Source organism: Sciurus carolinensis, chromosome 14 (genome assembly GCF_902686445.1).
Source record: "Sciurus carolinensis chromosome 14, mSciCar1.2, whole genome shotgun sequence".
Taxonomy (NCBI): domain Eukaryota; kingdom Metazoa; phylum Chordata; class Mammalia; order Rodentia; family Sciuridae; genus Sciurus; species Sciurus carolinensis.
In genome coordinates this window covers 36259056-36403234 of record NC_062226.1, presented here as the reverse complement: position 1 = coordinate 36403234, position 144179 = coordinate 36259056, and the positions used below count along the sequence as shown (strand labels likewise).

The 144179-nt window shown below is 38.0% G+C and overlaps 1 protein-coding gene across 8 annotated transcripts; it reads right to left on the bottom strand.

The window, feature by feature from the left end:
* Window positions 1-23248: 23248 nt before the first annotated feature.
* On the bottom strand, window positions 23249-142858 carry Rnf38 (ring finger protein 38). 8 transcript variants are annotated; one of them, XM_047524938.1, is made up of 13 exons: window positions 142509-142858; window positions 87242-87312; window positions 58493-58642; window positions 49906-50099; window positions 45070-45283; window positions 40068-40235; window positions 38334-38504; window positions 34742-34903; window positions 34182-34288; window positions 32488-32572; window positions 30660-30781; window positions 27645-27744; window positions 23249-26778 (listed from the first exon to the last, which is right to left on the bottom strand). In XM_047524938.1, the coding sequence occupies exons 1-13, from the start codon at window positions 142762-142764 to the stop codon at window positions 26716-26718; spliced, it is 1863 nt and encodes a 620-aa protein (XP_047380894.1). In that variant the 5' UTR covers window positions 142765-142858; the 3' UTR covers window positions 23249-26715. The 8 variants fall into 8 exon arrangements, with proteins under 8 accessions (XP_047380894.1, XP_047380895.1, XP_047380896.1 ...); XM_047524939.1 differs by having other exon boundaries at window positions 58580-58642; window positions 142509-142854; XM_047524940.1 differs by having other exon boundaries at window positions 58595-58642; window positions 142509-142854.
* Between the last annotated feature and the right edge of the window lie 1321 nt (window positions 142859-144179).

The following is a 144179-nucleotide window of genomic DNA, read 5'->3' as shown; positions in this document are numbered from 1 at the left end:
GTTCAAGGCCAGCCTCAGCAACTTAGCAAGGCCCTGTCTCAAAATCATAAAAAGGACTAGGGGTATAGCTCAGTGGTAAAGTGCCCCTGAGTTCAAGGGGTTGACCCTGGGCCTAAATAAATAATAAACAAATCCCTAGCACCAAAATAAATAAATAAAAATTTTAAAACATTGAAAATCAAACAAAAAAAATCCAAAATTGTTTGAAATAATGTTTTCCAGCATAATCCCTAGGGAAAACCATTTATTGTTGTGTGTACATTGAATGTACTTTCTTTTCTTTTTTGGGGGGGGAGATTAATATATGAACATGTTAATATAATTCTATCATTTTTTTAACCAATTTTCATCCACGGGCATTCAATTGTTCCAGTATGCCCATGAGTGTGCACTTCTGTGAGGTTATAGCCAATGCCTCAGGCATGCTTTTAATTTAGCTGTGGATTCTTGTCACTTTTGTCCTCCTAGACCATCTAACCAGTCCTTGCTAAGTTGCTGAGGCTGGCCTCAAACTTGTGATCTTCCTATCTCAGCCTCCCAAGTCTCTCAGATTACAGGAATGCACCACCATGCACAACTTGGATTAATGGATTGATGGGTTCATAGCATAGTGGTTAGAGCCTCCTTTCTGCCTCATAACATGGCTGAGGACATCTCACAGTGACATGGGGCAAGCATGCTAGCTTGGGGCTCTCTTCCTCTTCTTATATGCCATCACAGGGGTCAGGAGAGAGTCCCATTCTTATGACCTCTTTTAAACCAAATTTCCTTCCAAAGGCCTCACCTCCAAATGCTACTAACATGTGATTTTGGGGATTAAGTTTCCAACACATGAATTCTCAGAGGCAAACATTCCAACTACAGCAGATGGCACTTCCAAGACTAGGTCATAAAGTCACTAGATAATGAAGGTCTTGAGTTCTTTTTTTTTTTTTATAATCAGTGATAGAGAAAATATATCATCAGAGATAGTAACATTATTATATAAAAGTATCATGTTGGAGATGGGGTACCCTGAGGTCAAGGAGGGCCTCGAGGGAGAAATGACCCCTGAATTGAGTCTCAGGGGATAAGTTGAAGTTTTCCTGTTAAAGAAGGTTGAAAGAGCATTCAAGGAGAGGGGAAAACATGAGGAAAAAACTTGGACCACAAAGCAGCATGGAGTGTGTGTAGAGGAATCACAAAGAATTTCCATCTTTAGAACAACAAATGCAAAATTAAGACTAGCACAATGGCAGGGGCGTCGGGGGGGCGCTGGGCACGGTGGTGCACACCTGTAATCCCAGTGGCTTGGGAGGCTGAGGCAGGAGGATTGTAAGTCCAAAGCCAGCCTCAGCAACTTAGTGAGGCCTTAAGCAACCTAGTGATACCCTGTCTCTAAATAAAAAGTAAAAAGGGCTGGGAATGTGGCTCAGATTGTGGCTCAGTGGTAGAGCACTTGCCTAGCATGTGTGAGGCACTGGGTTCTCAGCACCACATGTAAATAAATGAATAAAAGAAAGATCTATCAACATCTAAAAAAGTGAAACAGGAGGCATCACAATACCAGATCTTAAACTATACTACAAAGCAATAGTAACAGAAAATGGCATGGTATTGGCACCAAAATAGACATGTAGACCAATGGTACAAAATAGAAGACAGAGACAAACCCACATAAATACAGTTATCTCATACTAGACAAAGGTGCCAAAAAATATACATTGGAGAAAAGATAGCCTCTTCAACAAATGGTGCTGGGAAAACTGGAAATCCATATGTAACAAAAAGAAATTAAACCCCTATCTCTCACCCTGCACAAAAGTCAACTCAAAGTGGATCAAAGACTTAGGCACTAGAACAGAGAGCCTGGTGCCTAATAAAAGAAAATGTAGGCCCAAATCTTCATCATGTCAGTTTAGAACTTGACTTCCTTAACAAGACTTCTAAAGCACAAGAAGTAAAATTAAGAATCAATAAATGGGATAGATTCAAACTAAAAAGCTTCTTTACAACAAAGGAAACCATCAATAACGTAAAGAGAAAGCCTACAGATCAGGAGAAAATCTTTACCACACGCATCTCAGAGCACTAATATCTGAACTCAAAAAACTTAACACCAAAAATACCAGCCCAATTGATAATGGGCTAAGGGAACTGAATAGATACTTCACAGAAGAAATATAATCAATCAACAAACATGGAAAAATGTCCATCATCTCTTACAATTAGAGAAATGCAAATCAAAACTACTCTAAGATTTTATCTCACTCTAGTCAGAATGGCAATTATCAAGAATACAAGCAATAAGTGTTGGCGAGGATGTGAGGGAAAGGTACACTCATACATTGTTGGTGGGACTGCAGATTGGTGCAACCACTATGGGAAGCAGTATGGAGATTCCTCAGAAAACTTGGAATGGAACCACCATTTGACCCAGCTATCCCACTCCTTGGTTTATACCCAAAGGACTTAAAATCAGCATATTAGAGTGACATCAATGTTTATAGCAGCTCAATTCACAATAGCTAAACTATGGAACCATCCTAGATGCCCTTCAACAGATGAATGGATAAAGAAAATGTGGTATATATACACAATGGAATATTAGTCTTAAAGAAGAATGAAATTATGGCATTTGCAGGTAAATGGATGGAACTAGAGAATATCATGCTAAATGAAATAAGCCAATCCTCAAAAACCAAAGGTCAAAGGTTTTCTCTGATAAGTGAATGCTGATCCATACTTGAGGGTGGGCAGGGAAGAATGAAGGAACTTTGGATTATGCAGCAGGGAGTGAGGGGAGGGGTGGGGCAGTGAGGATGGGAAGGATGACAGAATGAGGCAGACATTATTGCCCTCTATACACATGTGATCACACTACTGGTGTGACTCAGCACCATTTACAGCCAGAGGAATGTAGAAAGTATGTTCCATTTGTATACAGTGCATCAAAATGCATTGTACTGTCATGTATAACCAATTAGAACAAATTAAAAAAATAAAAAATAAATAAATAAAATCATCTTCTAAAGTCTATTTCCTGATGAGTGGGAATGCTCCCATGCTATGTCCGGTGTTTCCTGCCTTTTCACCTAACATGGGGGTAGGGGGTATGTGGCAAGATCCCAGTTTTCTATTAAAAGGCTGTCAGAAAAGCAATCAGTAAGACTCAATAGATTAATGATTAGGACAGAAAGGAAGAGGGCCTAAACTAGGTTGTGCTAAAAAGGATAGAGAAGGGGGCAGAACAGAGAGAGGAGGTCAAATTGTTAAGACTTGGTGACTGGGCTGGGGCTGTAGCTCAGTGGTGGAGCATTTGCCTACCATGTGTGAGGCACTGGGCTCAATATTTAGCACCAAGTAAAAATAAATAAAGTAGAGGAATAAAAAAGAAGACTTGGTGACTAAGGGCAGGCATGGGTGAGGAGGTGGGAGGCCCTGGGATGTGTTTGCCTTGGTCGTCTTGGGAGTAGTTTGGATGATGATGGAGCCACTGAATGAATCTGAGAGCACAGGAGACCGGGAAGCTTGGGAGCAAGAGTGCGGGTTTGGAGGTGTTAACTTCTGAAGCACCTGCGGGCAGCTGGTTACATCTGGGAGTTATTGACCTAACACAATATCTAAAACCAGATGACTGGACGAGTTGCCTTGGGGGAAGGTCTGCAGTTGAGAGCTCCAGTGATTAGGGGAAGATTTGAATAAATGGTCCCTCATCTCAAATACTATTGTCGCTCTGGTTAAGCACATGGTGCCGTTTAAACAAATGGCCGTTACATATGAAATTATGAGCCCCAGAAGACATTTGCCCCCAAAAAGGTCTGCATGGTTATATCAGTTAATGACAGTGTATTGTGTCGGTTAAGGAAAAAACCAAATCGACCAGAAAGGAACTTTGTGGCACACAGAGCCAGAATGTGGAGTTTGGGATTTCTCAACGCAGCACACCAACAATGTGTGGACTTGTTTCTTTCCAGTTTTCATGCACCTTCATGGGGTCAGGGTCATCCCTAAGCAAATGCCCTTCATAAAGGATGGCTATCAATAGCCATCAGGGATGCACACTTTCACGTTTACATGCTGGAAATTTGGGTCAGCCTTCAAAGTCAGACTCAGAAGATTCTTCTTAATGTGCCCTACTTAGGTCACATCACCTCCTTGAAGCCCTGACAGGGCCCAGGGAATGGTAAGTGCCACTGGCTTTTACCACCAGAGACCCACTCTCATGCTAAGACTGGAGTCAATTTCCTTCTCAACAGTGGTGCAGAGCATGAGGGGGTTAGGAAGTTTGAGGAAGAGGGAGGGAGAAAATGGAGGAGTAGGCAAGAAAAATGTTCATCAGACCAAATGTTCAGCTCTGCAAACACAAGAACCCAAACCAGAGAAGAAGGTTGCATCTTCAATTTTAGAAGAAAAAACTGAGTGCTGTAGTCCTTTTTCTTTTCTCTTGTTCTCTCTCCTCCCTCTCTTTGTACTACGCATTAAAACCAGGGGCACTTTGTCACTGAGTTACATCCCAAACCTCCCCCACTTTTGAGATAGGGTCTTGCTAATTTGTCCAGGATGGCCTCCAACTTGTGATCCTCCTGCCTCAGTCTCTGAGTCACTGGAATTGCAGGCATTTGCCACCACACCCGGCTCTGGTCCTCTTTTGAAGGGCAAAAGAATTGATTTTTCATTCCAGACTGGGTTTCACCATCTATATCAATATGTGAATGATTCCAGAACCTTTTCTCCATCCTTTAGGGGGCGCCTCTGGTCTCTTAGGGAGGGTGTTAAAGAATAGGCATCAGTCAGAGTCTGCCATTTGGGTGGTCCTACGTTAGCACTTTCACTGACACTAAATAATTGAATTCAGTTCCTTTGATCCTTGTGAACAATCTTGTTATCTCAACCTGATAAGATGGTGGAAATGATGCCCAAAGAAGCTAAGCAAATTACACAACAGCATGTAGCTGAATTATGGCATCTCTCCCACATTAACTAGGATTCTGGGTGAGTGGGAGTTAAGTTAGCTGAGTCAACACATGGGAAACGTGGCTGAGGAACCCAGGGTGTCTCACAGAGCTGGGGGTTGAGATGCAGGGGAGACAAGAATTAGGAACTGAGAGGTCTCAGGGTCCTCTCCTTTTATCTCCATTCCTCTCATTCCCACTACATTCTTCTTCCTACAGACTTTCCTGATTCTCCAGGCCTTGTGGCAGAAAAAAGTGGCCACTAAAGTCCCTGTTCTTTTCCTTCCCTCTCAGTTCAAAATCCTGGAGAAGGCATACCCATTGACCCAGGGGGACTCTTGTTTTTCAGAATGGCTGCTGCCCTGGGCCCACTCATGGTCACTGGGATATTTGTTCTACAGCCCAGTCGCAGGGTACAAATCTCTGAGAGCCCAGTCAAGGACTTGCAGCAAGGGGGCTCATGAAAAGGACACCAAAGAAGGCAGCTTTTGACTCAGTGATGGTAGAAACAAAATTGAGTTCAGTGAGTGTGAATTTACAGTAAAGGTTTTAGCTGGGGCTGGGGGGTTGGACTTTAGCTGAAGGGAGACTTCTCTAGGGAGGAACCAGGCTGCTGCCAAAGGGAAACACAGGCCTTTGTTGGTACGATGAAGTGGGCTAGTCTGGTAACTTTTCATTGGCCAGGGGCATGTTCCAAAAGATGTTTTTCCTTGTGGTGACTCAATACCTAGTGGTCATGGTCAACTTGTCCTGCAATTTTGCCTTGCAGCTGGTGTCATCATCCCATGCAAACCTCCTGTCCTTGTATCTCAATCTGAGCCTTAGGACAGGGCTGGAGGACTTGAGTGCGTGAGCTGCTAGAGCTGCCAAACATGCACAAGGGTAAAATAGAAGAAAACACATACCAGCTCCCATGAGCAATCACACTGCCTACGTGCAGAGCTGAGTAGAATCTGATCCAAAAGTTAAGGCATCAAAGGAGACTTAATAAGAAGACAGAGACCCCGCCCTAGTCCCCCTTCGGACACCTGCAGGCCCAAGTGAAGAATCAATGTTTTCAGCAAAAAGCGGCTTTCAAGACCCTGAAAGAAAACCTAAGCAACTGTAATCATCATAACCCATATGTGAGAGGCATTATCGACAGCGAAGTTAATAGAAAACTAATAATGAATTGCCCAGTTGCATGACTTCCAAAATTAGGAATTTTTTTTTTTTTTTTTTTTTTGGTACTGAGAATTGCTTTACCACTTAGATACATCTTCAGCCCTTTTTGAGACAGGGTTCCTCTGAGTTGCTCAGGGCCCCGCTGTATTGCTGAAACTGACCTTGGACTTATGATCCTTCTGCTTCCGCCTCCAGAGTCTCTCACAGGATTACAGCAGGACTGCAGGTGTGTGCCACTGCACCCAGCCCTAAAATTAGTGATTTTTAAGTGGACTAGGAGTAATTGAAGTTGGAGTGTTTATTTAGGTTTTTTTCCGGGTAACAATTTCACCTTATGCAAACATCCTGCTTCTGTGGATTTATGTCTCAGGACGGGTCTTGCTAAGCAGAGCACAGGGGGAGGAAGCAACGTTCATGGTGATAGTTCATTGTACCCAAAGGGTTTATGTCATTGTCCCAACCTTTTTTCCCCACCATGGTGGTTCCTGATGGTCTCAAAGGAGCTGTGAGGCTACAGCTTCTGCTGTTCTTTCCTCCTCCAAGGACATTTATCCCATCAGCCCTGCAGTTGTTTGCTGTGCAATTCACGAAGGTCAATGTGGACGTTAAGGAAATAGCTGCCTGGACCTCGCTCCCCTCCACGTCTTTGGGAGATGAAATTCTTGGGCATTTATTGCAGCACAATATTTGGTTCCAGGTGGGGTTTGAGGTAGTGAATTCCCGGAATAAGTCATGACGACCCAGCTCCTGTGGGACAGAACAGGCCTCTCTGGACAGTGGCCCCCACTGGAGCCCAGGCAGCCAAGCAGCCCGTGGCATTTGCGCTCCCTGCACAGGCTGGACTTGTTCCTGACTGTGATCACTTCCTGCATGGCCCGAGGTCATGGGTGCGGCTCCCACCCTGCCTAGGTTACTGCTGACCTGAACCTAACCCAATCGAGACACAAATCCGGGAAAGGCAGTTTGCCCAGAACTGGGAGAGCCAAGGCAGCTGCGACAGCCTCTCTCCGCACATCTCAGCAGAGGAGGGTGTGTTTACTTTCTGCCGGGCCTTGCGTCATTCCGAGCCACACTGAAGCCTTGTCCACATCAGCATGCTCCTATTCCTGAAGAAGGTGGGGTTGCCCACCCCCTACCCCAGCCAGCACTCCTGCTCTCTAGAGGCAGCTGCAGCCCTGAGGCTTCTGGGAAGAAGCTTTCACCTGGGATCCACCTGGAGAGAGGACTGGTGGTGTTGCTGTCCTACAAAGATGTCCCTCTAGGCCTCCTGAGTCAGCCTGCTGCAGCTGCCACAGTGAAATATTGCTAACACTCAGTGGGCCAGGCTTGGAGAGCTGGACCCAGTCATCCAAACTGTCCATTGAACATTTGCCCTGCCTGTACCCCAGGAACACCAGATGTTCCTGTCATTCACACACTCTCCTGTCCCCTCCTCACTCTTTAAGACCTGCCCCTCTTTCAATATTCCCCCGGGTGATTATGTCCTCAGTCACCTAAGCACTCAAGCCCAGGAGTTTTTCACTCCTTCATTCAAGAAACGTCTATTCAACTCGTCTTGGGCCAGGCCCTGTGCTGGGCCCTGGAGGTAGAGACAGGCACAGGAGGCTCACAGGTAGGTGGAAAATGCACACGCACACGTGTTTCACAGATGAAGAGAGAGAGGCGAAGAGCTTAACAAGATTCAGGAAGGTTTCCTGGAAATGGCGACACAGAGTTGAGCCATGAGAGGAAGGGCAGAGGCGGCCCTGGGGCAGAGGGTATCTGGGGCTCTGTGTCAGGGGATTGTAAGCAGGCCAAGGCTGCGGGTGTCAAAGGCATCTTGAGTTGAGGCTGCAGCCACCAATAGGGGCGGGTTAAGATTTTTTTTTTTTTTTTTTTTTTTTTTTTTTTTTTTAGGGAGGGAGCATCCACTATTATAGAGGACTTCGTCCTATAGGTGTGGAGAGCCATTTAAGGGTTCAGGGGTACGGGTGGGAATGCTGGTAAAGAGAGCCTTAGATTTGTGTTCAAATGACTCCTTTTGGAGGCTGTACAGAGGTTTGACTATGAAAGTGGGGAGAAGGAAGTTGAAGTAAGATCATGAAAACACATATGATGGAACCTGAGCTAGGGCTAGGAAGGAAGGGAAAACAAAAGGATCATTCACTATTCACTGAGGATTGAAAAAAGAAGATGGAAGAGCCCAGGCTGACTTCCTTGTTTCCAGCTGGGGCGCTGGGCACATGGTAGGTCTGCGATGGAGCTGAAGAACACAGAAGAAACAAGTTTAGGGGAAATTTGATGAGTACATATGTGGTAGAGTGACTTCACCTACAGGATGTTCAGGAGGGGAAATTCAGGAAGAGGTGTTCAGGAAAAAAGGCAGACTCTCTGAGGGAAAAGTTGGGACTGCATCTAGGACTCTGAGAATCATGAGGCTTGAGAAGAGAGTTGAATTGGTAGGAGTCATGTAGTCAGTCCAGCAAGGGAGGGAGGAATGGGAAAACAGGGTTGGGGACACATCTTACAGGGGTGGTCCAAGGAAAAGAAATGCAGACAGAGAGAAGGAGCTCCAAGACACACAAGGAGGCTAGAGTAAGAAAATCAAAAAACCCAAGCAGTTTTAAGAAATGAGCATCAAGAAATGAGGGGCTGGGTGTGGTGTAATCCTAGCGACTCTGGAGGCTGAGGCAGGAGGATCACAAGTCTGAAGTCAGTCTCAGCAACTAAGTTAGGACCTAAGCAACTTTGTGAGAACCTGTCTCAAAATAAAAAGGGTTAAGGATGTAGCTCAGCAGTAGAGGGCTCCTGGGTTCAATCCCCAGTACTGAGGGGGGGAAAAAAAAAAAGAAAGAAAGAAAAAAATGAGCAGTATCATCCATCACAGAGAAGTCCAGCAAGACAAAGACTGGAAACTGTTCATTAGACTTGACATTTTAGGGAGCCACTGGTGACCTGTGATTGGCAAGGAGCTGGTCTTGGCAGATACAGTAGCCCTGATCTCCCTGCAGTTAGGTATGTGTGGAAGGGAGAATGGGAGTTGAGTTTGTATGCAGGAATCAGTTGTGTTCAGTTTAGAGGGGGCCTGATTTTAAAGCTAAACAAAGTTGCATTTGAGAATTCAACTTTAAAAAGTAAAGTTAAACACCATTTAAAATACCATTTAAACTTTCAGAAGTCCCCCTCTTTAGGAAATAAAGACAAAGGTGCTCAAAAAGGAATGAGTCTCTGAGTTGAGTGATCTGGTACACAGATCTATCTGTACTGCGTGCTTTCTGTGAATGAAAACAACAGAGCCCATTTTAGATATTTATAACCAAATTGATGACTTGTGCATTAAAGGGTTTGTATTTGGCACTGGTTTTGTACAACAGTGCCCCCTGGTGTACATTTTATGCATAAACACCTTGAGCACAGGGGCAGAACTATAGAAATACTGCTACTGCTCTGATATTTTTTAACTTAAAAAGCAAGTTCAGAACATGTTTTGGATGGGGGAAATGTTTGATTTGGGGATCCTGTTTAAGTTTTAAAATTAAAACATTAGGGACAACAACACTATTTGTTTTGGATTGCTTATATATTTATTTTACTTTGGGGGAAAGTGCTGGGAGTTAGCCAGATGTGCTCTACCACTGAGCTGCATCTCCCAGTCATTTTAATTTTTTATTTTGAGATGATCTTACTAAGTTGCAAGGCTGGCATTGAGGTTATAAGTCTCCCGTCTCAGTCTTCTGAGTAGCTGAACATTTAGTTTTAAAATAAAGTTCATAAAACTTTATACTAAAAATGGAACAAAACGTGAGTATAATGAATTTCTCCAAATTTAACCACTTGTGTAACCAAGCACATAGATCAACAAACAGAAAACTACCAACAGTCTAGATGCGGTCCTCTGCTCTCTACTACTGGTAGTCACTACTGAGTCCTGTCAAGGATAACCAGTATTGTGTCTTCTCATGTTACAGACGAATTTCGCTTGGTTTTGAACCTTTTTTTTTTCAGGACTGGGGATTAAACCCAGGGTGCTCTACCACTGAGCTACATTCCCAGCTTTTTTTAAATTTTTGAGACAGGGTCTCAGTGAGTTGCTGAGGCTGGCCTCAAACTTGCAATTCTTCTCCCTCAGCCTCCTGAGTCACTGGAACCACAGACATGATTCATTATACCCAACGTCATTTCTTTCACTTAACATCAATTTTTCACTGTTCCTCAGATTTTGACTCAACAAAGGAATCTTCCATCTATGGATTGTAAGGAATCTGGCCTCCCAACCACCCGTCAATCTGTGTTATGCCCACCTCTCCCATTAACAGGAACCCGGCCTCCCAACCACCCGTCAATCTGCCTTACGCCTGCCTCTCCCGTTACAGGAATTTCTGGCTTACGTTGCCTTAACCTTCCTGCCTCCCACATTACGTTATAATATGTCATTGGTCCATCAGTCAGTCTGTAATAATTCTCTTCCGCAATTGGTTCCTCCCAGCCTGCGAAATTCCCATAACTGAGGAGAAACCCTGCGCCATCTTCTTCTTTTCCTTTCCCCTTTCCCCCTAGCGGGCATGATTCGTCCGCATAAAATAAAAAGTTCCTCGTTTGGGACCTGTGTCTGCAGAGCGTTTTCTGGGAGTTATCGACGAACCAAAACTGCCCCTAACATCTGGCCTAACATCTGGTCTAACATGGATCAGATTTTACACTTGGGACATAGATAGCAGGTTTGTTCCTATTTATTCATTCCCTTTTTAAAAACATTGCTATTGGCTCACTTACTAGTGGACACATGAAGACCCATGTGATCATGGATCAGGCATGTGAGTTACTTGTCTACAAGCCAACCATATTGCTTTCACCGACCACAGAAATCAGGATTTAGTTTGCACTGTCAGAATCTATCTCGGCACAGGTTTGGAGAACTCTTTATCAGAAGTCAATCACTACCAGAAGGGATAATATAAAAATTACTCTTAGCAAGACATAAAATGAGACAATGGAAGAGGGAAGTTGTTACGTGGCAAACCTTTAATTTTACAACTAAGGAGAGGCTGTGGGGGGATTCCAAAACTGATGAAGGCTAAGAAAGCAACAGATTGGCATGTTTTCTGTGTACACTGCTAGTGACAGACTGCTAAGTGTGGGGCTGTAGGTTATTATCCAGCCACCATACAAAATTGTGTTTCCATGTGTAAGATTAAGAACCAGATGTCTGAAGGAAATGTGGGTTACTTTCTTCCCAACAATTCACTTCCTCTCCACAGTGGGGAAATATCTGTACTGATTCTGCAGCATATTTCCAGACTGTAAGGTAACATTCAGCATTTCTGGTGTTTTTGTCAGCTTTTTCACCCCTGTGACCAAAAGACCCGAGAAGAACAATTAGAGGAGGAAAAGTTTATTTGGGGGGCTCATGGTTCCAGTGGTCTCAGCGGTCTCTGTCACCCAAGGTGTGATAGAACATCATGGCAGAAGAGTGTGGTAGGGGAAAACAGCTCAGAAAATGGCCACCAGGAAGGAAGGAGGGAGGGAGAGAGGGAGGAGAGAGAGACAGAGAGAGAGAGAGACAGAAAGAGAGAGAGAGACAGAGAGAAAGAGAGAGAGAAATATGAATCTAAACTCCAGGGACAAAATATGTGCCCAAAGGCATCTCCAGGAGTTCACCCCAGCCACACCTTGCCTGCCTACAGTTACCACCTAATTAATTCCTATCAGAGGAATAAAGTGCTAATTAGGTTAAGAGTCTTATAACCCAATCATTTTACCTCTAAACATCCTTGCATTGTCTGACACATTAACTTGTGGGGGAATACCTCATATGTAAGCCATAACACCTGGCTGTCACTGTATTTTTTTTTCCCCCTTCCTTCAGACTTTCTTATTCCATTTGGGGAGGCAGAGAGCCATATACAATGTTAAGGGCATATGCACTGTAGCGCTATCTCAATTAGGAATCCACTCTATAAGTGGGTTGAAAGTTTCCTACCTGCAAATTTTCAGAATGCCAAATTTTGATTATTATTATTATTATTATTATTATGGTTCTAGGGATTGAATCCAGAGAAGCCTTACCACTACCACTAAGCTTTATTTCCACCCCTTTTGATTTTCTTTTTTAAATTTAGAGAGAGTCTTGCTAAATTGCCTAGTGTGGCCTTGAACTTATTTATCATCCTCCTGCCTTAGCCTCCAGAATAACTGGGACTACAGGCATGCACCACATTAAACGCCAAGTTATTTTAAATAGCTGTGAATCCCAAAGGTGTTAAGCAATAATTTTGGAATCTACTAACATTATAAACTCTTCTTTTTTGTGTTTTTTTAAATTTTAATTTATTTTCATTATAAACAAATGGGATACATGTTGTTTCCGTTTGTACATGGAGTAACAGCATACCATTTTTGTAATCATACATTTACATAGGGTAATGATGTTTGATTCATTCTGTTATTTTTTCCTTCCCTCCCACCCCTCCCACCCCTTTTCCCTCTATACAGTCCCTCCTTCCTCCATTCTTGCCCCTCTCTCACTCCCCATTATGTGTCATCATCCGCTTATCAGTGAGATCATTCGTCCTTTGGTTTTTTGAGATTGGCTTATCTCACTTAGCATGATATTCTCCAATTTCATCCATTTGACTGCAAATGCCATAATTTTATTATTCTTTATAGCTGAGTAATATTCCATTGTATATATATATATATATATATATATCACAGTTTCTTTATCCATTCATCAATTGAAGGACATCTAGGCTGGTTCCACAATCTGGCTATTGTGAATTGAGAAGCTATGAACATTGATGTGGCTGTATCTCTGTTGTATGCTGATTTTAAGTCCTCTGGGTATAGACCGAGGAATGGGATAGCTGGGTCAAATGGTGGGTCCATTCCAAGTTTTCTAAGGAATCTCCACACTGCTTTCCAGAGTGGCTGCACTAATTTGCAGCCCCACCAGCAATGTATGAGTGTACCTTTCTCCCCACATCCTCTCCAACACCTATTGTTGCTTGTGTTCTTGATAATCGCCATTCTAATTGGGGTGAGATGGAATCTTAGTGTAGTTTTGATTTGCATTTCTCTTATTACTAAAGATGGTGAACATTTTTTCATGTTTGTTGATTGCTTGTAGATCTTCTGTGAAGTGTCTGTTCATATCCTTAGGCCATTTGTTGATTGGGTTATTTGTATTCTTGGTGTAGAGTGTTTTGAGTTCTTTATATATTCTGGAAATTAGTGCTTTATCTGAAGTATGAGTGGCAAAGATTTTCTCCCACTCTGTAGGCTCTCTCTTCGCATTGCTGATAGTTTCCTTTGCTGAGAGAAAGCTATTTAGTTTGAATCTATCCCAATTATTGATTCTTGCTTTTATTTCTTGTGCTATGGGAGTCCTGTTAAGGAAGTCTGATCCTAAGTCAACAAATTGAAGATTTGGACCTATTTTTTCTTCTATAAGATGCAGGGTCTCTGGTCTGATTCCAAGGTCCTTGATCCATTGTGAGTTGATTTTTGTGCAGGGTGAGAGATAGGGGTTTAGTTTCATTCTGTTGCATATGGATTTCCAGTTTCCCCAGTACCATTTGTTGAAGAGGCTATCTTTTCTCCACTGCATATTTTTGGCCCCTTTGTCTAGTATGAGAAAATTGTATTTATTTGGGTTTGTGTCCATGTCCTCTATTGTGTACCATTGATCTACCTGTTTATTTTGGTGCCAATACCATGTCGTTTTTGTTACTATTGCTTTGTAGTATAGTTGAAGTTCTGGTATTGCGATACCCCCTGCTTCATTCTTCCTGCTAAGGATTGCTTTACTATTCTGGGTTTCTTATTCTTCCAGATGAATTTCATAATTACTTGCTCTATTTCTGTAAGGTACATCATTGGGATTTTAACTGGAATTGCATTGAATCTGTATAGCACTTTTGGTAGTATGGCCATTTTGACAATATTAATTCTGCCTATCCAAGAACATGGGAGATCTTTCCATCTTCTAAGGTCTTCCTCAATTTCTTTCTTCAATGTTTTGTAGTTTTCACTGTAGAGATCTTTTATCTCTTTGGTTAGATTGATTCCCAAGTACTTTTTTTGAGGCTATGGCGAATGTAGTTGCTTTCCTCATTTCCCTTTCAGAGTTTCATCACTTGCATATAAAAATGCTTTCGATTTATGCGTGTTGATTTTATAGCCTGCTATTTTGCTGAATTCATTGATGAGGTCTAGAAGTTTTCTGGAGGAGTTTTTTGGATCCTCTAAATAGAGAATCATGTCATCAGCAAATAGTGACGGCTTGAGTTCCTCTTTTCCTATTCGTATCCCTTTAATTTCTTTAGTCTTGCTCTGGCGAGCATTTCAAGGACAATGTTGAATAGAAGTGGTGAAAGAGGGCATCCCTGTCTTGTTCCCATTTTTAAAGGGAATGCTTTCAGTTTTTCTCCATTAAGAATGTTGTTGGCTGTGGGCTTAGCATAAATAGCCTTTACAACATTCAGGTATGTTCCTACTATTCTTTTTTTTTTCTAGTGTTTTAAGCATGTAGGGGTGCTGTATTTTGTTGAACAATTTTTCTGTGTCAATTGAAATAACCATATGATTCTTATCCTTAAGTCTATTCACATGATGGATTATGTTTATTGATTTACGGATGTTAAACCATCCTTGCATTCCAGGGATGAACCCCACTTGATCGTGGTGCACAATTTTCTTAATATGTTTTTGGATACGGTTTGCCAGTATTTTGTTAAGGATCTTTGCATCTGTATTCATCAAGGATATTGGTCTAAAATTTTCTTTCCTTGATGTGTTTGCCTGGTTCAGGTATGAGGGTGATATTAGCTTCATAGAATGAGTTTGGTAGGATTCCCTCCTTTTCTATTTCCTAGAATACTTTGAGAAGTATTGGAATGAGTTCTTCTTTGAAGGTCTTTTAGAACTTGGCTGAGAATCGATCTGGTCCTGGGTTTTTCTTGGATGGTAGGTTTTTGATGGCTTCTTCTATTTCATTGCTTGATATTGATCTGTTTAAATTGTGTGTGTCCTCCTGGTTCAGTTTAGGAGGAGCATATGTCTCCAGAAATTTGTCAATGTCTTCAGTAGTTTCTATTTTGTTGAAATACAGATTTTTGAAGTAGCTTCTCATTATGTATCTCAGTGGTGTCTGTTATGATATTTCCTTTTTCATCATGAATTTTAATAATTTGAGTCTTCTCTCTCCTTCTCTTTGTTAGTGTGGCTAAGGGTTTGTCTATTTTGTTTTCTTTCTCAAAGAACCAACTTTTTGTTTTGTCAACTTTTTGAATTGTTTCTTTTGTTTCAATTTCATTGATTTCAGCTCTGATTTTAATGATTTCCTGTCTTCTACTACTTTTGCTGTTATTCTGTTCTTCTTTTTCTAGGGCTTTGAGCTGTAATGTTAGGTCGTTTAGTTGTTGACTTTTCATTCTTTTCTGGAATGCACTCCATGCAATGAATTTTCCTCTTAGTACTGCTTTCATAGTGTCCCAGAGATTTTGATATGTTGTATCATCATTCTCATTGACCTCTTAAGAATTTTTTTATCTCCTTCCTGATGTTTTCTGTTATCCATGTTTCATTTAATAGCATATTATTTAGTCTCCAGGTGTTGGAGTAATTTCTGTTTTTATTTTGTCATTGATTTCTATTCTCAGTCCATTATGATCTGATAGAACACAAGGCAGTATCTCTATTTTTTTTATATTTCCTAAGGGCTGCTTTGTGGCATAACATATGGTCTATTTTCAAGAAGGTTCCATGTGCTGCTAAGAAAGTGAATCCGCTCGTTGATGGATGGAATATTCTATATGTCTTTTAAGTCTAGGTTATTGATTGTGTTATTGAGTTCTATGGTTTCTTTGTTTGGTTTTTGTTTGGAAGATCTATCTAGTGGTGACAGTGGTGCATTAAAGTCACCCAGAATTATTGTGTTGTGGGCTATTTGATTCCTGAAATTGAGAAGGATTTGTTTGATGTACAGGGATGCACCATTGTTTGGGGTATAAATATTTACTATTTTATGTCTTCCTGATTTATGGTTCCCTTAAGCAGTATGAAATGTCCTCCTTTATCCCTTCTGACTAACTTTGGCTTGAAGTTCACTTTATCTGATATAAGGATGGAAACCCCCACTTTTTTACTAAGTCCATGTGTGTGGTAGGTTTTTTCCCATCCTTTCACCTTTAGTCTGTGGATGTCTTTTTCTATGAGATGAGTCTCTTGTAGGCAGCATATTGTTGGGTCTTTCTTTTTAATCCATTCTGCCAGTCTATGTCTTTTGATTGATGAGTTTAGGCCATTAATGTTAAGGGTTATTATTGAGATATGATTCATATTCCCAGTCATATGGACTTATTTTTGGTTTTGAAGTTGACTTGGTTTCTCCTTTGAGTGGTTTTTCTCTAAGGTAGTTCCTCCCTTTGCTGACCTACGTTGTTGTTTTTCATTTCCTCCTCATGGAATATTTTGTTGAGAACATTCTGTAGTGCAGGCTTTCTATTTGTAAATTCTTTTAACTTTTGTTTATCATTGAAGGATTTTATTTCATCTGAAGGTTAGTTTTGCTGGTTATAGAATTCTTGGTTGGCAACCATGTTCTTTCAGAGCTTGAAATATGTTGTTCTAGGCCCTTCTAGCTTTTAGAGTCTGGGTTGAGAAGTTGGTTGTTATCCATACTGGTCTCCCCCTATATGTAATCTGATGCTTTTCTCTTGCGGCCTTCAAAATCCTATCTTTATTTTGAATGTTAGGCATTTTCATTATAATGTGCCTTGGTGTGGATCTGTTGAGATTTTGTGCATTTGGTGTTCTGTAAGCCTCTTGTATTTGATTTTCCATTTCATTCTTGAGGTTTGGGAAATTTTCTGATATTATTTCATTGAATAGGTTGTTCATTCCTTTGGTTTCTATCTCTGTGCCTTCCTCAATCCTGATAATTCTTAAATTTGGTCTCTTCATGATGTCCCATAGTTCTTGGAGATTCTGTCCATGATTTCTTACCATCTTCTCTGTTTGGGCAACTTAATTTTCAAGATTAAATATTTTGTCTTCATTGTCTGAGGTTCTGTCTTTCAAGTGGTCTAGTCTTTCAGTGATGCTTTCCATTGAGTTTTTTATTTGGTTTATTGTTTCCCTCATTTCAAGGATTTCCATTTGGTTTTTTTTTTGAAAATCTCTCTCTCTCTGTTGAAATGATCTTTTGCTTCCTGCAGTTGCTCTTTCAGCTTATTGGTATGATCATTCATTGCCTGCGTTTACTCTCTTATGTCATCCTTTGCTTCACGAATCATCTTAATCATGTATAATCTGAAGTCCTTTTCTGATATTTCTTCTAACATACTGTCATTGGATTCTATTAATATAGAATCTAGATTTGTTTGGATCATTTTCCTCCCTTGTTTTTTCATGTTTTTCATGTATCTTCCCCTCTAGCCGTGCAGATCTGGGGTATTGCAGATTTCCCCCTATAGGCTTATAGTGGCCCTATAGGTTTCCAAAACCTTTTAAGGGGAGATCAATATTAGCAGGGCCCAATTCAGACACTATGCAATCCTAGACCAAATAGCCCCCATGAGGACAATAACAAAATTGTCATAATAAACAGAATGAGTTCAAATATTATCTTCAGTAAAACAAACAGATTTGCAATAAGGTCTGCAGTTTCTAATGGAGGACAAAGAGGATGCAGAGGGATGTAGAATGTAGCTGTTAATGGGATAAGAAAAGAATATACAGAAGTTCTAGATAATAGGGTGAGAGTGTAATCAAAAGAAATTGGATGTTAGCATACAAAAGAGGGAGAAAGAGACTCTGAGGGAACAGGTAAACAAAAGGAAAAGAGCAAGAAAAGTAAAGAAATAAAAACAAAATTTTTCAATAAGGAGAAAAAAGAAAATCTACACTATAACAGTCATATAGTATTCAAACCTCCCAGTCTTCAGTAGCCTGATGCATGAGAGGTACCTGACAATGAGCTTCAAGCCTCCAGCAGGCATCTCAGGATGGGTTTTGTCCCACCTAAAGATTGGCTTCCAGGATTATCCAAGATGGCCGCTCTGACTTCAAAATGTGTTAGCAAATGGGGAGCTGCAGCTCAGGGTGTGGACGTGGTCAGCTGGAGGTCCTGGAGGTGGGGTGCGGTTGGTCAGGCAGGGGTCCTGGAGGTCGGGTGTGTTTGGTGTGGTTGTGGGATCCTGGAGGCCAGGTGCAATCAGTCGGTCTGGGGTCCTAGTGATAGGGTGCAGTCAGTTGGTCTGGGGGCCCTGGCGGCAGGGAGCAGTCAGTTGATGTGAGGGCCCCAGAGGCAGGGAGTGATCGGTTGGGCTGAGGGATCCTGGAGACAGGGCTCAGTCAGTCCGGCCAGGGGTCCTATGGGGTCTGGCTATTGTCTCAAAATGGCGGCAGCCACGTGTAATCAAACTTGCAGGTACTTTAACAGTGAACTTCCAGGCAGCAGCAGGCAGCTGGTGCTCCAATGGCGGTCAGCAATCAGTTTGCTGACTGTTGTCAGACGATCGGGAGGTGAACCTCGTGCGTTGGGTGATGGATAGGTGTAAGGCAGGCGATGGATAGGCGAGAGGCAGGCAATGGTGGATGATAGACGCCTGACAGCAATCTACACTCAAAACAGGCATTGATATGCTGGCAGACTGCAGGTGATCACAGCAGACAAATGGGGTAAACAGCAGGAGATTGATAAGCAGCAAAAACTGCCTCACCAAGAATCAGATATCCTCTGCTTGAAACTGGAGTTACGGAGTTATGGAGTGACAAGGAACGCAGCCTCCCTCTAGTCCGCCATCTTGGATCTTATAAACTCTGCTTTAAAAAAATTTTTTTTGTAGTTGTAGACAAAATGCCTTTAATTTTATGTGGTGGTATGGATGGAACCCAGTGCCTCATATGATAGGCAAGCGCTCTGTCACTGAGCTACAGCCCCATCCCATAAACACTCTGAATTTTATCTAGGACAGCATAAGGAAGTTCACACCAATTCTTTTTATCCCCTCTCCCCCCAGTACTGGGGATTGAATCCAGGGGCGCTTAACTCCTGAGCCATACCACCAACCTTTTCTATTAGAGCCGGTCTTACAGAGTTTAGTGTCTCACTAAATCGCTGAGGCTGGCTTTGAACTTGCAATCCTTCTGCCTCAGCCTCCTGAGTCACTGGGATTACAGGCCTGGGACACTGCACCCAACTTGTCTGCTTTTTAAGTATGTATCATTGCAATAAATTATACTCAGTTATACTATACACTCAGTAAAATGCTTTTTAGTCATAATGTAGTGTTAAGGCATGTAATAATTAAGAAATCTTATGGTTCTTTAGGAACCAGATAACTTGGCACAGTTCTGGTCTACTTCTATGTCACCCAACAGGTGGTTACCATTCACATGGCTAATAAGCATTTAAAAGGTAGCCTGTTCAAATTGAGACATGCTTTAAGTGTACATACATGATTTCAGACTTGGATTAATTCTTTACACTGGTTATATATCAAAATGTTTTCTGAACATTAAAGAAAAATAATTTCAACTGTTTTTACTTTTGTGTCTATGATACTGGTGATTGAACCTAGGTCCTAATACATACTACTAGACAAGGATTCTACCACTTAACACTTTTCTCTGGCTTTGAACTCATGATCCTTCTGCCTCAGCCTTTGGAGTCGCTGGGATTATAGGTGTGTGCCACCACACCCAGACACTGAACACTTTTTTGGGATAGGGTGCACCCCTGTAATCCCAGAGAGTTGGGAGACCTAGACAAGAGGAACGTGAATTCAATGCCAGTCTCAATCTTGGGAAAAAAGACCCTGTCTCAAAATAAAATATAAAAGGGCAGGGGATGTAGCTCTGTGCTCTTTGGTAGACTGCCTCTGGGTTCAATTCCAATGTTAAAAAAACAAAAACAAAAACCTGTGACCCTCATTTCAGCTCCCAAGTAGTTGGGATTACAAGAATATGCCACCATGTCTGGCTTCCAACTTTTTAACCCATATTGTCCTACATTTTCAGATGTATAATACCTATAAAAACAGCACATAATTATATATAATTAGAATAAAATCAGAATTATGTAATATTAACACAATAGGTTCTAAATTATTTCCAACCTATTTTAATGCACCTGTGTAAATTTCATTATAATATAGATTTGAAAACTTGGTACATAATGGGTTAGTGTGGCTAATCACACTATTATCAGACACCATTATTTATCTAATTCAATTAGTATGAAGTGCACAAAACTGAAATTGGCTTGATCACATTCATAAGAATTTTATCCCTAAGTGCTCTTCTGCCTCATCTTGGGCCCAGAGCAATGACCATGAATTGGCTGACCATGGACTGAACCTCTAAAACCATGAGCTAAAATAAACCATCTCTCCTCCAAGTTGTTCTTGTCAGGTGTTTTGGTCACAGTGATGAAAAATCTGACTAAAACAATTAGTGACATTGAGCATATTTGTATGTGTTTCTTGACTATTTGTGAATCCTTTTTGGAGAAATATCTTTAGTCCATTTTCTAATTGGGCCATCTGTGGGTGGCTGGTTTGTCAGTACTGGGAATTGAATCCAAGGGCACTTAACCAGTCACATTCCCAGTCATTATTTATTGTTATTTTTGGTACTAGGGATTGAACCCAAGAGTGATTAACACTGAGCCATATCCCCATCCCAAGTATTTTTTGAATTTTTAAAATTGTCTTTCATGGCTTCTTTACTACTTTCATGGCTTCCTACTTCGGTAGTTATACCATCAAATTTTGGAAATAAATTCAATCTTACAGAAAAATTGCAAGAATGTAAATAACATTTATATACTGTTTGTTCAGAATCACCTACCTTCTACTGATGTTTCACTCCATTTGCTTTATAATTTTGTATTCTCTCCACAATGTTTTTTGAGATTTTTGAATGTAAGTTGTATGTATAAAGGCCCCTTACCCCTAACACTATAGTATGTATTTTCTAAGAATATTCTTTTGAAGACCTACAGTGCAGTGAGATTAATAATTTGATCACTTTGATGGTCTATTACAAATGTCTGTTGAATCAATAATATCCTTGATAGTTTTTCACAATGCCAGTACAAAATTCAATCTAGAGGTTCTGCACAGAAACCTGTCTTTGAACTTGCTCCATTGTTTGAGGAACTGACAAAGGTTGTGTAAATTTCTTAACCTGACAGAGGTTTTGATGTGTGCCTTGTCTTCATTGTAACGTTATCAGTATCTGTAATCTTCAGACCATTAATAATGCTTTTATTCCTGTGCTCAAGAAAAGGTCCCTTTTCCCACCTTATTCTAACTAAACCTTTTATTTATAGACAGATCAACTGTTAGATCTTTTCTTATTGATATTTAGGAGTACCAAGGAAATGGTTGTCTGTCAGTTCCCAATTAGTCTAGCCACCAGATGAACTGTGTTCTAGTCAATGAATTAGAATCAAAAAGGTACACTCACCACTTGAGCCATTACGCACTCCCTACTGTACAATACTCCCAAGCCTGCAAGAATGCAAGACCCTTTTCATGATTAATGACTTATTAGTATCAAAAGTATAGAATGGTATTATGAAAAATTTTTATCCCTTGGTGTAAACAGGAGATTATGATCTATTTAATAATTGTAGTGAATAATACTTAGCAGTATATTTGGAATGCTTGTTGCTTAGTATTATTCAAAGCCTACTTAGAGCAAAATTTTCAATGACTTGTAAAAGAGAGAAATAAATTGGCAAGGATGAAATAGTGATATATTAGTGTCCACAGTTCAAATTATTTTTTGGTACCACGGGTGTTTACCCACCATGCCACATCCTGTCCTTTTTTATTTTTTAAATTTTGAGACAGGGCTTTGCTAAATTGCCAAGGTTGGCTTTGAACTTGTGCTCTTCCTCCTCAGCCTCCTGAGTCACTGGGATTACAGAGTCAAATACTAATGTACCTGGTTATTTTAATTTTTTATTTTTTTTTTTGTACTGGAAACTGAACCAAGGGACACTTGAGCAACAGCAATACCCAGTTCTTTTTTAAAATCTTCAGATAGTTCTTTCTAAATTACTGATGTTGACCTGAAATTTGCAATCCTCCTGCCTCAGCCTTGTGAGTCTCTGGGATTACAGGCATGAGCCTCCTGAAATGTGCCAGCACATCTTTTTTTTTTTTTTTTTTTTTTTTTTTTTTTAGTGGGGATGAACCCAGGGCTTTGTGCCTATAGGCAAACACTCTAGTACTGAGCTATATCCGCAGATCTTACTAAGTCACTTGAGGTTGACCTTCAACATCTATTTTTCCTGCAGTAGCCTCCTAGGTAGTCAAGTTTAGAGAACTGTGCCTATTTAAAGGCTTCTAATTTTTGCCTTCAGAAATATGTGCTGAGGGTTGGTGGTTTTCTAGGGCAGCTCTTTTCCAGGGCTGCCATTATCACAACCAAGAGAAAGATTGTTGGCTTGTAAATGCTCTCACATGACGAGGTCATAATAATCTATGCTTTCAAGTCACATGGCCCTCCCTCAGAGAGTAAAGTAAATGCCTTTGCCATAAGAGCACAAGTGTAGTGTTGGAGACACTGAAAATCTGACACAAATACTCTTCTGTGTAGTGAAAATGAGGGAAAAATCAGGAGTTCAATGTTCCTGTCAGTTGAATACTGGACCCCGTTACCTTCTCAAGTAACACAAATGGGCATATGAATAGGTGTTATCTTCGTTCTTTTTTAGCCTATATATTTTCTATACAAACATGTATAGAAAATGACAAGCAAAGGCTCTTCCCTGATGTTGACAGTAAACTGGATATAAACTGGAGCTAATGTGGACACATCTGCTCAATTACCTATTGTAATCTTTTCACCTGCACCTATGGTTACCTACTTATGTATTTCTACTATTCAATATGCAGGGAGCACATCTGTGGCTACACTTTCCGCTATCATCTTGGCTTTTTAAAAGACATAAATATTTACCATATATTATATGCCAGGCATTCTTGTGTTTCTAAGTTGTTTACACCAACACTGAAACACCTGAAATACTGTTTAAAAATTAAATCTGGCAGCTAGTAGCTCAACTCACTTCCACCAGCTGGAAGCCCATATACTATTCATTCTCTCTGCATACCCAACTTTTCCCTACCCTAACAGAGTAACATGAAACAAGAAATGTTTTAAGTGTACATCATACATTTATTACCAACAACCCTCTCAACTCCAAAATTGGGCACAGGGATTAAAAATAAAAATTCATTGCACTACTTAGTAAAGCATTACTAGTAACTTTCATAAAAAATGTACAAACTTTGTTAAAAATTTATCAAGCCTTCAAATGATTTGGTTACAGATATTTATAATACGTACATTTAAAACTATATGTTAACTGATACAATGGAATATGATTTGAGGAAATGACTCAGCAAATGATTCCAACAGACACCCCTGTAAGCTTTCATAATCTGAAACAAATAGCAAAATGAGGTAACCAAATGTACCAACAGGGGGAAAATAGTTCGCTAATGAAGGTCTAAAGATATCTGTGAAAAATATCACAAGTGAGTTGGTAGATCTCATTTAAATTATTACAAGAGGTCCAAATTTAAGAATCTTAAATCACATTTCAGAGAGTATATAAAATCTAAATATATTTTCACATTTTCCAGATTTTGCTTAAAAAAAAAAAAAAAAATTTTTTTTTTTTTTTTTAAGGACAAAAAAATCCTAATATGAGATCTTGATCCATGGAGGCCTTGAGTTAGTGTTTTTTTTTTGTTTTTTTTTGTTTTTGTTTTTGTTTTGTTTTGTTTTTGTTTTTCAGGGTGGGGGTTAAAAATAATACCAAACATGACAATTCATACCAAAAAAAAAACCAAAAAACCCCAAACCCACAGCTGAGTTAAGATGGTAAAGTCAATGTTGTTTTAGGAGGAAAGAGGACGAAGGCAACAAACCAACATCTGCCTGCAATCTGGTGGTAACAGCTGGGCAAGAAATCAACTGTTCTTTCTCATATGCTAGCCACAGAGTCGCTCACTGTGGCTAGTCTGAGAAGGTCAGAACACACACATGTGTGCTCCTAATATGCACTAACCACTTAGTAAGCAAATCTGGACACATCTCTAAGAGCTCCATACAAAGACAAGACATTCCTCAAGAGATCAGCCACAACAGTGCAACAATTAAACTTATTAGGATTTTATCATAATAGACCCTGCTGCCTCCTAAATTGCCAACTGCCTCTCAAAAATTTATTGGGAAAAGGAGACGTTATGACAAGAATTCATAGAGGAAGGGGAAAAAAAAGTTACTTCTCCTAGTCATTAGTACAATGTGCCTTGTTAATTAGGTTTCTCTATATAAATTACAAAAAGTGCTTTACTTGCATGCTTCAGTAAAATGAATACTGAGTGTAGTAGTGTTAATGTTAGATCTGTACAGATATAAATTTTTGCAGCTATACAAAAGAGTCTACAAGATGGGCTTTTGCCATTTTAAACATGATTTTTTAATAAAAAAAATAAAAAGATAAAACTATACGTGATTTGTATGCAGCTGATTATTATATGCCAATAATTTTGGTCTTTAACATACTTTTTATTCTTCAGGAACAGGAAGGGGATTATCCTAAATGATTTAATATTAACATGTGCATTTTACCACTGTTTAGGTGTATTTCTGATGCACTGACAAATCTAGGGACAAAGTATGCAAAATCCTATTTGTATGACTAGATAGAGGCAACAGTGTCTGGAAGAGGACAAAATTGTGCTTCTGTGTGAATTGACTTTACGGAACTCTAGGCTGTGATGAGCTTATAGAGGTTTCAAAGGAAGGCAAGCAGCATGGCAGTAACAAGTAGTTAACACTGTCTGAGCACAAAACTGACCCAGAGCCAACTGAGAGTTGAGTGAGGCTGGCAGCAAGTTCTCACAGTCCTGACTAGAATAATGCAGCATGTGCTACTGCAAACAAAGCAATGACATCAACTGCAGGAGGAGGCAGACAATGCTGAATACACCAAAAGGATGAGAAAGAAATCTAAATGTTGCTGGAAAAATGACTTTAAACAATCTGAATTACACTCAATGAACCTATTAAAAAAATACAGCTATGTATTATTTTAGATCAACTAAATGAGGGACAATTCCTGTTTGACAGCATTATTTTATACAAAAATCAAATCTTCATTTATACTGCAAGTATTTTGGATATCTGTTGTATTAAACTTTTCTTATTCAAACAAAAATTAAAAGGAAAAGCAGCAAGACATCAAAGCAAATCAGGTCTAAGGAACACAAGCTGTCATAGCACTTGATCCATCCTGAAACAAGGGCTTCAAAAAGAAGCACATTTACTGAAGAAAGAACTAAGACAACTTTCAGAATTGGAGCTTGGCAAGTGAATTAATATGAACAGAAAACAGTTTTCTTGAAATAATTTAGTTGCCTATGGGAGCTTGAACAAAGAACACATTGGTGGAAATCAAGCTGAAATAACAGATTTTGTTCTGGTGGAAGTCAAAGAGGCAAGACTTCATGGGACCAGTGGTATTCTTAAAAATATATTACTCATATATCTTCAGAATAGACTACAAATCTAAATACACACACACACTCACACACCAAAAATAAAAAATAAAAAAAAAAATCATCACAGGTACTTTCTGTAGGAAGCTTACTGAAAATGTAAAGGAAATACAAAGTATCGACATTCAAATCCTTGATTGAAATGCTAATATTGCTAACAGATGATGTATGATATTGCACCTTCTTTTTGGAAACAGCAAGTTGGAGATTTAAAATTTTCTTTCCACAACAGAATCAAAACTCAGGTTCATGGAGTGAGAATCTGTTACACTTTTTTTCTTAAGTGACCCACTTAGGACCACCAATGAAGAGAAGGTGACAGCTGCCTGAAGCAAAGGAAGAAGGCTTTTCTCATTCCATTCACTGGGAAGAAAGGGGATGGAGTATTCAATGCTTATAATTGATGCACCCTTAGCAATCAGTGTGCAACAGCAAACACAAGGGGAAAAACCAGTGTACAGTACTAGTGCTGTTTAAATAACACACCAGATTATACATTGCAGCATAATTAAAACTACACACACATTCTTGGTACATGCTGGTATATAGGATCTCATACACACATAAGCTACCATGCCCTCTCACAAGTAGTTGCACACTCTCTCTCTCACACACAGATACATTTATCAACAGTCATACACTGCATTCATTTCCACTCACAGTTTCTGAAGGCTCTATATAAGGTAGATTGCTATATCATCTGGAGCTACCACTTTTTATAAAAGCACATGCTAAAAGATCACGTCCACTGTAATCTTGCAGCAACACTCGGAATGATCACACAAAAACCAGGGAATGTTAGTGCACACACAAAATTAAGCTAAAGAAAAATTCTTTGGAGTTCCAATCACACGGTTAGTATAACAATCCCATAATTGTGAAGACTAATTGTAAGCTTTTATAGTTGATTAAGTCACACAGTGCAAAGAAAGGTCCATTGACCCTTTTGGTAAAGGGAGGGCTGGAAGCCACACAGATTAAGTTCAATGGATAGTCCGTATATACATGTGATGAGGAACACCCAAACTAAATTTGTGCTCTTAAGTTGGTCATTCTGAATCCCGATGCACTTCTGAAGCATCAGCTCGGCAAATTGGGCAAGTACGATTTGCCTAAAAAACAAGAGAGAAAACTTGTTTGCATTGTGACTCATATAATTAAATTTAATAAAAACAACAGAACTGCTTTCACTTCCAATACAGGTTTTACACACTTCGTTCCTTTAAAGAGGCACAAAATAATCATGTGCTTTAAAATGACAAAAAAAAGAAAAACTCACAAAACTCAAAGATTTAATATCCCATAAATGGCCTTTTTTTTTTTTTTTTTTTTTTTGGTAGCACTTGGGGCTTTAACCCTGGGGGACTTTATCACTGAGCTACATCCCCAGTTCACTCCTAACCCTTTTGAATTTTGAGACAGGGTCTTGCTAAATTGCCCAGGCTGGACTTGAACTTGCCATCCTTCTGCCTCAGCTTCTTGCCATAAATGATTTTTTAATATGTCTGTTCAAACACAAAAACAAGATTACCCAGTTCCAGTTTAGACATATTTAACAACTAACTTAAAAGTAAAGGGAGCTCTAGTAAGCTACCTTTCTAAACTCAGAGATCTGGCCTAACAAGTTCAGGTCTTGTCCCTATGTACCACAAGAAAATTAAAGAAAATTAGGATTATCAAGGGCAGATTTTAGGTTTTACATAATCAGTCTCATGTTGATCACCGCAGCAACCCCACCCTCCTTGTGCTGGGAATGGAACTCAGGACCTCATTCATGTTCTACCACTGAACTATAGCCCCAACCCCTAACTTTCACTGGCCTTTTCTCTTCATCTGAAGAAATTGTACTCTGAAAGCAATATTTCAATTTTGTCTCTTATACCCATACTCTACTAAACCATGGACTCACTCTAATGAACCTATGGTCAATAAAACAGAAAATTCAGTGTTATTTCCTTTATAGATACCATCATTTTACCTTAAGCCATTTGTCAACACACTTGGCATGGAACTCGTGGTTACAGGGTAAGACTCTAAGTAGCTGCCTTGACTCAAAATCACACATGCATACTACACACCTAAAAGAAGCAAAAAGATCAATTAAACATAAAATTGGGTGGTTTTCTATTTTGAAATGATTGTGGAAGTCTATAAAACCACTTATCATTCTCAGTTTTATCACTTAAATTTGTAGACAAAATAATCTATCAACCTGAAAAACAATGATATTAAGGCATTTAGTAAGAGTGCTCTGCTTTACTGAAGGATGACTGAAAATCTCTGGCTAACATCCAAATGAAGTCTTAAAACCAAAAATACTTTAACATTATAAAAAAAATATAAATACACATGAAAAAGAAGGCAGGCAGATGTCCCTTAACCTCACACTATATATAAATATTAACTTAAAAAGAAAGATTCAAAGCCAGTATTGTAAGAGTTAAACTCTTAAAACACAGTTAAGTCTTTGTGATCTTGGATCAGGCAAAAGATAACCATGTATCAGGTCATCTGAGAGATAATATCAAAAGAACAAGAAACAACAACAACAAAAAACTCAGGAGGTTGAGGCAAGAGGATTCCAAATTCAAAGCCAACCTCAGCAATTTAGCAAGGCCCTAAGCAACTCAGCAAGATCCTGTCTCAAAAAATAAAAAGGGTTGGGTCCAAGTGTGGTGGTGCACACCTGTAATCCCAGTGACTCAGGAGGCTGAGGTAGAAGGGCAAGATCAAAACCAGCCTCAGCAACTTATTAAGGCCCTAAGTAAGTTAATAAGACCCCCATCTCAAAGTAAAAACATAAAGGGGGTGGGATGCGGGGCTGGGGATGTGGTTCAGAGGTTAAGCACACCCAGGTTTAATCCTCAGTACCAAACAAAAAAAAAGAAAAAAGAAATTTAAAAATGCTCAAAAGTAAGAGCTACCAGGGAAAGGAAAATTAAAATGTCAGTGTGATACCACTTCAAAGCCACTAGGACAATCAATAAATGGGATGGATTCAAACTAAAAAGCTGCTGCCTTTTTTTTTTTTTTTTTGCGGTGCTGGGGATTAAACCCAGGGCCTCATGCTTGCAAGGCAAGCACTCTACCAACTGAGCTATCTCCCCAGCCCCTAAAAAGCTTCTTTACAACAAAGGAAACCATCAATAACATGAAGAGAGAGCCTACAGATTGGGAGAAAATCTTTACCACACACATCTCAGAGCACTAATATCCAGGATATATAAAGAACTCAAAAAACTTAACACCAAAAAAACTAGCCCAATCAATAAATGGGCTAAGGGAACTGAACAGATACTTCACAGAAGAAATATAATCAATCAACAAACATGGAAAAATGTCCACCATCTCTTACAATTAGAGAAATGCAAATCAAAACTAAGATATTTCATCTCACTCCAGTCAGAATGGCAATTATCAAGAATACAAGCAATAAGTGTTGGCAAGGATGTGAGGGACAAGGTACACTCATACATTGTTGGTGGGACTGTAGATTGGTGCCACCACTATGGGAAGCAGTATGGAGATTCCTCAGAAAACCTGGAATGGAACCATCATTTGACCCAGCTATCCCACTCCTTGGTTTATACCCAAAGGACTTAAAATCAACATTCTACAGTGATGCAGCCACATCAATGTTTATAGCAGCTCAATTTACAATAGCTAAACTATGGAACCAACCTAGATGCCCTTCAACAGATGAATGGATAAAGAAAATGTGGCACATTTACACAATGGAATATTAGTCTTGAAGAAGAATGAAATTATGGCATTTGCAGGTAAATGGATGGAACTAGAGAATATCATACTAAGTGAAATAAGCCAATCCCTAAAAACCAAAGGTCGAATGTTTTCTCTGATAAGCAGATGCTGATCCATAGTTGGAGGTGGGTAGGGAAGAATGAAGGAACTTTGGATTATGTAGAGGGGAGAGATGGGGTGATGGGGATGGGATAATTTTTTTTTTTTTTAAAGCACTAGGACAATATAATAAAGACAAGACAATAACAAATGCTGGCAAAAACATAGTGAGATTGAAACCTTTTTGTACAGTGCAGGTAGAAACAGAAAATGGTGTAACCGTTTTGCAAATATTGGCAGGTCTCAAAAAGTTAAACAGAAGTGATACCCAGCAATTCATTTCCAGGTGTATATTCCAAAAAAATTAAAACATACATTCACAGAAAACCTATACACATATGTTCAAAGTATTATTCATAATATCCAAAAAGTAGAAACAACAAAAATGTACATAAACTGATGAAAGGATAAACAATATATAATGTATCCACAGAATGGAATATTATTTGGCCATGAAAATAAATGACTTACTGATATAAGCTACAACATAAATGTACTTTGAAAAGTTAAGTTAAATTAAAGAAGCCAGACACAAAAAGACCACATATTATATAATCTCATTTATGTGAAAGCTATGGAGGCATAAAGCAGGTAAAGGGTTAGAGTGTGTGTCAAGTTGGACAGGGTTGGGGAGGTAAGGGGAGTGTCTACAAGTGAGTGAGGGATTTCTTCTGCAGGCGATAAAAAAGGGTCTAAATTTGTGGTGATGGATGTACAACTCTATGAATTCTGTTATCTATTTATTTGAAAGTACTCTAGTTTAGCCCAGGGCCTCACATATGCTAGGTAAGTACTATATCCCCATTCCTTTTTAAAATTTTACTTTCAGACAGGGCCTAAATTGCCCAAGGCTGGCTCTGAACTTGTGAACCTCCTGCCTCAGCCTCTTAGTAGTTCGGATTACAGGTGTGTGTGTACTACCACACGCAGCAAGAAATTTAACTGTTAATTTCACTGAATTTAAACAGTTACACAATTAGCCCATACCTTATTGGTCAGCAAAGACCCAGAGTATGAAACAGAGGTAACTTATCTCTTTATATCAAGTTCTGAGTCTTAAGCTTTTATTTCATGATATTTTCCTTTAAATTAAAGGAAATTTAACACTTGTGTCAGAAAAAAATATACTTACAAAGTCTGTTCTGACTGGTGATTGTTAGGATTAAACCGATAAGAAGGAAGTTGTTCAATATCTGCTTTAGTCAGTCCTCGAGGTTTAGCCTCTCCCAGTCGCTCTGCCAGGTTTAAAAGGGCCTACAGAGGAAAAAAAGGCATTTTCATCTTTCTTTAAATTTCCTATTCCATTAATTTTAAAGATTTTATTTTACATAGAAAAATTCACATACAAAAAGTAAAAACAAAACGAAAATAAAAAACAGTGCAATGAACAGAATATACCCATTACCCAAGCTCAATAATTCATGGCTAATTTTATTTCATCCATCGCTATTTACCCTAAACTCCAGATTATTTTGACCAAAAACTATGATAGTATGATTTCATAGGTAAAGATAGTTCTGCATATATTTGTTAAAAAAGTTTACCAAAGTCAAACATCCCCTGAGGGACAAAACTGTGCGTAAGACTTTCACTCACAAATCTGTACCAGGAAGCATATAATCTTTAAAATATACTGTTTTTCACAGGTAATTTAAGGATAGTATTATTATTTGATCCTAGAATCAAAGACGACATATAAATGCTTCAGTTTGGGGGCATACAATAACATCAAAATGACTGCCTAATTAGGCAGAGCAAAGAAATTCAAAAGCAGTTTCTTTTTCCTTTGCCAATTCGTCTGCAGCAAGATCCATCTTTCTCAATAAAATTACGGCATTTGCTGGTAAATAAATGGAGTTGGAGACTATCAAGCTAAGTGAGATAAACCAAGCCCCCCAAAAAATCAAAGGTCGAATGTTTTCTCTGTTAAGTGAGTGATGGGGGGGGGGTGTCGCAGGAGGAGAATGGAGGAATTTTGGATGGTGTAGAGGAAAATGGGGTAGGGGAAGGAAAGATAGTGGACTGAGACAGACATTATTACCCTATGTACATGTATGATTACATGAATGGTGTGAATCTACATTGTGTACAACCATATAAATGAAAAGTTGTACCCCATTTGTGTACAATGAATCAAAATGCAGTCTGTAAAAATAAAAATTTTTAAAAAATGTTTTATAACATCTTTAAAAAAAATGATTTCTCTTTTCATGAGAAATCATTAATAAGGAGACCTTCAACAAACTTCCAGGACCTATTCTTGATGACAATAGGGAATGAACAGAGACTATGTTAACACCATGGGTACTGTCACCATGGAAAACAACCATGGACACAGACTTCCTTTGGGTTTCAAACCTGTTGTTTCTGATGTGGTCAGAGATGGCTTTTGTAACAGACAGTATACAGGATGGTCTTTCAGTCTCAATGATAGAATACCATGCTGCTACATGGAAATGAAGAATTTTCCCTTGAGCCAGTTTCACAAATACCAACTTCCTTTCCTTACAGTAATTTCACGTTGGCATAGCTGACATTTGGATAGTGAGCTGAGGATTAGTTTCTTCAGATAATGACACTTTATGAACAGTAAGTAGTCATATCCAGTTTTAGAGCAATATGAGATTTAGCTTGGTTGTGATCCAGAGTCAAGTCTCCTTGGGGATAGGAGGAGTTAACTTGGAGTCACTCAAGCAGTTGATATTGGCTGGGTTTCCTAGAATGATAACCTTAACTGAGATCTTGTCCTATTTCTCAGAAGCGGCATCCTGCCTTTTGAATAATTTCACTTTTACACTTGGTACATTTTTCATCTCATGCTCTCCCTTCTTGGCCTCTTTGAAGGTAATCTTTTTTATTTGCTGCAACGACATCTTTTTTAATATTTAATTAGATGGTGATTAGAATAATACTTTCATGACATAATACCCTGCAAATTAATTCACAGTTCATCTACTGACCTCATAATTTTCTACTTCTCCATCTTCCACATCCAATTCAAAGCTGAAAGTTGGGCCCACTGCAGGTGGCACTGGAAGCATTGACCTGCAGTGAAAACAACAATGCTAGCATTGATAAGTCAGTACACTCATTCAATGACAAGACGGGAAGGACAAAGGCCAGTGCAACCCTTACAAAGATTAACTTTACTACCAACAAAAAATTAAAAGTTAGACGGGCACGGTGGCACATGCCTGAAATCCAGCAGCTTTAGGCTGAAACAGGAGAACTGCAAGTTCAAAGCCAGCCTCAGCAACTCAGCAACATGCTAAGCAACTCAGAGAGACCCTTTGTCTAAATAAAATAAATAAATAAAACTGGGATGGGGATGTGGCTCAGTAGTTGAGTGCCTCTGAGTTCAATTCCCAATACCCGCAACCAAAAATTACAAGTTGATATTAAAAACACATCATTTATAATAGCATTAAAAAACATAAATGAAGGGATAAATTTCATAAAACATACTAGACTGTGCAATAACAACTGCATAAATAATTTTAGGATAAACAGCAATATATCTTGTCAGCAGACCAGAGGACTCAAAATTAACTGTTTTCATTATAATCCCTACCAAAACCTAGCAGGTCTTTTTTTTTTTTTTAATAGAAACATATTCAGTTTAAAATTTATGTAAAAGTGCAAAAGACCTTAAATAGAAAAATTCCAAAAACAAGCCAGGACACTTATATGAAAGACAAAGATAAAGGGGAGGGCAGAAGAGGGGGTAATAGGAAAGGAGCTAAAACTATCACAACAGGGCTAAGGTTATGGTTCAGTGGAAGAGCACTTGCCTCACATGTGTGAAGCACTGGGTTCAATTCTCAACAACACTTAAAAACAAACAAATAAAGTTACTGTGTCCTTCTAAAACTAAGAAAAAAAAATTACATGTTGTATTTATATATAAATATATATAAATACAACTGTCAGACCAATGTGATATAGGAATGTGGTTAACAAGTACATTTCCTATCTTTTCTGGTAGGTAATTATAAACATGTGACTAAGTTCTGGCTAATGAAATATAGGGAATAATATGTGCTATGCTACTTTTAGGAAATATCCTTGGGACTCATTTTCATTTTTGCTACCTGGAAAATATACATGATAACTAGAGTAAGAGGGGCCAGTTTATATCATGTAATTCCAAGATTATGACAATGGAACCATTTCTCATAGTCACGGGGCTAACAAATCACCCTTAATCTTCCTACTGCTAGACTTCAATATGTGAGAGAGAGAACTATCATATTTTAACACATTAATATTTGTTATAAGTAAACCTAATCCTAATAGAGTAGGTCTAAGACACACAAATAACTTCTTGTCTCCTTTCCCAAGAGAAACATGATCAAAAGCTACATGATCAAAAGTGACAGGTGGTAAAGCTAGCTATTTAAAAGAAAAAAGAAAAAAAAAAAAAAAGACATAAAACTTGCACCTTTTGATTTATTAAACCTATATTTTTGGCTCAGAGATTTCTTTTCCTCCATTTCTCCCATTTCCTTGCTCTTTCTTTTACCCTTAATTGGCTTCCTGACCTCAAGCCCCTTAAGTAAAAACAATATCTAAATAAATGACAAGTCTGTGAAGAACTCATAAGAATCTCAATGTTTTCAAAAGTTAGAATTCAATAAAATAAGAAAGAACTTACAACACATATGGCAGTAAGCTGGGATGATAAGGGGGAGGTGGTATTGGTTGCTGGGATCGATATCTACTACGTCCTGTGAGCCTCCGAGGCATAAATGGAGGATAAGGCTGCAGGGAAAAAAGTATTAAAAGAATTTAAGATCATTCTACATTATGAATAATTAATATCAAATAAAGTGTCTTGGTTTTTGAAAACTTACAAAGCTGTTCACTGTTTAAGTGACATTTAATATTTCTTAAATGTTAACTTAGATGTAATAACCAGTTTAAAACATACACTCAGGTGCATTTCTAAATATAATTTTCCAAACAAATGCTATTAAGAATACATTTAAGGGGCTGGGGTTGTAGCTTAGTGGCAGAGTGTTTGCCTTAGCACATGTGAAGCACTGGGTTCAAACCTTAGCATCACATAAAAATAAATAAAATAAAGGCATTCTGTCCATCTACAACTACAAAATAAGAAAAAGTTAAAAAAAAATTTAAACTTCTAAACATGTTGAGAGCTACACTGAAACACTTCAGAACAAATAGTTTGTCAAGGAATGCATGAAAACTTACTACTCCAAAGGACACCTCCTGATGCAAAGGATCATGTGTCAAGAACTGCAAAGGAGCTGATGGAGGTAATGTTGGGGGATGGGCTGATGGGGGGTAAGTAAAACTTCCTACTTGAAGATGTTCTCCTAAGAGTTCCACTTCATTTTCTATCCTCTGCAGAGGCTGGAGAGGGGGAGGGGAGAGAGAGAGAGAGAGAGAGAAACACAATAATAATATACTTCTAGGGTTCAGACAGAAATGTAGACAGAATTTTATAATAATCAAAAATTAAGAATCCAAAAATATCTTTCTGGGGCAGGGGGAACTGTGGATTGAACCCATGGAAGTTTTGCCACTGAACATCACCAGCTCTTTTTATTTTAAGACAGTCTCAGGGCTGGGGAGATAGTTCAGTAGGTAGAAGGCTTGCCTTGTAAGCACAAGGCCCTGGGTTCGTCCCCCCCCCCCCCACCAAAAAAAGACAGAGTCTCACTAAGTTACTTATGGCCTAAGATGCTGAGGCTAACCTCAAACTTAAATCCTCCTGCCTCATCTTCCCGAGTTACTGGGATTCCAGACATATGCCACTGTAACCAGCAGAATCCAAAAAATATCTTTAAGGTCATACATCTGTCTTTTCCTTTTCCCCCCAGTGTGAGAGATTCAACCCAGGGCCTTGCATATGCTGAGCTACAAACCCCCAGCCCAAGGCCTCCTGATGTTCACATCAATCTAAAATTCACACAAGTGGAAATAAACTGTAGTAAAATCTTCCTACCATCAATTTCAATAAGAAAATCTCTGGGACAAGTTATTAAGGATTTCCATTACAGGATGTATTTTATTTACTACTTGAACGTTCTTTTAAAACAAGAGGAAAAAAATGTCATATGGTAAGTCAATTATATTTAAGTTAAAATTACTTTTTCAGTTGTGGCACTCAGAACTATTGAATCATTTCCAGGCAAACTTTCTCAGATGAAATATAACATGGAGTGCATTCATAAATCAGAAAACAGGGCTAAATTCTGGGTACAGGGCACACACCTGTAACCCCAGCAACTAAGGAGGCTAGTCTTAGTATATTAGCAAGACCCTGTCTCAAAATAAAAAGGGCTGAGGATACAACTCAGTGGTAGAGCCAGGGGAAAGGAAAAAGAAAGAAACGGCTAAATGCAATGAAGTACAGAAGCATTATGCAACAGTAAAGACTATGAGCTTTGAACTTGGAATCTTGGCACTGTCACCAATCAGTCATGTGACTTAATCCACACCTCAGTATTATAAAACTGATGGGCTGAAATATTCACAGTATACTTCTGAAGTGTACTGTGAAGTCAGGTATAGTGGTACAGTGATTTGGTAGGCCGAGGCAGGAAGATCACCAGTTCAAGGCCAGCCTCAGTAACTAAGTGTTGCTCAGTAACTTAGATCCTGTCTCAAAATAAAAAATAAAAAAGGGGGTTGGGGAGATAGCTCAGTCGGTAGAGTGCTTGCCTTACAAGCACAAGGCCCTGGGTTTGATCCCCAGCACTGCAAAAAAATAACAAAAAAAAAAAAAATAAAAATAAATAAAAAAGGGCTGGGGATTTCCCAGCTCAGGGGCTGAGGGCCCTGGGTTAAATTCCCAGTATCTCCACCCCAAAGTTGTATTATGAACAAAGCTGATGTACATGAAGTACACAGTGCTATTCCAATCACATAGGACATTTAATGGAATATAATTCACACAACTTTAAAAGGAGTACAACTTGATGGATCTGGTTCATCCATCTTGTAGACTGCATAAACACTTCATTCTATTTTATGGTGGAACAATATTCCATTGTATGGATCCACCATTCTTTGTTGTTCATTCATTTATCAGTGGATAGATATCTGGACTCTTGATATTTTAGCTATTAGGAATAAAAATGTTGCTACAAACGTGTACACATTTATGTGTTTGATGTTTTTAATTCAACTCTCTTGGGCACAAAAAATTTTACATGTTACTTTGACTCCTTTCCTCAGTTATAGAATAAACAACCAATAAAATAATTACTAAAACTTTAATTTGGAAGCTTATGCATACTTGAGAGAAATCACAACTACTTACACTATGACAATACCAATAAACCAAAGTTCTACATTGGTTATGTGACTGAATCTTTTAAAGAATTCCAAACACAGGGGCTGGGGTTATAGCTCAGTGGAATGGTAACTGCCTAGCACATATGAGGTACTGGGTTCGTTCCTTAGCACCACATATAAGAATTCCAAACTTAGATACAAGTGACAAAATTTCAGTTAAACCTCAAATTCCCAGATACAGGAGGGTTAAGTAGGAGGATAATTTAGGCATGAACCCTATTCTGATTCCAAGATTTTCTTGTAGAAGTAGTTTAACTTTTCAAATGAGCCAAACTTTGATTGTAATTGATTCTATACTTTTCAGGAGAACAAAGAGGTAAGTTCACCCTGTTTGGTACCCAGAATGGCTCATAAATCCTTAGTAAACAACTGTTAGGCTCTGCTATCAAAACTATTAAGTTACCTTCACAGAACTGAGATCTTTAACTCCAACAATTTCCACAGGTTATTTTTTTCTGTTTTCCCTTAATCCCTGAAGGTTTACATGCTGAGTTTGGCCTGACCGAAAATCATTTGGACCTTTTTATTTTTTATTTTTGGTGGTAATGGGGATTGAACCCAGGGGTGTTCTGCCACTGAGCTGTACCTGCAGACAATTTTTAAAAATTTTATTATTATTAATTTTTGGTTCTAGGGATTTAACCCAGGGGCACTTTACCACAGTCCCAGCCCTTTTTATTTTTTGTTTTGAGACAGGGTCTCAATAAATTGCTGAGCCTTGCTAAGTTGCTAAGGCTAGCCTCAAACTTGCAATCCTTCTGCCTCAGTTTCCAGTCACTGAGATTACAGACATGTGCCACCACATTCAGCTACCTGCAGTATTTTAAAATTTTATTTTTGAGACAGGGTCTTGCTAAATTGCTGAGATTGGCCTTAAACCTGTGATCTACCTGCCTCAGCCTCCTAAATTGCTGGGATTATAGGCATGTGCCACCACACCTGGTACAAATGGAACTTTTTCCGTTGCCCTTCTTTTTATTTATACAATGTTTTTCCTATGTTAGATCCCCCAAATAATATGCCTCTCAGCTATATTCTAGTCCCAGGACAGAGTTAAATATTTCATTTGCTTTTCACCAGAACACAGAAAAGCAGACCCTTGGAAAAAACTGAGCTTTAGAAGTTAATTTGCATGCCTAAATGAATACAAATATTCTAACAGGCATTAATTTCACAATATTTTCAATTTAGACATATAAAGGCAAAAAACAGTACAACTAAATTTTTCTTCAGATTTATGTCCAAAGAAATGCAGATATGAAAAAATTCAAATTGAAATTAGACAAGTGACATTAAAATAATTAGAAAAAATTAAGAAATCAGGCTAATGCAAGGTTTATACTTTTTTTTTGATAGAGTCCTTTAATTTTTTAAAGGATCATAAAAATAGCTAAGTTACAGTATTTAAATGGCAATAACCTACTAAACTACTCTGTCAGGTCTAAACATTCTGGGAAAATAAAAAACATAAGATACCTACCGATCGTGATTGCTGTGTTTGGAAAGGGACAAACTGGCCTGGTGGTGGCAAATGAGGAGGATGATGGGGAGAAAGGTGAGGAGGATGTATAAGAAATGGATCACTAGAAATGAGAGGTGGGAATGCAGCATATGGTACTGGTAAGTGCTGAACCGAACATGCCTGAAGCATCTGTAAGAGAAATTATTTTTTGGTTATGTATATCAGAATATATAATTAATTTTTTTAAAAAATAAAATGATTAAAATCACTGCCATACTTCTCACAAAATCATACAAAACATTTTTAATAAAATTAAAAAATACAATACTGTCTCTTTGCATCTATTAGTAAGTGTTGGTCAGAATATATATTTTTTAAAAAGGTACAATAGCATTCGAATTATTGTCATACTTCCCCCCAAATCATACAAAATGTTTTTTTAATAACTTTTATTAAAAATACTACTGTATTTTTGTATCTACAAGCTATTATACTGATAAACATTCTATTCTGTTTTTCAATCTTGTAGGAATTTTTTCTTCCTAGGGCTTTTTCATTAAAACCTTTTTTTTTTTTTTTTTTTTTTTTTTTTTTTTTTTGCGATACTAGGGATTGAATTCAGGGGTTCATGCATGCTAGGTAAGCGCTCTACCTCTGAGCTATATTCCCAGCTTCTAGGACTTGTTTTATAAAAGCACAATTTACAACTAACTGCCTTATGGTCTCTATTTTGACTGACAATGGTTACTACTGAGAAACCAAGTTTGGATAAATTAATCTGTTAAACTGGTACTGGGATGTGTATATTTGCTTTAATCTCACATTCAGACCAGGTTATTAGAATTACAGTTAGATTCTTTTGATAAGTGCTTTCTTTTGAAGACATTATTAATGTTAGTTAAGTCATTTACAGCCTCTGAATTTCAACACCTTCATTTGTGAAATGAAGCTGGATTGTAGTTTGTTTGCAAAAGCTTTAGAGGCAAAAAGAAGTAGGTGTCAATCTCTTTTCTCCCATACCATTCCTATGACATTTTTCTCCCATACCGTTCCTATGACATTAAGCAAGTCGTTTAACTTTTCAGATTCAACATCTAGAAAATGAGGATGATAACCATTTCTATCAAAGGGATCAGGTACTCAAAGTACCCATTAAAAACCCAATAGATACCCACACTATTAACTGTTGAACACTACAATGTCAAGACTTAAATCAACCTTTATCTAGCTTTTTTTTTTCTTTTTTCTTTTTTTTCTTTTTGAAGAAAGGGTTACTGAGAATTGAACTTGGGTACTTTTATCACTGAGCTACATTCTCAAACTTTTTTATTTTTTTGAGATGGGGTCTCACCAAGTTGCTAAGGCCCAGAACTTGCAATTCTCTTGCCCTAGCCTCTCAAGTCACTGGGATTACAGGTAGGCACCAGTGAACCTGGCTTTATCCAGCTTTAATTATAAACAGTGTTCACAAAGGAAGGAATACGGTTTGATAAAATATTCAATTAAGTGTACAATTTAAAATTTCAACTTAAAAATATGATATTTTAAAGCTACTTTTATTAAATGGTTACTATAATCATGTTTTTGAGATTTTTACTTGTAAGGAAAGCTACAGAGTCAGTCTCTTAAATTTTGTTTGCTTATGTAATCACTTAGCCATTCTAAAGAGGGATTTGTGAGTTGTAAATGACAAAACCCAAACAGATTGGTGTTTAACAGTAAGATCTAATGAAAGGAAAGGCACAGACTTACTGGAGGAGGCACACTACAGACAGGGAGGTGTTGTCCACTGAAAACCACAGAGCATCCTGGGACCTGTTGTGTACTGCAAGCAGGAATGTGCTGGCCTGTGCAGAGTGGAATCCCATGTGGTGCCACTGTTGTTACTGTATAGGAAACAGGGACTGTTCCTTGATGGAGCTATTAGGAAAGAAAAATAGAACTTTAGCTATTTGGCTACAATGTTAATTATTAGAAATGAATATTTGTACATTTATTTGTTCCCCTTCTCTGATACACCAGTTCTCATAATGGACTTCCTTCAGCAGTTCCAACCAGGATATTCATGGTCTTTGTATAGGAGAGCTGTCTGTTCTAAGAATATATACAACCCTGGAAGAACTGGGGCTAAACTCTTCCTTCAAAGAGACTTGAAAAGCTCAGAGTAATCTACTGCTATATTAATTCTTCCAGCATGCCATGTAGAGCAGAAAACTTCTAAAAGAGAAACCTATAAAACAAAAGCTTGTATACCTAGTATAGTCAACAGAAAAAGATGTGTTTAACTGCAACTAGTGAAACAATGGAAAGTAGTATTAAAAAAAATTATTTGGGTTGGGGATATAGTTCAGTGATAGAGGACTGGCCTAGCATGTGTAAGCCCTGGACCCAACCCCCAGCACTGACGGCCCCCCAATATACACATAAAATTATCTCCTTCTCTTGTAGCCAATTTTAGTCCCATCTTCCCTACTGAGGGCAAATAATGTTAATAACATGTCATGTGAATGTTTTCTTAACAGAAAATAAGTCATAAGTCATATTTCCCTTTTTCAATTAGTTTTGTACTGTAGATATGTATTTACCTTGTTTCTTTTAATACTTTTTCTTTTTTTGCAGTCTTGGGGTATGAACACAGGTCCTTGAGTATGCTAGGTATGGGTTCTACTACTGAGCTATATCCTAGGCCCTGAGCACATCTGCTTAACAAAGTTCTATCACACCATGGTAACAGACATTCAAGTTGTTTTCATACTTTTGCCAATACAAATGACTATAAAAAGAAATCATCATACTACTGGTAGTACTGGTAGTTTTATTTATCTCCGAGGCACTACTGGATAAGGAGTAAATGCTTTCAAAGATACTGTCAAAAGCAGCCAGGCGTGGTGGTACATGCCTATAACCCCATCAACTTGGGAGGCCAAGGTAAGAGGATTACAAAATCGAGGCCAGACTTGGCAAACCTGCATGACTCAAAAAAAATAAAAGGGTAGGGGATGTACCTCAGTGGTAGAGTACCCCAGAGTTCAATCTCCAATATAGCAACAGAAACAACAACAACAATAAAAACAGACTGTCAAATCACCAGCAAAAGGCTGCACGGAGGAAGTCATTCTTCCAACAGTAGCTTATGAGGCCCCAATTCCCAGCATCTCTATTCAAAGACAACTTATCTGTATTAGAAGCATGCATACATATCCAGAAAGTGAAAAATGTTATTAGTATGCTTGCCTCAAATTTGCACTGCTCTGATTAGAGAGGATGAAATTCTTTCAGTATAGTTTATTACCATGTGGATTTTCTTTTCTGTAAATAATCTATATCCTTTGCTCACTGCCCATTTCTAGTTTCTCATAATCATTTTTAGTTTTGCTTTATTGTTTGTTGCTAAAACATATTCCCAGTCTATTTTTAGTTTTTAACCATTTTAGTTTTGTTTTGTTGTTTTAGCCAAAATATATTCCCAGTCTATCTCTGCTCCTAAAATTTAACTGAATTAAATTTTAGATTATTTTACAAAGTGTTCAATTTTACACTAAGTCTTTTTAGCTAGGAAGACTGCCACTATAGTCCTGTTCTTCAAAAATTAGTATCCTTTGTAAAATAGACATATTATTATTTGCTTATAATATTTTATTTATTTTGGGTGGTACTGGTGATAAAAACCCAGGGCCTCATGCATGCTATGTAAGCACATTACCACTGAACTACAACCCTCTATATTATTCTTTACCAAATTTACCCCTCAAAGTTCTTTTATAAGTTTGAAGGTTTTTTTATACTGTCAATAGGTTATTTTTCTCTATTTGCATGTCAAATTCATTTAGTGTTTGTACTAAAATACTGCTTTATATTTATAGATCTGAACTCTAACAAACCTTAAGTATTATTTTTCAAAACTAGAGGGCTAAGGATATAGCTCAGGGGTAGAGCACCTGCTTAGTATGCAGGGACCATGGGTTCAATGCCTAGCACTGAATGCAACAAACAACTAACTCCTCCCAACCAGATATTTTTCCTTTCCTGTATCTGCTAAGATTTAACCCGACTATTTAATTTTCTTATCCTTTTTAATAATTATATATATGTAGCCTGTATTTGACTTCAATGGAATTGTATGTATTTTATCAATAAAAATTGATTTCTGATAAACAGTCTTTGTCAGAGTTTAAATATATTTTACTGAATTCAAGATGTCAATCACATCATGACCATTTTTAAGTGTACTGAGAAAAATATTCCAAGTTATGTGACACAATGCTTTGTCACTTAGAAATTTTATATTTATTAAGTTTATTAAAGGCATAGTGATTGAAATAACACTTGAGCATTCAAAAAAGGCAATTATAAGTAAAATAATGTGGTTAGTCTCAATACTTCTTCACTTTTAAAGTATGACTCCACTGAGTCACTTTTCCTCTCAATGTATATATGTTTTTTCTATAAGAGGGTACAAGGAAGCTGGTAATGCAGCATTTCTTCAAACAATCCAAAAGAAAGGCTATTTGGCACTAGATTCTTTAGTCAGTTTTGTAATTATGTGGAGTTGGTCTACTTTTGACTTCTGCTTGGAGAATGATGTTATCTTGCCTTTCCCCTAAAACAAAGATTTGATGTTGGAACAAGCAAAAGCAATGACAACTAAGTTACAACTGCAGCCTGGCTGACACCAAATTAAAATTATAAGATACATCTCAACTTCAGAATGTTAAAATATGAAAACAGCACATTTTTGGAATCAATGAAATATAGTAGTTTCCTATTTCTTTTTACACACTGCCAAGATCCCCATGGAGTTCCATAAGAGTTACTTTCCAAAGTGACTTCAGAGTCAATCCCTAAATCCCCCTTGCCAAAGCAACCATTATCCTAATTTTTGTGGTTATCTGTGTTTTTTAATGGCTGTACCACCTAGGTATGACCCTGTTCCCCTGTCATATAGTTTTGTGTTGGTTAAACTGTATTTTCACTGCCTTCAGGGTGAATATTTTTTCTAAAATAAAAGACAGAAAGTGCTTAGGAGTGATATTGGCTAAATTATATTGTTATATTGTATGCATGTACAAATATGTAAAAACAAATCCCATCTTTATGTACAACTACAATGTACCAATAAAAAATATGGAAAAAAAAAAAATAAGACCACTGTGGATACATGTACTCATTTGAGTATATCAGAATAGAACTGATGGATTATGTATGTTTGAAATTAGAAATTCTCCAACCATTTCCCAAAGTAATTATATCACTTTTTACTTTCACCAGCAATGAAACTGCCAGTCTTTTTCATTTTCCTATGGTGATTTGTATGAACTCTTATAGATCCTAGTTTTTTCTCAAATATGGTACTGTAAATATTTTCTTCCAGGCAGTGACTTGCTTTTCTACTTTTTGAATATGGTTTCTGGAAAAGCACTAAGTTTTAATTTTAATGAAATGTGATGTTAGTATTTTATCGAGTGTGTCTAATGCTTCATATATCCTGATTAAGAAATCTCTGATACCTCATAGAAAGGAATCTCTCTCATTAATAGTTTTATCTTTTACATTTAGATCTAGCATCCAATTTGAATTTTTGTATATGATATGAAGTCAAGAAGCCAAGGTTAAATTCATCCAATAGGTATCTGGTTGCTTCTGCATCATTATTTAAAAAAAAAAAAAAAAAAAAAGACCTTCCTTCTCCTTCTTGATCCCTGTGGAACCTTTGTAAGAAAAAAAAGAAATTAAGTGGCCAATATGTATTTATTTAGTATAATTAATCACTATTCTCTATTCAATTAGTGCTTTTCCTTTAAAGAAAGCCTTTCCTACTGAAAGCTATGAAGACCATTTCTATGTTACTTTTTTGCCTTTAGTACTTAAATCTTTAATCTACCTGGATTTTACTTCTGTGAATAGTGTGAGATAAAGGCTCTAGTTTCACATTTTCTTTTGGATACCCAATTTTCCTAGCATCATTAATTAAAAATTCTGAGTGGGACACAGTGACACATGCCTATAATCCCAAATACTCAGGAGGCTGATGCAGGAGAATCACAAGTTTGAGGTCAGCCTGGGCAACTTAATGACACCCTATCTCAAAATGAAAAGTAAAAAGAGCTGGGGTGTAGCTCAGTTGTAAATATCTCTGGGTTCAATATCCACTACTTATGTGTTTTAGGTATTTTAGGTTTGCTGGCCATCCTGATCTCTGCACAAAGTAGCCATAGACAACAGATAAACAAATGAGTACATGCTCATGTTCCAATAAAACTTCACCAAAATAAGCAACAATAGGTTTGCTTTCTCCTGCTATAAACTGCATCAGGTCTTTTAAACCACCACAGATATTACAGGATCAACTTTTCAAGTTACACCAATAATCTATTAGAGATTTATTTGTATCACATTAATTCTACTTGTTTTTATGCATCAATTTTGAAAACTGGCAGCTTTTGCAAAATTGAATATTTTATTTAAACTTCCTCAAGTGTTACAATCTTTTACACAGAGGTCTTAGATCACTTTGTTAGGACTGATTCTTAATTTCCTTCATATTACTTTTATTTTTTTTTCAGTGTTACTTTTTTCTTTGAACTTTTATTCTGTATAGAATTTAAATCTCAACTCTTAAAAGGAATGAAGAACTTAACTAAAAGAGCTACATTTCAGGTAAAATTAAAAAGAAATCTGTAACAAAGAATCAAACAATCTCAACAAACAATCAACTTTTTATCATTTATATTTCTGGAACATTCTGTTATTATACCTGATCATGGATGTCAACCATTACTGCATTCTGCTGGGGTGGATGTGCAGCAGGATGTAACAGACGGGGAGATACATTCGGAGGGTGGAAGGCTCGAGGTTCCTCTATTGCTTGCTGCTGTGCATAAGGGAGATGGTGATAATTTTCATCCTGACTAATGGAATTATGTCGAGACAGACGATCCCTTCTTCCTCTCTGGCGCCTGACAGGAGGACTGAAACAGTACATGTCAAAAAGAGAGTCATTACTATAATGTGCTATGATCCATCAGGATTCTATATTCTCTCTTTGATACCAATCGATAGTGTATCTAAGGTAAGTTTAAGTATTAAATAATTGCTCTGGTTTTCCATCAGGTCTAAAAAGTTACAAATTTAAATATAAATTTCATCAGTAGTTTTGAACATACATAGATTTGCAATCACTATACTAATGGTAATTTTCTATTCTAATATCTTGTATATTTATTAATAGGAATTCTATAAGAAAGGTGTCACACCTCTCTCATTTGTTTGCTCAGTTACTTGTGATCAGTATGGATTCATGGCTATTTACTTTACTCATTAGGTTATAATCTATGCTACTGTTTTACTTTGTTATTCAAATTGTCCCAATGGGAGCACTTTCAGTTTGGTTCCTGTGCTCTCTTTCAATATGCTCCCATGTTTTTAAGCACTTCCTTAGTATATGGCACCACAATCTGTTCCAGGCTCATCTTTGAAGTTTCCTTACTCTGGCCCTGGAATTAACCAGTTCTACAAAAAGCCATGGTTCCTTTGCTGCAGATGGTATTTGGAAGCTAAGATCAGATGCTAGTTGTATTCACTGCTCCTAGGAAATCACTGTTTTCAGGCTAAGAAAGCAGAACAAGGGCTGGGGATGTGGCTCAGTGCAGAGCACTTGCCTAGTATGCATGATGCCCTGGGTTCAATTCCCAGTACCACCACAAAAATAAATAAACAAAGCAGAAAGACATATTTGTATATACACATATCTATGCTAACCCATGTTATATGGCATACGTAAACATTTTTGATCTATATAAATATTTTAAAGGACTATTTTATGCCTAACTAAAAAAAGTTGCCCATTAAAGAACAATATACCAATTTTAAGTCTATCAGATATTAAAACATGTACTTTAAAATTCAAACAAAATATATATATTCAGATCATGCATGTCCTCCCACCAAAAAACAACTCCCAATCTGTCCACAAGCCTTTACCCTTTAACACTATTTTTTCCTCACAGTATTGTCACTTGCTGTTTGTTCCCTTCTCAAAAGTAATTTCAGTTAAGCTCTTGAAATAAAATCACAAAACAAGATCCTGTCGTGCTAACAGGAAGGTCCCTCCATGATTTGATCCCTTTCTTTCCTATATTGACTGCCTTTCATTGCCTCTGTTGCACACCTTTGTGCTAGAACATTTAAGCAGAATTACTGAAACCTAAAAACAAGAAAAGAGACAAATATTTCTTTTAGTTGAAATAATTCTACCAGTGATGGAAATGTACTTTGTCATTTTGTTTCAGGTCTAACACTTGAAACAGAGCTATTCTTCTTGACCTCGCTTTTCTGCAAGGAAAACATGAGGAAATCACACATTTTAATCTTCCAGTGATCAGTCTTAAGTTTTCAAATACATACACTCATTAACATCGTCTAATTGGCAATCGTTGAGGTGGGGATATATACTTTTAGTTTTCTATGTTCTACCTCCTTCTCAAGTTCCAACCTTTTCTGAATTTCTTTTGTAAACAACAGACCCTCATTCAGAGTTAGAATGTTTTAGTTTTCATGGTTAACCAATGGTCTTGAACTCTACTTGCGTTTATTATTCTGCTTCCTGGATGGAATATAATATTTAACAATACAAGCAGAGAGGAGCCCTTCCTGGTCAATTTTCTAAGTATGTATCTGCATATCTGAAAATGCTTTTATATTATAATATTACACGTAAATGATAAATCAGAAGGTACAATTCTGCCTTCTTATATCTAATGCTGTTAATGATAGATAAGCTTGTGGTCAATTTGGTTCTTATTTCTTTGTGGATGGTCTATTTTCCACCTTAGGATGTCTGTGAATTTTTATTTATTCTTGGTGTACGTTTTGAAATTCCAGCAGTTTCTCCAATTCTGAAAAGTGATTTTGTATTATTTCTTTTAAAATTTTGTTTATATTGCAAAATATAAATATTATTTTACATATACAAATATTGGACATATCGGATATCTCTAACTGAAAATATTACTATACATATATATAACTGATAGTTCTGTACCAATATTTAAATTTGTTTTCCCATACTTTCCCATTTTGTCCTTTTACAAGGCATTTTGGGAAACTCCACTTTTTCTGACCGCTTATTAAATTTTACTAATTGAGATTTCCAAGTTGATTTTTATGAATCTTCTTGCACCTCTCAGACTTAACTAAAATTCTACTTTCTTTTACCTATTCACGTTACTTTTAATGGAGTTTAATGCCCCTATTTATTCAAGTTGTTATATTACATTTAGTGTCTCTCTTACTTTGTTGGTTTCTTTCAAGTGTTTGGTTATTTCCTGATTCTGTACATCTTTGTTATCTAAAATCTTGCAAGATTACTGTGAAAACTGCATCTTCTTGCACAGCCGGCCTCTGGGAGAAAATCTGGCAGGTAAGCTTACCGTTGGTCTATAGAATACATGAGAAGTTAAGTTTTCTGGATGGTGGTAAGTTCTCCCTACACCATCTTTGTATTGCTATGAATGAAGAGCATAATGCTTCTTATTATAATTCAAGAGCATATAACTTGTTACTATTGTCATCTGGAAACACATTTCTGACACTTTCTTCCTGATACAGGCATTTTTCTATAGCCCAGCAATTCTAGTTTTAAGATTACATCCTAGGGCAGCTTTTACGCACATACATGAGGAGATAAATATATAAAATTTCCTAATAGTTCTTTGTAACAATAGAAAACTTGACTGAGTTATGACCATCAGTAGGTGGATACATCAAGTGTGGTATCCTTAATAAAAATGAAAGATTACATCATAGTAAAAATAAACTACTGCCACCAATGCCCTTGGGTCCAATCCTCAGTATTGGTGGTTTAAAAAAAAAAAGGAAAAACGTTAACGGTTATGAAAAACTATAATGAACAAGAGAACGACGACAAATTCATGGACGGAGTTTACTCTCTAGGAAGAAAGCAGGAAAATGGTGGGTGGAGAAGGTGGAGGCAGATAGTGGTAGCAACCTATTCTTTTGATTGTGGGATCAATAATGTTTTATTTTTAACCTAGGTTTTGTGTATGTGTTTGCTATCTTTTTGACCATATATTTGTTTTACATTTTTTCAACATATGACAGTGTACCATAAACTATAAAAAAGATTACAGCAGGTACTCAAGCTGTAACTTTAAAAATTTTTTAAACTAGGCACTGAGGGAAAAAAAAAAAAAAAAGCTGGGGCTGTAGTTCAGTGTCCCTGGGTTCAATTCACATTATCGAAAAAACAAAAACCTCGAACAAAACAAAAACTATTTTCTCATGCTTATTTAACAGCTATAAAACAATTGTCCTGGTAGCCATACATTATTTTACTTAAATAATTCCACATAATTAACTCAGTCACAGGCTTTAATTTGTCTCACTTGGAGTACAGAATGGTGGTTGCAATATTTTTCCCATATTAATCTGCTCAGGTTGCCATAAAGATACTACAAATTGGGTAGCTTAAACAGATTTTATTCTCTCAAAGTTCTGGGGCTTGAAGTCTAAGATCAAGGTGCCACCACAACTGATTTCTGGAATGGGATCTCCTCCTGACTTGCAACAACCACCTTCTCACTGTGTTGATACATGGCAGAAAATAATTTTCTGATGCCTCTTCTCAAAAGGACACTAATCCTGTTAGACAAAGGTCCTATCCCTTATGCCCACATTTAACTTTAGTTACTTCCTTAGAGGTCACAGGTCCAAATATCACCCACAGTAAGGGTTATAACTTCAATGTATGAATTTTGGAGGTGTACAAAGTATTTAGACTATAACACTTTCCTAATTCAAGATTATTACTTTCCTTTGATTATCAACATCCTGGATATGCAAACAGGTATCTCACCCCAATGAGACAATGTTTACCTGGAAAGAAACTTATTATCTCAGGCAACAACAAAAGAGGAAGCTCAGGAAGAAATGCATTCCTGTGAGAATGAAAGTCAAGGACCAAGTCCAGTGGACAGGAAAACTGAAAGCTAATTTCATACCTCAGGCTTCACAGTTTTATAAGAAACATAACTAAGTTCCTAACTGCTTTAGGGCATATAGAAGGAACAGGAATGGAGTGGAAAAGAAACACATTATTCCTAAATGTCCACATTTCCTTACAGTTGTAAACTATAGAATGCATTTTTCAGTAATCAGGATTATAGACTAGCACACATAAAGTCTTAAACCATAAGGTAAAAAGGCCTATGGCAGGGGATGTGGCTCAGAGGTAGAGCACTTGCTTGATTTGCATGCACGAGGACCTGGGTTAGATCCTGAGCACTAAAACACCACCAAAAAGAAAAAAAATATATAATGGCATAGATGGACTTTAGGTAAATCACTTTATCCTCTTCTCAATTTCTTCACTTGTTAATTAAAAGATAAATGAGCTCTTATAACCTAGTGTGAAAGCCTAAACAACTTGTAAATGTTTTATATGTGTCAATGTATATATGTGCATCTACTACTGATGTGTTTATGAAACACCTACACAAACACGTCTTCTGATGTTAAAAATACAAATCTACTAATGGAAGAAAATGTAAGAAATAAATTATAACCAACTAACCTCCTTCTGTTGCGTGCAGGTGTGTTGCATCGTTCCCCTGAGAAGTGATGTTGGCTTGGTCGAACTGAAGGGGGCTGCCTATTTGATGTCATCTCCCATGGTCGCATTGGTGGTGAGGGAGCTGGTGATGCTGATGTATAATCAAAGACTGAATGAGAGAGGCGCTGTCTCTTAGGACTTGGACTATCTTCACTCTGCCAATGCAACAAAATCAATCAACTGAATAAGGTCTTTCAAGGATTTCATAATACTGTAAATGCATAGATATTTAAATATATTTACCCTAAAAATGTAAAGGAGGATACACATGCATTATCAATCTAAATGTAAAACCTAATGAAAATGCTACTGTGAATGTAGAAAGAAGGGAGATGTACAACAAATATTATCAAATGAAAAATGAATTGTTTTTAAAAATTCATGATAAAATGTCAGGTAACAAAATAAAGGCATATGATAATACAAAAAGTTTTAATACAGTACTTGACCTTCTCTTGAAAATCCTAATCCACTTGAGAAATTCTACCATGCTCTTTGCCAGTTACCAGTTAATCATTTAACCATCAATCGACAGCTGAGTTTGGTTTTGGTTTAGGATGCCCCCACCACCTCATAGGCCCTCAACTTGATTCTAAATACTACTAGTACTTTCTCTCTCAATCTGTTTAGACTATTATACTTATTTTTTAAAAAATGATTACATAGATAAAGTAACACTTATATGAAACAGTCAATTCATCTAGATCATCATTTCTTAATTAGAATGTCACAGCACTTTGGGAGTAATGTCATTTTCAAGGGTCACAGTAGAGCTTACCACCTATAAAAATGATACGATCATTTAATTGCATTTCTAACTCTCCAGGATTCTCCCCATCCAATTTGATTTCCCAAATGAGTCTTAACAAAAAGTGCCAAAATTACAAATTAGCTGAAAATCTGACAGGGCTACATGTTTTCTAACAGATTTATTTCCAATCTACTCCTACAAGTTCTAATTATTTAAGTATTAGGGTACAAATTTTGATTGCAAAAAAAAAAAAAAAAAAAAAAAAGATACCTGCTACACACACAAATGTCATATTGAAACATTACCAAAAAGAGAACATAGAGCTACCTATTACACAATGTTAGATTTTTTTTAAAGGACAAACATAAAACTGATTGCTTTCTTTAAATTGGGAGGAATGAGAAGCAAATTGCCAAATGGTTATATTTTATCATTTCAAATTATTAATCAGAGATATTCCATAAGCCATGCCTTCTATACTTAATGTTATAATTATCATAATTGAAATAGAAAATAGTTCAGAACCATTCAAGAGCATGCTTTATAGGTCATCCTACTGACTTAACTTATTCTCTTAATGATACTATAAAACATATGCCTGTTTTTACCTTTGATTTTAATTTTTTAGAAGTTCCTATGTTCTGATAACCTCAGAATTTAAAAAATGATAAACACCTATTAAAACTTGAAATATTTTGAATTTTTTTTTTTTTTTAAAAGAACAGAGCACAATTAAGACCTGAAAAACTCATTAAAGAACTAGTCGTGGGCACCAGAAATAAGCTGTCTCCACAGATGGTTAAAAAAGGGAGGCAGGGGGGCCTGGGGTTGTGGCTCAGTGGTGGAGTGCTTACCTAGCATGTGTGAGGCACTGGGTTCAATTCTCAGCACCACATATAAATAAATAAATAAAGATCCACTGACAACTAAAAAACAAATTTTTTTTGAAAAAAAATCAGTGTTATTCTTTCAGTATTGGGGGTTAAATCCAGGGGCACTTAACCACTGAGCCATATTCCCAGTCCAACACTGACTTTTTAAAGTAAAAAAGGTTAGTAATTAATTATGATCACCAACCTTCATATATATATCACCCTGCACATACTTCAGTACAAAGCCTGATGCACGCTAAGACATGGGATTTTAATTCTACAAATTCATGCATTCAACCTCATTCAAGATGGAGGTTGATGTTACAGACGAACATGATAAAGGTCAAATGAAGAGAAAGAACTTGGGCTATGAAGTTTCACATATTTTCAGCATATTATGTTCAAACTGTGGGTTAACAAATTCTTACTTTATAGCAAATGCAACACTTTTAATAAGAGAGGAAAAGGAAAGGTGGCTGAGAAAAGCTCTCCTCTTTGTGCTCTGATGATTTCATATAAAGAAAGAAGAGACAAATGGGAAGTGAAGGGAGGTGAGCTATTTATTCATTAGTTCTCTGGTAAGTTTTAGTGTTTTTACTCAAATAAGAAACCAGAATGGATAAAAACAGGGAAAAATTAAAAAGTTGTACTATATACAATGTGGTTTCATCACATCCCTCATCAATTCTAGTGCTTAAGGAACGCTTAAAAACATACTGTTTTCAGAAAAGGGAAGTGGAGTAAACTACAAAAATTTTTTTAAATACACCGGAAGAAACGAAGGATGCTAAAAATACTCTAAGGTAAAATAACACTGAATCTAGAATTTTAAACTCCAAATTAGTAATCTTGTGAGGACAAAACAAGACCTTGCCAGACGTATTAAGACTATTAAGATTTAAAGTTGATTCTTGTACATGAGAAAATATTATGTATTTTATGTATATGCTTGCTTACTTTCTCTCTCATATTTGAAAGAGATACATGATCCAATGAAAGATAAAACCCAAAAGTGCAATGAAAAGAAATCTCAAGAATGGCAATGCAGCAAGTCTGAAAAATAATCATTCCAAATTAAAACAAGAAGTCAGGTGGCTCTAAGAAAAATGACCTGAATTAAATGAATAAAAAACCATATGATTATGAACATGGAAGTAGTAGTAAGATTTAAGCAAATGGCTCCTGTCATAAAAGATAAAAGGCAATTAGATTCCAGCAAAATAAAGGAAATCAACTCCATCTGATCTTGTCATCTAGAGCATTCTTTGAGTGGAATAGGTAGAATAGTAAGATTACATTTCCTTCTCCATGGGTAAAACATATTCTTGGTTCTACGATGAGTAAAAGTACTGACACACCTAACACTATGAAGAATGTTTACTGTTTTCAATAATTAAAATTGACCTAGGACAAGGCACGAAAGATCACGGCTATACTTCCTGAAAAGAGTCTGACACCTTGTAAACTTTGATAATAACTCTATAAAGACTTCTATTGTGACAAAATCAGATTAAATATAAAAATCATGATATAAAGGTCTAAAGACAGAAGATAAGGCATCACTGAGATCCTTGCAAGAAGTTAAAACTTCCAAAGTCATACACTTAAAATAACAGGAAAAGTCATCCCACTAGCATAGTCAGCAAGGAAACATACCTGCTCTGTCTGAACTTCAAGTGAAGGATGGATTTCTCTCTCAAGAATTTAAACCCAGGTTCACTCCTCACGTTAGATTTGAAGTCCAAATTTACCTATTCATACTGTCTGTGAACCTTTCAGCTTAGAAATTAAATAAAAACTTATCCTTAGCCATGCTACTACTTATTGTAACTTTTTTTTTTATTCACTGTACACAAATGAGGTACAACTTTTCATTTCTCTGGTTGTACTCGATGTAGAGTCACACCATTTGTATAATCATACATGTACTTGAATAATGTGTTTGTCTCATTCCATTATCTTTCCTTCCCCCAGCCCCCTCCCACATAATCCAACATTGCTCCATTCTTCCCTTACCCCTCCCCACTTCAACTCTTGATAGAAGTAAACACAAAGTTTAATATGGAGGATACTCCTATTACATAAGACAATAGTTTTTTTGGAGGGGAGGGTACTGGGGATTGAACTTAGGAGCACTCAACAACTAAGTCACATCCCCAGCCCTATTTTGTTTTTTATTTAGAGACGGTATCTCAATGAGTTGCTTAACGCTTCACTAAGTTGTTGAGGCTGGCTTTGAACTCGAGATCCTCCTGCCTCAGCCACCCAAGGCTCTGGGATTACAGGCATGCGACATCATGTCCAGCAAGATAATAGTGCTAATACTTCTTCATGTCTTGGAAACACTGGATTGCTGGCCACACTCCCCAGTCTCTATCTACATCACAAGGTCTGGGACTGGCTCCCCAAAACTGGTGCTTCTAATATGATCCCAGGTGATGCCTGATCCTGCTGATATGAGATCAAACTTTGACAACTACTGAACTAAGAGAGAAGGGGACTCTCTTAGAAAAAGTGCAGATCCTGATAAATTACTATAAAAGATGTTTTGAAGTCTCAGGGAGAGTAATTCTTTTCTCTCATTGATTCTATGCCAGTGGACTGACTTTTCAAACTACCAGATGTTGACAATTTAAAATTCATATGATACAGGCTCAAATCAGGTACAAGTACTGTCCCTATTGGTAGTGAATACTGTACAGAACACTGGTATGGATTAAAAAGGAAGATATGTAGGATTTACACTTAGCATTAAGTGTCTGATAAAATGAATATAGGATTATACCTCTATTACTACCAAACCATTTTCTAACCAAAACATTTTTACAAGTGAAAACAACCCCGGAGGCAAGCATTAAGAATGTACTCCATGATTCCAGAAAAGTCAGATATCATTGAATAAATAAAGAAAAATAATTTTTATATACGTGTCTTAGGTAAAACTATCAAAGAGTCTTGGAAATAACAGAAGATGCTTTGTCAGACAAACTTTCCCCAAAATGGAAACAGGTTCCAAGTTCTAACTAAGCCAGTGACTAAAATGTGCCTCTAATTTTAGCAATCATCATTAAGTCCCAAGATTTCCTTCTCAAAGGAGCAGCAAATATGTATGTGTACTCGATGTCCTCTACTAACCTAGTCCTCTCTTCCTTCATCATTTAGTAGGGCTACCTTTCACCTTAGACATACAAGAAAGCACAGAATGATCAAAAAGTCCCCAATTTTTCTTTTAACTCCCAGATTTCTCAAGCCATAACTATCTTTAACAAAACATGAAGTTTTTCATTCTACAACAAAGCGGACAGGAGGACAACATTTAACTACATATGACCCAGGGAGAACAAACTCTCACAGAATTTTGTCCATCTTAAATAATAATACTTAGTATAATCAATTTGCTAGTAAAGTAAAAACCAAGACAGATTCCTTTTTGTTTTGCAATGGAAGGATATAAGGGCAAGTATGAAATTTTGTTTAGATCATACAATGTAGTTTACAAAAGTATAACTGCAATCACATTTAACTTCCCACAGCTAAAGTTTTCATTTTAAGCTACATTCAGATACACATAAAATTGTTTCTCTGAAAGATAATTTGGTAAATATACATCCCTTCAACTATATAATGTACACAGTTCTTTTTCACATGACTCTCATTTTTTGATGTACAGCTCATAATCCTGAATTCAAAAACTTTACTATAAAATTCAACCTCTCAACTAAATAAACAATACATCCTCACAGAATGATATGGTCCAAGTCTGTGTTTTTTCATGAAAGCTCAAAGAAATTAGGTTTTATGTGCAATAGGGCTTAGAAAGGGACTTTGGTGACACACTAGTGATATGATATACTCCAACTCCATCAGAATGAAAAGGATTCAACATTGTGTGAAAATATTGTGTCACTATCATTGGCTATATCAGAACCCATAAGCTTTATATATAAAGTAAAACTTCCTAAGATCTAGAGAGGTCTTCATGGCTAGATTTTGATCAGCACAATTAGTGAGTGATGTTATGTCCTACATTTTCCCCAATTTTTAGTTACACAAAACACCACTGATTCATAAAAACTCATTCAATTTGATGCTACAGTTGTGTTGTTTTCAATCAGTATATTTTAGTTCCAGTACTAGATCTAATCATCATTTATCTGTAACTAATATTTTAAGCTATGAACACAGATCAATAGTTAAATTAAAAATCTAAATAATAAACACGAAACCAGTGAAAAAGGAAAAGATACCAAGAATTACCTAAAACTAAGATTCTTTGATAGCCAGATATAGTGATGTACACCTGTGATCACAGTGGCACAGGAGGCCAAGGCCAGAGGATCACAAAGTTTTAGGTGAGCCTTAGCAACTTAGCAAGGCTCTAAGCAACTTAGGGAGACCCTATCTCAAAATAAAACAAAACAGGTTGAGGATGAAGCTCAGTGGTAAAGTGTCCCTAGGTTCAATCCCCAGTACCCTTAAAAAGAGAGAGACAACAGTAAGGATCTAGGGGAAGATCAATACCTTCTTTCTCCTCTATGACTGCTCTACTTATGAGCCATATATGCAAACACGCGCTTGCAGTGTGTGTGTGTGTGTGTGTGTGTGTGTGTGTGTGTGTGTGTTGGGGGTGGGGGGTGGGATCAATAATGCCCCTAGAAAAGATACAGGGCTTTTCTCCTCTGAAAAGAGAGAAGTCTTATCTAAAATAAGGAAGTACAGAGGGTGCTTTAAGAAAAAAATTAAGAGATAGGTAAATAAATTTAAAATGAAGTACTCAAAAGGGAAGGAAAAGTAGAAAGAGTTGGAAGGGAAGGTACCTTGGGAAAAGCTAAGGAAAAGAAAGCATAACACATTAAGGGAATAACTTTGTGAGGATAGGAGATGGCTAGGTAGGTTTTCCTTGTCAAGTGACCAAGTTTTGTAGGAAGAAAAGCATAGCTGGAACTGACCAATAACACCCAATTTTGGTATCAAATTAGCTGAGTTATCAGTATTTCAAAGGATTGTAAGAAAGATCTATTTTGTTTTATGCAGCTCGGTGGAACATATGTCTAGCGTGTATGAGGTTCTGTATTCAATCACCAACACCAAAACCAAAAAAACAACAAAACAAAACCCCAAATGCAGTTAGGCTCTAACATTACTGTTTCATTTTTAAAACATGGGTTTAAATCTATTGCACTTGGCAGCTATCTATCTCTTAAGTTTAAGGTTAATGTTGAGTGAATGCCTGAAGACTCAAATGGAATATGGAGAACACAGAAAATATAAAAGAACTGTTATTGCTAGCAGTAGTAAGGGTATTTATTAAGTCAATTTCTTAGCTATCCATCACGTACTAAATACCAAGCTACAGCAGACTAACACTATAATCAAAATCACAGTCAATATGCCATTCAATTCAACAGACAATTGTCTCTTAATATAGACCACACAGTTTGTAGAAATACCCATTGATATCTAATGTAGTATAACATAGCAGACAAGATGTAGCTAAAGTTGAATTTGAGCTTGCTCTGTCAATAATTGGATTTAACGACATCTCAGTAAGTTTGTTTTTGTTTTTGGTTCTGGGTATTTAACCCAGGGGTACTTTACCACTGAGCCATATCCTCAGTCCTTTTTATTTTGAGACAGGTCTAAGTTGCTGAGGCTGGTCTTGATCTTGCACCCTCCTGTCTCCCAGTCATTGGGATCACAGGCACACACCACAGCACCACCCAGTTTCAAGAAGCTTTTTAAAGTCTATTTCCTAATCTAGTGTTAGATGACTAGTTTGAGAGTCAAACAAAATTGACTTAATATTTGCACAGACCCTGGTACAAATTTCAACAAAGAATATCAGACTGAACACAGCTTCAGTTTCATATGTTTAAGGTAATGTGTCATAAACATATCCTTTTCAAATCAGTTCCAGGTTTCAGCCTGTTACTCCACACAAACAGAAAATGAGTTGCCTTTCTCCAAGTCCCAGTGTTGGTTATCAAATACCTTACTACCTCAGGTACAAATATATGCCTTATCCCACAAGCCTACCATCCAGAAGCAATTGTATAATTTGATTTCTTTCTGGTAAAACTGCAAGACTAACTTCCGTTACTGAAATGTGACTCTCTAGGAGGATGGTCTGAAAGTTTAGTAGCAGGGATTTATGTTTTAGCAGATCTCAGTAATTTCACTAATAATCTAAAAAGATGATTTTATTCTTTTTACATCTTAACTTTTCTTGTTTTTTTTTTTTTTTTTTTTTGGCAGCACTGGGGAATGAACCCAGGGACACTACCTCTGAGCTATACCCTAAGTCCTTTTAATTTCATTTTGAGACAAGGTTTTGCTACACATTGCCTAAGCTAGTCTCAAATTTGCAATCTTTCTGCCTCTGCCTTCTGAGTCTGAAATTATAGGCATCAACCACTATATCCATCTTATAAGTCTTCATCTTATATTTTTTAAAAATTTAAAATTGTAACTAACGTATAGGAACTAAAAGACACCGAAGCCAAATAGTCATGTTTTACTCTCAGAAATATATATTACTAGAAACTCTGGGCATTAAGCAAATGAATAAATGATGGCTTTTAAAAGTATTTTGTATGCTTTCATTTTACATTTCCCACACACTTCACACATTCTGTATCTTCTACTTTCCTAACAAAACGTATTAGGTCAAGTGATTAAGACTAAGATTGAAAAACAAGACTATTACATTATTAAATTAACAGTATCTCAAGAGAAGACAAACATTTTTCAGAAAAAGTGGTTACAAGTTATATTGAAGAAGTCCTCTAAGAAGAATTATTTATTCCCACATACAACAGAAAATAAGAAGAAGATAGTAAGAATTGTTTTAAGTCTTCCTAGAAACAACCAAGAATGTATCTGTGAATTTCAGCCCTGTGTAGGGAAAGGGTAAATATATAAGAACCTGGAAGAAAGCTTTGAAGTGAGCATCCTCTTGAACGGTAGTGTTCTGATCACTTGGGAGGAGAGGGAACAGGCTCTGAAGTCTCACCCTTTCACAAATCACCTTGTTAGGATGGCCAGGTAGAGGTGCTGAATTGGCCCCGGGAGATATCTGGGAAAAAGAGGGAGAAGAAAAGGATAGTTCACGGCTAGCTGCACCAACATGGAGAATCAAGCCTATGAAGGACAGTGGATTTTCTAGTATTTGATGATTCTGTTAGCAGAGACAGGAAAAAAAAAATTTTTAATTATCTTTAAACATCAAAACGTAAGGATGGCAAAGGTTGCCTCCGTCAATAGATCTCTTTACAAAAATTTTGAGGCAAAACAGCATGGCTCAAGAATACGAAATCCTTCTCGTTTCCTAAATACTTAAGGGTACCTTTTCTATTGGTGTTAATTCTGAAATCCTAAAGGTCAGATTTCATGTAATGAAAACTTGAGGTGGTATCACATATTTTAAGTAAAGAATGCTGAGTGTGCGCCTAGGCTAACAATTTTTGTCCCCTCATTCTACTTTTAGTTAACTTTCCAAATGATAAGATATTTGACAATATTCATGGTAAAACTTTTATAGCTATCATACATATGACTATATACCCTTTGATATAAAGCAACCTTATTTAAATGGAAATCTTTGCTCTTCTATACACAAGCCTAGAGAATTTCTTAAGGAATAAAGGACAAGATCATAAGCCCCAAAATAAATAACAACTTCTTTTAAATGCTTGGCCTGTGGTGGTACACACCTGTAATCCCAGCTATCTGGGAGGCTGAGGCAAGAGAATTGCAAGTTTGAGGTCAGACTGGGCAAATTAGTGAGACCCTATCTAAATAAATGAATAAATTAATAAATGAATGAATGAAAGAATGAATGAATAAATAAAAATAAAAGAAGTGGGGGTTAACTCTGGTAAGCACCCCTGGGTTCAATCTACTAACTCATTTAAATATGTTTAATCTACAGCATTTTAAAAACCATGCACATCACCTGTTCTACTTTACTGGGAAAGTGAAATTCTCCTCAGTGGTTCAGGTTTACATACTTGTTTGTTTCTACACTAAATATCATGTGCTTTAACACTGTCTTGTGTTTAAGAGTTGCATGCCTCATTTATTCATCTGGTCTTACATTAAAGTCTCTATTTGGTGACAGACACTAGATTAGAAAGAAAGGCATGGTTTCCTACCACTGAGACGTATGTTACAAAAGTAAAAGAGTTGGGGATACAGCTCAGTAGTAGAGCACTTGTCTAGTATGAGCAAGGCCCTGGGTTCAATCCCTTGTACTGCAAAATAAAAAGAAAAATGAAACAAAAGTATATCATTTATAGTGTAAGTACTTTAATAATAGTACATGCTACAGATTAGGACATTTGGCAAAAGACAGTAGTGGACTCAGGAAATTGCAAAATGTTCAGTATGGCTGGAGAGTAAGGAAGAAGTTGGAGAAGGCAGGCAGTAGAATGTTCATATATTAATATCCCTGCTGTAATAACTTTCCTTAGTTCTTTTATAACCTTTTTTCTTACTTGCCATGAGCCTGGTAAACATTAACCAAGCCCACTGATACAAGTAAAAATACTTTCAAAGACATTCCTATGAATAAAAGCAAAACACAAGGGCAGGTATCTTACTTAGATTTTGTTAATTTGCTACACAACAAGTTTTGGACATAAGCTAAAGTTTATTTTTGTACTACAAACATGAATCTGCTAATATTCTTTACCACTATAAAATACACATCACTGAATCAAGGAATATTTTCTTATTGCCTCCCACAAGCCAAAGAGTTATAAGAAAGATGTGAAGATAAAACATGAATCCTACCTTCAATAAGCTTATTCTAATTAAGAAACAAAACAGGTGCAAGCAGTCAACTATAGTATAATATTTAAATGCTATGAAACAGGCAACTATAGAACAGAGAAGACCCAGGTTGATCTGAGGGTAAGAGTAATAAGAAAAGATTTCCTAGAAAGAGGTTGTATTTCACAATTCCTGGTTCCTCACTCAACCTAAGGAATGCTTTTACATTTTAAAGCAACTTTCTCTTAAAATGTTCATTTCCTTTATGCAGATTTAATAATCTTTCTGCAATCCTCTAATGCTTTTAATTTGCATGTTAAGTAACGTTTGTAGTTGCTTTAATAAGGTTATTTGCCTTCAACAACCATGCCCAAAGAGTCTTACAAACTGCTAGTACAAGCAGCTGTTTGGGAAAACAGAAATGAGGGGTCAGGTTTCCTCTCCTCCATTATTTGCTCCTCTGAAAATTTAAGATTTAAATTATATTTTAAATATTTTGTATTAAAAAAATATAAAAGAACCAAAAAAACTAGCAAACCTGGCTCCTATGGTCTTAATATTTTCAAGCATATCCTCTGCTACTCAAAATTAGCCTCCTTTGGTCAGAAGCTTCAACTGTCTATAAAAAGGGAGGACTAACAATACAGTGGAAGAAAGCTATATTCAAATCCTGTAGTTAAAGTAAGTATAGGACAAAACCATAGATGGGCTTGATTAACCCCCCCCCACACACAGATAAAATGACACACAGAACATTTTGTTTATATATATATGATATGTGGCGGGCAAAATACTTAGCTAAGGTGTCCCCCCAAGGTTTCTACTTCAGATATATAACCCCTTTATCATATGTATGGACAAGACTGTGAATAGGACAGGTTTTATATGCCAAAATGGGAGATTTTCAGATGTAATCAAGATTCAAACTCGGTCAATTTTAAGTTGATCAGGAGGGAGATATGCCGGCTGAGCCTGACTTCATCAGAGAAAAATTCTTAAAAGAAAAGGAACTGAGCCACTCTTGAATGTGAAGAGGGTCTCCTGCGGACCCTTCAAATCAAGCTGTTGCACTGTGAGAAGGGATACAAAGAAGGCAATATGGTAGGGACCTGACAGCGGCCTCTAGAAGCTAGACGGGTTACCAGCTGACAGCCAACATCACAATGCTGGGTGTCCTAAAATCACAAGAACCCCATCAGTGAGCATGAAAGAGTACACCAAGTCTCTGATGAAACCACAGCTCCAGCCAGGTAAAACCCAGAGCAGGGGGCCAAGCAGATAACTAATACCAAGACTCCTGATAAACGGAAATTGTGATATTATAGATTTTATATTTTAAATTTGTGGTAATATTACAAATCATATAAAATTTACACAATGTGTATATAAAACTAGAATAAAAATTTCTGTTCCAAACTCAAAGGAAGTTTCTCCAGAATTTAATTAAGATTAAATTAAAGGCATTTTAAATTTAAGTAGTTCAGCTGTTTTTAAAACTTCAATTTGGCTGGGGAGTTGTGCTGCACACATGTAACCCCAGCACCTCGGGAGGTAGAGGCAGAAAGATCATAAGTTCAAGACCAGCCTGAGCAACTCAGTGAGACTCTGTCTAAAAATATAAAGGGCTGAGGTGTGGCTCAGTGGCAGAGAACTTCTAGGTTCCATGCCCAGTACCACAAAAACAAACAAATCTCAATCTGGTAATGGTTAACTTCATGCAAGGAATTGAACTGGGCTCTCTAATATTTATACACTGCATATTAGATTTAACTGACTTGCTTAAAGCAATATAACTCTGAAAAAACAAAACTATATAATTTGAACCCAAGTCCATCAGACATTAAGGTTCATACTCAATGCACTAAACCACTTTGTAGTTCAAACTTTACAAGTAACATTCTTTTTTATAATCTTTTTTGGTTAGTAACAATTATTCCACAGGCCTATTTAAAAATACTAAGTATGTTTGCTTGTAAACTGTTTTAGATAACTTTTCACTAATTCTTCCTCAGTTAAAATTAGTAAGGTATTAAAATACACTTGGAGACTGATAACACTAGTCTTTATTGTCTAGCCTGGGAACTGTTGAGCATTACAAAGATTTGGTTAACTTCGACCTATTCTCAGGATGCAACCTGTACTTGCAAAGCCTTGCCATGGAAACATACCTGAGAGGGGATTAAAACCCAGGGTCTTGGGCAGGCTAGGCAAGCACTCAACCAACTGAGCTATATCCCCAGCCCACAGTGGAACCTTTTAAGCACCAATATTTTGTTATTTTATGACATCTTTTGTTTAATGTTACCTTTCTGTTTTAGTACCCCTAATATAACCAACAATTTAATCTTTCTCTTGGAGAGTTCAGTAATTATTATCAGTTAATGTGCTAAAAATGACAGAAATTAGGAGACATTGTCCAGAACATGTTTCTTCTAAAACTGCTTCTGATCACAGTTTTCATATTTATTCATTTACATTTTTCGCATAAAGGTGAGGCACAGGATTTGCAAGTACATGGCCCCTAGGGCAGTATTAAATAAGCACTTTCTACAGAACAACTTGCTCAAAGGCCTAAACTGCCTTCTCCAAACTAGCCATATTACTCTGCAGAAGAAAAACAAAACAAAACAAAACTGTTCCCTGTTACTAGCAGTGTATGGGCTGGTCAAAAGCACTCAATCATAGCCTAATACAAAAAGGAAAAACATCAGATGCTGCTACCAAGTCCTTAATTCTCTAGATTCAAGTCTTGGCATCTATAAAATGAAATCAAATTCAACTTGTCTAAATTTCCAAATATTCTCATGCTTCCATGATGGCAAATGTTAAACTCTTGGGAAGCAGTTTGGCAGATAGTATGAACAGTTTAATAAGAATACCTATAATCTGCATCTGCAATCTTTAATCTGACAAATTCTGTTATACTCCAAACTAAGGAAAAAGCAACATGAACAAATATGTTCATCACAACACAATAATACCAGCAATTTAAAGTAAGCTAAATGGTTTTTGTTCTGTTTTGGTACTAGGGATTAAACCAAGGAGCATTTAGCCACTGAGTCACATTCCCAGCCCTTCTTGTATTTTGAGACAGGATCTCACTTGCTAAGTTGCTGAGGCTGACTTTCAACTTGCGATCCTCCTGCCTCAGCCTCGCCAGCTGCTGGGATTACAGGCATGCACCTCTGTGCCCAGCAAGCTTAATGTTTGATAAATATTTGTTAAGTAAAATTATAGTGCACCAGCTTGGTGAAATATTACATAGCCATTAAAAATACATAATGCTATTACATAAGGGAGGAATAAAATCATGTCAATGTTATGATTAAAATTGGGGTTAAATTCCTGAAATCTCATAAATCCCAAAAAACCAATAACTCACTCTAAAGATTAAAGGGTAGGGGCTGGGGTTGTGGCTCAGTGGTAGAGCGTTTGCCTAGCATGTATGAGGCACTGGATTCAATTCTTAGAACTGAATATAAATAAAGGTTCAACCACAACTAAAATATATGTGTGTATGTGTATACATACACACACCCCCCCCCCAAAAGATTAAAGGGTAGTCAACAATGAGGTGACTTGAGCATAACCTCACAAAAGCATACCAAGTCTCCATATCATGTTCAGCATATCACTTCCATCTAAAAGAGTATGTCAAGGTCCTGGGTTCAATCCCCAGCACCGCAAGAAAAATAAAATAAAATAAATAAAAGAGTATGTTAAGTAAAGCAGGAACTCAACTATTTGTTCAAAGAATAATCTTCCATGCTTGAGATATGGCTCTCCGTTGGTAGACTGCTTGCCTTGTATGCACAAGGCCCTGGGTTCAATTCCCCAGCACCACACACACACAAAACAAAAAAGAAAAAAGGGAATAATCTTCCAAAGTAACCAAATGATAACATAGCCTTCTTTCTTATATATTTTTATCAGTTTTTTTATGAGTCTGGTTATAATAAGACAAGCTAAAAGGTGTGATCAGGAAAGGGGAAGAGAGCCATTCACTCACCTACAGATCACCACTCAAGTCAGTGATTGTGTTGGGAAGAGTGGTGCCTAAGTTGCAAAAGGCCCAGGCCTGGGCTTAATCCCCAGTATGGAGAAACAAAAATAACAAGTCAGTTGTTGTCTACTAAGTTCACCTACTGAGGATAAATCATTGAAATACTCATTTGTACTGTGCCCCCTTGCTGGGACATTTCCCCCTACCATTTTGAGAAAGAATTCAGATCTCACTGATGCCTTGCCTTTGGGGACAGTTCTATCACTGGGTCTAAAGCAAAAATTTCTTTAGCTTTTGTATTTTGGAAGCAGAATTATCCAAGAGGAGCAGGGAAAAGGACCTTGGAGCCAGCAATGGGTGCCGTCTGAAGTTAGGCAAAAGGTAGGCCTGGATGGATACAGGAATTCTGGGGGAATGATCAAAATGTTCTAAAAACTGGACTGTGTCCATGGCTGCACAACTCTGTAAAATTTAACAAAAGTCAATGAATTGAATGGGGCGCTGGCTAATGAAAATAGTTAAGTATCCCACCTCCTCACATTTCCACAGTCCAGAGTTTCATAAAATGGGGAGACATATGCAAGTAAGGAACATGAAAAGATTCAAGAGTTGGGAAAAATGAGACTGTATACATAAACCCTCTTCTTCATATTTGCTCCAAATTTATTTCTCATTAATTTACTAGAGTTCAAACATTTGCTTTACATCCTCTAGATTAACAATGTCTTCTAAGGTATTTAACATTTGCTGATGAATAAACTAGAACAGAACTACACCTTCCAAACTGATGTTTATAATCTATCTGTTCTCTAAACACAAAATAAGAAAAGTGAGCTATAGGTTACCACAGAAGAACAGAAATGAAAACATTGCTGACATTTGATATGCGAACTTAGCAGGAAACTAGAAAATTAGAAAAGCAACCTAGATGCCATGCAACAATAAAAATTAATCAAGAATTATCTTCCCAACAAGATGAATTACAAAATGGTAGTGGCTAGTCAAAATTAGGGGTAGCATGAAACAGAAATAGATGAAATAAACTGGAAGACAGATAATCTTTTTTCTTTATACAGGTGATTGAACCCAGGGGCGCTTAACCACTGAGCCACAACCCAAGCCTTTTTTATTTTGAGACAGTCTCCCTTAAGTTGCTTAGGGCTTCACTAAGTGGTCGAGGCTGGCCTTGAACTTGTTATCCTCCTGCTTCAGGTTCCCGAGCTACTGGGATTATACGCATGTGCCACCCTGCCCTGCTAAGACAGATAATTTTGACTAGGCCTTTCCATACTGACCAAGTAACTGATCATTTCAGCTATTTTTATCTTTATTTCTCACTCACATTTTTCACACAGCCTAAGAAAGAGTTTAAAAATGAGCAAAAAACAGGCAATAATCTTAATTAAAAGCATTATTTGCCGCTGTTGGCAAAGAGAAGACAATAGACCTACATTCTACATTATGATGCTAACAGCTTCAGTTATGTCAGAGTATGCCATTCTGTTTACTCTTCCTCAAGTCAGGTTGTTTTAGTAGAGAAAATTCTCAGTACCTACTTGCCAATTTAGTTTAGCTATAACAACAGCATGCGTATATAAATTTTAACACCTACAGAAACACAAACCACCTTTTAGAATCACAAAAGGCATCAGAGGTGGAGGAACCACAAGTTCAGTTCTTTCCTATTTTGGAGGACCTGAGGTCCACATGGCCAGTCCCTCACAGAACAAATTCGATTATAGTCTTTAAAGCCTCCAATTCTCTTAGAAATGAGTCTTCAGAGAAAACATAGGGATCAACTTTAAAGTAGACCCCTATAAATGTGTAGATTTATGACTAAGTTTTCAAAGTGTGAAATACATTACACCAGTACATTCATAAGCCAGGAACTCAGGTAAGAGATACCTAAACAAACACAACTCCTAGTTAAAATTTAAGTCAGAAATTTCATCTTTTGATATCAAGTGTTCCACCTTTCCATACCCGTTTTGACACCTACGTATTTGGTTTTCCACTGTTATTTCTATATAAGTTGCATTTCCTTCTTTAGACGGTGTTCCTGAAGACAATTTCATTTTGATTTCAACTATCCCGACACCGTGTGAGTGGATTTTGTTTAAAACCTAGTTACAAGGTCTGCTTGCTATTTAAAGGAGCTTATGGTAAACATGTTTACAACAACAGTACCTGCAGACAAAGCCAAATAGGATCTGGCAGGCTTGGAATTCTAAGATAATAAATGATTTTATGTATGAGCGTGTAAAAGTGTTGAACACATTTTACTTTTCTGTTAAAGCCACGGCTTAAGAAGAAAAAAATGGCAATTCATAAGATGTTAGCAATGATTACATTTAAGTGTTCACATCTATTTATGGTAGAAGAATCAGCATACTCAATTTTTACTTAATAACATCGTACATTTTTTTCAACACAAAATCTCCTCTTACACGGGGGGGAAAAAAAAAAAAACTTTATTCTCTTTGGCTCTCAACCTGAAAAACTCCCGTTTCAAAAACCAACCTCTCTCATTCTTCAGCCCTGAAAGGAAGAACTTCCATCCCCTGAGAACAAAACGCAGACTATCTGGAAACCCGCGGGGGCAGAAGGTCGCGAGAGGGGACCCCTGCGATCGGGTTCGGCGTTCTCCTGGGTGACATCATTACATCTGCGCCTCCGCAAAGAGGGAGGGAGCCAGAGAGCAGGGCCATCTGCCAAGCGGCAGAGGGCCGGCGCTCCCGCTGGCTGCGCTCGCACCGCCTCGCCGCCGCTGCGGGAACAAAGAGCGCTGGGGCTGTAGAGCCAAACCTCCTCCCGGCCGCCAAGAGCGGCCCCACAGGCTCCCATCGGCCCGCGGCCCGTCCCGCCCTTGCGCGGGAGCCAACGGCCGTAGCTGCCAGTACCTGTGAGGGGAGGCTCCGCCCTGCGGGGCTGCTCCCGCGGCTCCTCGCTGGGCCGCCGCCTCCTATTGTGATCGCTTGCCCAGCCAGCGGCCAGCTCGCCAGTTCCGCCGTCCCCGGGCCTCCTCACTCCCGGAACCCGGGCTCCGACTGAGGCGCTGTCACGGCGCTTCCTTCCTCCGGGCACCATCACACGGGCCGCGCCTAGAAACGACGGCTATACACCAAGTGCTGAGAGCCGGCTAACGCCTCGGAGGCCCCATTCTCTCCGCCCCGCGCCCCAACCGCCCGGGCTTCACCACCGCGCCGCACCGCTTGCACGAGGGGGGTCCTGCCCCGCCCCGCCGCACCCAGCCTCGGCCCTCGCGGACCCGGTCTCGCCGCGCGCCGGCGCAGTGCTCTCCGCTGCGCGCGCAGGCGACGCCCCTCGCCACTAGGCCGCAAGATGCGCGAGCACGCCCCCCCCCCGCGCCCCGCCTCGCCCCGCCCCCTCTCCCCTCCCGCACAAACCTAGCAAGCCCAGAGCCCGAGACAGCCTGAGCGCTCCGCCCCCTTCCCCCTCGGCTCTACTCGACGCGCCGAGCCCCCTTTGTTTCCACCCCGCGGGGGCGGGGCAGAACGCGTCTCAGCGCGCTCGGAAACAGTTCCGGCAACAGAACCTGGAGCGCAGTGCCACTGCGCAGCCCCGCCCCAGCCCGCCCCAGCCCGCCACACCGAGCTGCCGCTTCGCGCCGGTGCTGGGCAGTGCTTCCCAGTTATTTTCCTTCTCCATATGTTGTTACTGCTGCTCGGTATGTACCACTCCAAAACTCAACAATAATCTCACCTAATTCTCAAATATGTATTCTTGTGGACCAAGAGCGTGGAAATTTTTATTGATGTAGACGGAAGTATCTCGCAGTGGAGCAAGCAGGTTGGAACCCAACTAGTGGGTCAGGCCTGATAGTTATTCAAACCTTCATAAGGATGAAGACTTAAACAGGCTTGGCTCCTGATCATGTTCAAGATCCGAGAGAGAAAACTATTTATAAAAGCACAATAAATACAATGATAAAATTGTTAAATGGTGTGCTGTGGGGACGGAGGAATGGGGGAACGCATCACAGAAGACGTGGGCTTTTAAAAGCAGGAATTAGAGGATTCCTACAAGGATGGTGATTTTTTTGGAGGGGAGGGGAGGGGGATAACACCCAGGGGCGCTTGTGAGCCACCTCCCCAGCTTTTTTTTTTTTTTTTTTTTTTTTTCCCTGAGACAGGGTCTCGCTAAACTGCAGAGGTCGGCTTTGAACTTGGCGATCCTCCTGCCTTAGCCTTCCCAGCTGCTGGGATTACAGGCGGGTGCCACCACGCCCGGAGGATGGTGATCATATTTTAAAGGTGGTGAGGAAAAATTCGGGACCAGTCAAGCAAAGCACCAGAGCTCTAATTCTGTGCGTATAACTTAAACCTGGCTTCTACCCTCTCTGGACCTCAGCTGCCTCTCAGTAAGAAATGAGGGTACCAAACTAAACTGATGTTTCAAGACCCTCTAAACCTTGTACATTCTATTTTTGAATAATACGTTAAGGTAACTTGTGTACATTTGTCCGCCATATCACAATAGAGCACCAGGTCTGAAACCAAACCGCAGGTGCTTAGCAACTGCTGAATCAAAGTTCTGGCAACACTACTTCTAGGACAAAAGAAAGCTGAAATGAGCTAATGGGCCTCTATGGACATATTCCCCTCGCCGAGCCCTACACTCTTATTGTAGAGTTATCTAGCTGACTCTTCCCCGAAAGTCCTCTGCCAGTCTTTCAAAGCAGCCAGCTTGGAGATGACCTCCAAAAAAAAAAAAATTTTTTTTTTTTTTTTTCACTTGATGGCTCAGAGTTAAAGTCTCAATCACACCTTTAAAGTGCATCCAGTGTAATTCATTTCTAGCCTTTGGATTCCTCAACAATTCCCACTCCACTGTTGTGGATTTGCCTTGCATTACAGCTCTTCTATCAGAATCTCAGCTCTAAAAGAAAGTTTTCATACATAATGCAGACCACCCTGAAATACCTTTTCCTTCAAGCTTGGCTGCTGATGGGAAAAGGGAGAAGAAAATTGGGAAATGGAAGGTAAATTACCATTTAGGAACTGTCCAATTATAAAAGGTGGATTCCTCAAGTGCTCATCTCAGCAAATGTCTCTCACAGTTCTGAGTTCCTCACCCATATGCTTATGTGAATTCTTCATGCCATTCAGTCAACCCTTTGTGAGGCAAACTCCTTGAGAACCTTTCAAACAGTTAAGATCTTAACTGAGCTCTGAGAGCTTAACCTGCAGTCTGTCAAGATGTAAATAATGCTGCCACAACTCCAAGTTGGACAGCTTGAAATTTTTACTACAATTTCTTTAACTGATTCCTTAACCAAAAAATCGAGTGCTAGTTCCCAGTAAGCAAATAGGCCTTTAAGGAGGGTCAATTTCAACAACTAAATATGACAAGGATTAAATTATATCAGAGCAGTTCCTCAACAACTGTTCAGCCAAAATTTTATGTGGTTCTGTTCACAAAGGTAGAAAATCTTGTTGGAGAAATATCTAGTAAAGCTTTCTGCAATGATGGAAATATTCTACATCTGCACCATCCTAAAGATAGCTACTAGTTAGCTATATGTGTCTACTGAGCACTTAGACTGCGGTTAGTACAACTAGTGAACTGACGAAAATCCGTTTAAGAGGCACATGTAGTTAGGGGACAGCATAGCATTTGTAGGAAAAGTAGTTGCTGTGGCAAGAGCTTTGAGAATTCTGACTCCAAGGCTGCCCTTTACAACTAGTTTTTTGCCCTTTACAACTGTGAATGACTACTAAAAATTGTTCTGTTGGAAATATGCAAAGTCATTTAAGTACCCTAACTTCTAAAATAAAAACAATATGCCAAAACACTGCTTACCAAACAGGTACATATTTAAGTGCCTTCAAATGAATATGGTGGTTAATGAGATTGTCTATCCTGGAGTTCTGCCACTCTAGTACACAGGAATAACAGCAGTCATCACAAAACTTAATTTAGGTATCTGCTACTACGCTGAAATGCACTGAATTTTAGAACTAATCACCAAGTGAGCAAATTCAACCTATTCTTCAATTATAAAGCTCATCTTCTCAAGAAGTGATTCTAGCAATTCTCTCTCTCACCTTTAATCATGTTTTTCTTTCTCCATGAGATCATTCCTAACAAAACCCACCATATCCTGTTTAAGAAATTTTCCTGGGCTTGGAATGTACCTCTTTGACAAAGCCAATGCCTAGAACATCAGACCCTGAGTTTGATCCCTGGCACTCCAAAAAAATAAAGGGGAGGGGTTCAGGGAAAGAAAAAGAAACCTGCCAGGCTGGGATATAGTTCAGCAATAGAATGCTTGCCTAGCATGTGCCAGCAAGGGTTAGCTTCCCCCCAGCAATACACACAAAACCAAAACAAACAACAACAAAAAAAACCTTCCTCTACTCTTGGATCATAAAAATTATTTTCCCATATTATTAAGAGTTTTTATGCATCCCTGTTCACATTTAGGTCTATACATGACCTGGAACTGTGATTTAGTTTTGGTAAAGTGGTAACAAGGTTGGTTGTTCGTTTTCCATATGGACGTCTATTTGACATAGCCTCATATATTGTTGTTTTCAATTGCTCCTCTGCTAAAAACCAAGTATCCACACATGCACGGGTTTGTTTCTGGGCTCAGCAGTCTGTTCTACTATTCCATTCATTCTTGTGCCAGTACCACACCATCACAATTATTGTTGCTTTATAAGACCTCTTTTTATGAGTTAGAGCAAGTTGTCCTTTTATTCCCCCCTCAAAAGTACCATGGCTTTTTAAAAAATTTCCACAGGAATTTTAGAATAAGAATTCAAAAGAAAGACAGAAAGAACAGAACAGAGGAAAAGAACCTGGGAACTTGCTGAGATTTTAATTAGGGCTGCACTGAATCTAGAGATGGATGAAGGGGTATTGATATCTTTATAATAATGAATTTTCCTATCTATGAGTCAGATGCATCCATCTATTTAATCTTTAATTTTTAAGAAGTGTCCACAGTATTCTGCTGTGGTCCTGCATATTCTGTTCTTAGGTTTGTTCTATTTATTTTTAAATATAATTCAATTATTAATTACAATGTTCATCTCAAATAAAAAACTTTTGAATTTTTTAATTTATGCAATCTTGTTTAAAACCTGTTTTGCAGAAAACGAATTGAATTTCTTTCCAACACATTATTTTCTTGTCTTATGCACTGGTTAGGACCTCTAGTATGGTGCTAAAAAGAGACATTGTAAGAGCAGTTATCTTTTCCTTATTCCAAATCTCAAGTGGAAAACTTTCAACTTTTAAGTATTAGCTTTTTGTACACCCCTTTAGCAAATTAAGGGAGTTATGTCTAATTTGTTAAGGTTTATTAAAAATGGACATTTTGTCAAATTTTTCTGCAATTATGAGATAGCTATATGATTTTCTATTAATGTATGAATTAGATTGGGTTTTGGCTATTAAGCCAACTTTATATTCCTAGTAAATCTATTTTGGTCTCATTGCATTACCCTTTAATAAATTGGTGGATTTAGTTTGCTGATATTTTGCTTAGAATTTTACATCTGTGTTCTTGAGAAAGACTAGTAGTAATTTTCCATTTTTGAATGCCCTTGTTAAGTTTTATTACAAAGATTTTAGTTAGCCTCAGAAAATGCCATCAAAGAGTATTCTTTTCCCCCCCTATTCTCTAGATACATTGTTGTAAGATTGGTATTATGCCTCTTTTTACACGTGCAGGAGAATCCATTGGTTAGCCAACTATACTTGAAATTAAATTTCTTTAGGTGTCTGGTCAGATTTTCTGTTTATTTCTAAGAAAAAAACAACTACAGCATTAGGACATAGTCTAAGGAAGCTCTCAACTGAAATTCACAATCTGCTTGTAGAAAAACCATCTCTGAATAATGAAAAGTACTACTGCTGTAATTACATTTTCAAGCATATGGCATAAACAATAATTGTAAACAAATTTTACATAAGTGCTACTTAACTCAAGTAGCAAATATAAAATTTATTTTGTGATCAAGTCTGCTTTTCTAGACATCAAGAAATATCTGAATAATTATTATCTGAAGGATCATTTTACAAAAACAGTGACTATGAGGCTATAGGCTCGCTCTTTCTTTTTCCTTCATACACTTCTATTGCAACAACTTGAAGCATTTACTAAATGTCTGTTTCCCTGTTAAATGTAAGCTCAAGGGCAAATCTGCTTGTCTATCACTGATGCCCAAGTTGGGGGAACGCTGGGTGACTGAGAATGTACAAAGATAGAAAGAGGGCCACAGTCTATTTTAAGACATTGAAAGCCATGATTAAAGAGCCACAGATAAAGTTAATCACTTGTCTAGATGCTGAAGAACCTTTCCTGTAGAGGGAAAATGTCAAGTAGATGCTGGGTAGAGAATGGCCTTCCTACTAGAAGTACCCAGTCTCTACTAATGCAGACAGTTCCCCATTGGTTAATGCTGTCAGGATTAGGGCCGTTCTGCCATCATATCCACTGTCAAATGTCCCAACTAAAACCTCACTCCATCAACCCCAACTACTATACCTGAGTTAGTGGCCTCTCCTGCGTGTTATAACATAGTATTAATCATGCTCTCTTGCAACTGTGTATTTACTTGACAGTAAACTCGTTGAATGAAGCCAAGGACCCTCAATGAATTGGGCAAAATGCCTAGGACATGCCATGTGTTCAATAAATAATTCAATTAATGATATGTCAATATTTTATGGCAGTGGGAATTCCATTCTTATCAGGTAAATTTCCAAGGAGAAATGAAGTACAAACAAAAAAGGAAAGTGGGCAGTGAAAAAAAGACTGAAAAAGACGACAAAAAGTAAACTTGAAACTTTCCCCTAAAGCTAGCTCTCCCCACTCTCCTCTCTAAAAGTTTCCTTCCTTTCACCAAAACCAGTTAAAAGATCCTAATAAGACGAAGCTGCACTGAGGAAAGGTGTACTGGCTAAGCAGTATCTACCAGCATGCCAAGACTTGATCTACTGCAAAACAATATACTGCAAAACAATCTGCATTATCAGTTTCACCCAGAAGTGATAATGCCATCCAAACACCAGAAGGGGGCAGCAAAGGTTCACCCAAATCCAAATCCACTGAGTCTCCCTTAATATACAGCCCATTTTCTGGCTTTGGGGTAGGAGAGTGATTAGATGGCTGTTTCCACAGTGCAGTGAGAGATGACAGGGACAGCACCATGGCAATTGGAATGATGAAGGAAAGCTCTATAGCAGTGAAAGTGTGAAGGGGTAAAAGCAAATTCAGGCTGAAAAGTCATCAGCCAAATTCACTGGACAGAAGCACAGAAAAGTTTACCACATATAGATCTAGTTATTCTTTTCAACAAAGCCTACCATTTCATCGTTAGGAATGAACCATCTCTTACTTTTCAAATCTTGTCTTACATTTAGGTTATTTTCAGTGTTATGCTATTACAAAGATATCATAAATATTCTTATATACATGTATAGGTTGGTATATACTTGAAAATATATCCATAAAAAGTAAAATTTCTAGCAGTGGCATTGCTGGTTCAAAAGGTACATGCTTTCTAATTTTTTTTTTTTTTTCTAAATGTATTCTAAATTGCTTCCTAAAAGGTTGCACCAATTTTATCCCAGTCAAGAGTAAATGAAAGTAGTTTATAAAGTTGACTCTGGAGTGGTGAATGGTAGTGTTTAAGGCAACTCCCTGTGGAAAGAAAGGATAACCCTACAGACAGCAACAAGTCAAGCACTAGGGAGAGGGAAGCCCTGAAGCCAAACAGGTCAGTATATTTTGAGAGCAGACATATTACATATCCAGCTTTTAAGTTCTCTTTAATATAATGACTATCTTCTAAATCCCTGAGACTTATTATAGCTTATTAAATGCAATAACCTAGGAACGGGGTCCAACCTTAAGCCAAAGGGAAACCAGTGAGAAGAGCAACAGCTTATGAAAGCTGGTGACCAACAAAGCCTTGGAAGGGTAAGCCTCAGAACAGAGATGTAGAGAGCCCCTCAGAAGTACCTGAGAAGGAAAACCAGACAAAACTGGTCAAGTGCAGTTAAGAGGAAATAAAAACTAGGAATTAAAAAATGTAACCTGAAAAGTCAGTTTAAAAGGGACTTAAATGGATTATATACTTGTGTATATGCTTCAAAGAAAAAAGGATGGTAACAAGCACTGTTTAAGAAACAGAAGCACAATTAGTTCCTTCACTTAGGGAAAACAATGAAAAAGCAGTTGCTAAAACGAAATTTATGGGCATGAAAGAATATGAAAGTTTAAGATGCAAGAAACAGAATGCTCTCTCACTGGACTAGACCATGTGTACATCTGGTTACTTTCACTATGTTTGATGAGGAGCAGACTTTCCTCTAGAGAATCCTAATGGATTTCATTTACCTGGAGAGTCAATCACTTGCTCAGGATGACTTATACTGCTGTAGAATTCTAGCATCTTCTGTTCATGAAATACAGGACCCTGCCTAACCTATGGTTTTGCACAGACATTTCTAAAATGTGGCACCTCTCCACAAACCTTGAGCCTTCCTCCTGATGCCACGGGCCTTTCCAGACGTCGTATCTCAGATAAAAAAGGAAATCTGTTGCCTGAGCAGAACTCTACTCTGCATCACAAAACAGAAACCATAACCTTAAATAAAAACCCTTAAAGTAACACAACTCCTTAGGGAGTAAGTATATCATTTAAGCTCCCACAAGAAGTTTATGTATTGCTCCCCTTGCTTATTTGTTACAAGTGTCTCATAAATAAAAACAAAATAAAATTAATAGGAAATGACATTTTAAAGATCACCAAAATGTCAGCTATAATCTCAAAATATATATTATTACATCATATTTCTAATTATGCAAGATATTTCACAATAAAGCAAGATGGGAATCTATTTAGAAACACATAATACTATATACTAAATAAATATCAGATCAGAAAAGATATAAAGTTAATAAAACTAAGAAAACACAATAATATCTGAATGGAGACAGATTTCCTAAACATAAAAGTAACAAAGCATATTTTAAAGGAATATGTCAATAGATTTGGTCCTCCAAAACACTTTAATATCTTTAAATGGAGAATTTCTTTGAATAGGATAAAAATCACTTAAAATAAAAAGGCAAAATGGGGCACTGGGGTTGTAGCTCAGTGGCTGAGCACTTGCCTAGCATGCATGAGGCACTGGGTTTGATCCTCAGCACCACACAGAAATAAATAATAAATAAATTGGAGGTACTGTGTTCATCTACAACTAAAAAAATTTTTTTTAAATAAAAGGCAAAATTGAAAATTTTTTGCAAGTATGGCGGATGATTAATGTCCCCATAAAGTGATGACAAAAAGCAAAATCCCCATAGAAGAGAAAATATGTGCAAAAAGACACAATTCAAAAGAAAAAAAGCAATACAAATGACTAATGAACATGAAATCTATAAAACCTCAGTAATTATATTAATAAGTATCAGTAGTTATAATAAATATTAGTTTAATATTAAAACAGATGCCACTTATTGATCATATTTACATAGTAAATGACAATATGTGTGATATTCAATGATGTCAAAAGAAAATGAGACATTCTCATACAGTTTGGGCAGAAGCAGAAACGGATGCACATGAATTTGTGAAAAATATATATAAAGGGACAAAGACTAAAAAATTGCCCATATTCTTGGACTCAGTAATTCTAAAGTAGTAACACAGACTTAAGAAATAACCTACAAAAGTTCGTTACAAAGCTACAATACTCAAAATGGTGTGGTACATGCATAAAGACAGGTAAACACCAATGGAATAGAATATAGACAGCTCAGAAATAAAGTTGCAGATGTCAAATGATTGTCGACAAAGATGCCAAGACCATTCAATGAAGACAGGACAACTTTTCAACACTTAGGAAAACTGACTATCCACATGCAAAAGAGTGAAGTTGGATACTTACTTCTAACTACATACAAAAATTTACTCAAAATGGGACAAAGACCTAAACTGAGAGCTGAAATGATAGATCTTTTAGAAAAAACCAAGGGCATAAAGCTTTATGTTACTGGATTTGGCAATGAATTCTTGCATATGACACCAAAAGCACAGGCAACAAAAGAAAATTTAGATAAAAATGAAACATGCCTTTGTATCAAAGCACACAATCAACAAAAGAAAAATAATCTATGAAATGGGTGAAAATACCATGTTTAATAAGGGATTAAAATCAGAATACCAAAAAAACTCCTACAAATGAATGGGGGCGGGGCGGGGGGAACCTGATTAAAACTGGCAAAAAACTTGAACAGACATTTCTCCAAAGAAGATGCATATAACAAACGGCCAACAAGCAAATGAAAGGATGCGCAATCCTTTCATTTCAATCACAAGGGAAAAAGCAAAGTAATGAGTATGGAAAGAATGTGGAGAAATCAAAATCTTCTTACACTGTTGGTAGAAATGTAAAATGGTGTAGCTACTATGGAAAAGAGTACGACATCTCCTCAAAACATTAAAAATGGAATTACTATCTGATCCACAATTCCATTCCACTGCTGAGTATATACCCAAAAGAACTGACAGCAATGTCTTGAGGTATTTGTATACCAGTGTTCATAGCAGCATTTTTCACAAGAATTGGTAGTGATGGTGCATGCCTTTAATTCCATCTACTCAGGAGGCTGAGGCAGGAAGAATGCAAATTCGAGATCAGGGAAGAAAAAAAGAAAAGAAAAAAAAAAAAAATTCAAGGTCAGCCTGGGGCCCAGGCTATCTCAAAATAAAAAGGGCTGGGGATATAGCTCAGTGGTAAAGCACTTGCCTAACGTGTGTTAGGCTCTGGATTCAATCCCTAGTACTGCAGAGATTTAAGAAAAAAAGTGGAGACAGTTCAGTACCCAACTATGGATGAATGGATAAACAAAATGTGATATATCAAACAATGGAGTATTATTCAGCCTTAAAAAGAAGATGAATAAATCTTGAGGACATCATGCTAAGTGAAATAAGCCAGTCACAAAAGACAAATAGTGTATACTTCAACTTATATAAGAAACCTAGAGTAGTCATAGTAGTCAAATTCACAGAAAGAATGGGGATTGCCAGGGGCTATGGAGAGAGAGCAAAGAGTTGTTTAAAAAGAATACACCAAGTTTCAGATGTACCAGATGAAAAGAGTGACTATACTTAATACTACTTAACTGTCCTGTGTCGCCAGCACAAGGGGGCTGGAGTCTGGGGGATGGGAGGCCATGGGTGGCCAGCAAGGGGTGGAGGACAGGGGTAACCCAGGTACCAGACAGGGAGTGGCCAGCACCCTGTGGCCCATAGCACAGTGAAGTCTGCTTTGATGGGGCTGGGGTGGGGAGGGAACCAAAAACAACCACCACCCTTCAATGGCTTCCCATAAAAGAAAGAATACAATCTAAACTCCTTCCCCTTGGTTTACAAAGATTTATATGATCTGGTTCCTGCCTACCTCTCCAACCTCACATCTCATACCATTCCCACCCCATCTACCTTGCTTACACACATTGGCCTTGTTTTTGTTTCCCCCATGTTTTCAGTCTTTGGGTTTTTTCACCACCTATATCCTCTCCCTGGAATGTTTGTTCATGATCCTGATTTTCACATGACTTGTTTCCTCTTATTATTCAGATCTTAGCCTAAGTGTCATCTTCTTAAAGGCCTTCCCCAGCACTTAATCTAGAATAGCTAACTGCTCAATTATTTGTATAGCATTTAAGAGTATCTGATTATTTACTGGTTTACCAATTCAGTTTATTTTCTGCTCCTGCCAAAAAAAATAAATACCCAAGAACCTTGTCAGTTTTTTCCCCACTGTACCATTGTGATGCAACAGTGCCTGACACATAGTAAATATTTGATGAACACATACAGTAATAGTGTCTTTAAAATGACCTGCCAATTTCACAATTAAAGACTTGTTATATTACTATGTGTTCTTCTAATGGAACACTATGTAGCCATTTTAACTGAAGTTTCATATATATATATTTAGTGTTCAGATTGTATTTTCAAACAGGGTCATAGCAAGTTTTTATATCCTAAATTCTCTTCTTAAAATGTTACATTGACAGGCTGGGGTTGTGGCTCAGTGGTAGAGCACTCACCTAGCACGAGTGAGGCACTGGGTTCAATCCTCAGCACTACGTAAAAAGTAAACTAAAATAAAGATCTTGTGTCCACCTACAACTAAAAAAAAAAATAAATAAAAATATTAAAAAAAAAAAAAAGTTACTTTGACATTCCTCCCCAGTTTTATGACTGATGTTTTCTGCTCTGTATTTGGGCAGTCTGTGACTATGTTAGAAGTGATGATTTGTGACTTTAAAGCTAGGTCATAAAAGGCCATACAGCATCTGCCTGGTCTTCTTGAGACACTCATTCTTGGAATCAAGCTGCCCAGCTTTGAGGAAGCCCAGGATACATGTAAGTGATTAGGCTAAGAGCCTCTGGGAAGTCCCACCTGACAACCATCAGACACAAGACTGAGGAGGTCTTCAAGATGACTCAAGTCTCAGTCGCCATTTGACTTCGATTACATGCCATACTCCAATCAAGAGCCACCTAGCTAAACACAGGAAATCCTGAAACCATGAAAGATACGAAAAGTACTGTTGCTTTGCACCAATTAGTTTTAGGGTAATTCATTACACACTATTAGAAAATAAGAACAATTTAGTTTGATTTCAACTATGCAGTGAAGGCGGAGACAATATTGAGGGGAAATGCTCAATATTCAATAGAATTTTTATCCATTGGCCTGGGCACAATGGCACAAGTCTGTAATTCCATCAACTCAGGAGGCTGAGGCAGGAGGAACACAAGTAAATTAGAGAGGCCTTACTTGACTTAGCAAGACCCTGTCTCAAAATTAAAAATTTATAAAAAGGGCTGGGGATGTAGCTCAGTGATAAAGCACCCTTGGATTCAATCCACAGTATTGGAAGGGAAGGAAGGGAAGGAAGGGAAGGAAGGGAAGGAAGGGAGGGAGGGAAGGAAGGGAGGGAAGGAAGGAAGGAAGGAAGGAAAGGAAGGAAAGGGAAAGGGAAAGAAAATAAAAGAACAGTTGTGGGCTGGGGATATAGCTTAATTGGTAGAGTGCTTACCTTGCACGCACAAGGCCCTGGGTTCAATCCCCAGCACCAAAAAAAAACAAAACAGTTATCTAGTTATCTAAGTATTTCCCCATTTTCCATACCGACACATGTAACTATATAAATGAGGACATGGGTGAAAATTGTTGCATTTTGTTTTTGTTTTTAAGCACAAGGAGCAAAACAATAAGAGGTCCTTAAATTGACTTTTCATATAATTATGCAGAGAAATCCATAAAGACCATGAATAAAAATTAGGTCATTTTGCCAAAGATGATTTAGAAATGGTCAATAATCATATAAAAGCATACTGGCATCATTAATCATTATAGAAATGTAATACAACTACAATGAGATGCCACTTCACATTAACTAAAATGGCTATAATCTAAAATACACAATCTAAAGACAGTGGTAAGGATAGAGAGAAATGTGAATGCTAATACATTGCTGGTGGGAATACAAAAAAAGGTGCATTTATTTTGAAAAATGGTTTGTTGATTCTTCAAAATGTTAAACAAAAACCTACCATGTGGCCAAGTAAACAAAAACATTCTTACATGCAAACATTTGTAGCAACATTATTCATAGTAACCACAGAATGAAAACAACCTAAACATTCATCAACTGGTCGTATGGAAAATGTGTTATATCCATACATTCAAATATTATTCACTCATAAAATGGAATGAAGTACTGATTCATACTATAGCATGAACCTTGAAATGATCATGCTAAGTAAGGGAAGCCAAACACGATAGGATGTTACATATTTTATGATTCCATTTATATGAAATATGCAGAACAGGCAAATTTTTATAGACAGAAAGATCAGAGGTTGCCAGAAGGTAAGGAAAGAATGATGGAAAGTGACTCATTTAAAAAAAAAAAAAAAAAGAAAAAAAGAAAGTGACTCATTTTTGAGTATGGGTTTTTTTGGTTTTTTTTTTGCGGGGGGGGGTGAAAATGTTCTAAAAATCAGATGGTGAGGATAATTGTACAATTCTTTGAAAAATACCAAAAAACACTGAAATATATACCAAAAGGATGAATTTTCTGTATATGGATTATACCTCAATAAAGCTATTACTAAAATATTTAAAGAATGTTTTCTGATGTTATAGGAACTAATAAATCAGCTTTCTATTCAAATTCTTTTGTTTGTTTGTTTGTTTGTTTGTTTGTTTGGTTGGTTGGTTTTTGTACTGCAATCCTCCTACCTCAACCTCCTGAGTACTGGGATTATAGAAGTGTGTGCCACATTCTCCTTATGCTAATTTTTTCAATACCATGATGGACACACTCTCAGGTAATCAATGAGTCAATGCCCCTGTGTAATCTCCTCCCACTGAATTCAGGTGAAACCTCAGACTTACTACTTTTTTTTTTTTTTTTTTTTTTTTTTTTGCGGTGCTGGGGATCCAACCCAGGGCCCTGTGCTTTTAAGGCAAGCACTTTACCAACTGAGCTGTCTCCCCAGCCCTCGAATTACTTCTAACCAGAGGAATATGACAAAAGTGGTCGGATATTTTTCCTGCAATTATGTTTCCATACACAAGACTCCATTTCAGCTGACTAGAGAGATTCTCCTACTGGTATTAAAGAAGGAAACAGCTATGTTGTGAACTGCTTACCAAGAAGATTACCACAGAACTGTGGGCAGTCTCTAGAACCTGTAGTTGTCTGGAGGCCAGTAAGATGCCAGGGCCCTTAGTCCTGCAGTCATGAGGAAATGAATTCTGCCAACAACATAAATGCTTGAACATGAATCCTCTTGGAAGAATCGATTCTTCCAGAGTCAAGATTCCAGATGAGAATGCAGTTTAGCCAACACCTTGATTGTAGCCTGTGAGACCCCAAGCAGAGGATCTAGACCCAGTTCAGCTATGCCTGGACTCCAGACCCACAGAAACTGTGAGACAATAAATGTGTGTTGTAAGCAGCTGTATTCATGGTAATTTGTTATACAGAGCAGCACACTAACTTCTTAAATGACGTTCCTTCTTCCAAGGATCTCCATCCTTTCTATAGCTGTGATTCTATCAATTTCTTCACACATTTCTAATGATTTTTGGTTTAAATATTTGGGATGTTTAATCAGGCTGGGGTTGTAGCTCAGTGGTAGAGCACTTGCCTAACGTATGTAAGGCCCTGGGTTCTATCCTCAGCACCACATAAAAATAAAATAAAGGCACCATGTCTATAAAAATAAATATTTTTAAAATATTTGGGGTGTTTAGCACAAACAATATGAATTTTTTTCTTATGCTCTCACACAGTCAACATAGAAGACTTCAAAACATGGGGATTTCTCCCCACCAACAAGCAATGTTGCAGCAGCAACTCTAATATTATTTACCTGGAGATAGCTTCAGATCCCACAGGTTGAGGGCAGTTACCCTTCCACTTTAGATGCCAATCACAAGCCCCTGTTTGTGACCTGTACTTCTGAACAATCAGATATAAACTGAGATTCCCGTAATGACCTCCTCAGATTTGATTAATTTGCTTGAGTGTCTCAAAGAACTCAGGGAAACACCTGTTCACCTGTTTATTATAAAGAACATTACAAAGGAAAGGGGCACAGAACTATAATGCTCTCTCCAGATGCACCACCCTCCAAGAATGTCCATGTGTTCAGCTATCAGGAAGCTCTCTGAACTCCATCCTTTAAGGGTTTTCTGGAAACTTCACTGCCCAGGCATGATTAAAGCATGGATAACCATGTCTTTTTCTCCCCTTCCCTCTCTCCCTCTATGCCATGTGGGGATAGAGCCCAGGGCCTAGAGCATGCTAGGTAAGTGTTGTACTGCTCAGCTATATCCCCAGGCCCGGGTAATGTGACTAGACAAAAAGTGTAGGATCTAATGATACTAAAATGGATGAGGAAACCCAGCAAAGTCTGTCTGTCTAGATTCTTTAGCATTCCTTTTCTGTGGGTATGGGGCAGAATCCCTCTGAAAGGGGATTCTATCATCTACTATCAGACAAGGTAGGTCAAAGAAATTATTTATGGCAGCTCCAAGGCAGGAGCAAAGTCAGAGTCTCTATGACAGCCTTGTAAGGTGAGATGGAGATTTTTGTTTTTGTAGTGGGGATTAAACACAGGCATGTTCTACCACTGAGCTACATTCCCAGTTCTTTTTGTTGTTGTTGTTGTTTTTAATTTGAGACAAAGTCTCACTAAGTTGCTGAGCCTGGCCTTGAACTTGCAATCCTGCCTTAGCCTCCCAAGTAGATGAGATTACAGGTGCACACCACCACATCTGGTTTAAAGTTTTCGAAAGTAAATGAGCCAGTAACCATGAACAAAATCCCAAAAATGTATATCATGATGTCAAAGATGTGTTGGTTCTATATTCACTATGCATTATGCCTTCTGCCTCTCATCCAGATTAATAATATATGCTTTGAATTCTATTAAAAATGTCACTTCTACCTGATGTATAATGCTTGATACTATCTTTATTTCTTCATTTTTCTGTCATTTCAAGTTTATCTCATATAAAACGTAAGGTGAAATTTTGCTTTTTAACCCAATCTATCATTTAATTGACAACCTTGATACATTCACCTCTTTTGTAATGGATTAATTTTGCCACATTACTGTGTTTATCCTTACTCATATTCTAAAGGCTTCTAAACCCCTTGTTGAATTTTCCATTAATAAAGTTTTTAGTTCCTCATTTTTCTTCTTTTGATTTATATATATTAGCTGGGTACAATAGCACACACCTAATAGTCCTGGTGATTTGTGAGGCTGAGGCACAAGGATCTCAGCTTCAGCAAATAAGAGACCCTCAGTGGTAAAGTGCCCCTGCAGTCAATCCCCAGTACCAGGGGTGATAGTAGGGCATCATGCATACTATTTATTTTTTTGTTTACTTTTTTATGTAGTGCTGAGGACTGAACCCAGTGCCCCACATGTGCTAGGCAAGTGCTCTACCACTAAGCCACAACCCCAGCCCCGCGCATACTATTTTTATTCTACAGGTTGAGCATCCCTAATCTAAATCCCCAAAATTTGAAGTGGTGGGAGACTCAGAGTATCTATGCCAACATATCAAAATCTGAAAAACTCTGAAACCCAAAACACTTCTGATTCTAATCATTTCAGATAAAGGATACTAAACCTGTGGTGAACTTTAATTTTTAATACTTTATTTATCTAATAACATGAATAAAATAGTTCTTTGATCTGCCCTACTCCTAGCACATTTTAAATAGATAAAGACTGTTCCGTTTTTTAAAATCTACTTCCTATCTTAAGCTAGTGGAAATTTCTTTACCAAGATATAATCAATGGACTCAAACACATGTCCCTAAGAAACTTTCTGTTAAACAATTTCCTGCGAGTTCAACTTGTTCCTTTTCAAGTACTTTTTTGGGCTGTTAGAGGCCCCATAGTCCAATTGTTATCAGAAGTTCAATATCCCCCAATTTACAATTACAGAATGGTAGAACTGGAATAAACTTAAGACCATCTAATCCAAGGATAACCAATAGGTTTTTTTCACATACTAACCTATTGGTCATGACTACCTTGAAACAATATTAAAGAGGGTTCTGAGGCTGTGTCAAGTAGCAGGATAGAATATAGTTATCAATGATTGTTATCTGCCAGGGGAATTGAGAGGAAGAAACAAGACTCATATGCCATAAATCTACTATCCCTCTTCAGGCACAACATCCCCTAATATCTGCATCACCACTCTTCCTGTCCCCACCCTAGTCATACACACATACACACATACACACACGCAAACACACAAACACACAAATTATCAGGACAGAAAAAGACTTCTGGCTTCTGCTAAACTGTCACACATCTTATATTAGAAGTCACATTTGATTGCAGACCTGTTTGTTAGCATGTTAGGCTAGTAACATTTTTAAACGTAAGAGTGACACGACTTGAAAGGCAGAAACTGAAACATAACTTTTTCAAAATATGTAAGATGGTGAAAAATTAAAAATACCTGGGTAGCTACAATGGAATATGCAAATTAAAAAATTCTGTGACCTGAACCATCAGATAGTTTTTGTTTACTTTAAAATTTTTTTTTGATGGGGGGCGGGTGCCAGGGATTGAATTTAGAGGTACTTAATCTCTGAGTCACATCACCAATCCTTTTTATTTTTTTCTTTGTGTTAAGTTGCTGAGGCTGGCTTTGAATTTGCAATCCTCCTGCCTCAGCCTCCCCTGCCACTGAGATTACAGGTATGTGCCACAATGCCCAATTGGATAGCTTACGGTTTTAATGAACTGGTTAATTTTAGTGTTTTAATTTAAAATCTAAGCATAAATTACATAGTTTAGTAGTTGGCAGAGCTAGGATTAAAACTTAAGTCTCTGAACTCCATATAACTCTTTCCATATTGCTTTCACTTCACAAACACAGTTCACAAAACACACTTCACAAAAACAGTCGTCTAATTAAAGCATATTTCCTTACTGAGCTTCAACATGGTCTCAGATCTATGAGACCTAAGTTATCCACTTTAGAGAATTAAAAGTCAAGCATGTTGGCATATTTGAGTATTTGTGTTTTATAAATATATTCTGTTCACAAAATATTGTTTGCAAAGGTGAAAAATAAATTATAAAATAGTCAGAAGACCTTTATCCATTCTCTTAATTTTGTTCTGGAAAACAACCATAGAACACACAGATCAAGCAGGCAAGAAGGGAGAGCAATCTCTGATGGTTCTTGGGTCTGCTTATCAAGTAATGATTTCTCGTAAACTTCTCTTTCCCCTCCCCGATGTATTTCTGGAAAAATCTCAATAGCACAAAATCAGCAATGTAAAGGAGGAGAAATTAGGAGAACAACCATTTGAAGGAGATGGGGAAAACCTGGCAGAGATAAAGAGAGAGATCTCATCCCCCACTGGACAGGGTGGAACATACTTGTAATCCCAGTGACTCAGGAGGCTGAGGTAGGAGCACTGCAGTTCAAGGTCAGCCAATAGTTCAAGGCAATTTAGTGAGACTCCATATCCAAATTTTTAAAAAGAGGGTGGGAGGGTTGATGATGTGGTTCAGGGGTTAGGAGTGTCCTTGGGCTCAATTCCCAGTACTGGGGGTAGGGGGACACAGGAGGATGTCATCCTTAGATTCTAAAATCTGGAGGTTTTCTTCTATTCCATAAATAAAAGGATGCATGAGAAAGAACATGTTAACCCCAAAACATTTTTACAATTATGAAATGCAATCATATGTAATATTATTAACGTAAAGTGATTTTGCCTTTACCCTCTATTATCACTCTTAATTTTATCTTTTCTTTTTGCGGGGGGGTGGATTGAGGATTGAGGATTGAACCCAGTGGCACGTTAGCACTGGGCTATATCTGCAGACCTTTTTAAATTTTTTTGAGACAGGGTCTCACTAAGTTGCCGAGGTTTCACTAAATTACTTGGAGGCTTATCCTGCTGACAATCCTCCTGCCTCAGCCTTTTTTTTTTTTTTTTGTTACCAGGGATTGAAACCAGGGGTACTCAACCATTGAGCACATGCCCAGCCCTTTTTATGTTTTATTTTGAGACAGGGTCTCACTAAGTTGCTGAAGCTGACTACTGCCTCAGCCTCCCGAGCCACCACCTCTTAATTTACGAGGATCACAGACATTCTGTCAGGGCACCCAGCTATTTAATTGTAAATGTTCATTTCTTAACTTTGTGGTGTACATACTACATTTTATGGAGCCAATTATATAATTGGAAGTTTCAGTAGCTTGCCTCTGAAAGAAGTTAAAAGTGAAATCAATGCCTCTGGATTGCTCTAATAACAAAAGAAAGGAATGCTCTGGAATGCCATGAGCATACCACTTCCTTTGTAAACAGTGAAATCAGTCTGAGCAAAGTTCACAAAGACAGTGACTCCAACACACAAAACAGTCATCTGGACAATCCCAATGATGGACCAACTTTCTAGCTACAACAGGACAAGGGAGGAGGATCAAAACAATGGGAGTGGGGGTTGGGGGGGGGTGTCTTGGACTGGTTTGCACTAGAAACTATCAATGGAGTAATATGGAGTAATATATTCCTGCACAGAAGACAAGAACATGGGAGGAAAGACTCTGGAAAATGATGCTGGAAAAGACTAAATGTTAAGCCATTCAAGATCAGTAGTAAATGTTCCAAATATCCAGCCCACAGAAACATCTACTGCAAGGAGTGGGCCATCAGGGTTGCTGATCAGTAGTTCCCAAGACCAGGTTTATTTTGAGATAAAAAGAACAGAAACAAAAAAAACAACACAATGAAACAAAATCACCAATAGTTTGGATATAATTTTAAAAAAAAAGTACAAAGCACAAATCACACAGGTTCCATTCTCAATCCTCAAGACTTAATTTGGACTTTGGAACCAAAGAAATATAAGAAAACATAATTTAACATAATTAATCAATTCCAAAAGTGAATCAACTGGAATTTCCAAGATAATTCCAATTAGAAATAAACAGAAGTTGCTAAGATAGCTACTAGTTTGGGAATACATGTTCATATATTAAGATGATCTATCTAGGCTGTACAGACAAAGAGGAAGACAAAGACAAAAATAGGAAAATGGAGTTACTTCTAAGTAAGAGTCCAGCCCACCTCCTATTGAGGAACTATTCTCAGGTTTTTTGGAGCAGTCTAATAATCTTACACAAACCAGCAAGAGACCCTCTGCATCTCAACACTGTGCCCACCAAGTCACTGTCTAGGTTCTAGGTCCAGAGTTATGCAAGTGAACCCAGTAATATAAAGGCAGCATGCATTTTCATCATGGTAGACATCAACACAGACCTCACCTTGTCACTGTCATCATGACAAATGTGGTCGTGGTGGATGGACTGGCACTGAAAAGAAGCACCAACACTACCTACAAGAAAAAGGGAGGAAAGGTTAAGATGCAAAAATTGCTTATATTTGAAGTGCTTTACCAATTAAAAGTGCTTATATATCCATTAACCCATCTAATCCTCAACAACATTTATAAATTGGCAGGGTAGGGATTATCTTTCATGCATTTTAACAGAAGAAAACAAGAGAGTCTGATTCTCACAAAGTAGCAGAAAGTGAAGTTGCAGATCTTAAACTAAAATCCTGTTACTCAAACCCCTAATTCACCATTCTTTACTATCCCAAGTGGTCTATTTTCAAAGTAAGGTCACTTAACCACACAGCCTTAATAAGGTAAACTTCTATTAGTGAAGAAAATATTGATATTCCTTTTTAGACTATACATACTTTGAGGGGAAAATTAACCCTATAAATACTCAGCATATAAAAGCATAATCTACAGAAATGTTTTTACTATTTTAAATGTACATATGCTTAATATACCCAACCATTTGCTAAATTGAAGAACTATCTCCTAATAACAACTGCTCTATGACAATAGTAATATTTGTAACCAATAGGAAAATCAATCATTATTAAATAAATGACTAGGCCAACATATCCATTTTTTTAAAAAAATTGATTCCTATCTTTCACCATGTTAAAAAAAATGGTGGCTCAAAGCTCTATGTAATGTTAAAAAAAAGAAAAAGAAAAGAAACAAGTTTTAGAACAAAATGTAGGAGTTCTTTTTTTAGTCTTCCATCAAGAAAAAATCTGCTCGAAGAAGATGCTAAACATGAACACAACCATAAATGAAAAATTAGCACACATGACTCCAGATCAAAGATTAACAAAACTTTTTGTCCTTATTTTAAGTAGGAGTTTAGGGACACCAAGATGGCAGAGGTAGGGTCTAAGAAGGATGCCACTGAAGGACAAGACAGGGACACAAGTCATGTCCCTGTTACGATAAGTCCCATTACCATGATAACTCATGCCACAGGTTCAGTATTTTAAAATGAGCAGGGCAATAAAATGGGCAGTATTCTAATTAGGTTTTCTAAAGTAACCAATGGGGGGAAACTGGACAATATTCTAATCGGGTATCATAAGGTAACCAATGGGGGCATATGGGGTAAGATCTTTAATCAGGTCTGTATAGGGAAGAGAATGCCTCACAGTTCAGCAAATAAAGATAATTATTTACAGACATGGGGCTTTGAGCCTCTCTCTTGCTCAGTCCACTCTACTCTACCTTATGGAGTTGCTACTTCTACCATCCCTTCAATAAATCTGTTTTGCCTGTTACGTGTGCATGTCTTGCTCAATTCTTTATTCGGGACACTAAGGACCTGAACCACAACTGGACGCCCTGATGACAACATTTATGTATGAAAATCTGACTTTCAGGTAATGCCCCATTAACCTAATTAATAGAACATGCCAACTACATTGCCTGGCAACAATGCTTATGAAAGAAATTACATTATCCAACGGGTAGACTGGGTCTAGATGAGAAACATGATAAATACCTAGAAGAAAGCCATGTTTCTGAGCTTTCCTAAGAGTGGTGGTTTGTAATTGGGCATGTCCCTTCTGATCCTCACCTTGCAGAGGACCCTGGAAACTATGCTTATGAAGTTTTCACAAGAGATATCTTCTCCCATGAGAATTAGGGACCTCTGGGCTCACCCAATCTGAATGTCATCTCTTTGACCCTAAACTGTCAGAAGAGCATTGCTGTATGAAGTATGAACTCACTGCACTACTGACAAGTTGTGGTTTGCCTTATATACTTCTGAATAAACTGGTACCAAGAGAGACCCATGCTGGTTTTATCAGTATGAATGGAAGAACATTCAGTTGAACCTAAGAAGATATCTCACCATTACCCCTCTGGATGTTACACTTAGAGATACCATAGTTTATAAAATTTAGAATGTCATTAATTCATATGCCCAGTTATTTCACATGACATTGAAAAAGAAGGCTGTCAACTAAATTCTGACATGGTCCTTTAAAAACTCTTTATTTTGCTGGGCATGATGGTGCACACCTGTAATCCCTGCAGCTCAGGAAACTGAGGCAGAAGGATTTTGAGTTCAAAGCCAGCCTTAGCAACTCAGTGAGACCCTGTCTCTAAACAAAATATAAAAAGGGCTGGGGATGTGGCTCAGTGGTTAAGCGCAGCTGGGTTCAATCCCCGGTACCAAAACAAAGGAAAAACTTTATTTTACACCCACTGAAATAACACTTTTAAACTTGTTAAATGTAGATTTGTCATACGTTCTTTTTGTGTATTCACTAAAAAAATAAGAAAAATATACCATTCTTACAATTCAAAATACCAGAGAGAGAATTCAAATTAGCACAGCAGAGAACATTATTTACTCTTACTCATCTACTCATCTACCCAGTATAAATTATCATTACCAACTCATTTTATATGGCATTGATTATAAATATGAGCACTAAAACAAGAAAACAATCTTACTCATAAACACAAGGATTAAAAATAAATAAAACTACAAGTAAGCAGCATAATGAAACATGTAATATAGTGGGTCACCACAATCTATTCATGTTTATTTACCCAAGGAAAACAAGTGATCCAATAAAAGAAAAAATAAGGAGCTGAGGGTGTAACCCAGAAACAGAGCACTTGTCTAGCATGCACAATGCCCTGGGTTCAATTCCCAGCACTGAAAAAGGAAAGTCCTAAGTATCAAGCATTAGAGTCAAAAATGATCTTTAGAAGTTTGATCATGTCATAATATTTATTATTTCTCTCAAAAAAAACTTTTCAAAAAAATAAATAAAAAATAAACTTGTCGATAAACTTAACAGTTTTTGCCATTGGTGACAATTCTGCGAAGAATGAGGTATAGCAGTCCAAAAAGTTACAATTATGGATAAGAATAACATAAACCATAGAATTCCCTTTGGTACTAAATCTAATTCATGTCATTTAACATTTTCTAAACCCGTGATTTGGAATAAAAAATATACAATAATGACAACCAAACATTAGAATCTTGGACAGTAAAATGACAAATCAAAATGAACTTTGTATTCAAAAACTGAGTAGATATATTTCAAGGGGGAGTTAGGAAAAAATATATTTCTATTAAATTACACTTCTTTAACTAGTCTCCTATGAACAAGGCTGAAGTTAGATGGGCTAAAATAAACCTAAGAATTGATAATCACAAGCACAAACTTTCAAAGAGGGACCATGACAGAAAATATTATTTCATCCTACACAAACCCACGTATTTAATCTACCATGTCAGGTTTGTTTCTATTGGATAAGGTACAGAAAGACAGAAACTGTAAACACTTCATATAATCTAATGAGTGTAAGGAAGAACATCATATAGGACCATCATCAAAACCTTGGCCTCCATGACAGCTGGAAACATGAAGGATTAAATACATTATTTAGCAACTTAAAAATCTCATCTGAGAGAGTGTATTAAAAATAAATGAACAGGGGCTGGGGATATAACTTAGTGGTAAAGCACTTGCCTAGCATGACCAAGATCCTGGATTCAATTCCCAGTACAGCAAAATAAATGAACAAAAAAGCTGGGTGTGGTGGCTCACATGGAAATTAAAAATGAACCTAGACAATGACCCTATCTATACCGTCTCACAAAAACTAATTCAATGTAGACCACGGACCTAAATGTGAAATGTAAAACTATAAAACTTCCAGATTATACAGGTTAAAATTCAGGTGACCCTGTTAGATAAGTTTTTAGATACACCACCAAAAGCACAATTCAGGAAAGAAAAAACTGATACAATGAACTTCACTAAAATTTAAAACTTCTACTCTGTGAAAGACACTTTTATTTGGGGGGGCAGGTGCGGTGCTGGGGATTGAACCCAGGGAACACTTTTTTTTTTTTTTTTAAGTGAGGATTTTTTAATTTATTCTTTTAGGTTATACATAACAGTAGAATGTATTTGACACATCATACATACATGGAGTATAACTTCCTATTTTTGTGGTTGTACATGATGTGGAGTTACAATGGTTGTATACTCATATAAACATAAGGAAGTACATCCAATTCATTCTATTGGCTTTTCCATTCCCATGACCCCTGTCCAATTCAGTGAACATCCACTCCCCACCCCCCGCCATTGTGAATCAGCGTCCAAATATCAGAGAGACATTCAGCTTTTGGTTTTTTGGGATTTATTTATTTCAGATAGCATAATAGTCTCCAGTTCCATCCATTTACAGGCAAATGCCATAAATTCGTTCTTCTTTATGGGTGATTAACAGCAACTGTGTATATGTACCTCAAAGACACTGTTAAGAGAATGAAAAGACAGCCACAGACTGAGAGAAAATATTTGCAAAACACTTATCTAATGAAGAAATATCTAAAAATATTCAAAGAATTCTTAAAACTTAACAAGAAAATGTACAACCCCATTTAAAAAGAAGCAGTGTCTCTTTGACCTTTTACCCTGAGTGTAAGAACTCATTCCTGTGGCCAGGTGTGGTGGTACATGCCTGTAATCTCAATTACTTGGGAGGCTGAGGCAGGAGGATCACAATATGGAGGCCAGCCTAGGGTATCATCCCTAAAGCAAAGAATAACAAACCATGTCCTTCAATGCCCCCTTTCTGTTTCCAAAAACCTGGCCAAGTTAAGGGGGCAATGAGGAGCAGAGGAATTGGTTTCTTTTGTAATGACCATGTATTTTATTTCATGCAATTATCAATATTCTCCTACACAGGGCTTAATGGTGCACAGCAGCTATTTGGGAGGCTAGGCTAAGCAACTTATCAAAACCCTATCTAAAATAAATAAATACAAATATACAAATGGTTGGGATGTACCTCAGTGTTAGAAAACCTTTGGGTTCAAACCCTAGTTTAAAAAAAAAAGAACAGTTACCAGGTAGGGGTGTCATTCAGTGGGAGCACTTGCCTATCATGTGTGAGACACTAGGTTTGATCACCAGCACTGGAGGGTGAGGGGGATTTGTTTGTGTGTGTGAATATAGAATTCATATGATTGCCAAAGTAACTGAAGACAGACGCGTGTGTGCACGCCCACAGCTTAAAAACTCTTTTTTTATTAGCAAAAGATGCTGAGACCAAAGGAACAGACTTAATCAGAAGCACTGAAAGGGAATAGACAAGAAACATCCTGTGAAGAGTAAGAAAAAAATGTGTGAAATTCAGGGAAAACAGCAGTGGAACTGAAATCAAGGTATGGAACCAAACATTTACAACTAGGGAACATAAAGAAGTCAAGATTGAACCAGTGATAGGGAGGTGGAAAAATTTCAAAGTAATTGCCCAAAATATCCCACTAGTGTTTCTGGGCCACAGGAGTAAAGTAGCCATGTAGAAAAATTTGTCATGTTTACAAAAAATCCCCCATTACAACACCTAAGGTCAAATCTTTCTTGATCTACTGGCAGTATTTGATCCAACTGATCCTGCTCTCCTCCTTGGTAAATCTTTCTTCATTTTGCCTCAGGGAAACTCGTTTTATCACTGACTACAATTTCTCAGCCCAATTTGCTGTATTTTCCTTCCAATTCCTAAAAGCTGAAATATCCCAAAAATCAATTCTTAAATTTCTCTTTTCTTTCTACATCATTCTTTAGTGACCCCAAACAGTCATCATAACTGATGACTCCAAAATACATACTTTCAAGCCTTGACTCTCCCCACTACTGAAACCCAGATTTCTAAGCCTTGCTACCTACACAGTATCATTTAGATATTCAATCAGCATCTCAAAAATAACAGTTCAAAATTGAGCTCTTGGTTTTTCCCATTCCAGACCTACCCCTTGTCCAGTTTTAGAAAATGGCGGGAGTATTCACCAGCTGCTCTAACCAAAACCCTGGTGTCATCCTCAATTCCTCTTTCAGTCACATTCCACTTTTAACCAACTGGCAAATTCTTGTGGCTCTACTTTTAAAATATGTCTGAAATATTACTTCTCATCATCTCCACATCAAAAATGCCTGGACAAATGCCTCTTTACTTGTGAAGTTCTATCTCCTCTCTGGTCTATTCTCCATGTGGTATCAAGAATGATCCTTGGGGCTGGGGATATAGCTCAGTTGGTAGAGTGCTTGCCTTGCAAGCATAAGGCCCTGGGTTCAAATCCCCAGCACCGCAAAAAAAAAAAAAAGAATGATCCTTAACTGGGGGTGGGGGGAGAGGAAAGAATGGAGAAGCATTGGATAGTGTAAAGGGAAATGAGGTGAGAAAAGGGGCAAGGAAGGAAAGATGGTGGAATGAGACAAACATCATTACCCCATGTATATGTATGATTACATGAATGGTGTGACTCCACATCGTGTACAACCAGAAAAATGAAAAATTGTACCCCATTTGGGTACAATGAATCAAAATGCAACCTGTAAAAATAAAAAATAAATTTAAAAAAAAAGAATGATCCTTTTAGCTGGGTGTGGCCCCTTTGGTGGCAAATACCTGTAATCCCAGTGGTTCAGGAGACTGAGGAAGGAAGATTGTGAGTTCAAAACCAGCCTCAGCAACTTAGCAAGGCCCTAAAGGCCCTAAGCAACTCAGGGAGGCATTCAACACAGTACAGCTTTATAAAGAGTGATTGTATCAGGTCTAACACTTATCACTGAGGTCACATTTCTCAAGTCACAATTATATGTAAAGTGTGGAAATACAGTTTCTAAAAGAAGATTCTACTAGATTCCAGTTTCAAATCTAGTTAACGTCTAGGGAAGAAGAGGTATAACACAGAATTTCTCAAATTGTGTTCTTTGGGATATGAATGTACATGACATGAGTTGTTTCCACAGTAATAAATTATGCAACTATACAGGCAATTTTATTAATGTAAGACTTTTCAGAACCTTAAAAAATATTTTTAATAAATAAATAAATGCAGACATCCAAAGTATCAGGTTACAAAATCAACATACAAAAACCAATGGCCTTCCCAAAATCAACAATGAATCTGCTGAGAAAGAAATCAGGAAAACAATTTCATTCACAATAGCCTTAAGAATAAATAAAATACTTATGAATAAATCTAACCAAGGAGGTAAAAGACCTCTATGATGAAAACCACAGAACATTGAAGAAAGAAACTGAAGATGACCTCTGAAGATGGAAAGACCTCCCATGTTTCATGGATAGACAGAATATTTGTTAAAATGGCCATACTACTAAAAGCAATATACAGATTCAATGTAATCCCCACCAATATAAATCACATTCTTCACAGAACTAGAAAACAGTCCTAAAATTCATTTGGGAAAATTAAAGACCAGAAGAGCCAAAGCAATTTTAGGCCAAAAAAGCAATGCTAGAGGCATCATAATATCTGACTTCAAATTATACTACAGAGCTATAGTAACAAAAACTGCATGGTACTGGCAAAAAACAGACACATAGACCAATGGTAAAGAAAAGACACAGAGTCAAACCCACATACATATAGTCACCTGATCCTTGATAAAGGTGCCAAAAACCCACTGGAGAAAAGATAGCCTTTTTAACAAATGATGCTGGGACAACTGGTTATCCACATATAGGACAATCAAACTAGACCTTTTCTCTCACCCTGCACAAAAATCAACTCGAAATAGATCAAAGAAGCTGGGCACAGTGGCACATGCCTATAATCCCAGCGACTCGGAAGGTGAGGCAGGAGGATCTCAAGGTCAAACCCAGCCTCAGCATCTTAGCAAGGCCCTAAGCAACTCAGTGAGCTCCTGCCTATAATATAAAAAAGGGCTGGGGATGTGGCTTGATGGTAAAGCATCCCTGGGCTCAATCCCTGGTAGGTAGGTAGGTAGGTAGGAAGGAAGGAAAAGAAAAAGAAATGAAATGAATCAAAGACCTTAGAATTAGACCAGAAACTAGTCAACTCCTAGAACACAGGGCCAACACTCCAGTTTTTAGGCAGAGGTAACAACTTTGTCAATAGGATCCCTAAAGCTCAGGAAATAGTGCCAAGAGTTAACAGATGAGACAACATCAAATTAAAATGCTTCTGCACAGCAAAGGAAACAATTAGGAATGTGAAGAGAGAACCCATAGAATGGAAGAAAACCTTTGCTAGCTACTCTTCTGACAAAGGATTAATAGCTAGAATATGTAAAGAGCTCAAAAAAAATTTTACACCAAAAATCAAATAACCCAATCAATAAATGGGCAAATGAACTAAACAAACACTTCTCAGAAGAAATACAAATGGCCAATAAATACATCAAAAAATGTTCAACATGTTCTGCAATTAAGGAAATGCAAATCAAAACTACACTGAGATTTCATCTCATACCAGTCAGAATGGCAGCTATCAAGAACACAAATAATAATAAATGCTGGAGAGGATGTAGAGAAAAAGGAACACTTTTTTACACTGTTGGTGAGACTATAAATTAGTACAACTGCTATGGAAATCAATAGGGAGGCATGGAACCACCATATGACCAGTTATACCACTTCTCAGTATTTATCCCAAAGAATTAAAGTCAGCATACTATAGTGATATATGCATACCGCGTTTATAGCAGCACAATTCACAAATGCCAAACTATGGAAACAGCATAGGTGATCACCAACGGATGAACGAATGTGTATACACACACACACACACACACACACACACACACACAAAGGAGTTTTATTCAGTCATTTAAAAAAAATGAAATTATGGCATCTACAGCAAAATGGATGAAACTTGAGACCATAATGTTAAAAAATAAGTCAAACTCTGATGATTAAGGGTCATATATTTTCTCTTACATGCAGAAGGTAGAGAGGAAAAAGGAAAACAAAGGTGGAGGCTTATCTCCTAAAAACCAAAGTTAGATCATAAAGGAAAGGGGCCAAGAAGGAGAGGCAGGGTGACAGGGGGGAAGTGATTGCGAGTGACACTGGCCCAATTATATTGTTATATTGGGTACATGCACAAATATGTAACAACAAATCCCATCAATATGTAAGCTATAACATACCAATAAAAAATGGGGAAAAATAAATAAAAGACAAAGTCCTTACCTTGGTCTACAGGTTCTTATATGATCTGATTTCCTTATACCTTTTTTAAATAAAAGATTTTATTGTCCTCATAATAAAAGATAAATTTTAGAACTAGATCACTTAAGCCCTTTCTCTCTTTTTTTTCAGTACTAGGGGTTGAATTCAGGGGTGTTCTACAACTGAGCTACATCCCCAACCCTTTTTATGTTTGTTATGTATGTATGTATGTATTTATTTTGGTACCAGGGTTTGAACCTAGGGGCACTTAACCACTAAGCCACGTCCCTAGCCCTCTTTTAAGAGACAAAGTCATACTAAATTGCTGAGGATGACTTTATAGCTTTGAATTTGCAATCCTCCTACCTAAAACTCCAAATTCGCTGAAATTATAGATATGCACCACTATGCTGGGCTTATGTTTCTATTTGGAGACAACATCTTGCTAAGATTCCCAGGCTGGCCTGGAACTTGGGATCCTCCTGCCTCAGCCTCCCCAGTAATAGAAATTACAGGTGTACACCACTGTGCCCAGTCCTTTGTCTTCTTATCTCCTCCCAGTACAAAATGCTTGCAACTCTTAATAGTCAGCATCCTCTCAAGATCTGCAGGGGGCCTCAACACACTCAAGTCTCAATACAATCTTCTTTGAGGTTTTAACTTTTTTCCTGGGAAACTGGCTTAGTCTGCCCACCATCACTACACTGCTTTCCTGTCATAATACCACTTTCCCTGGGCATACACAGAATTCTTGCCCTTCTTGTACTATGTCACTTTGTGGGTCTGGTGCTTTCCACACTTCTTACAGGAAGCCCAGTGGGTTTCAAGAACCCATGTTGGCAGGAGTGCTACTGGCATGGTAAGCCCTGTAACTTTTTTAGATGTTGAAAGACCTTTTTATTTTATTCATTTATTTATACATGGTGCTAAGAAATGAACCCAGCACCTCACACGTGCTAGGCAAGTGCTCTACCACTGAGCTACAACCCAAGCCCCCCCTATAATTTTGGATGATATCTCTTGCCACTTCTCCTTTCTTAGAAGGAAACTAAAATGTAGTAAATACATATGTGTAGCAAATTAGCAAATGATCATGATATTTTAACAGACTTAAAATATCAGCCTCTCCTAGTGTCAATTCCATCCGGAATTCATATTCCCCTCTGCTGACATGTAGCTTTTCAAATGTCATGTTCTATCAACAATAGCTGAAATATAACAGACTCTTTTGCACACTGCTTTGTAAAAAATGCTATATTGGGCTGGGTTTGTAGCTCAGTGGTAGAGCGCTTGCTTAGCATATGTGAGGCACTGGGTTCTATCCTCAGTGTCACATATAAATAAAATAAAATAAAGGTATTGTGTCCATCTACAACTAAAGTATATATATATATATTAAAATTAGTTATAGCTCAGTGGTAGAGTATGTGCTTACTATGTGCAATGCTCTAGGTTAAAGCCCCAACACCAAAAAATTTTTAAAAGTGGCACTGAGTACTATCAGAATTATTCCTCAATGTATACATGTGAGACAGGGGTCTTCTATCTTCTAAAAACAATGTGTTAATCTAGAAAAAGGATGTGGGTCCTTCCTATCCATTTCCTAGACTCCCTCAATAGCTAGCAGCCTATCACCTCACAAAGATTTTTGTTTTCTGTGGTGCTAGGGATTAAACCCAGGGCTTAACACATACTACGCAAGTGATGTACCACTGGGTACATCCCCACAGTCCCCAAAAGATTGGTTTATAAAAGCAAAAGATTTGAACTACAAAACTAGACAATGGGAAGGGCAATAGCACCAACCTAAGTACTACATGCTTTCTCAGACCTATTCTGAAAGACCAAAAGAAAGGGGTCAAAGTTTTAATAAATATATACACAGACTTAATTTGTTTAAAATACATATATATATCTTTTGTTTTATATAAATATATACTTTATATATACATTTGTTATGTATATATTTATATATGTTAAATATATAGATATACTTTAATTTTATTTTTTAAAGTCAGTTAAAAAGATCAGTGGTTGCCAGGGACAATAGGAAAAGGAGGTATGAGTAAGTGAAACAGAACTTATTAGGGCAGTAAAATTACTCTATATGACGTTATACAGTAACATGGTAGATACATGTCATTATACATTTGTTCAAATCTGAGGATATGTAACACAAAGAGTGAACCCTAACATGTATTATGGACTCTAAGTGATAATGTTCATCAATTGTAACAAATATATCACTGTGGTGGAGAAATCTTTATAACAAATGGGGAAGGCTACATACATATGGAGCAAGGAGTATATGGGAAATCCTCAATTTTGCTCTGAACCCAAAATGGCCTTCAAATATAAAATCTATTTAAAAATAACAAGTGTAGTTGACTAAAATTTATCTTATCAATGAAAATCCCTGAGTTCCTAACAGTACTCCATAAAAAGGAAAATCTTTGCTTCTTAAAGTATCTATTTTAAAGAGCTTTTTTACTTCAGAAACTAAAAAATCATGCATTTTTCCTTATCTTTCAGGGTAACCATACAACTCTGGTTCTATTTACAGAAGAATGCCGGCTAAATATGCAGAAGGAATTTTAAAATTAGAAAACATCATTTTTCAAACAATGACTTGACTGATCCAGTCAAGAATTATCAAATGGAATAAAATCATTAGGTTAGGTAAATGGCTGATGGGGATTTGTTAAGTGCCAAAGTAACACTACGGAGATTACTGTTAGCTGTAGGAAGAACCTAACAATACAATAAAGATATCAACTCCTATCATCTTAATTCATGGTTAATCTTAACATCATTAACTGTAAGTCAACCAGCTATGTCTTTTGATATAAAATACAGAACCGGTTTGATATTTAAGCCCAAAATACTTCAACTGGCTCCATCATGCCACTGGATATGATTTCTAGTTTACAAGAAATATAAGAGATGGATGAATAAACATCACAAGAAAGTAAATCAATTAATCCAAAAGTTATTCAGCAGAACAAATAGCTTAGGCCCTCAATAAGCCAGTCATATTATTATTTGAAAAAGAAAAAAGAAGGGACTGTTAGATCAAGAGACTTAAAGAAAATAATTAGATATAATGTACAGTATTAGATTGTATATTAGTTTGAAAAAAAAAACAGTTGAAAAGGATATCTGAGAAAGAACTGGAGAAATCTGAATATGGCAAAATTGGATGAGATGAAAATTTATTGAAATGAAATTGAACTTAAGAAAGCAGGGTTTGGCCAGGTATACTCCTGTAATCTCAGCTACTCAAATAGCCGAGGCAGAAGGATCACACACAAGTTTGAGAGTTTCAGGCCAGTCTGAGCAACTCAAAAAGAAAAAAAAAAAACTGGAAATGTAGCTTAGCCGTAGAGCACCCCTGAATTCAATGTCCAGTACCCAAAACACAAACAAAAAAAAAATAATAAAATAAAACCATGTATACAGATACACATAAGAAACTGGGCGCAGTGGGTGTATTACAGCGGCTCAGGAGGCTGAGGTAGGAGGATTACAAGTCCGAAGTCAGAGCAATTTAGCAAGGCTTTAAGCAACTTAGAAAGACCCTGTCTCTAAATAAAATACAAAAAAAGAGATGGGGATATGTCTCAGTGGTTGAGTGCCCCTGGGTTCAATTCCCAGTACCAAAGCAAAAACGAAAAAAGAGATACATATAAGAAATTTTCAGATAGACAAATACTGAGAAACTAACAGTGGTAATCCCTGGGTGAAGCAGAAAATGTTTTGTTGTTTTTCTTTCTTATTTTTGCCTGTTTGTATTTTCTGATTTTTTATGATGCCCATGAAAAAAAGGAACTAGCCCCAAGCTCATGTCCCTAGGTATACTGGACCTGATGAGACAATCTATCTCAAGAGAGAAGGCAAAGACTTCCCCACACACCCCATGACCATGAGCAGGATCCTTGAGGTAAACTAATTACCTTTTCTCTCTTTTGAGATCCTTCCTACATAATGATCTTGGTGAAAACTGGTGTTGTTAGGATGCAACTTAGCAAAAGTGCAGAGATATTTAGACTCCATTAATTTTGTTATTAAGTGCCAGTACAAATCCCTAATGGTTTCAGACAAAAATACCTTAGGAGAAAGCAGCTGAGACCAACCCATGAGCACTGGCCTACCTTGTCTGAGACTCCTCAGAAACAAAGTCTCTCTCCCCTCTACCCCATCCTTCCCAACATACATAAAGGTTAGCGAGGCAGAATCATTGCCCTAAGTTGGCACTAAAGAGTCACAGGGTACAGAAGGACTGAATCCCCTTAGTGATCTAACCAGGCCTTCCTATATACCAGTTAAGAATGCAAGTTGATGATCAAGGTTTGACCAACTACTGTCAATATATCTTAAGAGCTCAAAGTAGTAAACTTGGAGTCACATGTGAAATATGACAGAAGTCATGTCTCAAACTGGGTCACACTGACCAATCCAAAGACAAGCTAAGTGGAATTCAACAATACATTGTTGGCAATATAGATTTATAAGTTCCCTCGGGCTAAAATTGATATAATAAAGATAAAATATACAAATTTACATTATATTTTGATCCTTTAGGACACTAGTACAAGCTCTTACACATAGCAGGCTATTATTATTATTATTATTTTGATACTAGGATTGAACTCAGGGGTGCTTAATCACTGAGCACCACCCACAGCCCTTTTTTGTATTTTATTTAGAGACAGGGTTTCACTGAGTTGCTTAGGGCCTTGCTAAATTGCTAAGGCTGGCTTTGAACTCAGAATTCTCTTGCCTCAGCCTCCCAAGCTGCTGGGATTACAGGCATGCACTATGTGCAAAGCCATAGTAGGTTATTCCATACCTATCAGTAAATTGGCCTGAAATCTAGTCCTGATCTCTAAGGAATTAAATACAACCTATTCCCAAATCAGTCTTTTTAAAACTATTAGTCTACCAGTCACCATGATCCAAATAATAGATACAGGTGCTAAAAAAGCACTTAATCAACAATAAAGAACCAACCAGCTACATGTTTTCTGTTTTGACAGTGACAAGAAGACCTTTTTTTAATTTTTTTAAATTCAGTCCCAGGCAGTAACTGTCACTGCAATTACTACTCAAAAGCAGAACAGCGCTTAAGTCTAAATTTTTGGTTCTGTTCCCATTTACCATTGTTTCAAGGCTCTTCTCCTTTCACGTTAGCATAAATAATTTTTCAAGTGCTTGATTTTATAGCAGGATATGAAAACATGCTAAGCCTTATCTAATACTTGGCCTAGAGGTTGCTAAATTCTGGGACATGCTCTCCCTGGGTTTTACTTCTTGATTTACCTATCCACGTGAGTCTTAATTGCATCACCTGCAACTAGCTGCCTTCACAATTGCTACTGAGATATAAAGGTTTAAGGCTGGCCACAAAGAAATGTGCTAAGAGGTTTCGAAGTCTTTTTTTTTTTTTTTTTTTTGGACCAGTAATTGAACCCAGGGGTCTTTCCCACTGAGCAACATCCACAACCTTTTTAAATATTTTATCTAGAGACAGGGTCTCACTAAGTTGCCACAGCTGGCTTTGAACTTGCAATCCTCCTGCCTCAGACTTCCAAGTTGCTGAGATTACAGATTCCAAGTCTTAACAATCTACTAACAATTTCCAGATTTCCATTCCAAAGACTCATATATCATCCGATTGGTAATACTAAACTTTACTCAATGTTTTAGACTTTTTCCAAATGTATTTACAACAAAATAGTGTTTTTAGAAAGCTTTCCTAAAATTTAAAGGACAAACTAGTGGTTCTATTACATAATACACTTAAAAACATTAATAATGTTAGGTAAATGCTGGTAAGTGAAATGTGCAGTAAGAATCGATGTCAATCTGTGCGATTCACCCTCCTTATTTGCTATTATAAGTTTTTTTGTTGTTTTTTTTTTGTAGTGCTGGGGACTGAACCCAGGGCCTTGTGCTTGCCAGACAAGCACTCTACTGACTGAGCTATATCCCCAGCCCTATTACAAGATTTTGATGCTTTTACCTATGTACAGCAGAAAATTCAATTTCAGAATCTTAAGTTTTCTTTTAAACAATCTTATTGAGATATAATTCATCTATTACACAATTCATCTATTTAATATACAATTTCAATTTTAAAAACATGTTCAAAGTTGTACAATAATCAAACATTCACCTCATTTTTCCTTTCCCCAAGCCCCTGACAACCAATAACCTAATTTCTGTGTATCTGCCTATTCTGAGTATCTCATATAAATGGAATCATAAAATTATGTGGTCTTTGTGACTGGCTTCTTTCACCTAACAAAATGTTTGCAAGTTTCATCCACATTATAGCATATATCGATTCATTCCTAAGTAAATAATGCTCAAGTAGATGAATATATTACATTTTCTAATCCATTCATCAGTTGATAAGAGATTTTTTTAGAGTTAGTGGAGGTGGTTTCGCTTAGGTAATATTATGAATAATGTTGTTTTGACACTTATTAACAAGTTTTTGTGTGGATGATGTTTGTTTTCATTTCTCTGACTAGGATACATGGTACCTCTACTCAACCTTTTGAGGAACTGCCAAACTGTTTTCCAAAATATCTACATCACTTCACAATTCCATTAGCAATAAAGTAGGGCAACTCTAGTTGGGTTTTGAGTAGAACCAACTCTGGAGTCAGACCTGAAAATTACTCAGGACTAAAAAAACAGATAAAACATTTTAAAAATCATATGCCTTCCTCACATGTAAAATGGGAATAGTATCATCTGCTTATGTAGATTCAGGAGCTATTCTGAGAGTTAAGATTAAACGTATGAAAAGGCTTATAGCACAGCACCTGGCACATAGCAATTCAAGAAATATTATAATTAACATTTCTATTCAAACCAAGGCTTCTGATTTGCCTGTGAGAAATACCGAAGTCTTAAAATCAGCAGTGATGCAGTCACATCAATGTTTACAGCAGCACAATTTACAATAGCTAAACTATGGTACCAACCTGGATACCCTTCAACAGATGAATGGATGAAGAAACTGTGGTATATATATACACAGTGGAATATTACTCAGTCTTAAAAAATGAAATTATGGCATTTGCTGGTAAATGGATGGAATTAGAGAATATTATGCTAAGCAAAATAAGCCAATCCCAAAGAACCAAGGGCCAAATGTTTTCTCTGATATGCAGATGCTAATTCAAATAAGGGGTGGGGGAGAAGAACAGAGGTATTTTGGACTAGACAGGGAGAAGTAAAGGGAGGGGAGGAGGCACAGGGGTAGGAATAATAGAATGAATCGGATATTATTACCCTATGTGTATACATGATTACATGACCGGTGTAACTCTGTATCATGTACAATCAGACGAATAAGAAGTTATACACTCCATTTAGGTATGATGTGTCAAAATGCATTCTACTGTCATGTATAACTAGAACAAATTTTAAAAAAAGAAATGCCTGAGTCCTTAATTCTTTACTGAAACAAAGGAAGAACACAGGGCTGGGGATGTAGCTCAAAGGTAGAGAGCTTGCACAGCATGATCAAGGCCCTGGATTCATCCTCAGTATCACAACACACATACACATCCCAAAAAACAAACAAAGAAGACTGAAAGGAAAAGTAAAAGGGAAGAAGTGGAGGGGGGGGGGGTAATGATACCTTCATGATTCATCCCCTCCCTTCTCTGGTCTACACTTACATCAGTCCTTCCAACTCTCCCAGCCCCAATGAGATTTAATGTCATTATCCTCCTTTCTTCCATACAAGTTGTTTAGGCCTTGTTACCAAAATTCGTATGCTGCAGGCTAATTCTTAATGTGAAGGTATCTGGATGCAAAGCATGTGGAAGGTGATTAGTCATGTTCCAGGGCCTTCATGAATGGAATTAGTACCCTTACAAAAAAGCCCTAGAGAACTCCTCACCCTTTCCAGCCATGTGAGGATTCAACAAGGAAGTCCTCACCAGACAATGAATCTGCTGGTGCCCTGATCTTGGACTTTCCAAGAACTACAAGAAATAAATTTCTGTTGCTTATAAGTCACTTCCTCTATGGTATTTTACTTTCAGGGCTATAATTCCTGAGTGGTACATTCTAAACAGCCCTGAGCATTGACTGATTACCTACTATACATCAGACATGTGTGCAAAGTACACAAAAAGCAGCAAGACTACTAGCTCTATGTGGTTGATAGCCCAGTAGAGAATATTTGCATGTTATCATGAGGATTCTAAACTTATTCTCATTCCAGAACTCTCAAACTGCATTGCTTCATTCATTCAATGTATGTGTCAAGCTCCACTATGTGTCTACCCTAGGCACTAGGGCATAGCAATAAAGAAGACAAGGTTCCTACCCTGTATGAATCTCATATTTTTAACCAATTCTATACAGACACATTTCCAGCCAATAATTCTATAAAATACTTAAATTATTTATTTATTTATTTATTTATTTATTTATTTATTTATTTATTTTTGTACTGGGGATTGAACCCAGGGTGCTTTTCCACTGAGCTATATCCCCAGCCCTTTTTTATTTTTTATTTTGAGATAGGGTCTCACTAAGTTGCTTATAGCCTCACTAAGTTGTTGAGGCTGGTAGAACTTGTCATCCTTATGCCTCAGTTTCCTGAGTCACTGGGTTTCCAAGTGTGTTCCACTGTACCCAGTGCTTTAACTTTTTACATAAATTTTATTTATTTTTCATATATTTTTTAGTTGTAGATGACACAATACCTTTATTTTATTTATTTGTTTTTATGTGGTGCTGAGGATAGAACCCAGTGCCTCACATGTGCTAGGCAAGTGCTCTACCACTGAGCTACTGCCCTACATAAATTTTCAATAGAATTTTTAAGTGTCAGATGTGATGGCACATATCTATAATCCCAGCTACTTGGGAGGCAGAGGAGGACTGTAATTTCTGGGTCAGCCTGGGCAAATTAGCCAGACCGTCTCAAAATAAAAAATAAAAAGGGTTGGGGATACTGCTCAGTGGTAAAGCGCCCCTTGGGTTCAATCCCCAGAACCACCTACACTCACTCACAAAAAGATTCTTGCAATGAATAAATTTTAGTCCTTATTCTTCCATTCATGAGCTGTGATATCTTGGACAAGTGACTCCTTTTTTTCCTCTTACCTGCAAAGGTGTATAATACCTGTAACACAGGGTTGTTGCAAAGCTTATATAATGCAGGTAAAGACTTTAGCATTGTGTTAGGCACAAAAATTGGTTAAGTGATTACTCTTACATCAATGGAAAATTTTAACAGTACCAATCCTCCTTTCTCCAGATCTTCAAAAATAGTCTGGCATAGTTCATAGCTGGGAAAATTTTATTGGTATCCATCAATAGGAGTGATTGAATAAACTGCTATTCCCTCCTATGGACTACTTAATTATATAACCCTCCTGAAAGTTACTGACATGGAAAGTCACCAAGATATAGTATTAAGTGAAAAAAGCAAACTATAAAACAATAAATATACTAAGGTTCTACTTATATAAACGTGGAGACTAGAAACATATAAAACTATTTTTGCTTTGTTCTGTTTTGTTTCTGCAGTGCTGGGATTAAACCTCAAACTTGCTGGGCAAGTGCTCTACCACTGAGCTATATTCCCAGTCCAGTGTATACAAACTATTAACAGTAATTATCCTTAAGAAGTATAATAAGGGCTGGGGATGTAGCTCAGTTGGTAGAGTGCTTGCCTTGCAAGTATAAGGCCCTGGGTTCAATTCCCAGCACCACAAAAAAAAAAAAAAAAAAAAAAAAAAAAGTATAATGAGACTAGGGACATGTTTATGCATTTTTGTACTATTTGCATCTTCTATAATTAAGCTCTACTTGTCTACTTTAAAACTAGTAACAAAAGGAAAAAGTACTACTTGGTAATTAAAATGAAAATTACTTACACAAGGCACTTATATAACCTCAGATACTGGTAAACACCTATTGTGACTTCAGCTATCTATGTATAGCAGTCAAGTTCTCCATGAATGTCAGCTAAGAAACTGAAAGATAAAATTTATATAATTTCATTTTGCAGGTTTTTACCTGTTCGGGGCACTCCAGCAAATCTTTAAAAATATTTATTATATTACCTAGGATGGATTCCAAATGAGATGTTTCATCTCATTTTATTTAACCAGATACTACGAAAGGTCTAACAAACATTCATATTCACATTCTTCAATAAAACAAACAAAAAAAACTTGTGTACATCCTTAAAAAAGGCTTTCTTTGGGAAGGTAATAATAATGCTTAATAATGACTTTAAGCCACCCAAATTAGCAAGGGGAGATGGCCTTCTGTTCAAAGCAATCAGTTATTCAAGAAATTTTTCCTCCAAGAAAGATTATTTCCTAGTATATTAAACCATTTGTACTTCCAAATTGATTTACAGAGAAGATTGGATTGTAGGCAGATTGGTTAAGGTTTCTTAGACACTACTTAGAACATATTTTATACAGTATATTAAAACATAAATTCATAAAACTTACCCAACATATTTCCTTTACTTTATCATTCCCCTACCTAAGAACCAATAGTTTCCTGCTACTTAATAGGGTCTAACTTGTTAATCAGGCATTCAGTTTTATACAATTTGCCTTGGCCAATCTTCCAAGTCTTATCATTACCAACATCTTACACCAAAGCCTTTGCTCAAACCAGCTGTCAGCTTCCTAGTCTCATAACTTATTTTTATCTGTGTGAATCTATCTTCTCTATTCAATCCACCTTTAAAATCCTATCTAGGGAGCTGGGGTTATACCTTAGTGATAGAGCACTTGCCTAGCATGTACAAGGTCCTAGATTCCATGCCCAGCACTGCAGTAAAATAAAAACAAATTAATAAAAAAAATAAATAAATAATAACCTGAGCTGGGGTTATGGCTCAGCAGTAGAGCATTCACCTAGCACGTGTGAAGCACTAGGTTCGATCCTCAGGACCACATAAAAATAAATAAATAAAAATAAAGGTGTCCACCTGCAACTAAAAATAATAATAATTTTTAAATAATTTTAAAAACGGCCTCAATTCCACCAGTCCTTAATATTCAACTCAAACCTCAAAAAGGTTGGAAGGGTTTATCTTCCTTATGAAATTTTTTGCAATGATTACTATCGGGGTTTAAGAGATTGTTAATAAAATCCCTTCCCCTCATTCATTCCCTACCCACTCATTTCTGGATTGAGAAATATGACAAAAAGTCAAACATATGGTGATGAAACTGTCAGCTTTATTATAAAGCCCATATTTTTAAAACATAGGTTAAAGGGACAGTAACAATGGACTTCCAAAAATCACATCCCACATACTGAGACAGTACATCCATCCAATGTCAATCACTGTTGGAAAACCAGAAGCCTACCCACGATCTATTTCTGGAAAACTTGCAGTTTGGAGAAACAGGCTAGAAGGAGTTGGTTTTCCAGGAAAGGGACTGAACTAGGCCCTGTCTACTTCCTCACTCAAATTCTCTAGGATGAGTCACTTCTTGGGGCAGACAGACCAAAGGAATCATATGCAGTGATGTCCCTTTACATGGAAACATGAAACTAAGAAAAAGAGGTGTCTACCTCTTCAATATCAATTTACATTATTTGATTAACAATTTTTCAATTTTTATGCCAGATTTGAATGTTATGAATATGATGCTTTAAAATGTTAAGCCTTTTTACTATTTGTATTTACTGTTATCTCCAAGTAGATTTTAAGCTGATAGAGGGTGGTACATTAAATGGATTTTCCACAGGCATAGTAGTGGCAAGACAGAGTGGGGATAGCAACACTTTTGTACCAGACGATAAAATCTCTTGATGAAGTGAGGCAAGCAGGACAAGAAAAGTTTGGGCCAGGAGTTTGAGCAGATGACAGCAATGAGGGGTAAAAAGTGAAATAGTGTAAATCTCAAAGAAAAGTATTCTACAGAGAGATGTGAAAATAAGAAAATTTAGAGACAAAAAAAAAAAAAAAAAAAAAAAAAAAAAAAAAGCCAGGGCTGCTATATATTCACATTACAAAGTAAAAACTAAGCAGCTTTATATTTATATATACAATACAACCACTCAGTTAAGACACAGAAGACTCGAATAACAATTACAAATCAATAATCAAGGCCATCAAATCAGACAGACCAAAAAGCAACAAAAGGAATGTGATTAATGCAAAAAAATGAACTCAAACACTGAAAGTCAGGCACAGCATTACTAAACTGAAAAAACAAAAACAAAAAAAAAACCCTTAAGATGGCAGAGAGACTTAACCAGGTGGGCAAAAAAGAAAAAGTCCCTGATAAAAACCTGCTAAATTTAATAGGGAAGACAGAGGGTACAAACTGAAACATACAGAGACAAAATTAACCACAATTAACTCTGGTTAATCAATGAGTGAAGTGCACTAGAGCCAGTATGGGCACTCTCCAGAAGAGCAGCCATAATGGTCACTGCCACTAAGTGCAGCCAGGTCACTGACTTCCTCTTAAAACAAAACATTCTTTTTTGGGGGAGGAGGGTGGTACCAGGGATAGAACCCAGGGGCACTTACCACTTAGCCACATCCCCACCCCTTTTTAATATTTTATTAGAGACAGGATCTCCCTGAGTTGCTTAGGGCCTCACTAAGTTGCTGAGGCTGGTTTTGAACTCACGATCCTCCTGCCTCAGCCTCCCAAGCCACTGGGATTACAGGTGTTTGCCACCATGCTCAGCTACAAATGCCATATATTCAGATTTTTAATATGAAAAGTCACATTTTTATTAATAGCAACTAATATCAACTTTTTTTTTTCTGTACTGGATTGAACCCAGGGATGCTTAACTATTATGCTACATCCCCAACCCTTTTTACTTTTGATTTCAAGACAGCGTCTCATTAAGTTGCCCAGGCTGGACTTAAACTTGCTATCCTCCTGCCCTTACCTCCCAAATAACTGGGACTCCATGGGTGCACCACCATATCCTGTTCAACATTTTCACTCAGAAGGCCAAATAAAACATGTCTGCAAATGAGGCTTGACACATAGATTGTCAGTTTGCCACTGGTGGTTTGAGAAATGAACAAACAAAAAGCCACCAAAGCCTGTGAAAAGGAATACTAAAAAGAGATAGTGAATGATCAGGACATAACAGTTCACTGAAGTCAAGAGAGAAGAATTTTAAGAAACAGTTCAATTAAAAAATCATGACTGAAGTGACCAACGGATCTGATTCACTAGAAATTCATCAATAAATAAAGGCCTGAGAAGAGGCAATAAAAAGGCTGCTACTTTGCAACAAAATATTTCAGAAAACTGCCATTTTTGAGAATTTAGGGAATCTACAGTTCAGAAAATCTTGCTAAACTAACAAAATTATCTATATTTCTGTGGTTAAAAATCAAGCTGACCATGGCTTTAGAAATACTAGAGCTAAAGTTTAGATTTTCATTAAAAATTTTTTTTAAACTTAAAAAGTCTGAGTAAAATCTGAATTAAAGTAATTCCATCATCATCCCCCAAATGCTGTGTTCTTTACTAACCTAAAAACTTGGCATAATTTCATGCCAGAAGTCTTAAGAACCATTATCCTTTCTCTTCACAGTCATCTCTGATGATCACTGATGATATATTCTGATTAAGCCATTCTTCTTCTTTTTTTTTTTTTTTTTTTTTTTTTTGGTGCTGGGGATCGAACCCAGGGCCTTGTGCTTAGAAGGCAAGCACTCTACCAACTGAGCTATCTCCCCAGCCTCCAAGCCATTATTCTTGAGGTTCAAGCAAATTCTGTGTAGACTACAAAGGCTCAAATGTCCCTAGGTTAAGGTTGGGCATGTAGCTTAGTGGTAGAGCACATGCTTACCTGGGTTTGATCCTCAGCACCAAAAATAACACAGGACACATAATATCCCACTAGGGTTAGAGGTATGGCTCAATGACAAAACACTTGCCTAGAAAGCCCAAGGCCCTGGGGTTCATTCCCAAGCAGTAACAAAAAAAAAAAAAAAAAAAAAGAGAAAAATCTACATGGATAGACCACCTATTTCTCACCATGGGACAGCATGTTATGACATGATGCTTCCACCCTAAAATGACAAGGCATATGTTTTAAGACAATTTATCAGCAATAAACAGCAAATATTAGAACCAAAGAAATATCCAATGAGATAAAGCTAATCATTAAATACTTTCTGGGAAAAATCTGAGCATGACAGAAAAATTTAAAATGACAGATACAGACAGCAGATATATGACGTAGACTTTGTGAACATGTGTCCCCAATATCATGTAATTTTTAAAAAAATAACAGTTGCCAGGGCTGGGCTCAGTGGTAAAGCACTCACCTGGAATGGGTGAGGCACTGGGTTCCATCCTCAGCACCACATAAAAATAAATAAAATAAAGATATTGTGTCTATCTACAACTAAAAGAAATGTTTTTAGTTAAAAAAATAAATGGCTGCTGGACATGGTGGCACACACCTATAATCCCAGCAGCTCAGGAGAGTGAGGCAGGAGGAATATGAGTTCAAAGCCAACCTCAGCAATCAGTGAAGCCCTAAGCAACTTAGTGAGACCCTCCATAAAATATAAAAAAGGGTTGGGGGTGTGGCTCAGTGGTTAAGTGCCCCTGGAAAGTGCCAGGATCAAAAAAAAAAAAAAAAAAAAATAACAATAATGATGATAATGATGGTTATATGTGCCAGGTAAAGGCATACACACCTGTAATCCCAGTGCAAGGCTGAGGCAGGAAGATCTTAAGTTCAAGGACGGCCTCAGCAATTTAGCAAGGGCCTAAGCAGCAACTTAGCAAGACTCTGTCCCAAAATAACAAAAACTAAAAAACCTCAGTGGTAGAGTGCCCCTGGCTCAATCCCCAGTATCACAAATAAGTGAATAAACTTATTTACTAAATATATAATTAAACAAACAATTTTCATTTGTTACATTCTTCCCCATATTAATAATTTTGAAAATTGTATCATTAGACTTTGTACACAATTTCAGTATTAACTGGTTACACTACATGTAGGTAGGAAGGCAATGAAAACTACACTGGTATAGAAATGCTCTTGCAGAGATGGGGATGAGAGGCAGTACAAGCACAGTCCATGTTAAGAGTTAATGCTTAGATCAGAAACCTAGGGATGGCGAAGTAGAGGGAAAAGCAACTGGTAAAGACTCTCCTACAGCAAGGAAGCATGTAGTTCTCTGAAAGTCAACCTACAAAACTTAATCCGCCTTTCTAATTTAGTACTTCAGACTATCAGCTGATCTCAAGAATGTCATTTTTCAAAAATACTATCAGCTAACACTTTTCTCTAAAAAACACAATTTAAATGTGTCACTTGAAATAACAACCTAGGAAAAGATGTATATGTAGACTAGTGATTCTCCTGCCTCAACCTCCCAAGTCACTGGGATTACAGGCATGCACCAATATAACCATTGGAGACATTTCACTTTAAAGTGGAAAGGGAGAGCTATTCCCACTCAGTGCAGTACTAGAACTTGAATTGTCTAGTTCTTTCACACTCATTCTGCTTTTATCTAGTCCTGTCTTCCCTTCCTCCTTCTCCTCTCCCACAAAACAGAATTTTGGTTCTTGCACAGGAAAGCCCACCAAACTTGGTGATGTGCTAAAATCCTCATGTTTGGGGGCCATGTGCACAACTGAGTCTCTGTTCATGTCAGAGAAGTTTCTCAGTGCATTAGCCCTGTCCATGTGCTAACCATGCTAACAGACTCCATGCCAGATCTCTGGACTTCCATGTACAAACTCTGGAAATTTTATACTGATTTGTGTTACATGAAAGGTTAATTTCTGTTCCTGGATTTAGAGGAAAAGGAGGTGTTAGAAATGGCTCGTATATAGTAAGAATTCTTGCAAAAATCTGTAAAAGTTGAAGGCAATAAGAACTCAACATGACAGTTTACATCATGACGGTTTTTATCAGATATATTTTTCTTCCCTATGCTTATTGGAAAGAAAATTGGGGACAAGGGAACAGTTTGGGAACATTTTGTTTATTTTAGTATTAAAATAAAATCTATAAGCTATTAGTTTAAATATACATCAAGTTAGACTGATTACACTCTTGTGATTAAGTATGTAAAGAAATGTTGACTCCAGAATCTCAACCCTGAAACTGAATAACCCAATTTAGATACCTCTCCTCTGTGTTGCCATACACCTCTACGTTCATCTGACAAATACATCACACTGCTTCAAAAGCTAACCACCTGAGCAGAAGCCAAGACACAGATGCTTGGATATATACCCTAGCACGGACTGGACACAAAATAGGTGTTAAAAACCTCTAAATGTAAAGTCATAATATGCATTCATTTACTATGAATTTAGGAGATGAAATTCTGCTACCTATGAACATTCCAAATTAGCAGTAAATAGCTACACATCTCAAGCTCTTGATGTGTGGGCATATGGTAATATCTAATACTAGTAAATGCATAGTAACAAACAATCTGCCAAAACAGGTACAAAGAAGGAAATATGTTCCCAAAGAATCATAATGAAAATAACAAGTTTTTAAATACAAACTAAACTCTTAAGCTCTGCTACCACACTTAGTATTCAAAAGAATTACTGCATAAGTAATAAAAATGTAAACACAGAAAGGAATGGACAGTTCCAACTATCATTTGCTTTCCCTCAAACCCTGGACTTAGGACCCAGATCAAGAGGATTTTTAACAATGGAAAAAAGTATTTACTATATTAAGGACTAAATAAAAATTCATTCAACTGAACTTCCTAACTACATTATATTTCACTATGTATAACTACTATCATGGATAACCAAGAGCAGTAGCTTCTACCCTGTGAGTTGTTCTTCACTAGAAACATAGAAGAGGTATTTTATTTTATTTTTGTACTTGGAATTGAACTCAGGACACTTTGTCACTGAGCCACATTCCTGGTTCTTTCTGTTTTTATTTTGAGACAGGGTACACCAAACTGCTGAAGCTGTCCTCCAACTAATCTCCTGTCTCAACCCCTTGAGTTACAGGGACTGCTGGTTTGCGCCACATCTGACAAAAGGGTGATTCTTCACTGAAATGTGAAACTTATAAGGCAGCTCAACAGCTCTGGACGGCAGCACAGAAAAGAACCTTTAAAGCCCTGCAAATCTAACTCTACTATTTTACACTTAGCCTAAACAGAGGTCTACCGAGGGAAAGTGACTTGCCCCTGGGCACACGGAAAGTTAATGGCAGAATGAGGACAGAACAGGTCTTAAGGCCAAGGTCAGTGATCTACTATTCCAAACTACCTCCCTGCAGCTACTACAGTGTTCACTGTGATAAACTGTATCAAAGTATTATTCAAATGTGAATTATTCAAAATGTGAATTAAAGTGATAAAATATAGCAAAAACTTCTAACCTAAGAACTACATATTCTAGTTGTTTTAACTTTCTGGTTACCAGAGATTGGCACTAGAAAAGAACCTCACAATTATCACGAGGAAAAAGAAAATGAGAAAAGGGGAAAAAACAAACTGAAGAAATAGTAGTCATGTCCTTAGATATAAAAAATGAGCTATATTCTTTTTGATAAATATTTCCTATAAAGTAAGTAGTATAGTACAAACAGTACAGCCCTACTATTGACTGTCTAGCTATGCAACAATGTGCAAGTCAATCTCTGCAACTGTTTTCACATCTTTAAAATGAAAAGGCTGAGCTTCATAATGTAAGATAACACCCTGCTCTGAAACTCGGAGCATCTAGAACACTAAACACAGTTTCCTATACTTTGCAATGGTCTCCAAAAAGGGCCTGCCCTTCCTCCCAGTCTGAATACATGATTACCTCAAGTTTAAACAGACCTGAAAGATAATTAAGTTTAAATGAACAACACTTGGATCTCCTCTACACTTAATTCTTCTTGACAGTGGCTTTTGGTAGAATGTTTTTTCTTTATCATCATTAATGAAGAAACTACTCAGAGACTAGGCATGGTTTAAAACATTGAGGGATCCTACAGTTTGTCGGGGGGAGGGCATTGCCCAGCTGACGGAAGGAAGCTTTCCAGACTCCTCACTGTATCAAAGGAGTGCCAGTATTATATGTTTTACTTATCATTTTGGAAGTTCACTGATTTAAAGGATGGATTAGGAGTTCTCTGCAGACGTAGGTAGTGTGGTAAAAACATCAGCTCTTTTCATAAGAACCATACTAAAGAATCCTCTCAAACATTTATATACTATCATAAACTGTCATGAGTTTGTCCCTTTTTTACTGTGGTAAAAGAAACATAAACTTTATCATTTTAACCATTTTTAAGTGTGTAATTCAGGGATGTTAATTACATTGACAATGTTGTACAACCAATACCACTTCCCATTTCCAAAACTTTTCATTACCCCAAACAGAAAACTGTAACCATTAAACAATCACTCACCACTCCTCTCGTCCTTTATTTATTAAATATAGTCTCAGAAGACTTAATAACTTTAAAATTATTATATGCTGCCACCAGGTGGCAAGAGAGTGTCATGGCTGTCCACAATTGAGAGGGAGGGCAGAGAATTTCTTGTGCCTTCATTAAAATGGTAACTTCATCCACTAAAACCACCGAGATAAATAACCACACTATACCTTAAATTCCCCTGAGAAACTACAATATATCAGGATTCATAGTGCACAACTGTAATCAGAGCTTTTTGAGAGGTCGCAGCAGAAGAACTACACATTCAAGGCCAGCACAAGCAACTCAAGAACTTGTCTCAAAATAAAATTTTAACCAGGCTTAGTGGCTCTTGCCCATAATCCCAGTTACTCAGAAGGCAGAGGCAATAGGATAGCAAGTTCAAGGCTAGTCTCAGCAATTTAGAGAGACCCTGTCCCAAAAAAAGGGGGAGCGGGGGGAGCTGGGATATAGCTCAGTGGTCCAGAGTCCCTGTGTTCACTTCTCAGTACCACAAACATAAATATTTTATAAGGTCTGAGGGTGTAGTTCAGTGGCAAAGCACTAACAATATATCTAGGCTGAAGAAGGTTAGTTCAAGGTTAGCCTGGGCAACTTGGCAAGACCCTATTTCAAAATAAAATTTTTAAATCAGGGCTGGGGATGCATCTCAGTGGTAAACTGCTTGCTTGGCATGCCCTGGGTTCACTCTCCCCATGCCCCAAAAAGAAAAAAGAAAAAGCAGTATGCCTAATTTCAAGACTTATATGATCACATTCAATATTCTCTAATAAATCTAGGCAGTATCAATGACTTCTGTTATCACAAAACTGTGAGACAATGAAATATCATGGGTCTCCTGAGGAAAAAACCACATCTTATGACATATTTTTGCATTTCCCCACAAACAAAAAAAATTATGCCCGAGTCTACCTGAACCTCTCATTCTAGAAACCAATGTAGAATAAAGAGAGCGAACAGAGGGCTGCATTAACAGACACCTTAAGGATGCAATCAGCAAAATTCTAGTTAGAAAAAAATACAGCATACTGGTTGAATATTTGATATAAGTATTAATTTTAATAAGTTTTACTAAAATAATTCACATATCCTGAAATTCATCCTTTTAGAGTTTTATTAGTTATTAAATTCAGAGTTGTGTATCACTCACCACCAGGGTATTTTCATCACCCAAAAAGAAATGTCCACCCATTAGCAGTCACTTCCCTTTTCTCCCCCTCTAAGCTAACCACTATTTACTTCCTGTCATGATGAATTTGCCTGTTCTGGAATTTCACATAAATGGAAACACAATATGTAGTCTTTTGAATATTACTTGTTTCATTTAACATGTTTTTTTTTTCTTTTTAATTGTAGATGAACACATACCTTTATTTTATTTTTATGTGGCACTGAGAATGGAACCCAGTGCATCATATGTGTGAGGTAAGTACACTACCACTAAGCCACAACCCCAGCCCATCATTTAACATGTTTTCAAAGTTTATCCATGTTGTGGCAAGTACCAAACCGTTGTTTCTACTTATTAATAATAGTGCATTGTATGGAGGTAGCATGTTTTTGTTTGATTTATCAACTGATGAACATCTGGACTGTTCCCACATTTTAGGTATTATGAACTTACAAACATTTGTGTACAATTTTTGCACAGACTTATGCTTTCAATTTTCTTGGGCATATAGCTAAAAGTAGAATTGTTGGGTCTATGGTTACTCGTTTAACTTCTCAAAAACCAAACTGCTTTCCCAAATGGCTACATCATTTTCCATTCCCACCAGCAGTTTGCAGCAAGTTCCAGTTTCTCCACATCTTTGATAACACTTGTTGTCTTTTATTATAACCATCCTAGTGATTATGAAGTAGTATTAATTTTTAAGTGTTATAATGATACAGTAGCCACGTATACTATTAGAAAGATACACTGAAATATTTCTAGCTAAATAATATGATGCCTGGAATTGTTTCAAAATAATATAAAGTAGGGATGAGGGGAGTGGGTGAAGGTAATAATATTGTCAATCTAGTAATGAATCTAGGTAATGGATACACACAAGTTCATTACACAAATCTTTACTTCCCTGTATGTTTGAAATTTTCCGTAACAAATACTAAAAGGTGCTGGGTGCAGTAAGTGGCACACACCTGTAATCCCAATGGCTCAGGAGGCTGGGGCAGGAGGATTGAGAGTTCAAAGTCGGTCTCAGCAAAAGCGAGACACTAAGGAACTCTGTAAGACCCTGTCTCTAAATAAAATACAAGATAGGGTTGGGGATGTGGCTCAGTGGTCAAGGGCCCCTGAGTTCAATACCCAGTACCAAAAAAAGAAAGAAAGAAACCAAATACTAAAAGGTAACTATAATATTACAAATGCACAGAACTACTTCATGAATTTTTAAACTCTAGGAAAAAAATCATACCTGTGTCATTATTTCACATCAACAGCAAACAAATCTATTACTTCAAAGATATTTAAAACCCAAGGAAAAAGTCTGATGACTAATATATCAATTATACATTGATTCTAAATCCTATAACTAAAAAGCAGATTTATAAGATTATGTATTTATGCTAGTTAAAAAAAAAACTTCATATTTTACCCAACTAAATCGCATTAGCTACAAATGTGAAATTGGTCAGGTGCAGTGGCGCTTGCCTCTAATCCCAGCAACTCAGGAGACTGAAGCAAGAGGGTCACAAAATTTGAGGTCAGCCTCAGAACTTAGTGAGAACCTCAACAACTTAGTGAGACACTGTCTCAAAAAAAAAAAAAACCTATAGAGGATGGGGATATAGCTTGGTGGTAAAGTGCCTGCCTCGAATGAAGCCCTGGGTTCAATCCCCAGTCGGGTTGGGGGGGGAGGTGCGGGAGGGTGGGGGGGGCAACACACCGTACCCCTGGGTTTAATCCTCAGTATCAAAACAAAAAATAAGTGTGAGAACAGCAAATTTATCAGTATTCAACTCCCACATATATGAAGGAATAAATCCCTATACAGTAATAATCTTTATTTCAATTGGTAGGTTTTCTTTAAGTCAATAGTTGAGCCTCAGGTTGTGGCTCAGTAGTAGAGCACTTGCCTACCATGTGGGAAGCACTGGGTTCGATTCTCGGCACCACTTATAAATAAATTAATTAATTAAATAAAGGTCCATCAACATTTAAAAAAATATTTTAAAAAATAATAAGTCAATAGTTTAAAAGTACACTCATTTCTCCTTTTTTTTTTCCTTATTGCCATTTGCCAAATCACAGAAAAGGTACCTGGTAACTTTTGTTCCCCTCATAATAGTAGAACCACTCATTTGGAATCATTTTCATTTTTATTTGTTTTATTTTTTCAATTGACAGATAAATTTATATGTAATTGTGTACAACATGATGTTTTAAAGTGTATACACACTGTTTAATAATTAGATCTAGCTAATTAACAAACGCCCTACTTATTGTCATTTTTGTGGTCAGAACATAATTTTCCAGCATCACAGGAAGAAGCTCCACCTAGACAAATTTTCTTCATAACACTAATCCAACAAATAATTATTTCATCCATCTTTAAATTATTCAAGAATATAATTATGCATTTCTATGCTTTAGACATTATTAAATTCAATGTTTTCTTAAATTTTTCATGATAATCACTATTAACATCAATTAGATGCCTTTTTAAAAATGCTTACTTCTGTAGAATTAAGGGAGAAACATTTGCTTTCATGAATCTCAGACTCTTGCTTTTCTCCTTCAAGTATCTATCTTAGGCTCTAAGATAGTGAAGACACTGGCCAGGTTGAGAGTTTCTCTGAGCCACTTTCTGTAAAGCACCTGTCAGTCTACTCAGCACACTGAATCTAATGAATGCCCACAGTGCTTCTCCATTTCGGGATAGCCCAATACTCAATCTCCGTAGTTCCCCAATTGTTATATTCTGCATTGTGCCAAGTTATGAAAATAAACACAGTGGGGTTGACCACTGTGCTAACCTATTTAAAGGTAGATATGTTTCAGAATTATAAAACCTATGAACCTTAATGATCTTAAGTGATAAGACTCAATCTCCCTGTTTTATAGATGAGGAAAGTCCGGGAAGATTAAGTGATCCATCCTAGGTCAAAGAGTTGTTGAGTGGGGGTTGGGAGGAAGGTATTATTAGAACTGCTGATTTCTTTTTTCTTTCTTTTTTTTTTTTTTTTTTCAGTTGTCATTTGACAAAATACCTTTATTTTATTTATTTTTATGTGGTGCTGAGGATCAAACCAGTGCATTCCTGCTAGGTGAGCGCTCTACCACTGAGTCACAACCCCAGCTCTAAGAACTGCTGATTTCTTTTTTTTTTTTTTTTTTTTTTTTTTTTTTTTGCAGTACTGGGGATCAAACTCAGGGCCTTGTGCTTTCAAGGCAAGCACTCTACCAGCTGAGCTATCTCCCCAGCCCAGAACTGCTGATTTCTGATCCAACTGTTTTTTGTACTATTTTCATCCACACACATTTTACAATATTATTATCGAATAAAGTACAAGCTAATAACATCACTAGAAGGCTGGGGATGTGTTTCAGTGATAGATCTAGAGTTCTTGCCTAGCATGCTGAAGACTCTGGTTCAATCCCTAAGACAACAAAATAAAAACCAAAAGGGAGCCAAAGTCTACCCTAAGTTTTCTTATGTGTGTGGTACTGCGGATTGAACCCAGTTCTTCACACACGCTAGGCAAGTGCTCTGCCACTGAGCTATGTATACCCCTAGCTTTATCCTAATTCTAAAATCTATGGATAATATTCCTTCCAGGAATAAAAAACTAACAAATTCCTAAAATCTAATTTCTACTGGAAGAATTTATATTAAAGTAAGACTAGGATTATCACAGGTTCTTGCTTTTTTCCTGAACATGGAGGCATTGAACTCAGAGAAAAAAATCAATCATACTTACACTAAACATGGAACCAAAGACGAAACAATCTTACTGAACGATGCGAAATGCAGAAAGGTTAACCGTTTAGGAATGGGCAGACTTTCTGACTGAATTTAAACCATTTAATTGGCGATTAATCTACTAATTTTAAGTCTTTCCTAATGAGTTATAACAGAAAGACACACATCTACCCCTTCAATGGAGTTCTGCTTATACCATGAGATTCTGAGAGTCATGGACACATGATGTCAATTTTTTCTTAAATAGTTTAAGTTTTTCTTAAATAGTTTAAACTTTGTCAGAATAACTTTAGAGCCCTTAGGTATAAATCTTTTTGTTGATGTTAAACTTTGTGGCACACGCTCTCAAAGTGAAGTCCTCAGGCTTAAAAAAGTTTACCAACAGATTTCAAGAAGTCTGTAAATCCCCTAAAACCATATGTAAAATTGAGTGTATACGGTCATGTGTCAGAGAAGATACAGTTTTTATTAGATCCTCAAAAAAGATTCATGTTAAAAAAGATTAAAAATTAAAATAACTTGTTAAGTAAAACAAGGTAATGAATTTATTTTCTTCAAACACACACCCTTTTGGAATATAGAACCTCAGTATAGTAGCAGCACTAACAGACCAGAATCAGTATTCATAAAACAGAGAAACAAGTCCACTATACATCCTGCCCAACAAGACGTTTTTTTGGGGGGTGGGGATTACTGGGGATTTAACCTAGGGGTGATTTACTACTGAGTTATATCTACCAGTCCTTTTTTATTTTTATTTATTTACTTACTTATTTATTTTTGGTACCAGGGGTTAAACCCAAGGGTGTTTAACCACCATGCTATATCCGTAGCCCCCACCCTTTTTAAAATTTTGATACAGGGCCTCACTATATTTCTGAGGCTAGCCTCAAACTAGTGATCCTCTGGCCTTAGCCTCCTGGGTCGCTGGATTATAGGTGTGTTGCCACCACGTCTGAAAGAATCAAGGTATTTTCTAAGAAAGTAAGGCTGCCCTTCATAGCCACACACTGAAAATATTTGGGAAGGGATAACAGAATCCCTAAAGTAAAGGCCTTCCAGCATCCATAAACAGGCAAAAACCATCCCTGAAATGATTTTACCTCAACTAGTACTACCATTTCTTATGGTTGCTTAAGCTTATTAACCCGTGGTAAGGTATTATTAACTTCTTCTATTTGTCCAAAATGAAAATCTCTCTCTCAAAACCCAGGGATAGGGTATTGCTCTCACTCTGGTACTTTGACCAGTGTGTATTTTGAAATAAATCCTTTATTGTGGTTTTATAAATTTTGAACACAAATTTTGTATTATCTGAGACTGAAAAATTATTTTATACTTAACACTCTGATGTATGAATATGTATGTATATGTAGACACTTTATCATACACCAATTACATAAAACATTATTGTATCATGCTGACAAGAGAAATCCTGCTTCACCACTAAATATTGTCTTCACTTTAGCAAGTTTATGAACGTTAGAAAAAAAAATCATTTTCATCTTTATTGACATGAACGATACTCACTGCCCCCCCCCCCAAAAAAAGAGAAAGAAAATAAAAAAGCAGTACACGCAAGATTCTCTACGGTGACTGGTAACATCAGCACAAATGTTCTATTTTACACCTATGTATATAAAGCTACTGCTACCCAACGTTTTAAGGGAAAATCTCTTTATTTGATACAAAAACAATTTTTACTTCTAAATTAAAAAGCAGAAAATTAAATCCACTCACCAAAATTGTACTTCTTAATATCTGAAAACCATATTCAGGACCATAATTAGTACTTACAATTAGAGAATAAGGTCATAATCAACAGTCTATAAGGCAATGAGGATATTGCCTTTAAGATTATTAAGGATTACAAAAAGGAGTAATAAATATACTAGAAATTCCAACTCTCCCACCTCTTGTCACAAAAATTATTTGATATAAGCACAGAGAGTTAATTATGGAAATACCTTCTTTATGATTCCAAACAGGTGTCTAGCAAGCAAAGAAGGAAGTGGGGAAAATTAAAAATAGGTTATTCTCAGTTTTCAAAACTGATGGCTTACTTCTTTAACATAAAGTGATCATAGGAAGGCAGAAACTAACCTAATGTGGAGGCAAAGGCAGTAGGATAGAAATCAAAGCCAGGATCAGCAACTTAGCAAGACCCTGTCTCAAAAAATAAAAAGGGCTAGGAATATGGCTCAGTAGTTAAGTGCCCCTTGATTCAATCCCTGATACCAAAAAATGAAAAAGAAAAACAAAATTAAGCTAAACCAGAATTTAACCAAACAAACAAAATCTAAAGGCAGGAATAAAAAGAGCTTGTCTGTATCGCTTTAGTCAAGCTATCATATACATATTGGAATAAATGGAAATGACAACATTAAGTGTATACTAGTGCATGGCCCCAAGAACAGGGTTGATCCTGAGAGTGAGGTAAAACAAAGTATAGTGGTAAGAAACAGGCTTTTCTGGGCTGTGGATATAGCTCAGTTGGTAGAGTGCTTGCCTGTCAAGCACAAGGCCCTGGATTCAATCACCAGCATCAAAAAAAAAAAAAAGAAAGAAAGAAAGAAAAAGAAATAAACCAAGCTGTTCCTGGGTCCAGGAACACCTGACAGACTGCACCTGATAAGACTGGGAAGCAGAACTAACTTAATCAGTAATGTTAGCACACAAAAAACAAAGTACTGATGGGCGGTAATGGGCTTGGTGGCACACACCTATAATCCCAGCAGCTCAGGAGGCTGAGGCAAGAGAATCTCAAGTTTAAAGACAGCCTCAGCAATTTAGCAAGGCCTTAAGCAACTCAGCAAGACCCTGTCTCTAAACAAAATATTGAAATGGTTTGAGGATGTGGGTCAGTGGTTAAGCACCCCCGGGTTCAATTCCAGTCCAAAAGAACAAAAATAAACGAAGCAGCACCTGAAGCTGGCAATCAGCAACCAGAAATGGACTCTAAGGCATAAACTTTGGTCACATTCAGCTCTGCCCAGAGAAAAAATAGTAAAAGGGAATGGTAGCTAGAGGTAGGTAGACAACAGCATTCCAAGTATCAGAGGAATGAAAGGAAAGGAAGCCCCACAATCACTAAGATGAAGTTCTCACAAAATAACCACCAGCTTTTGCTCTAGTCCTATTCCTTGTCTATGTACTAAGTGCCAGGAGCTAGATTTAACACCAGGTGTATCATGATGATGAACACAGAGAAAGATCATCTCATGCTGCTTGCAATCTAGTAGGAAAGAGAATTTTAAAAGGGAAGAAGGATACAGGACAGGGGGACCCCGGTTTCCTCCATTTCCTCTGTTCTTTCCAATGTCAAACTCCAAGTCAGAAGGAGGTACTTTAGGATAACATATCCAATTTATATTGGGAGAGGTGGCCAAAATAAGGCAGAGGTCTGTCTGTCCTGCAGATCTTCAATTTTAAAGAATAAGATGATCCAAAGCCACCTTACTGGAGCCAGGATCAGGTCCTCTCAGGCCTGAACACAACCTATCAAATATCTTCCCAGTCTTGGGCAAAAGGAAGGTGATCAGGATAGAAAGGGAACGAGTATACATGAAGAAAGAAGAAATATCAAAGGAAAATGGGCTTCTGGAAACTCACTCAAAGCAAACTAAAAAATTATTTGCAGCCTCTTTTAAATTCACTCTCTTTGTGATATATAACAGTCAAGACCAAACTTTCTTACTAAAGGACAGACTCATCTGTCCTGCCAGACACAGAGGGACAAAAATGTCTGGACCAGGTATGTAAACCCATGACTGAGTAATGGTAAATTTTGGTTTAGTGCTAATGAAAGAAAAAAGCAATATGATGAAAGAGAAAAAAAGGTAAAACTGTCTTTAAAATAGACAATCAAGAAGGGCCTCAGAGAAAAGCTAAAGCCCATATGAGTAGGAGTTGATGTCTAAAGGAGAAGAATGAGAATATTCTATACAGAGAAAACAACTTGAGGAAGAGACAGGAAAAACTAAGTTCAAGTGCAAAGGAAGTCACTGAACAGTTTTAAGTAGCCATGTGACCTATTCTTTTAAAAGCCCTCTGGCTGCTGTGCAGAGAGAAAATGGGAAGAGGCCAAAGAAGTGGTATAAAGACCAGTTGAGGGGCTGGGGAGATAGTTCAGACGGTAGAGTGCTTGCCTTGTAAGCACAAGGCCCTGGGTTCGATCCCCAGCACCCAAAAAAAAAAAAAAGACCAGTTGAAAAGCTACTATGGTAGCTCAGAGAGACAGATGGGATGGCTTCAACCAAAAGGAAGGAAAGATATTTTAGAGATGGGTTAGAAAGGTGGGTCACTGAAAAATGTGGTAGGGAGAGAAAGGTATGTGACAAAAACAGTAGTCCAAAATGACTCCCAGTTTCCCCAAACAGCAACGGGGTGCCATTTTCTGGTGGAAAAAACTATAGGAGCAAGAGTAGTTTCTCTGCATAATTTCACTTTTAGACATGTAAAGTATGAGCTCCAAGTAAAGTACAAATTTGAGATTTCTCAGCATATAAGTGATATTTATATCCTTGGGAATAAATGCTATCTTCCAGAAAGAAAACACAGAAAAGAGATGAGGGCACAACTCCTAAAGAACTCAAATATAAATTGATGAGGGAAAAGAAAAACAAAAAGTCTACATGATGCCAGGTGTGGGTGACACATGCCTGTAATCCCAGCAACTGGGCAGGCTGAGGTAGAAGGATCTTGAGTTCAAAGTCAGTCTCAGCAATTTAGCAAGGTGCTAAGCAACTCAGTGAGACCCTGTCTCTAAATAAAATACAAAAAAGAGCCGGGGATGAGGCTCAGTGGTAAGTGTCGCTGAGTTCAATCCCCAGTACCAAAAAATAAAAAATAAATAAATGGGGGGGGAGTCTACACGAAGGGAAGAGGAAAACAAGGATTATGAAATTACAGAGACTATAATCCAAGAGGAAGGTAAATTGTGAGGAGAATTCTGGTAAGAAATGCAATGAGAGTGACCTGATGTCCACTGTTTTAGCGGCTGACTGTCACTGATGAGCAGACAAACACAATTTCAGGAAAGTGAAAAAAAGGGTCAAAGCTGACAAGGGATGAAGGGTGACTCACTATACACTAAGCAGACTGTTTCGCACTCAACCAACTTCCCAGCTACAACCAATTACCACATAAAGCACCTTGTCTTTCTCCTGCTCTACCACCACAGCCTAACTGCTTCTCCTGCTTCAACCCTCACCCTTCTATACTCATTCTCAACACAGCAGCCTGAATCATCCTTCTGAGAAGGGAAGTCTTTCTTTTTAATATATTTTTAGATTGTAGATGGACACGATACCTTTTTTTTTTTAAATGTGATGCTTTCTTTACCCTGCTTTACTGTTCTTCTTAGTAGCACTTATAATCCTTGTGGTATATTTATTGGTTATTATCTGTATCCCTCTAAGGTATACTAGACAAAAATCATTTAAAATAATGCAGAAACATGGTCAGAGAGGGTAGAGTGGTACTGGTGAATCACACAAACATGAAGATAGGTACCTATTACATTTGAACAAGGCTCTGGGCGTGATGACACATGCCTGTAATTCCAGCAATTCAGACGGCTGAGGCAGGAGGAGCAAAAAAAGGCAAGCCTCAGAAACTTGGCGAGACCCTCAGAAATTTAGCAAGGCCCCGGCTCAAAAGAGAAAAGAAAAAATACTGAGGATGTAGCTCAGTGGTAAAGCATCCCTGGCAACCAGTATCAAAGAAAAAAGAAAGGCATTTGACTTCTACTCTGAGGAAAACCCAATAAAAAAATTTTCCTAATTTGTCAGATTTTGGTTCCACAGTTAACCCAACAATAAACAGTGAAACATAACCAAGACAGTCTTAATATACCAAATAAAGTTGAATAGATGACATTTTCCTGAATAACCCAACAGTCTTAACACACTACATAAAGTTCAATATGTGACATTTTCCTGAATTTTATGGTCTAACCAATGCAATAAAAAAGGAGGGAAATATTCAAAGCAGTCTAAATCAGCAAAACACAAGAAAACTATGGAAAAAAGTATTAAAGTAATATGTAATATAAGAAACTTGGAAAGTCGGTGAAATAAGAGTTTTCCCTAACATCAGCAAAATTCAGAGAAACACGATGTAAAATTTCTCTCTGTCAAAAATAAAGAAGACCGTTGCCAGGCATGGTGGCACGTTCCGATATGCCTGGTACCAAAAAAAAAAAAAAAAAAAAAAAAAACGGTTAAACTCTGGTATGTCCATATAAAATACAATGGAATATTACACAGCTATTAAGAATAAGGTAGACATTTAAACTGATATACAAAGATGGCCACAATACAGGACAGAGTAAAAAAAAAAAAATTACAGACTAAGAAATATAACAATAGCATTGTTTGTGTGTATATATACACACACACAAATACACGAGAGTCGTGGTGAACAGAAAGTATTTAGAAGAACAAGCAACAAAATGGCACTGATTACCACCTTCAGGATTACAGTAAAGAGAGGAACAAGAATATAAGAGACCATCAAAAAAGGTCCCAACAATAAAGGCATAACAGACACAAATCAGAATAATATGAGTGCTAGGCTGGGGTTTGTAGCTCAGAGGTAGAGCTCTTGCCTAGCACAGGTGAGGCAGTAGGTTGAATCCTTAGCACCACATGAAAAATAAATTTTAAAAAAGGTTAAATTCTTTGAAAAAAAGATTTAAAAAAAGATTAATGAGTGCTTATTTATAAAAGGAACAGTTACAAAATTGGGGTGGGGAGTCCACAGAAAATACATCAGATGAAATCAGAGAAATCAAAACCAATAAAAGCAGAACAATTATTCCTCTAGAGGCCCCAAAAGTAGACAGGAGACAACTGAGTAGAACCTGATCCTATAATGCAGACTGCTCTGGGAGGTGAGGATAAATAATCTCCTCCTCTTCCAGTCCTTCAATCCAAAGTGCCTGAGAGTTCTTTATCTGGGATAAAGAGGCATGTAGAAAAGGTAGAAAATGAACCTAGAAAGGTAAACAGAAGACATCTGGCCCAGACTTCTAACTTTTTAAAAAATTAATTATAAAAGCACAATCTCTTCATTAAAAAGTACAACCTTACAGGGCATGGTATTACATTCCTATAATCCCAGCTACTCAAGAAGCTGAAGCAGGAGGACAAGTTCAAAGCCAGCCTGCGCAAGACTGTCTCAAAATAAAATAAAAGGGGCTGGGAATGTATCTCAGTGGTAGATATACAGGCCAAAGGTCCTGGATTCAATCCCTGATACTACTAAAAGAAAAAAAAAGTAAAACCTTACATAGACAACTGAAGTCCCACCCTCCACAACCCTACATCTTTCTTCTCTTTGGAAATAATCATCTTTGTTAGCATCAGTTCGGTGGGGTTATTCTTGACCTTGTTCTAGACAGATGGTGAAATGCATACACAACAAAATTTAGAGAATTGTTTTACAGGGTATTATTTAACATGAATGGTATATTCTACTATTTTGTTCAAACTTCTTTTCTATCATTTTTAGTCCAGTTAGAAAATAATGCTCAAGGGTTGGAGTTCAGCTTGGTGGTAGAGCACTCTAGCATACTTAGGTCCTTGGGTCATCTGGAGCTCCAGGAAATGAAAAAAAAAAAAAGTGGGGGTAGGGAGGAGGGGGAGATGTTCAAGAAGCCAAGATGGGGGGAAAAAAAAAAAGAACAAGAAGGGTCAGGGATGTAGCTCAGTTGGTAGAGTGCTTGCCTTGCATGCACAAGGCCCTGGGTTCAATCCCCAGCACTACAAAAAAAAAAAAAAAAAAAAAAAAAAGGAACAAGAAGCTAAGATGGTCTGGGTATGGTGCACGCACACCTGCTATTCCGGTAACTTGGAAGGCTGAGGCAGGAGGACCGCAAGTTCAATGACAGTCTCAGCAACTTACCACAACCCTCTATTTCAAAATAAAGTAATACCAGCTACTTGGGAGACTGAGTCAGGAGAATATCAAGTTCTAGGCCAGTCTGTACAACACAGCAGACATGGAGGGGTTAGGGGGGATGGGCGAGATAGATAGCATGATTCTCCTCAGGGTTTTGTTGTTGTTTGGTATTGGGGATTGAACTCAAGGGCATTTTACCACTGAGCTACATCCCCAGACCTTTTTAATTTTTTTATTTTGAGACAGGGTCTCATTATGGCCTAGGACTCACCATCATCCTGCCTCAGCCTCCCAAATCACTGGAATTCCAGGCATACACCACCACACTTGGCTTCTCAGAGCTAGTTATACTCTACCTCAGTGGTTCTCTAATCTTGCCCCTCCCCCTCAGTTATATTAGCATCAAATAAAAATTTGTTTGAAATGCAAATTATCAGGTCCCACCTCAGTGAGCTAAATAAAAAACTCAAGTGGTGGGGCCCAGTAATTTTTCTTTTAACAAGCCCTCCCCGTAACTGTGACACATGCTAAATTTTGTGAAACACTACTCCATCTGCTGGCTACTCAAAACTAGCTCCACCATCACCTGGGTCCTTGCATTTTAACAAGATCCCCAGGGAGTGCATAAGTGAAGCGTGAGAAACACAGGTCTACCTCAGAACCATAAATCATAATCCCAATCCTTATTACCCTGTACCCATGTACACAGTGTCTATGAGTGACTTCTGGGGATGAGACAAGGAGGAAGTCAGAAGAAAGCAGTGGTTTTAAATCTCTATGAATATAAATGTATCACTATCAGTCCTGTGGGAAAAACATCAGCTCTTCATGCCCTAGTTAGAGCATGTTAGCAGTGTCATCCTTGTGCGTGACAGACAGCACATAACCACCATTAAATCACCTTGGAAATTTATTCTTCTTGGGTGACAATGTTATATCATAAGTTATTTTTAAGAGAATTTTAACTCCAGGCATAATAAAATTAACAAGATTAGTTAATCTCTGATTGTTAATGTTACAGTGGGAATCTTTTTTTTTTTTTTTTTTTTTTTTTTTAAGTACTGGGGTCAAACCTAGGACCTCCAGCATGCTTAGGCAAGCACTCTACCACTAATTTAAATTACCAGAGTTTTTGTTTTTTATTTTGGGACAGGGTCTCTTGCTAGATTGTCCAAACTGGCCTTGAATTTAAAATCTTCCTGCCTCAGTCCCAAAGAGTAGCTGGGATTTCACGCATGCACCTGCTGGAATCCATCATCTTAAACCATGGGGATACACTTTCTCTGTTCTAAACTGAACAGTTTTACCAACATATATAAGTGTTACCTACTCCCCACTTTCATGTCCTCACCTCCATATAGTTTAGTGGGCTGGAGAAATATCCCCAGCATTCCACCTTTAATTTCCTGCTATCTCCCTGGAAAGCTCATAGATTTTATTTCAAAACCTGCATCCTGAAGCCCCTGCCTGCATGATCCCTTTGCCTCTCTTATTTTCCTCCATTCTGTATTACTGCAGTCACAATGAACCTCAGGAAAACTACAGGTGAACTACATACACATCTATACAAGTAGTGCATGTCTGTAATCCCAGATTCTCGGGAGTTTGAGACAGAAGAATCACAAATTCAAGCCCAGCCTCATCAACTTAGTGAGACTCTGTTTCAAAAGAAAAAAAGAAAAGAAAGAAAGAAAACTTAAAGGGCTGGGGATGAAGTGCCCCTGGGTTTGAGTCCTACTACCACAAAAAAGAAACAAACATTTGTACAGTCTCACTGCTCAATTCTGCCTGATTTAACCTTATCACACAACAATCTGCCTTTTTTAAGGCACTTCCAGTTTCACTTCTGGCTCCTACCAGGCTTCTGTCCTGCCCCATTACAATAGTCCCCCTCTCAGCTTCCTAGACCCAGGAAGGAGCATGGTCAATTTTGTGGGGCCCATAGCCAATTTGACTTGCCTCTCCCTTCATAAAGCAATCTTAGAATCAAAATTTCTAAAGCCCCCTTTCAATCTGATAACTTCCTGTAGAAACAAAGAGGTTTAATTAAGCCTTCAAATAAACTTGGCCTTGAGTTTTTAATCACATGGCATCAGGAAAATAACGTTAACTACTCTACCAAATAACTTGTATTTCAAAAAGAAACATATTTATATTTCGAAAGTGCTATAAAAAGATTTCAGTATAATACTAGTTTCATTTTACCCTACACTCCACACCTTTTAAAATTTCTCCAACATAGCTCCAAAATTGTCTGTTAAAATCACTTCTGTCTGGGTGTGGTGGCACACACCTGGAATTTCAGCAACTTGGGAAACGGATGCAGGAAGATCCTCCAAGGCCAGTCTGAACAACTTAATGAGACCCTGACTCAAAATAAAAAGGGGGGCTGGAATAATGGTTCAGTGGTAGAGGCACTTGTCTGGCATGTGTGAGGCCCTGGGTTTGAACCTCAGCACTGCATATAAATTAAATTTAATTAATTCAAAAGATCCATTGACAACTAAGAAATATTTTTAAATAATAATAATAAATAACATAAAAAGGGATAGGGATGTAGTATGGTGGTCAAGTGTCCCTGAGTTCAATCCCCAATTCCCAGTACCAAGAGAAAAAAAATCACTTCTGTCAACTCAGAATTCATTTTGTAAATTATTTTGTTCACCAACAGTGAGATTCAAAATATCTAGAGTCAAATTCTGCCAGACATGATGGTACATGCCTGTAATCCCAGCTACTCAGGAAGTTGAGGCAGGAAGATTATAAATTCGGGGCCAGCCTCTATAACTTAGCAATACCCTGTCTCCAAATAAAAAATGAAAAGGGGCAGAGGATGTAGATCAGTGACAAGACTGCTGGCCTAACATGTGCAAGGTCCTGAGTTTGAGATCTTTAGTAACTAAAAAGGAAAAAAAAAGACAAAAAAAAAAAAAAAAAAAAAAAAAAAACAATGGCCAGGCATGGTAACACATGACTATAACCCTGAAAGGAGGCTGAGGCAGAAAGACCCCAAATTTGAGACCGACCTCAGCAACTCAGTGAGACCCTGTTTCAAAATTAAAATAAAAGTAGAAATAAAAAGGTCTGGGTATGTGGTTCAAGGCTAGAGCAGTCCTGGGTTATAATACCCAGGACCCTCCCCCTGCAAAAAAAAAAAAAAAAAAAAAAAAAAAAAAAAACTACAACCACATCACATAGCGATAGCTTAAAGTTTTAAAATATCACCACAGAACAGCACTAATTTCTAACTGTTCCTGACAATGTATGTAGAGTTTGGTGTTGTGGGGCGTTGTTGTTTTCTATATTTGGTTTTGTTTTTGCAGTACTGGAAGTGGAACCCAGGGGTGCTTTACCATTGAGCTACAACCCCAACCCTTTGTATTTTGAGACAGGATATCAAATTTCCCACACTGGCCTGGAACGTGTAATCCTCCTGTCTCAGCCTCCCAAATCACTGGGATTACAGGCATGGGCCACTGCACCCTGTTTATGCACAATTTTGATAGGAAACACTGGGGTTGGGGATATGGCTCAGTAATGGAACTCTTCTTGCCTAGCATGTGCAAGACCTTGGATCCAGTACAGAAAAGGAAAAAGAAAAAAACCTTGGATAATAAGGCCACAAAAATACTGGATTCAGGCCATGTCTGGTAGAGCACACCTATAATCCCATCAATTCTGGAGGCTCAATAGTTCAAGCCTAGCCTGGGCAGCTTAGCAAGACCCCAACTCAAAAAAAAATTTTTAAGGGTTGCCAGGAGGGTTTTATCTCAGTGGGAGGCACTTGCAGAGCATGTGCAAGGCCCTAAATTCAGTCCCCAGTAACACACATGACAACACACAGAATTCCTGACTCATATTCTTGCTGTAAGCAAAGACAGTCAACATCATTTTCCTTAAGAGCCCCAAACATTAAACTCTATTCTGAGGTTAAGATTAGCATTGATAAAACAGCAAGGCTGGGTAAATACAGCTCAGGTGGTAGAATGCTTGCATGGCATGCACAAGGCCCTGGGTTCAACCCCAGCACCACAAAAAATAAAAAATAAAAATAAGAATAAAAATAAACGAGCAAGTACATGAAAACTCCTCAACTGTCTGGATTAGTTTTTACTGATTTGTATAGAAATGTGTTTCTCCCATGAATTAATTCCATACTGTTCAGTAATACTGAGAGACAAAAAGTTCATTTGTTCTTTCTAAGTATCAATAAGCAAAGTAAGAGGGTTAGGAGTGTAAGTCAGTGGTAGAGCACCTGCCTAGCATGCAGGAAGCGCTGGGTTCCATCCTTAGCCACACAAAATCTGGCAGAGGAGGAGAAAAAGGACTGAGTTGGCAAGTTCTCAACTCAAAAACAGGACACATTCCAAAAGCCTATAAGTACTGTACCTGGTTTGAACCTTAGAATTCCATTTTTCTATTTAAAATTGCTTATGAGAAAATTTACATAATGTCAGATTCCAACTTTAGGCCACCCCATGACCAACCTTATGACAGAGAATGAACAAAGATTCCCACTAATTTTGAGGCAGAACATTTGGGAATCACTATGTTAGATTATCTTCCTCAAATTATCCAGTTTCAGACAGTATCGACACAATACTAGGTTCTCCAACTAATACCTGGAATATTCATATTCATTCTACTAAACAAAGAGATATGTTTATATTTTAGCTTGTGAAAAAAGTTTATTATGAAAAGTAAGGCTTTTAAAAAAAAAAAAAAAAACACCCATTCTTAAGCTGATTTGGGGGACAGTCAGGGTACCCATATGCACAAAAATACAGGATTCAGAAGTTCCTCCAAGCAGTGCCACATTTTTCCTTGACAAGTTTTGTACCTGCTCGAGTGCCCAAAAAAGTACACATTTAAGATCTTAGAATCAGCCAGGTGTGATGGTGCACACCTATAATCCCAGCAGCTCAGTTCAGGAGGTTGAGGCAGGATTGAGAGTTCAAAGCCAGTCTCAGCAATTTAGGGATACCCTGTCTTTAAATAAATACAAAAAAGGGCTGGGCATGCGGCTCAGTGGTTAAGTGCCCCTAGGTTCAATCCCTGATACTTAAAAAAAAAAAATCTCAGAATCACAGAAAATGGGAGATTTTCTAAGAAGCAATTTGTATATGTATATGCCTAATTTAAAGTGAACCCATTCCATTGTAGGTATATTCCTACTCCTGATTTGAAAACATGACGAATGACAAAAAAAAAAAAAAGCAATTTAAAAGTCCTAACATAGTAACTAAGAATATTTCTCAGTAAGGGCAAAGGTAAACTAAAGGCTGCCAATTCTCTTCATGGATAAACTAGTGATCACTTATATTCATGTTCAGTCTTCTATTACCAAAATTGCTTAGTTTGTTGAGTCTATCCATAGTGATAGGCAATAAAGTATGATGACTTTATTCGAGCCTGGAACTAAATTGTGTGGGTCAATATCCCAGATAATACTTTAATATCTACAGCATCTCTATCAAGATATTTAACTTCTTTGTGCTCTAGTTTCTTCATTTGTACAGCAAGTATATAGTGTCAACTTTAGAGGACTATAGTAAGGGTTAAATGAATTAATTCATATAAAACACTTAGAAGAGAATTTCACATGTAATAAGCACACAATAACTAGCCACTAGATATTTAAGAATAAGTAGAATATGGAAGAGCAACTGAAAGAGGATATGCACTCCAAGTCAGTGTAATAACAGAGGAACAGAGGTTGATAAGCAACAAGGTGTCTATCATTTTTGAGGAAGAATAGTAGACTGGAGTAATGAAGACCCAATTATGTTGATCTTGAAGACAAAACCAAAAAAATATGAATTTTACTTAGAAAACACATGAATTTTTGGTCTGATTCTGTCTGTGCCTTAGTAAGTAAGGTTAATTATCAAGGTTATCAGTACTATTAATGCAATTTTGATTTGCATTGTCAAGAGTTAATTCCCAAAATAAATATAAATGAAATGAATAAAGTAGCCCAGATTATAATTTTCAATTGAAATAAAATACAAGTTACTGCTGATCAATATAATTGACCAAAATAGACTAAAAAAGACTTTCTTGCACATGTGATTATACAACCAATGTAATTCTACATCCTGTACAACCAGAGAATGAGAAATCATACTCCATATATGTATAATATGTCAAAATACATTCAACTGTCATGTATAACTAGTAGGAACAAATAAAAAATAAATAGAACCAGAACAAAAAAAAAGTAATGATGATGGGCTGGGGCTGCGGCTCAGTGGTAGAGCACTTGCCTTGCATGTGTGAGGCACTGGGTTCAATCTTCAGCACCACATAAAAATAAATACATAAGAAGGTATTGTGTCTATTTACAACTAAAAAAAAAGTAATGATAATAGTAATGTGAATGGTCTTATCTCACCACAGAAAATATCTTTATTTAACTATATAGTTTATTAGTAAACAATCCTGGAAAATTAAAAGTTAGTTGTAATAAAGAAATAATTTTATCAAATATAATTTTATATGGCTGGCATATAATTAAGAATTTCACCTTATTATTAGCATAATAAAATACTTTGAAACCAAAAAAAAAGAACTTTTTTCACTAAAAGCAGATAAAATAGATCCTTATTAAATCTTATAAATTTTAGTGCCAGGCATAGGGGCACACACCTGTAATCAAAGCAACTCAGGAGGATGAGGCAGGAGAATCAAAAGTCTGAAGCCAGTCTCAGCAATATAGGGAAGCCCTAGGCAACTTAGTAAGACCCAGTCTCAAAATAAAAAATTTTTAAAAAGAACAAAGGGCTCAGATGTGTTCAATCCCCAGTACAGGGGAGGAAAAAAAAAAAAAAACCTCATAAAATGTAGTCAGCAAATTGGTACAGGGGATGGGGGATATAGTTCAGTTGGTAAAGTGTGTGCCTTGCACACACAAGGCCCTGGGTTCAAACCCCAGCAACACCCATACACAAAAAAAAATTGTAACGGTCTTTTCGAAGGATTATCTATCCAAGATCTTTTTAATGGGCTACCCAGAAGTCTTATGTGAAGATAAATTTAAGGTAGATTTGCTCAAACCAGGACAAAATCATGCTAGACAATAAGAATAAGGTCCAATTCCTTATTGGACTCCAAGGAATTAGAAGAAAGGGTCAGTTTACAGTAGCTATGTTTCCATGGGGTACAGACTATCTATCTGTACTCTACAGATATCAGTACAAATTATGGCAACAAAGAGGGTCCTTTTCCCTCATCCTGAATAAACACTTCTGGGGTCCACTATCCTAAATCTAAAGATCACCTCTGCAAGAAACTATATGGTATACTTTTTTAAAGCACTTTGAGATACTAGTAACAAGTAATAAAGTAATGGTTAATTTTTTTTTTAAAGTTTTCACTCAAAGATTGGCAAGAGAGCTTAGAAGCACATCATGACAGAATAATAGATATAGTTTATAGCTGAAGCGGTGGCTCCTCTTGGAGAGCACTCACCTAGCATACGCAAAGATATAGTTTATTGCAGCCAGGTGTAGTGGCACATGCCTATAATACTAGCTACTCAGGATACTATAGCAGGAGGATCTCAAGTTCCAGGCCAGCCTGAGCAATTTAGCAAGAAACTGAATCAAAATAAAATAAAAGGGGCTGGGAATGTATTTCAGTGGTAGAGTGTATATACAGGCTCTGAGCTCAAACACAAGTACCAGGAAAAAAAAAAAGTTTATTAAGCACATATTCCAGATTGACTCTTCCCCCCCTGGTGGCAGCAGGGGGGAAAAAAAAAAAAAAAAAAATCAACCTCCCCAAAACGTCAGTTATTACTTACTTAAAAAGAAAAAAGAAAAAAAAAAAAAAAAAATACCAGCAGTATGCCCTAGAGAGTAAGCAAGTTTATATATTTGGCTTTTTAGAACTCAGAACTCAATCAATCACTTTGACAACACAAACATAAAGCAAAGTAGACCCAGATTTCTATATACCTTCTTCTAAAGTACTTTTCAGTTACAATTTCAGACAAGAGGGGTGAGTTTCATGCTCAATCTCGTGCTTTTTTTTTTTTTTTAAACCTTAATGATCCTGCCAATAGCAGAAAACTCTTAAATGTACTCACTTAAACATGTTCCTGTCAGCATCACCAACGATGCTCCATTATTCACTTTTGGATACTATCTCCAGATGATTTTTAATCCCTGCCTGACTTTTCCCTACCAACAAGTACTTGGATACCATCTTTACCCTGCCTGCCCCCATTACTTGGTTGTGCTTAGGGAATTATAATTACAGTGATTCCGCCTATTAGAACATCCTCAGAGCACAAAGCCTCTTTGTATGATGGGCAATGGAGGGATGCTTTCCAGGCTCCATAGCAGAGGGTGGGTGGCAGCAACAGAGGAAGAGGAGTTGGATCTGCTATGGTGGCCCTCATTTCTGCTTCAATATTGCTTGTGGGTTTTTTCTCTAGAGGCTGATCAGTAAGGGTTCTCTCAGCCTCCGCACCCCTTCCCATGGGGGTAGGGGTGGAGGCTGTCCTGACAGATGGACACAATCACCACAAGCCCAGAAGGCCAGGGAGCAGAAGAAAGCAAGAAATAAGGGAGAAAAGCAAGCAACAGCTGTCCTGAAGTGCACCCTCTGTGCTCTCCTCAGTATAGTGAGGTTTCTGATAATGAATGTATCACTGCAGTGAATCGGTGATTAATATTAGCATTACTGGCACCCAGTAGATGCTCAAATATGTATTAAGGTGGCAACAAAAAAAATCTATATAGGAAGACAGATTCATTCAGAACTTATTTTTAAATAAAATAGCCCAAATGAAAAATACTTTTTATTATGAACCCAAGTACTGTATTTGCAAAAGTAATTATGAAATGAATACTTGATTTTTCTTTCAGCTTACCCTACTGCAGTTTAGTCTGAGAAACAGCCCAATTTTTAATTCTGTGACAATAAAATGGGTTTCAACAGAAGTTCAGTAAGCACCATCTACAAACACTGAAATCAAAGGTGCTAAAGCAGAATAGCCAACTTTTCAACTCAAGTTATGTCCCAAAAGCACCACAGAATGCCCTACATATACCCTGCATATACTTCTTCCCCTTACCACTTCTTTCCTCCATTTTTCTTTCAAAGAACAAATGATGGGCTGGAGCTGTGGTTCAGTGGTAGAGCACTTGCCTGGCATGTGTGAAGCCCTGGGTTTGACACTCAGCACCACATATAAATAAGTAAAAGATTGACTGACAACTAAAAAAAATATATATTTTTTTTAAAAGGAAAAGAGATCAAATGGGTATTACAACAAAACTTGTAATCTCTCACTCCCCTATTTCTACATATCTATTTACCATGAAAGCAGAAAATGCAGTGATAGCTTTTAATACCATGAAGAAAACAAATGATAAACCCTAGTATAATACCATCATTCTCCACCTGTCCAATATCACTTTGGTTAACTTTAGAATAGCACCAATATCCATTTAAGAAGAGGAGGGGAAAAACTGAAACCACTTTGGTTAAGACCTATAGGTAAGATCTATTTATTCTCCTTGTGTAAACGTAAGGTCATTTTTGTTAAACATTAAATTTTATTTATATAAAATTTCTCTTAAAATTTCCTTAAAGACAGTAGCAAAAGCACAATGGAATTCTCTAACACGCTTGATCATGTTTAAAATAATAAAAAGAGAAACCTGTACCTCCCTTGAGCCCCTAGAATATCACTCTTCCATGACAACTATCCTGGAAAACACTCCGCCATTATTTGCAAAAACAGTAGGAAGTCCAGTCTTGTCCTTGGTTCATACTCCTCCCTCCTCTCCAAGAAAAAAAATGAAAGAGCAAGAAGCATAAACAACCACTTAATGGAAAATACAAATGGATAAATATTTTCCAAAATGGCTAAAAAGCCTCAGGTCTTCAGAAATTCACGAATGCTGGTGCAGGGAGAAATCAGAAGAGAAAAATAACATTATATTTCCCTCTCAAAGTAATGTCAGGATATCAGAGCAAATGAGGCACATAGCTACTTTTTCTCCTTCACTTACCTGATACTTCTGTATTTTAAATGGTTTCTCTTATTCCATATTTCCATAAATAATAGGGATCATCAAATCCAGGGCAATTCGCCTGAGAATGATGATGTAAAGCCAGGGTTGGGGTTCTTTCCCATGAAAAGTTTACATGAAGAACTCTTTTGGTGCCTCAAGTCCAGCACCAACTCAGCCCTCAAATATGGACAAATATGGATGACCCAGTTAATTATAGCTAGACCTTGAGTCCCAAAGCAGGTGGGCAGCACTATTCATAAGGCACCTTGTGTGAATGAGATAAAGCCACACTTTCTGAGGACACACAGTTCCATACCAGATGCTCATCTTGGTAACAGATCTCTACCCTCACTTGTAGCCCAAAACAGGTGTCCTTGTGCTGGAAGCAATCTACATTCCTACACAGCAGCCCCGCTACAAAAAGTGCACCTGGAACAACGTTGTACCTCTAAAGTGAGTTTACAGAAAGATCATCAACATAAACAGGCACTTCAGAGATGGGGATGTGCCTCAGTGGTAGAGCACTTGCTTGCCTGGCACGTGAGGCCCTGCATCCTATTCCCAGCATCACAAAAACAATGAATAAAACAAACACTTTGCAAATTTCTTTATCAGAAAACCTCACATTTAATATGAATTCATCCCTAACCACATGGGGACTAGAACACGAACTAGAGGAAAAAGAAATCTCACAAAAGCTATAACCCCAGCAACTAGGGAGACTGAGGTAGGAGGATTCCAAGTTCAAGACCAGTCTCCATAATTTTGCGGAACTGTCTCAAAATAAAAAATGGTGAAGGTGTAGCTCAATGGTAGAGTACCCCGATATGAAACAAGAAAAAGAAAAAGAAATCTAGCAGAGGAAAAAAACTAGCAAATCTGGGAGAAAGGAAACTCTTTCATCTTGAGGGTTAACCAGTTATTTCCTAAAGACTGGAATCTCCAACCACTGGTTCAAATAGCTGAATGTCAAATGTAGGTCATAAGCTAAAACACTAAAACAATTCCTACAATCTGCAGAGGGAGGAACCACCTTTCTCTTAAAAAAGGCATAAGGGCCAGGCATGATGGTGCATGCCTGCAATCCTAGTTACTGGAAAGACTGAGGCAGGAAGACTGCAAATTCCAAGTCAGACTAGGCAATATAGCGAGACGGGTCCATAATTTTAAAAAAGAGAGAGGTGGTGCTGGGGTATGTAGCTGGGATATGTAGTGGTAGAGTACTTCCCTGGCACATGCAAGATCCTAGGTTCATTCCTGGTGTCCCACTGGTGTTTTTTTGTTGTTGTTTTGTTTTTAAGAAGGAACAAGAGCCCTAAGGGTATAGCTGATTGACAGAGTTCATGCTTACCATGTACATGGTCACAGGTTTAATCTCCAACACATACACACAAAAAAACATGATCACATAGTTTACCTTTTGGATTTCTTTCCTCCAAACTGGTTAATATTCCTTCTAGACCCTTTTTACTCATCCTATCTATAAGACCACTGACACATGTATAAGTCCATAAATACTGATAAATAGTCCTGGTTACCTGCCTGAAAATAAGAATTGACAACATGGATTAAAAAGGGTATGGGCATCCAACCCAATAATTCTTTAAGGTTCCACCAAAGAGCTGAGTACTGCACGAGCCAACTCATATCCGTCACAGGAAGAACAACAGAACACAGCCTGAGGAAGAGCCTGGAGGGCTGGATGGGGCAAAGCTAAAATAGTGCTTCTCAAACTTCAGTGGGCAACAGTCTACTGGGGAGCAATTGCGCATAGTAGTACATGCCTATAATCTCACTGATACAGGAGGATTGCAAAGTTCGAGGCCCAGCTTGGGCCTTAAACTTATAGTGAGACCCTGTCTCAAAATAAAAAATAAAGGACTGGGTATTATAACTCAGTTGCTAGAGAGTTTGCCTCAAATGCACAAGGCCCTGGGTTCAATCTCCAACACCACAAAAGGAAAAAAAAAAAAGGTAAAATAAAGTGCTGTGGATGTAAATCAGTGGTTCACTCCCTAGTATCAAAAAAAAAAAAAAAATCACTGGGGAGTTTTCTCAGAATCAGATGTCTGAGCCCCTCCACATACGTACTACATCAGAATGTGCTAGAGCATTTATTTTGACAAAGCTGAAACTGCTGACCTAGGGCCACTAGAAAGTTTAGAAAGACTGGGAAATCCTCCACACCTATCAGCAGTTCCAAAATAAAAGTCATCCACAGCAGAACTAGGTTTAGCAAGTCAGAAGAGGGTGGAAGAGAATCACCAGCCTGCATGCCTAACAAGCTGTACTGAGTTGGAGTCTGTAGCTAGAGTTCCATTATTATGGGACAAAAACTCCAGTGTTCTATAAACAAGAAAATGTTCTGCATGTGAAAAATATTTCAAACATCTGAAAAATATTTAGAGTAATATACTTAATATCTTCATACCCCACACCCCAACACTAGCAAATCTTAATGTGCAATCACCTGAGGTTTCACAAATTATAGGTATTAAAGCCCACTGCATGCCCTTGTTCAATCCTATCCTCCTCTCTACCCAATGATAAGCACTACTTGTGTTAGCTGTTCCCATGCATGTTTTTATGCTATTACTACATATATGCATAACCACAAACTGTATTATTTTACATGTTTTCATATCTTACACAAGTAGAAAGATTCTGTAAAAATTTTTCTGGGACTTGCTGAGCTACATCCCCAGTCATTTTGTTTTTCAGACATGGTCTCTTGCTAAATTGCCAGGCTGGTCTCAAAGTGGTCATCCTCCTGCTTGGGAGGATTGGGATCCTGAGTAGGACTGGGATTACAGACACATGCCTCATAAGATCATTTTAATGCACTGGCTATAATTTATTTTTCACACGGCTATAATATTCAATTGTATGGTTCTGAAATTTTATATGTTGCCTGTTGGTGGGCATTTAAGCTGGAATGAGCAGTCTTTTACTTCTTTTGTATTTATTTTCTTAAAAAAGGGTGCAAGGATTTCTTTGGATGTATACCCAGAAAGGGAAATTTTAGGTAGATGGGTATGTCTGTCCACTTTCAACTAGACATCACTACTCTCCAAGGTAGTTGTACCCATTTACATTCCCCCTAGCAGTATATAAAAGTATTTCCCCTTAACCTTATAGCATTTAATTTTGCCCACTGTTGTTTCAATTTGCATTTCCCTGATTATAAGTCTGAAAAGTAAATTTTCTTGTACAAATGTGAATTTCTGTCAAGCCTATGTTCCTTACAGCTTTTTTGGAAAAAAACCTAACCTGTCTTGTCTGAAGCAGAGCAGTTCTTCCCAAAGCACCCAGCCAAGAGCCACCACATCTGGAAAGCTGAGGTGCAGGACACCAAGAAAACAGCTGACTTAAACAAGGAATCATGCTGGACAAAGGGCCTTAATAAATGCATTGGTTAATTAGTCTTTCCCTTCCCTCCTTTGACAAGACTTATTTCCAAGATAATAGTAAGGGCACTCTGGGGCCTGCATCCTTAGAACAGGAGCAAGAATGGGGTGGGATGGGGGTGAGGAGTGCTAAAGCTAGAACGACTCTATAAAAGTATTATGAATGTTCTTACTCAAAGAAAATGAACTGACTGCAGACAAATACAATAAACTCAACCCTGTAAGGTACCATCCACCTCTAGCAGACTCCTTTCAAACTCATCACCTTTGCCTTCCTCTTTGAAACACCCTAATCTTTCTCTCTAGACTAGACACCCTCCTCCTCCCTTCAGCAACCCTTTCATCTCCCTTCCCCCACAATTACTGAATACCCTCTCCTTTTTCCCCATTCCACAGTTTTTATTTTCTGGTTTCATGAGACCCTCTTCATTGCCTGCAACTGCGTTGCTCTCTGCCCCTTTCCTCTAGAACTGCACATCTCTCTTCTCTTTCCAAGATACGCCCACAGTAAAAACAACCCACCTAATCACACACCCCAAATAAAAACGGATTTCTGATGCATTACATGCCAGACGGGAGGGTGACTGATTCTAATCCTCCAGCTTCCTTCCCCCTCCACGCATGGGATAGCTGTTCTTTCTCTGGGAGTTCTCCAAGTGTGGTAGGTCCAGACCACCTGGAAAAAACTCATGGCCTTCGGTGTAAATGCCTTTACCAGGGCCATGCATGCAATTTCTGGGGTTGGCATGAACGCACCTCAGGTCATTTCGTGAAAAAGACACCTTACCCGCATCTCCACAAAAGCGGGCAGGCCTCCCTCCCATTAATTCCAGCTGAACTGGCTAAGTCTGTGCAGTGGTGGGGAAGGTGGCCTGGCAGAGACCAAACGGTCCCCGCGATAAGAAGTTTCCGAAGCTCTGCCCGACTCACTTAAGAAAGCCCTCTCATCAAGAGCACACCCCTCACAGCAGTCTCTGCCCCCTGCGGCTCCCCAAGCAGCCCCCGCTCTTCCGTCCCACCGCAAAAGATCTCTTCCCTAAACCAGCCCAAAGAGGGGTGGGTGGGTAGGTGGCTGGGTGTGCCAAGGACCAGGCCCTAGCCCCCTCCTCCCCGACCAATCTCTCTCTGTTCTCGGGGCTGGGGGCCTCCTCCCTCGGCTCCGAGCCCGTGCCAGCCCCAAGGTGGCCCCGGGTCCCTTCGACTCTCGCTGGCTATGTGACCTTGGGCAAGTCACTTCCCCCTCTAAGCCTCAGTTTCCTCCTCCGCTCAGCCGAGACCTATCGAGGTCTTGCCCTGCCCACCCCGGGGGAGAGGGCCACCCACCGGGTGGGAAAACGCTTTGTGAGTCGGTCGGCTCAGCAGAGGCGCAGGGCTCACAGGGGCTCCGGAGCCGGACAAAGCTGAGCTGGACAACGCTCCTCCCCCTCCACGGCGCCCGACTGCTGGACCACACGCCTTTGGGGCCCCCACCCCCGGAGCCGACCCACGCCCCTCCCCGCCCGGCCCGCTCCAGGACCCCGTACCTGCTCCCGGCGCTCGGCCGCAGGCGCCGCCACCCTGCGCGCCCGCCCGGAGAGGCCCGTGGCCCGGAGGACTGAGGCGGTCGGCGGCGGCGGGCTCGGGCCGGGGCGGCGGCGGCGGCTGGGGGCGCGGGCGGCGCGGGGGCCCGAGCTCGGCGGGGCCCGGCCTGGGAGACGACGACTGAGGCTGGAAGTGCGCGGCGGCCGCGGCTGCTGAGGCGGCGGCGGCGGCGACCGCGGCGGCGGCGCTTCCGCTCATGGCGGGGCCGCAGGCAGCGGCTCCGGCTGCGACTGGACTCCGGCGCGGCGGGTGCTGGCTGGGCCCCGGCCGGCAGCGGCGGCAGCGGCGGCGGCGGTGGTGGTGGTGGTGGCGGCGGCGGCGACGGAGGCGGCTCCCGAGGGGGAGGAGGCGGAGCCGGGAAGCGGCGGCGGCGGCGGAGGGGGCGTGGCCGTCGAGGGGGCGGGAACGCCGAGCCGCGCCGCCAATGGGCACCAGGCCCCTCGGCCGCGGCTCCCGGGGCGGGCGGGCGGCGCCGAGGGGTATCCTCAGCCGCCGCCGCTCTCTGATGCTGGGAGGCCGCGGGCCAGTCGCTAGCCGGGGGAGCCCTGCTCCAAAGGCTGCCCCGCCCCCGGTCCGCCCACGGGGCGCGGCTGCGGGCCTCAGGGGCCAGGCCTCGAGCTCCCCAGGCCCCGGCAGCTCCAGGGCTGCGCTGCGCGGCTCCCTCTTCCGCGGGGATTTGCTCCTCAGAGTGTGCCAGGGGCTCGGCCTGGGGAGCTGCTGCCTGCCCGCCCGCTGGCTTCGCGTTCCACGAGTTTCGCCGCCTCGGCCTCCTTCTTCCTCTCCCCGGAGCTGTAGCCACCCACTGATCTCCCTCTCGGCTGTTTCCTCAAAGTTTTCCCCTTTCAGACACTTAGGAAAGAAACTCTGCCTTCTCTTCTTAGGCTGTGTTTCGATGATAAATCAGTCCCCGCGGACCCGGAGAGGCTAGCACAAGCGGAAATTAAAGAGATGGAGATGAGCTGCCTTCCCCGACTCTCAGAGACCCATCTTGAATTCTGAGCAGAAGTCTGTGGGCTCGACCCTGGCCCCTCGCCCTCTTTTCTGACTTTCTCTTCCTCTTTCTCACTTTAAATGCCCTTGTTAAAACACTGAGAGGAAACCATCCAGCCCAGCTGGGCCTACTCTCGAAAGAGGGCGAGGCTGTGAAGCTGGAAAGGCTGGAGCTATACTGGTAGCTTTCGTTTTCCTTTGAGAGCAAGAATTGTGCGAAATCATGACCTCAGGGCCGCCTGCCTTTCCCCGATGTGATGAACTTGGTCACTGAACCTATTACCTTCCCAGGTTCCTCTGACTCTTGATATCAAAGGGACAAAATAAACTCAACCATATGCTAGGAGTACCTCTAACTACAGCTTATGGGTGAGGGTTCAACCAAGCTGCTAACCAGATCATTTCAATGAAGTTCTAATCTCAGCCTCTCCCCACGTGCAGTCACCAACTGCAACTGAGGAGAGCGCCCTACAAGTTGACAAGTCACAAGAGATGTGCGACTGAATCTTTGGCAACAGAAATTTCAAATTCCATCTTGACATGAGGTGCATGATCTTTCATTCATATAATTATCAGCCAGGATAGGCACCGGGAAATACAATGATAAAGTAGATATGAGCCAG

What these genes read in the sequence shown, in the direction of transcription:
- Rnf38 (XM_047524938.1), bottom strand. Translation starts at nt 142,764, where the DNA reads ATGAGCGGAAGCGCCGCCGCCGCGGTCGCCGCCGCCGCCGCCTCAGCA. An exon ending in AGGAGGTGTCCTTTGGAGTA is followed by an intron (nt 34,289 to 34,741) that starts GTAAGTTTTCAT and finishes TTTTCCCTGCAG; the next exon opens with CCTTATCCTCCATTTATGCC. An exon ending in CACCAGTCAGAACAGACTTT is followed by an intron (nt 27,745 to 30,659) that starts GTAAGTATATTT and finishes TGCTTCTTTTAG; the next exon opens with GTGTGTAGTATGCATGTGTG.